Source organism: Heterocephalus glaber, unplaced genomic scaffold, assembly GCF_053883595.1.
Source record: "Heterocephalus glaber isolate CG9 unplaced genomic scaffold, H.glaber_assembly_v1.0 deba00001442, whole genome shotgun sequence".
Taxonomy (NCBI): Eukaryota; Metazoa; Chordata; class Mammalia; order Rodentia; family Bathyergidae; genus Heterocephalus; species Heterocephalus glaber.
This window is the reverse complement of record NW_028258296.1, coordinates 662,772-806,477: the sequence shown is the minus strand read 5'-3', so window position 1 is coordinate 806,477 and position 143,706 is coordinate 662,772. Positions and strand designations below refer to the sequence as shown.

General features: G+C 47.6%; 2 long non-coding RNA genes across 7 annotated transcripts; one reads left to right on the top strand and one right to left on the bottom strand.

Annotated features, from left to right (window-relative positions):
- Positions 1 to 7,173: 7,173 nt before the first annotated feature.
- On the bottom strand, positions 7,174 to 8,475 carry LOC110348460 (uncharacterized). Its single transcript, XR_002393724.2, has 2 exons — positions 7,804 to 8,475; positions 7,174 to 7,310 (listed from the first exon to the last, which is right to left on the bottom strand). It is a non-coding gene; the product is annotated as an uncharacterized LOC110348460 (long non-coding RNA).
- A 16,505-nt stretch (positions 8,476 to 24,980) lies between these two features.
- On the top strand, positions 24,981 to 131,200 carry LOC106009133 (uncharacterized). Of its 6 annotated transcripts, XR_015451890.1 has the most exons (12): positions 24,981 to 25,405; positions 97,788 to 97,895; positions 98,029 to 101,752; positions 102,644 to 102,758; positions 102,916 to 103,148; positions 103,472 to 103,575; positions 103,656 to 104,045; positions 112,292 to 112,419; positions 114,521 to 114,645; positions 114,898 to 115,092; positions 122,354 to 128,745; positions 129,371 to 131,200. It is a non-coding gene; the product is annotated as an uncharacterized LOC106009133 (long non-coding RNA). The 6 variants fall into 6 exon arrangements; XR_015451889.1 differs by lacking the exons at positions 112,292 to 112,419; positions 114,521 to 114,645; positions 114,898 to 115,092 and adding an exon at positions 120,787 to 120,978; XR_015451887.1 differs by lacking the exons at positions 112,292 to 112,419; positions 114,521 to 114,645; positions 114,898 to 115,092 and adding an exon at positions 120,728 to 120,978.
- The last annotated feature ends 12,506 nt before the right edge of the window (positions 131,201 to 143,706 follow it).

Sequence of the window (143,706 nt, the reverse complement as noted above, 5' to 3'; positions counted from 1 at the left end):
GACTTAAGAGACTTGAGTAGTCCTGGTGGGTGGAGCACAAATGCTTCCAAAGTCTCTGTCGCCAATCAGATGCCAATTAGGATTGTGCTGTGTTTCCTATCACCCTGCCTTCTGTCCTGAGGCTGCTGTCTTCCAGCACCTAAGCTCGGGCTCGGCTCTGGCTGCCTCGGAGGATGCATGGCGCGCTGCTTCCTCGGCTGTTTCCGTGCCGCCACGGGTTCTGTCTGCCCTCGTGGATGTTCCCACTTCCTACTGGGGAGTTTCTCAGTGGGCTTCGAGACTCAGATCCCGACCTTTACAGTGCTCTCTGAGATTGTCTGGGCTGGCTCTGGGTTTCCTTTATTAGCATCCTCCTTACTGGCTACTACGTTGCGCTGGAGTCGCCCGTCCCTTGCCTGTGTCTCCCATTACAGGCATTGATTCAATAACTATGTAGGACGAACGTACTCTGCAGCTATTGACTCAACAAGCATCTACGACGTGCCAGGCACTTTTCTAGGCCCAGGATATGGGACACTGAAGACCACCGCTCCTGACCTCTGAAAGCCTCTGTTACTAGGGCTGGACAGGCACTGATGGCGGAAATTAGACAGAGAAACAGTCTGGCGGTAAGGAGGCAGCGGTGTGTGCGTGTGTGTTGCGTGGGGCGTGGGTGGGCCCAGCCTGTGCAGCTGCACTGGACTTGCAGCTCCACGGACTCTCAGCTCGACAGAAAGCCACCTGGACTCGCACTTGTCTGCCTACAGGGGACAAGTTACTGAGTCTCCGTGTGTCCCTGTAAGGGCGTAAGATGAAGAAAATTAAACTTTAGACGCAGGTTTTCAGTGTGCCGGCCCCAAGCTGAGTGGCCGGCGTGACAGCCCAGCTCACCGAGGCTGAAAATTCTTGTACCTTTCCCGGCCGCGCTCTCAGTGAGCAAAGGGCCTGGCGTATTATCTGGTGATGTTGTTACCCTGGGAGCCCGGGTAGTGCTGAGGCAGACGATGTCCTTCCTCTTTCATTTATATAGAACTTTGAGGTGAAGAACTTTATTCTCTGCTCTGTGAGTTTCAGGACACTGTAAAAAGCACAATCCCAAGAGCTCAGAAAGCAGTGATTATAAGTCAACTTGGCGACATCTGCGACCCTCACATGTTTAAGATGTAGTGTGCTGTGTATCATAGCAGGGCTATCTTTATTCAAATCATGACTCAGTGTCTTCATTTAGGGTGCACACTGTAGTCATCCACGGGCTACTTTGGAGTGATTTAGGATTTTCTCTTACTATTCACAACGAACCAATTTTCCCATGGTCATTTTAGCTACCACCATTTTATGTAATGAGCAATGGCCAGCAGTTCAGTGATCTATCTTATGAATGTCAACTGGTTTTTACTGGGTTCCTTTGGGGTTTGAGAGCTTTTCATTGAGTCACCTGAAAATAACAATACTTCAGTCTTCTTTCAGTAATTAAACTTTGTATTTCATTTTCTTTTCTTAGAAGGAAGACATGATTTGCTACTTTTATTCTCGAAGAAGTAATAGTTTCTAGGTAGGCAAAGCAGGGCAGAAGAGCAGCAGGAAGGTGGAAGTGGGTGAGGGGACACTGTTAGGGGACAGGTAGGGGAGAAGGTGGTGCTTTTCGGAGCAGGGAGATTTGAGTGAAGCCTCAGAATCTCCAGAGCTGACCAGCAGTTGGCCTCTGACTTAACACTGTCCCTTGCATTTCTGTTTCCAACCTCTGGGGTTGGTCAGGATTTCAGGACAATGTTAATCAGTGTGGCATCCTGGGGCCCCTGACCTCATTGCTGACTTTAATGGAAATGATTCTTGGTTTGCCATTAAGTATGATTTTGACCATTCTGTTATTATTTCCCAGCTTTATTGCATGTGGCTAGATAAGAAAGCCTGGGAATTTATTGCTTTGTGTGCGTGCCTGTCCACAGAGTACATTTCTTAAAGGTTTTAGCATGGCTCTAAAAGAGTATATTCTATATCTGTAGAGGCCAACATTATCTAGGACCTTCAATATTATTGGTTATATTTATTCAACTTCTTCATGTCATTATTTCTTGTCTAACTGAACTATCAGATTTGGTTAAATTGGTGTTAATATCACACACACACACACACACACACAAATTGTGATCTCATCAGTTCCTTCCTGATTTTCTAAGTTTTGTTTTAAATCATTTGATATTAGGTTAATTGATGCATGAAGGGATTAATTACTACTGTTCCTTCATTGTCCCCTTCTCCAATTTGTCAACATAAATACCCTAAAAATGAATATACTCTACTTAATTGCTTTTGTCTTTGAGGACTACATTGCCAGGAAATAGTATTGTATCTCTACTTTTCATTTCGTTCTCTTTAACCCTGCTTTGCCCTTCCTTTTGTTTTAAATGTGAGCATTAAAAAATGTTTCTGGGAGGTAGCAGGTATTTGGATTTAACTCTCTACTCCCATCTGAGAATCTTTATTTCCTAATACAGAGATTTAAGTCACTTAGGTTTATTGCCATGCAGATTGTTCTGTTAGCTTCAGTTACTGCATTCTACTTGATCTATTTACTTTTGGCTTCTTGGCTATTCCTCTTGCTTTGGGGGTTTGCATTACGGGATGCTGTGTGTGTTTTTCACTTTCTTTGCAATCAGGAAGGTGTACACCCTCTTTTCAACTTAATATTAAACTTCCGAAGTCCAGTCTTTGATTTTTTTTTTATGCTCAAAGTCAAGGATTAAATAGAATTTTAGAATCTTCTATGTGAAAAAGACATTTAGTGAAATTTTACTCCTCTCACCTGTGTTTATAGATAATCCTTTATTTCTCATTGCCTTGGAGCAAGCTGAATGTTGCCATGAGTCTCTGCATAATTCCATCTCAGGGCACAGGAAATCCCCTTTGGCCAGTGGGTGTCTCCTTGTCTGCCCTGTCTTCTCCCGCTGTGTCTTTGATGTTTACTTCCTGTGCAGTTGTTGGTTTCAGCCACACCGGTGCAGTCCTGGAGCTGACTCTTGGGGCTCTGCTTGGGGCTGTTCATTGGCTTCCTAGAGGTTTATCATGGTGCTCCCCAGCCTGCGTTTGGGAGCCCAGTTTCTGGACCCATTTCCAGGGCTCCCTCTGAGTGGGAACAGTCCTAGCCCCGCCTGCACATCCGCACCTTGTCTTGACCATGTTGTTTACGCATTTCTATACAGCTCTTATTTCATCGTCTCTTTTTTCTTCTCATGGTTTCTATTCTTTCTTTAAATGATAAAATTTTCAGTCTTTCTTCTTATGGGTTTCTAGACTTGATGATTGTTCAGATATTTCTTCTTCCGAGTTCCCTTCACTCTTCCCACAGTAGTGAGTGCTTTTCAGTTTGTAGGATGTTTCCATTTTCCATTTTCAAATGGGGGAGAATTGCTCTGTCCCAGTGTTTGCCTGGATCTGGGGCTCAGGGGCCCCACAGCGCACCCTCTCCCCATATGCACGTCCTGCATGGTTCCATAGAGAGGCGCTTTCTGCTTGCCCGGAAGGAGCTTGTCCTACCCCAGGGCCTGCCTGCCTGAGTTGGAGCAGAGAGAACCCTGAGGCTCAACTCTAGGGCCCCTCCAGCTGCCCTGGGCCTCCCCTGCGCCCTGCACAGCTGCCCTCTGGGTGTCCCACATGGCAAGAGTGGTGGGTGTTGCTGACTAGAGAAGGCACACACCTCAGTGTTAGCGAGCATTTTGGAATCAACAAGCAGCAGCGTGGAAGTGACAAATCTTCCTGCCTGCTGCCATGAGCACGTGGGCCTCTGGTGTTACTGTATTTCTGGGAACACCTTGAAGAGTTTCCAGCCACCCTGGGTCACTTCACAAGTGTTTCTGGTCGCTGTCACAGCCATGTGGTTAGTGGTATTTCCTACACAATCGTCCGGGAGTCGATCCTTGGTATGTGCGGTTGGTATTTTTTAAGAAGTCTTGTTTCCCTTTGTGTCCTAAGTATGGACCAGGTGGGAAGTTACAAGGGACTTCTAGTTAGAGGGCTGCAATTCTTTCAGTTGCCTTGGTCCCTGGAAGAAGTGATTATTACACTCTGCAGAGAGTCTTCGGGTCGACAACCTTTCCCTGGATCCCAAAGAGCTCTGACGGTATTGTCCTTCATGTGGAAAACGTTGACAATATGAGTAATGACTAATACAAATCTTAAACAGCAGACACTAATGTAACAAGACATTAAATTGTGCAATATGTCCAGGAGATTTTGAGTGTGAGTTTTAGACCATGGTCCAAATCCCAGAGCGGTAGCTAGCTCTGTGAGCCAACCTGAGGTCAGTTACTTAACATCTCAGTTTTTGATCTATAAAATGGGAACGACGCTTCATAGGACTACTGTGGGCACCCAGCAATGGGAAGCGAGTAGTCAGTAGAGGGCCTGGCACATGGGTGTGTCAAATATGTGTTATCTTCTATTCTTATTTTTAAAATATTGAAAACACTCCCATGGTTTCTCAGTGTTGTTTCCTTGCACCAGGGGAGAGTGCTGATTTTGTCTTTCACTGCTGCCTACAGTAGTAAATAAAACTCAAGAGCTGGCTGTGCGGCTCCAGTTCCCAGGGGCACAGAGGTGCTGGTGCCCCCAGGAAACGCAGCGGCTGCTGAGCTGAACTGGACAACTAACCGTTCCAGGAACTGACGACTGCTCACACTCAGCATGCATTCAAGCTACATGATAATCTCCCAACCCTCTCTTACTGGGCAGTTATTTAGTAAAAAGGGTTTTGTGTCTTGAGGAGGGACCACACTTGCCTTGGATGAAGTTTTACCACATCCATAGTACGGGATGAAGCTATGGTTAATCGGGTGTTTTTCGGTGAGTTCTCTGCTTCTGAGAAACTGCCCTTGCCACGTGACCCAGTATCTATTGCCCAAGCCGAGGTGATCAGCAGATAACTCTCACACATCAGGAAATCAGTTTCTTTGCTGTCAAACCCAAATATACCATCTTGAAGGAATAAGTTTGTTGGGTATTCTTTAACCACCCTTAATATCTATGCCCTGAAATGTAGTAGTTAACTGAATAATGATGGTGATGAGAATGACATGAAAATAACTACGACCTTCATGATGACTGACTCTTGCTAAGAATACAACATGTGCCAGGGCCAGGCACATTCTCAGTGGTTTAGGCACATAATTTAATCCTTACAATACCCAGGAGGCAGGTCTGCCCTTAGTCCCACTCTAAACATGAGCAGATTAAGCAACGTCCCTGAGATGGAACTGTGGAAACGTTGTGCAGGAGAGATTCCGCACATCCACCCCTGTCAGAGACCAGGGGAGAACTGAGGCCCAACTGGCCTCCTCTGTGAGCACAAAGGAGAAACGCTGCACTCAGGGGTGACTGCCTATCACAGGCTCTAGGGCAAGTTCAGACAGCCGGGGTTAAGTTGTTACCAGAGTACGCACTAATGAACAGTGGAAAGCAGATGAATCTCGTGTTACTTTGATTGCTTGTGCCCGTGTCTGGGTGAATAAAGGTGAGATGAGCCAGATGGGCAGGGCTCCTCTAGAGGCGAGAGCCCCCAGGTGCCTGCATGTTGGGCTGACTCCGTGTCTCTGCCATTCTTGCTGCTCACCCCCAGGCAGGCAGAACACAGTAGCGGCTCTAGGTCCCTCAGCAAGGCCAGTGGGTGGGTCGGCTACAGGTGGCGCCAACATAGGGCCCAGGGCGAGGCTGGGCTAAATACACCCTCTCTACCAACTTCTCCCTCCCCTCCACTTACGCACCGGAGCACATACTTCACCAGTCAGCCTCTGGGCGGCTCTCTGTGTGCGTCCACTCTCGTTCCCCTCAGAAGTCTATCACGAAGAGAAGACCAGGAAAAGGCCATGAGGATTTTGGTGGAATATGTCCAGAGCCTGTGTTTTAGGGTTGCCAGTAGTAACCTCCTCCTTCATATTCTGTTTCATAATTTCTGAAGAGGGTTTTCTTCCTACTAAGTCATTTGATCTTTAAAATAGCCCTCTGAACAGTGTGGGGAGAGGAACAAATATTTAGAAGATGGTGAGACTGATAAGTAGAAAGGTAGGGGTCATTTTAAAGGGCACATGGATTTTTGGAGACAGATTCTGGACTGTTTATAATGTTGCTACTACTAATAAAGCACTTATTAAATGTTTACCATGGGCCACGCACTGTGCTAATCATATCAACCCGTGGACTCATTTAGTCCTCAGCAATTGCAGCCTGGAATCTGGCCATGATTATTCCTACCACATGACAGAGTCAGGTCTCAAACCTAGGGTCTTAATTTCAGTCTCTAATTTCTATTTTACTACAGAGAAATGAACTTTTTTAAAAGACATATAAGGGGGACTTCAATGGCTTTTAATTACCTCTATATATGGAAGTATTATGATGGTGACAATATAAGCAAATGCCAGTGTTCACTATGGGAAACGGTCTACTTTCCACGTGCTCACTGGACTGATCAACACTGACTTTTTTTTTTATACCGGGGAGATCGAACTCAGGACCTTGCACTTGCAAGGCAGGCGGCGGAACCATTGAGCTACATCCCTGGTGAACATTGACTTTCTACCTACTATGTGTCAGGCCCTGTCCTGGGTTTGAGAAAACTCATAAGAGGAAACATTGTCTTTCATGGAGCTTGCCACACTTGGGGAGAAAGAGGAAGTTTAATCAAATTCATGAACATAAGGATAAACAAGTAGGACGCTCTTTAAGTGAACACCAGGTGTTCCCAGGGCCCACAGCAGAGACGCAGATTCATCCATGTGGTCTCGGGTCAGGGAAGCCTTCCCGAGAAAGCCATGTTTGTACGGAGAATGTTAACTACAAAGAAATCGCGGTTGCCTAGGGAAGGGAGAAGAATGCGTGTAGGAGCTGACATTGGAGTTGTGCAGAGCAGACAGAGCTTAACTGGCTGCAGTATGTTCAGAGAGAGAAATGCACGGGACAGGCTAGGAGAGGCAGAACCACGCAGATCTGGCTAAGGGTCCTGCTGTGTATCTAGGAGCAGGGTGGGTCCACTGAAACGGCTATGACTTGTCTGAGAAGATGCTTTAGTCTTCCCTGTGGAGAATAAGCACAGGGGCAAAGCCAGAAGCAGTGACGTGAGTCAGGAAGTGATTGGGTAATGTGGGTCGGGTAAGATGGCAGCTTGGCTGGAGCGAGTGGACAATTCAGGAATGACTCCGGAGATGAGGTTGACAGGGTTTATTTTGAATTGGATGCAAGGAATAAGCAAGAGTCAGGTGTTAAAATGGCTCCCAGGTTGCTGGGTTGTGCAATATGCATTGTTTCATTTAGTCAACGCTCTCCAATGATTATTTTCCAATCTGAAGAAGCAGAAACAGATTCAGAGTGGCAACATCAGTGTCCATTCCATGTGGTATGTGGCTTTCTCCCTCCCCTGAGTGGTGAGTTAACAGATGTGTTCGAACCCATGACTAACATCCATGACAGAACCAGGATTCACTGGGTCTGCCTGAGTCGGAAGTCTCTGGTCCTGACTGGGGAAGGCAAGACCTGGACAGGATGGCCACTGAGGGAAGGCGAGTCTTAGAGCCAGCACTCAAGGGCAGATACAAGGAAAGAAGCGGGCAGCCCAACTGCAACGGAGAGCATGCATTCCTGCCCGTGACCCCAGGAGCAGGCGCAGCCCCCAACCCGAGCTCCCCAGCTGTGGCTATCTGCAGCTGTGCTCCTGCTGATCTCGGGGTCAAGGAGGGCACTGGTGTCTGGGAAAGTGTGGCTTTGCTCAATAGCATTTCTATAAGCAAAACCCACATATACAGGAACAGAGGGAAAAACATAAAAATCTCCTCTTACCTCACCCTTTGGGGGAGGGAGAAAGCCACGCAGTTTGAGGAACCATCATGGCCCTGGCTGAACGCCCCGAGCCTGGGGGCCTTAGCCTCGGGCTGTGCTCTCCTGTGAAGCAGGTGGGGACATGGTCCAGGCAGTGGTGGCAGTGTGTTCTGAGCCCCGACCGGAGTGAGCTGGTGCCAGGCCCTGGCGTCAGGACAGTGCCCGAGTGACAAGCACAGCTTCCGAGTTTCTCAAACTGCCCCAGCGTCTTTGTTATGGGACTGTTTCCTCACTGCTGCCTGGGGAAGAGCTCCTGGGATGGCACAAGGACTTGAGGAGGAGGAGGAGCTCCGCTGTGTGCAGAGCACTAGCTGGGCCCAGGAGCCGAGCTGAGCAAGCTGTTGGCACCCAGGGTTACAGGTCTCTGTGCTCATGGCCTACAGGGCGGGCTTTGAGCTGGTGCTCTGGGGAAAGAGGCACGGGACCCACAGGCCTGCAGCCGCTCCTCCCCGTGTGCTGCGCTCTGCCTGGATGCCTGCCGTGGGTGTGGCCTGCAGACAGGTTTCAGTGTAACTCTGGGTCAGGAGACTCCACCGCAGTTCAGTGGTGTTGGGACACAACCAGCAAAGAGCTGCAGGGCTCAGAGAGGACCCAGACCCTGGGCCTGCAGGAGGGTGGGGTCCACAGGCTGTGTGCCCCAGCCTGGGTGCTAAGAGCCCCCCATCTGGAAATCGTTGCCACCAGATTCCAGGGACGCCAAGGCTGCCCTGGGGTTCTGAGGGCGAGTGTGGACTTGGGGTGGCCCTGCAGCTGGCACCACCGAGCCTTCTTCTCTGCACCCCAGGCCCACCCTCTGGCATTGGGTAGCCCCATGCCAGTGCCCTTCCTGGCTTAGCCCCCTTTGCTACCTGAAGAGCCTGGATGCTTCTGTTCTCCAGCCCACCATAGCCTGCCAGGCGAAGCAGCCCCCAGGTGAAGGTTCTCCGGCACAGTTTCTGTCCTTCACATTGCTGCAGCACCTCCCCTCCCCCGGGCATGTGGAGCCCCAGGAGTCTTGCTTTTCGTGGAATGAAACTCTTTGAAGCCCAGTCTCGGTCTGTCTCCTGATCCATGCAAACGCTGAGCAGCTGGAAGCCCCAGGGAGCAGATGCATCCTGTTGTTAGTGTGTGCCAGTCCCTGTTGTTTATCGAGTGGTAAACAGGCATGTTTTCCACCATTCCCACTGTACGTGTTCGAGAGCAGCAGTGGCAAACTTACGGCACACAGGCCAAAGCCGGCTGTTTATGACTGAAAGCTTTAAAAGCGCTCACCAGCACTGTTGTAGAGCCTTACTGACCTCTCAGACCTAAAGATACTTGCACTTGTGAGCATCTCTGTTAAGCTTTATTGTTTCCTGACTTCTCACTGAAGAAACTACAGCAGCCCCATGCATAGTTATCCTTCCCCTGAATTCTTTGCATTTTTCTTATGTATTCTTAACCAACAATACCGCTCTGACTAGGACTTTGGCATAGGGCAATGGACTGCAAGTGTCCAGAGGCTCCCTACTATTTATTAGGATGAGTCCAGACCATAACACTTGTTAACAGATTGTTTCACTTACAAAAATGAGCACTGAGGTTACTGCTTTCTTAAAACACAGAAAGACACAACAAAACGATGCACGATGATTTTAATTGATTCTTAAGTGAACGGATGAAATCAATCATTAGCTGAGATTGTTTATCTTTTCAACATTTGAGGGGGTTTTTATGAAACCCAGCTGTGAAGGCATTTCCTTCCAGGGACTAAAGAGGCTCACATCTGGGAGGAGAGGGGTCTGGGGAGTACTCGGGACTGTCCTGGGAGCCGAAGTGTCCTGCCCCTACATGAGGGTAGATGCACAGGGAGATGGGGTGTGTGATGCAGGTTGGCACAGGTACCGAGTGCCTGATTCAGCCCACGAGCTCTGGCTTCCTCCTCTGCCCACGCACCCCGGCTCCATGGAGGGCCAGGCTGCCCAGGCTGCCCCACCTCCAACCTGGTTGTGGTTCCTAATTACTGCCCTCTACACATAGCCAGCAGGGCTATAGCGTGTGTGCATCAAGATAGGAAAAGGAATTTGGATTATAAGGAATAAAATATCCATTTAACTTGTGGCACTGTTAAAGAGCTCTGGCCAAGACACACTGTTTATAGTCACCAGTTGCCTGGAAAATAGATATTTACTTGTAAGTATATTAAGATCTTTGCCATCAGGCAATAGATATCCTGCATTGTGTCTCTTCTTACAGAAAACTTTGCATTGAAATTAGCCCATAATTAGCAATTCCCTTGGCAAGGAAAAATGTTGAGCACCAATACTATTCCATGTTACCATTTCAGAGAGAGAGCCAAACCCAGGAAACTTTCTTTGGAAAGATAGCCTTGAAAAAATGGTATAGTTCATTTAAAACTGTAAGTGAAACATTTGCTAACTAATGATTAAATGTCCCTAATATTCAGCAAGAACTTGGCCACACAGGGTTTCCCTGGACCACACGTGTTCCGCTAGGAAGGTGCGTTTAGCAGGGTGGGAGCAGTCTCCGCAGGGAGCCTCCGGCCGCCATGAATTTCCTGGGCTGGAGATGGATGGCACAGGCTCCGTGTCCCAAGACTGGCATCCTGCTCCTGCTCTGGACACTGCATGTTTTTCTGCCTCTGTTGTCTTAGCAAATGGGTCTGTGCCCACACAATGCCAGTTCTGTGGATGGATAGCCCTCGTCATGTACAGTTCCACATAGCGTCACACTTGGGTTACCAGTCTGTTCAGACTAACGAGGCCTACGATGAAGCAAGTGGACCCTGTGCTCTGGTGCTATCCTGAGCAAGTGCATATTCTTGGGCAGTTGGCGACCTTTCTTAAGTCCCCGTTCTCTTATATGTAAAGTAGACTCGTGATAAAGATTCCATGAAACAAAGGGTTCACAGCCTTGGCACAGACTCCAGCAGCTGGTTATGAGTCAGTGCTTTTCAGGTGGGTGGCAGGTTCAGCTGGGTACCTTAGTGCCTGCAGAGCCAGCCTGACAGCAGTGGCAGAAACAGCAACTGCTTCTCCACCCCGGCCTCAGTAGGGCTCGATCTGCACAGGCTGAATGGCTGGAGGCCAGGATGGCTGTGGAACCTGCCCTCCTCCCTTCCCTCTCAGTATGGCTGATCTGACTACTACATGTCAGGTGACGTTTTCCTCTCCACTCCCACTGAGAACACGCTGGCGCTGAATGGCATGGGTGGGGGGCAGGGGAGCCCCTCTCAGGCTGGTGTCCGGAACCCAGCCCTGCACATGCCGGCCCTCTTACTCTGGTTTTGCTTTTGGATGACCAGAGGGTATGGGACAGGTCCTTGCCCTGCTGTCCTGGGTTTCTGTCTCATTGCTGGCCAAACACACTTTCCTAACACTCGCCGCTCGGCACATCCAGAACCCTTTCTCGGGGGTTTGAGGGCCTCTCAGAGAGGCTCTGGGCTGCCAGATGACCCCCTGGCTCTGCTGGGTCCCCGCTCCAGCCCACGCCCACGACACCCGCATGTGGCACTCAGAGCAGAGCTGAGGCGCAGTGGGGAGCGTAAGGGTGGCAGTGATCTACTGTCCATTTCCAATGCAATGCTCCTTGCTTTTTCCTGGAGTGTGCCATTGTTGCTTGGGGCTGCAGAGCTGTTTCAGTAAAGTTTTTAAATACCCTGGGATTACAGTCATGAAACAAACTTTCATGCCCATAGTGTGAGCCCCTTTGGTTCACAACTAGTCCACATATAGCTACCAGCTGCTAGTTCTTTCCCACACGGTCACAAGGGCACATCGGACTTACAGACACAGCCAGGCAGGTACGCACGTGTGCACACACACGCACCACGCACATGGGCACCGTGTACAGGCAAACACCCAGCAGGAACAATGTGCTGTAAAAAGCACCCTGTTGCGTGTGTAATCCAGAGTGAGTTTCTGAGCACTGATAGGTGAAGGAAGTGCAACCAGACAGTTTAATCCCTCAATTTCCTGTCTTCTAATCAGCCCCCGGTTTTTTTAGTTTTAAATTAGAAACATTCCTGACAATATTCGGGACAGGTGAAGGAAAATGAACTAGAAAATAAGGACAAAGCATTTATTTCACTGTCTAAAGTTCACAGGAGAAATGTGAGCGTAACAACAGGAAATCGAGATTTTAAAGAAGATAGGGGAAGTGCACGGGCAGTCTGAGCAGCCAATCACATTTCCGCATGAAGTACGCTGGGACCATAATTAGATTTAAAGAAAAAATGAACATAGTTTAATGCATTTGCATCTCCCTGAGAATAGTAAATGGTATCTTAAAGAAAGCTGTACAGGGCTAACCTAAAAGAAAATAAGGATAACTTAATGTTTTGGGGAGGGAAAAAAAACAAACCGCCTTACCCTACCTAATTCAGATTTTGTTCACAATCAAGTACTGGTAATACTGTGGGAAAATAATATTTGGAATGTTGAGAAACTGTTGAAATTAATACATATTCTTAAAAACTAATATAGTCACACATACAATGGTGGATAAAATTTTTAAATTGCACATTTAAAAATACTAAGGTGGTAGGGTCACTACACTCTGCAAAATACAAAATGAAATACAGTGTTCAAATGCATAAAATGTGGTCTACAAATATGTCTACCAAGGACTTTTAAAAATATGCAGGTGCTGAATATAAGACACACTTCATTATTTCCTGAATCTCTGCCTTTTGAGTTTTTCATTTATAGCCATGGGGATAATTTCCAAGTTATTTTCATCATTATCATGAAAGAGCTCGTGCAGATTCCTAGACAAATCTTCATTAGGCCACATCTTCAGAGGACAGAGAAAGCAGTCATTAATAAACCTTGTTGAGAATTATTTTAAAAATTGATACGGTAAATACAACCTAAGATATGAAGCCAAGCAAATAACAACAAAAGGTTTCCATGAAATATGAGTTCTTAATTTTGTATCTGCAGTGGTAAAAGCTGCCAGTCATATGGGAAGTGGGATGGAGATTTTTTTAAATTGTTGAATACAGCAAGACTGTGTTTATAGATTTTTGCTAATTTTTACATATGTACTTTTAAAAATAGACATTTATGCCACAAGGTATAGCATATCCTGCTTGCCCAAGTATTTTCCTGTTGTACAAAGTTTGAAAAATTGTATGTCAACTTTTAAAGGGACTACCTCCGAAATAAGTGCTTGAGTTAGGGACCGTTGTTCAGAGCCACCGGGAGTTTATAATTGAATGGCCAAAGAAAGGCAATTGCATTTTGGAATTCACACAAAACCTGTCCATCACACTGGTATCACTAAATCCGCATGGAGAGGAGAATGTTTTTTCTGGTTTCCTTTTTATACCTGTGGGCAGAAGGGAGAGAATTCTCCTGGACAGAATTATATCTCAGAGCATCCAGGTGCTTGCATTGCATTCAGAGCACAGGAAATTTTCATGAGGGTTTTCTTTCAGGTGGTTTAACTATCGATGTCGCAACACGGCTAGATGGAGCTGATACGTAATATCCACTTCTTGATTTGCGTGATTAAAGCGTGGAGAAGTGGTTCAGATATCAAAAGATCCCTCATAAGTGGCAGCGCCAGAGGTAATTACTGTTCAAATGTGCACGCTCGGACCCTGGCTGCTCGTTAACTTTGCAATTGTTTACAACTCTGGAGGCTTGAATAAAAGTCTTCGTGTGACTTTGGGACACTCACAGCCATTCCTTGCTCCACCGTGGCATAAAAATGCATTTATCATTTCTTATAATGCACGTTTCCCAAGACAACACTAGCTTCGACAACAGCAGCAAAAATGTGACAGAGCAGAGGTGACTCTGCTCAGCATCTTAAGTTACAAAACAACTGTCTCTTAAACAAAAAGCCTTTCTAAGACAGAGCTAAAGTTTATACATAAAATAAAATTAAAGTTTAATCTAGTCAATGACTTCCAGATAGTTAGGAAAAAGTGCACTTAAATCTCTACTGTAAGCCGGAGTGAGTTATGAGGGGTGGGGAGCAGGAGGAGAGAGGAGAGAGGTTTTATTCCCGGTCCTTTATTAGCCAGTTTCTTTCATCCTAGCATGTCTTTATTATTTAGGAAACTAAAAGTGTTCGGGCTCTATTCCACCTCACCTAAAATTCTGCAGTAGGTAATGACTTCTACAACCTGGTCCAACATATGCCTCAAAACTAAAACAAGCAAACTCATTTGCCATACAAATTGTTTACGATTCACTGAAAAGCAAAGTTGCAGATCCCAGTGCTGGCAGCTGGGGCGGCTCGCAGGGCATTCACTGTGTGCTTTGTATGCGGTGTGCTGGGAGCACCACGCCGGGCTCCCGCTAGGAGCAGAGCCTGCGCAGCCAGAGGACGGCGGTGAGGTAATTTTAAAGCTTTATTTGCCTTTGCTGGGAAACGCAGAGCTGCGCTGTCCTTTGATTAAAGACTCATATCAACAAGGGGGAAGTTTAATTTCTTCTCAGTTGGGAAACTGTTTGGAGTGGTGAGGTGGGGCAGAGAGGGGGAGGGAGGGAGACTGCTCCAGCAAAGGGATCTGAGAGGAGATGCGCGGTCTGTATAGTTTTAATTAGTCCTCCCCTCACCAGGTCCTTCCTCAGTTTCCCTCCCATCACAGGACATTTACACTGCGTTATTTGTAACTGACAGATCTAAAATGCTGTGGTATATGGTCGCCTTCAAGGAAACAAACAAAAAATAGGTTTATTCCCTGTGGTAACTTCAACAACTTCTTCAGAGAGGGCTCTGATTTCTCACCCCCTCTCAAAGCAAAGATCGAGAAGCATTGAAATTGAGAGAAACTTCCCTGTCGTTTGCAGCCTAACAGCAGCATGTGAGCTTTCAGCATTATTTTTAGTCAACTGCATTGCTAAATGTTTCCACCACTTTTATATGTTATCTTCCTGGTGGTAAAACATCTGTAAAATAATTTTAAATGAAAAGCAACTTCCAAGTAAACTTTACAAAAAAAGAAATTACAGTTTTGCAAGTTTAAAAAAGAAGCATTTGGCGCCCTTTGCAAGAAATAAAGATGACACAATTTGCTACAAAAGTAACAGTCTATAAAATCTAGGTACTCTCCGAGATAGGAGAAAGCGGAATGTTTCCCACAGAATATGACATCAGCATGCAATTTTTTTAAAGCTTGCAAGTTAGTCTAGGAAGTAATAGCGAGCCCAATCCGTACATTCAGCGCTACTGTTTAACAAGCCGCAGGGGCGAAGCAGTAAGCAGGCACACAAGTAAACCTCCGTCCTGCTGGCAGGAACTCTTAATGGGAAAATGAGTGCCCTGAGCAGAAGTTCAGGGTCGAAATGGATAGTCTACTGCCAGGCTCCTGAGCCAAAAGCCGCGCGTAACGTTGTCCGGAAATCACTGGTGGAGTTGCCGACGTCCAGCTAAGAAATCACAGGTTAAAACGCACACGCACACACATACCCACAGGCACTTTCGCCCAAGCCTTGGAATGGACCCTCTGCACCCGAGAAGCAGCCGAGTGGCATCGCACGGCAGCCCACTCCTAGCAGCCTCTCCGTCCTCCGAATTCCTGAAACTTCACAGCAGCACCGCCCGGGTCCAGAGGGGAGAGGCTGCGGGTCACGCAGCGACACCGGCGCGTCCCGTTTTGTCGTCCCGCTCAGCAGTTCCCCTTCCACATCCCTCTCTCTCTCAAACTGATGTCTATGTGAAAGGCGCTGAAGTTCACGGTCCGGTTAGGAGCGGATAATACGTTCATTGTCCTGGCAGCAACTGTGTTGCACTCCCTGGAAGAACTCATGCTTGCCACAAGAATAATAATTACGGAAAACTAGAAATGCCCTGCTAACGAGTTAATCCTTAACGGACACCGCCCTAACGAGGGCAGGGTGCTGCTGAGGCCTGGGACGCTCCGGACAATGAGCCATTGTGCGCGCCGCAGCCCCACCCCTCAGAGGGCCAGAGCAGAGGTGGTCTGGCCTGGTTGACCAGGACGTGTGAGTTAACTCGTTCTGCGGCCCCATGGTGGACGGTATTAGAACTTGTTCGTGCCCAGAGCCACCGGAAGGCAGTGCAGGGCTCTGCCACTCGGAGCTGGAGCTCCTGAGAGACCAGGACCTGCTCCACACACACAGACCGGGAAGTGCGCCAGACTCCGGCCCGAGGCAGACAGGTAGAGGGGGCCTGCTCCCTCAGGTGACCGGGCAGTCCCGCGGGGCAGGACCGTGGCCAGTCCGGGCTGGCTTTGCCAGTGCTCAGCAGCCCGACGCGGTCCTCAGAAATGCCAGAGCCAGGAAACCATCGGGAACAGAGTGAGGGGGCGAGAAACTGGAGAGGGGGCAAAGCCCCAGGGCGGACGAGCGTCTTTCCTACCCCAGCACCGCCGGGCCAGAGTGCCCATCCGGCAGAGCACTTCTGATACTGTTAAACAATGGCAAACAGAGAAGCAAACTCCAAACCCTGTCCGCGGCAGCCGGGCCAGCGCTGCTGGAAGTACAGTTGCAGAGCGCAGAGGGGGGTGGCAGGAGAAGCAGTGTGACTGCCTCACTGAAGAGTGTGAAAAATCAAACGCAAGTTTGATGAATGTGAGGTCTGGGACATTTTGTCAAAGAGGGAGGGAAAGTAGAAAAGAAAAAAAGGCAGTCCTGGCTGCCAACTCACCATCCACCAGGTTCTGGCCGAGATGTCGTAGCAGAGCTGCCATTTGATGGAGCCGTCGGAAGCTTTCCCTGCCATTACGCTGTCAGCAGGCTTCGTGTGATGCTAGCTCACGGGAGATAAGACACCTAATTGAGAAAACATTTGCGGTGGCATGTGGGGCAACATGTAGTCCGGTCCACGCCATATGGAATCATGGGTAAAGCATCTCCCTGACAATGAACCAGTCTCTCCAGACCCGGGAGCAAGGTGGAGTGCATGGAGCCTGCTGTAGAACTCCTGTCTCCACACACGCGAGCCCTCTGCTCACATCAAAGGGAGGAGGTTAAGATTGGGGCTTCATCTCTCAGATGATTTTGGTCTGCGAGGTTTTTTCTCTCCTCCCAACAGCGACCCCCCCTTTAAGAAGAATAAAGAGATTTAATAGGACAAAGGCAGGTAGTGGACGGCTGGGGGAGATCGCCACAGGCTATTAGCCTAAAATTTCTGCTTGACAGATGGAACTGCTTAGAGACTATCATGCCATGTTTGGGGTTTTTCTCCCCCAGCCCCCTCGCTTTAAGTCTGATTCAGTATCTGTTTTTCACAGCCACTTTTCTCAAGAACGTGAGCTGCACATTTAGAAAAAATGTTTAGTTCAGTTTTTCAGTTTTGCTGTCTTACACATCTCGGTTGGAAGCAAAGTGAAAAGCCTAAAACTAAACCTGGGAATAGCTGAACAGGTTTTCAAAGGACGGGGAGAAACAATTCCAAGGGAAAATATTCTCCCTTCTTTACCTGATTTTCAGAAGTTGGATTTGTTAGTGAATTTGCTTGTGAAGGAGCCTGACTAGGAGCCCACAGGCTTGCAGGCCCTGGGCTTTGGTTCAGCTGGCGTGGTGTAGCGGTGCGCTTTCCACGGGAGTAAACAGATGCACTGCAGACAAGTCCCCTCCCAGGCACGGCTGCACACTGCCTATATTTTGGGGGAGTTTTAACAAATTAATTCTGGACTTCTCCATTCTTTCTAAATAAAGTAATTGGGCATTATCAATTAGTTTGATCTGGGTGAGGCTATATTGACATGAGTTCCTCCTTAACCAGGGAAAATCACTTAAATCACTTCTGATTTCTTTATTGCAACCTAGCCATTTTCTTTATAAAGATTATAAACCAAAGATTTTTTTGAGACAGAGAGAGAGAGGAAAGAACCCCACAACATAGACCTATCAGTAAGAAGGGCTGTAAAACATTTTTTTTAAGTGAGGAAAACTTCAGACAATTGCTAAATTTCAAGTTATTTTATTCAGCACTAAGCAGGGAGAACAAAGTGGAATGATTTGCATCTGTTCTATTTTATCCCTTCAAGTGGAGTGGCGTTTGGGCTGCAAAGCGCCCCTCATAAGAGCAGCACACCAAACTGCTCCTTGTGGCTCCTGAATGTGAGTGGTTGGTCCCCAGGCTACCGATGAAGTCCTGTGGCCTCCTCTAGGCCTGCAGCATAGGCCCGAGGGGCAGGGAGAACTTATCCAGTGCTAATTCTCAGGTCCACCCTCCTGGGCTGCTTAGAGTTCTGCCCATGCAGCACCCGAGCCCATGAATTTCTCTCTAGTCACATTTTGACTGAATAATATTTAAATAAACTTATTCAAGTTGTATTTTAAGCTCCAAAGAGGTAAAATGTGGCACATTTTTTGCTTTCTTATTTCTGATAACCCCCTTAGAAGGTATTATTTTAACCATTAAATGTCATGGTAATATAGTACATGGCTGTTTTGACAAAAATAATTTTACTCAAGTGAGTTTCATCCAGTCTCACCAGGAATGCTTTCCAGTTTTAGGCACAGTGCGCAGAGCATCCGAGTGAGCCCCGGATGTAAGTGAGGCATTTCCTCATTGCCCTCATGTAATGGGATTTCTTCCGGGGACCCGGGAAGGAGGCTGCGGGTCATTCTGCATGGTGGGTGCTGCTGTGCTTGCAGGGAGCCTGTTTGCACCTGGGGCTCTTCTCAGGAGGGCTGCTCGGGAAGTGCTGTTACCCGGAGCCTGGGGCCAGCACACCGTCCTTTGCCAGGAGCGCCCCTGCCCCAGCCTGCAAGCCAAAACCTGTCCCGCACAAGTGCCTTGCCCATGCGGTGATGGGCTTTCCTCTGCCTACCATTTGGAGAAGGATAAGGAGAAGTTCTGAACTCTGTAAACCCTAAATAGCATTACCCCTCAAAAAAGAGGAAAAGAAAATGAGAAAAGAAATGCAGTGCGTGTTCAGTCTTGGCATCTGCCTCCTGTTCCGTGGCACTAACAAGCAGCTAGAACGGAGGGCTGCTCCCTTCAAGGTCTCTCCGCCAGCTCCAGGCACGGAGGCCCAGGGCACTGGGCTTCTGGGCCCAGCTCTGCAGCCCCAGTTTGTCCCGAGGCAGCCTCGGCTGGAGGAGCTGCTGTCTGAGCCTCGCGGCTGTGCTGGCCCCTCACTTCAGATCAGATGGGGCTCGGGAAGGCCGGATCGCTGTGCATGCGGTAGCCGGGGATCCAGGGGCAGCGCAGCAGGCTTCCCCAAAGCCTCCATAAGCACTCTGGGCAATTGTGCTTTAGATCCAGCATGGTCAGGTGCCTTTAACTTGACCATTGTTCTCCGAGCGGCTGGTGGAAGCTGCCCTGCCTTGTACAACGATGGGACCTTTCACAGTGTGGCCCGCTGTTAATAGCCTTGAAACAACGTTAAATACGACATGTTAGAAATTGCAATTATTGTGGGAAATAAAATTATTTGGTGAGCGTAATGGGGAGCAGTTGAAGCATTTAACATGATCCAGGAAATGCTGCTCCAAACAATTGCATTTGCTTTGTGCATTTTTCCCCTCTGATTGCTGACAGATGCCTTTTTGGAAACAAACATCTAAATGCTTTGCCTTCAGTCAAAAAAAAACATATATGACAGAAAGCAGCTACATGTTTCGAATTTAACTCTTGTCATTTGAAGGCTTCTCCCTAGTGCACATGAGGGAATCTAGGGCAGAAACAGCAGCTCTTGTCAAGAAATGCACAAGCAGAGTGAGATTTCTCACTCCCTTTGCGGATGTGTAGGAGTTGGGTGGGCTGTGCAGATGGGAGGCCCTGTCCTCCCGGCCACTTTCCAGTCCTCTCTGCTCATGGGCCCAGGCTCCCAGACAAGCCACCCTGTTAGCGGAGACCCCAGAGTGCGGGGTGGGCCCCATCTGGTCTCTGTGGCCCGGACGGGCGAAGTCCTCAGTGGCCTCTGCCAAAGGCTGCAGCAGAGGAGAGGGTGCTGGTTGTGAACACAGTGTGATGCACCTGAGTGCCCCCTCAGAGCACGCAGGGCTGAGGCTGCGAGCACTGCTTTGGGAGTCCACGCGCAGCCCGCTGGTTACTGGCTGTGTGACCACCCCCGACAGTCAGCCTCTGGGACTCTGTCTCCGCACTAATCTGGGAGACGGATGGCAGACAGTGTGCATGCATGTCTACACCGCTAGACACACGACATGCACGGGCACAGCCCCAATCAGTTCCCAGAGGGGGCCGTGGCCCTTGCGGCCGGCCGGTGAGGCTGCCCAGGCCCTTCCCTCCATCCTGTGGAGGCCCTGACTCCGGGGGCAGCCTGGGACCGAGTCCTCCTGGCCTGAAATCCCACAGGGTGCTCCTCACACGTGGCCTTTGCTTCACCTTGGCTCCGGCTCTCCCCTGTTAGCTTGCCAGCTGCCTCCCCACAGGAATGCTGAGTGCCTGGCTACCGGGGGTCCCCAGCTCCTTCGGCTTCCTGTTGCCTCCCATGTTTGTGCCGCGGGTGGGTGCTTGGTGTAGACCAACTGCGTTACTATTACCTGTCTTTGAGGAACATGTGTCTTTTATTCATTCACTCATCCATTAAATGGCAAATTCTACAATGCATCCAATTAAGTTTTTTTTTCTCCTTTTTAATCTGTGTTTCTAGGACCCTTGGAAATGTGAAACCCTCGGAGAGTAACTTGCCTTTGAATGCAGCATATAATCACTGCTAACATACACTGTGTTTCCTCTTGGCCAGGCACTGTTCCAAGTTCTTCCTGTGTTTTTTTTTAGGTAGGTTCTTTGGAGAGGGGACCTCTTCTTAGCCCCATTTTATGCATAGGAAAGCAGACTCCAGAGGTTGGGGAGATTTGTTAGGGTTCCAGAGTTTGTTTGGGTTTTTTTTTGCACTAGGAATCGAACTTGGGTCCTTGTGCTTGCATAGCAGGTGGCAAAACCACTGAGCTAAATCCCTGGCCCAAGGGTTGCAGAGTTAAAGGTAGGAGGAGAACCCAAATGTGGGGATCATGAATCCAGAGCCTCACTGCTGTGGTCCAGCCTCCTAACCAGGAGAGGGAGAAAATTCCAGGATGTGTGGCTCTCCAGGTGCTTCTAAGGTGCTTTTAGGTGTGACATGCCATGAAAGTTTTCCACAGCCCTAGGGGCGGTGTGATTATTTTCCATTTGCAGGTCAGGGTGGGAAAGGAAGGGTCATGCCTAAAGATGTGAGCTAGGCAGGATTCAAAGCAAGGATCCAGTCCTGAAAGCCATGCCTGTCCTGTGTCAGGATGTGAGCTTGAGCTGACTAATCGCCTTCCTTTTATAGAGTGAAAGGTGGGGCATAGCAAATACTGTGCCCTTGAGTCACCAGGATGCTGGAAATGACAGAGTTGGAAATGTGCCATTGCTGAAGCTGAGGAGAAGTTCAGTGTAGGGCAATGGGTATCTAAGACTTAAAAGAAGAGAAGCAAAGCATGTACTGAAGAGGGTCATCTACCTTTCACACCTAGCTAATCGGTGGGAAACCCTAAGATGTGCCACGTGGTCCTTCCCATGGGGGCTCTGTCACTCGTGGGCTCTAGGCTGAGAGGAGGGAGCCACATGGAAGAGTGAGTTCTCTACAGCTGGGAGATGCTTCTCCTCTTGATGGAAGATTTGTCCTGTCCCAGCAGAAGTGGCCATGTCCTCTGCTTAGGCACATACCGTCGATGGGTGTGGGAGTTGTGACTTGAATAAACTAGTGTCCCGCGCCACCTGGAGTGGGAAAGGGCAGCACTGAAGAAGCCGCTGGCCCAGCCCCGTGCATGTGGGCGATCTGCCTGGGGACCATGACTGAGCATGCGCATGTGTGTGCACGCACATGTGTGTCTGTGTGTGTTCTTTCTTCACCATGTCCTGCAAAGAATTAGTTTTCTTTTTGGTGGCAGTTCTTGTGCCTCATTTCAGTTTGTAAATTCTTTGAGTGTTGCTCTGTCTGGATTTTCTGTTACCCGGCTGTCACCCAAGATTGGGCTAAACTCTCTGACCCTTGTTAAAAAAGAAAAAAAAAGAAAGAAAGAAAGAACACAACGCAATCCTCTAATAAGTACATTCACAACTTTCTGCCAGGCGCTTAAGAAAACTAAAAGGTTAATATATTCCAACTAGATGTTGGGTATAGAATGTCAGAGCTGTCAGATTTCATTAGAAAGCGCTGCTCATGGGGAAGACTTGATTTCTTTTGCCACTGTCCTACTACGCTCCAGTCACACGCTGCCGGCAGCAGCCTGCTGAAGGCGCAGGCTGGGTGGAACCAGCCGCATGGCCATCTGTTTCCGATTCCTCATGGAGCCAAGTGCAGCGAGGGGTGCTGTGTCCCTGGGTCGGCGCCCCCCGACTCGTGGTGTTGGTATTACAAGGGAAGTGATCTCTCCCAGGCAGCGGGGGCTGCAATTCTTAAGGAACAGGACTTCAGCACACCAACGCACACACACTCTCAATGCTCAGGTGTCTTTTGTTGAAGTTGTGGGAAAGCCTGCCTGAAAATTTACTACTTCAGGGGGTTTATGAAGTGTGCCTTACTAAGCAAGATAACCTGGCCCTCCTTTAATCCTTTGAATGGCCAGATATCTCTGGGATGCTTTTCGTGGGCATGGACGAGGCAGTCAGAGCAGCCATCTACACCATCCTGAGGAGCGGCTTCCAGGCACGTGTGAGTCTAGGGTCCTGGCCCGGTGATGCCGGCTCGTGCAAGGTGGCAGCATCAGCTCCTTCACCAGGGTCCCACCCCAAGGCCCGACGGGGGCTCACTGTGCACATGGGAGACACAGGGTATGCTTTGCTGTGTGGCTGCTCCTCAGCCTGGCCCGGGGGTCATTTGTAGAAAAGTGTGGAGGTGAAGTAGCAAGGCTAAGTGAGGAAAGGTGATGCCGATGTCACTTTACGTTGTAGACATGGACGTGGGGACAGGTGCACACCATTAGGCTGGGGGCTCAGGATACAAGGAAGAAAGGTGTGACCTCACTAGGGGCCCCAGCTCTCACGGGGAGGCAGCGCTGTGCGGTTGGCCCAGCAGGAAGCCCCTGGGCGGGGCGACAGCGTGGGCTCCGCCCCGTGGTTCGAGGATGCGCGATGGACGGATTGTCATGTGTCCTCTGCGGGCTTCGTCTGTAATGCGTTGCGGACAGCTGACTCTTGGGACTGTTGCTAGAGCTAGGTGAACCCTAAGCTGCATAACAGGACAAGGGGGCTCGGCAGGTGCTAGAGGCGTGCTGGTTTCTCTTTCCTCTGCTCCTCCCCAGCACCGGGTCTGTGTTGTGTCTCTGGGGAGGGGAGGCCTGCTGGACCCGGCCTCCCTGCACGACAGCCAGCCCGAGACCCCAGCTCCCTGGCCAGGCTGGCAGAGGGTGCTGCATGGTCTCCAACCCAGAGGCGCCTCCTGTGTGCTTTTGGTTCATGGTGAAGGATAGAACAGTTTTTCCAAAGATGAACTTTTGTTTCATTTAGACCGAGAAGGGGGCCTCAGTGAGGGAGGCCCAGCAGAGAGAATTGCCCGGAGCCAGGGAACAAGTCCTTGCAGGGACAATCACCCAGGGACCATGGCTGCCACCGTCAGACTGTCCCGAGTTCCGGGTCCTGCGTTCCTTCTGATGCGTGTGGCTCTGTCTGCTGCTTCTGCTCGTTGTTTCGCCCCAGGGGCCGGGCTGCTGTGCAGTACTTGGGGTAGGGACAGCCCCTCACTGGGGGCCATGGAGGTACAGGACGCCTGTCCCAGGGGTCCCCGAAAGCAAGCTGGGGCTTGTTCGGGACTCAGGGGGTCCGGGCAAGGAGTCTCTGGGGCGGCCGTCCTGCTCGGGACCTGCCAGGTGAGTGACAACCCGGGGCAGTCCTAGCTGAGGCCAAGCCTAGCCCACGGCATCCAGGAGGCTGGGTCCCTGTAGCACCCTCCCAAGCTGGGGCCCGGACAGGGGACCCCGTCCATGGCAGGGACCCCCAGCCTTTTCGTGAGAACAGGGAGTCGGAAAGGGCCCTGAGTGTGACTGCAGCAAAGACAGAGCCCAGGGGTTTCAGCTCCAGCGTCCCTGCCAGCCGGGGTGGCTTCCCCAGCCCCACTGAGGCAGGTAGCTCAGTTAGGCGGGAACATTTGGGCCGTGGCTCTGCCATTTCCCAGATGGCAGGGAGAGGCCTGAAGGGGCATTCTGACAGGGCGGACTGGTGGATTTGGGAGCATCCCTGCCTCTTGAGACCCAGCAGGGACAGGAACGGGTAAGGGAGGCTCTGGTGTTCTGTGCTGGACGGGGCTGCAGAGTGGGCGGGGAGGCAGCCATGCACAGGAAGCTGGCGTTTCTCACTCCAGATGCTTCTGTCTCAGCGCATCTCTCCTGCATCTGGGCAAGGTGGAGAGGAGCGATCCCCAAATCTGAAGCGTGAGGGGGTGGGATTGAATCCTTTGCTTCAAAGGTGGACTTTGGAGGAAAGCCCAAGCTCCTTACTGTCTTGGAGAGGGACAGTCTGCTTGGAGGGGCTGGAGGAGTTAGGGCTTGCACCCCTTCCAGCCCCCACCCCACCTCTCTCAGTTTTCAATTTTGTGTCCTCAATTGGATTTTTTTATTTGCTACAACATCTGTTTTTTTTGTACTGGGGATCGAACTCAGGACCTTGCGCTTGTGAGGCAGGTGGTGGAACCACTAAGCTGCATCCCGGGCGCCTTTGCTGCAACATTTTAAAAAGAAGCCGCTGCCATCTCACCTGCAGTGTACACGGTGAAAGTGACGTGGGCATCTGGAGAGAACGCAGCCAGAGCCGCGGGTGCTGCTGGCCCTGGGACTCAGTGGAGACCTGTTTCTGCCTCCTTCCTCACCGTCCCCAGCTCACAGGGAGCCCAGACCGCTGCCCGGGAGGAGGGTCCCACACCCGTGGGGGCCATGTCCCTGCGGTTCTCTGCTCCTGGGCAGGTGGCCTTCTCTCCAGTCCGGGCTGCACTCAGCGCTTGCAGGGGCCGATCAGTGACCGCTCCCTCCTCCATGCCCCAGGGGTCCCTCTTCCCACAGCCCTGAGCCCCTGTGTGCGAGCGAGCAGCGGCACAACTCTAACGGGGGGGTCCGAGGGACAGGGCCTGCCCGAGGTGGAGACCTTGGCGCCCAGGCCGCGAGCCGCGAGCCCTTCTGAGCCTGCGAGTGCTAAGCAGAAGAGCGAGGGGCCTGGCGGGCGGGCGGCAGAAAAGGCCGCTGTGTGCACAGGAAGCGGTCGCAGGAGGGCGGCAGCGTGCAGGGAGGTGTCGCCCTGCGTGCGTGCTCTCTCCGTGGACCGCCTACGCGCCTCCTCTTTTCAGTATGGAAGGCATGGAGAGAGTGTATGGCGACGCGTGGAAGCTGTACGGAGTCCAGGCTTCAGCGACTGCGGGAAGGCCTGTGCGCCTCGGCCACTACGCTCTGTTGATCACAGCTCTTCCGCTACGAGAGCAGAGGAGTTCTTAGGGTGGAGACCAGATGGCTTGGGAGGCCGAGGACGACTACTTTCTGTCCCCTGCCTGCCGAGGGCTGGGTGGCCCCTGGCCTGCAGGAGGGGCCCGGGCTGGAGCGCGACAAGCTCGGATTCCGGGAATGGCTCCGCGGATGACCTCAACTGTCCACGTGGATTCGCTCACCGGCCAAATGGTAAGGAGAATGCCTCGCAGTCTCGCAGAGACTGAGGAAGATGTCATCACACAGAGCTCCAGGGGATGGTGAGTGCTGAAATAAGTGTGTTTATTGACAAGAGTTGATGGTAATTCCGGCTTTCTGGAGATAGGAATAACCTTTGGATAAGGTACATAGGATAGATAACACTGCAGCACTGGTCTCAGGGCCAGAAGGGCCGCTTGGGGATTGTCAGGGGAGAAAAGCACTTCCTGGGGGAGGCGGCCGCTGTCTGGATTCACAACACCGGCAGGGAGACTGAGGCCGGGAGAGTTTGCTCTGCCCTCAGCAGGGGGTGGGCCCTGACTTGAAGCTGCAGAGCCTCATGCCTTCTGGGGCAGCCGTGGGAGCACTGGGTGGGGCAAGAGGCTCCAGCCAGCTCCCCGGGGACCTGAGAGGCCACAGCCCAGAGGGCTCCGGAGAGCTTCCTCTCGGCTGGCCGTGCACACGGCCTGTGACTCAGGTTCTGGCCGGAGCTGGGCTGCACTGGGAGAGGCAGATGGGCTCCTGTGGCCATCCCGTGTGTCTTGCAGTGGGTTTTCCAGAGGATACTGAAGGAATAGGCTACAGTGTTTGGAAGTTGTCTGCCTCTTGGCCTGAGGGAGGAAGGGTAAATATCATTTTTGTCTCTGTTTCTGTTTCCAGAATTGAAAACATTTATGTAACTGTACATAAGTAAAATATCTGAGTTATTTGGTACTATGTATCAAAAGACTCAGAAACTCTCAATTTCTTTAGCTCCACTATTCCTGTTCCACTGCTGTGTGCACAGATAGATGTTCATTTTAATATCATTTAAAGCCCTGAAGAAAATTAGGGGGAAAACATTTCTGGGCGGCACAATGCCATATAACAGACAAGGTCTGTTATACAGCCATGAGAGAAAAACGATTACAAACAGAAAACACTTACGCTGTGGTATTGTGAAAAGTCAGGGGACAAAAATGAACATGCAGAATGAATACAGGTCGGTGAAAACCAATGATTTATTTGTTAGAAGACAGAAAGAAGATATCCTTCCTTAGGTGCTGATGGTTGTGAATGTAATTGATGGAATCACACATTATTCCGTGCTTGCTTCTCCACAGTTTCAGAAGTTCCTTAAGTGAATAGGCATCATTTCCATACCGAAGCGCAAGGACATAACTAGGCACTGGAAGCAGAAGTCCCGTCGACCGGTAACCAGCCTGAGAGCCCCTCCCTGGGCAGCCCGTGCCTTACCGTTGCTGGCCGTGTGGCCACCTGGCATCTCCCGAGTGGGGCTGGGGGCTGAGGGAGGAGGAGAGGGAGCAGGCCGCAACCCCGGAGCGCGACTGTGGCCGGCCGGGCCCCAGCTCCCCTGCGGTCTGGGGTGAGCTGTTTCCCGGAAACCTCTGGAGCTCGGACGGGGCCAGGCTCGAAGAGGTCGGCGGGGGTCTCACTGTCGGTGTCTGGATGCCCCTGCGCAGCCCGGCCCGACCCACTGAACTGCACTGTTCAGGTTACTGGGAGTTTAAAGTGAAGAAGGATTCCGTTCTTAGTTTCAAAACCACTGGCGTGGACGGTATGGGTTGCGCCCCTCTGGCCTGCAAGTGCCTGGCACAGCACCGTGAACCCGCGCGACGGAGCTCTCGCCTTCTGATCAGCAGGTCCCGACCCCTCCTCCCTGTCCGCCCCAGCCGCTGCCATGCTGCTTTCTGCCCGTGTGCGGTGCACCACTCGAGCCCCCGCGCGTGGGCGAGTCGCTCAGTATTTGTCCTTTTGGGACTGGCTCATTCCAGGTACCGCGTGTCTCGAGGCTTCTTCTGGTGTTCGTCTTTTTTTCAAGACAGGGTTTCGCTATGTAGCCCAGGCTGGCCTTGAACTTACCATCCCCCTGCCTGGGCTTCCCAAGTACTGGAATTCCAGGCCAGCACGCCACGCCCTGCTCAAATCTCATCCTATTTTTATGATATGTGTAGATCATGTTTTCTTTATTCATTCATTTGTGAATAGACATTGAGGTTGTTTCAACTTTTTGACCATTGTGGATAATGATGTAATTAACAGGGCAGTGCAAATATGTCTTTGAAGTTCCCGATTTCAGTGCTTTTGGATAAATACTCAGAAGTGAGACTGCTGGATTTTAGGGTAGTTCCCTTTCTAGTTTTCGGTGGGATCCCTGAATCATTTCCCATGTGGTCCACAGTGCCCCACACCCTGGCCTGCACTCGGTGACTCTCAGGCGGGTTTCACCTGCTTTTCCCTGACAGTGAGTGGCACAGAGCCTTCCTCACCTACCTGTTGGCTTTTTGTGTGTCCTCTTTGGAGAAATAGCTTTTTAAGTTCTTTGCTCACTTTTGGGGTTATTTATTTTTGTTAATGGAGTTGGAATTCCTCATACATTTGAATATTACTCTTATCGGATACATTTGCCAATATTTTCTCCTGTTCTATACGTTGTCTCTTTGGTGGTTGTTTCCTTTGATGTGCAGAAGCTTCATGGTTTGATGTAGCCCTGCTTGCTTGTCTTTATCCACTCATCCATCAGCATTCTTTTGCAGTACAGGGGAGTGACCCCATCGATTGACCTACATTCTCAGCCTTCTTCATTTTCTGAGTTGGGTCTCACTGAGTTCCCCGGGCTAACTTCAAACTTGAGGTCCTCCTGCCTCAGCTATCCCAAGTGGCTAGGCATACTGATGTGCACCACAATGCCAGCCCATTTGTTTATTTTTGCTTTTGTTTCTTGTGTTTTCTTGTTGTCATAGTCAAGAAAACACTGCTGAGGACAATGATACGAAGCTTCCCTTTGTGTTCTCTTGTAAGAGTTTTAGAGTTTCAAGTCTTGCATTTAAGTCTTTAAGTTAATTTGAATTCAGATTGTGTATAATGGGAGATAAGGTCCAATTTCGTTCTTTTGCATGTTAGCATCATTTGTTGAAGACTATTTTTTCCCACTGTATAGATTTACTTTTGTAAAGATTATTTGATGATATACCTGAGGGCTTCCTGCTGGGCTCTATTCTGCTCTGTGACCACGTGTCTGTCCCCATGGCAGTGCCACACTGCCTGCATCGCTTTCTTGTCACCGAGACAGAACACCCGCTGCCCGTAACCGAAGGAGGAAAGGTTTATTTTGGTTCACAGCTTCAGCCCGTGGCTAGCAGGAATGGTGCGGTGGAAGGGCCCGTGCGGGGACAGCTGCTCACATCATGGCAGAAGGAAGCAGAGAGAGAAGTGGGGACGTGCGGGGAGGTGAGCCTGGTGACCCTCCCTGACCAGGAGACCTCCCAGAACCAAGTCAGCTGTGAGCACATCAGGGGATCAATCCAGTGATGAGGCCAGCACCCCAAGATCCAGTCCCCTCGCGAAACACTGAGGCTTGGGGCACAGCCCAGAGCCAAACCACGGTCGTAATTACTGCTGCCCTGCAAGTGATTTGAAACCAAGTAATGTAAGTTTCCAAACTTGTTCTTCTATTGAGACTTTTTTGGTCTAATCTGGGTCTTTTACATTTCGTGTGAATATTAGAATTTTAAAAAATATTTTTGCCAAAAAAGTGCCCCTGGGATTTGGATGGATCTCACATCGAATCTGTAGATCTGGTCAGTCGCATGGACATTTTAACAACACTGTCTTTGAAACTATGAATATGAGATGTCTCTCACTGTGCTTGCGTCTTCTTTAATTTCTTCCAGAAGCGCTCCGCAGTTTTCAGTTGCGTAGTGTTTCACTTTCTGGGTTGAGCCTATTTCTAAATATTTTAATCATTTTAATATGGTAAATAGGATTTTTTTTTTTGTTTTTTTGGTTTTTTTTTCAAAATTAAACAGACTTGTATTTATAAAGCCACTGAGTTTCTTCACTTCCCAGATTACATTGAATCTTTCTCACAAGGCTTCACCTTACTGGGTATTAGAAGGTACACTGAAAATCAGTTTTATCCATGACACATGGCTCAACTCCATAAATTAAAAAATCTCATTATGTAATCTGCCCTTGTTCAGGTAACTTGAGTTCCTTCCCCTCTTTTTTTTTTTTTTTTTTTAAATAGGATTTTTTCCTGAATTTCCTTTTTGGGTCATTGTTAGTGTATAAAAGTGCAACACATTTTGGATGTGATTCTGTATCCTGCAAATGGATCAGATTTATTTATTAGTTCCTACCGACTTTTCATGGAATCTAGTTTTTAAGCTATAAGATGATGGCATCTGCAAGTAGAGGCAATTCTGCTTCTCTTGTTTCCTTTCTAGCCTGCTGCTCTGGTGAGAGCTCAGGACTACACTGCCTGGCAGCCCTCTTCCTGATCTTGTACACCTTGAGCAGCAGGCCAGCAGTGAGCTTGTCAGACAGGGCCTTCCACACACGGAGGGAATTTCCTCTGCTTCCTAGTCTGTTGAGTGTTATGAATAAGTGTTGTTGGATTTTGTCAAATGATTTTTCTTCATCTATTGAGAAGATCACGACTTTAATACTCTGTCCTGTTCATGTAGCATGTTATATTGATTAATTTCATAGATTGAACCATTTTTGCATCTCAGGATAAAACCCCCTTGGTCATAGTGTACGATCTTGTCTACATGGTGTTAATTTAGTTCGCTGTATTTTGTTGCTTTTTCACTTGTATTCCTCAGAGATATTGGCCTGTGGTTGTCTTTTCTGCCAGGGTCTTTGTTTGTCTTTGGTGTTGGGGTAACACTGGCTTCATCCTAAGAGTTTGGAACTCTTATGATGAGTTAGGAGGGAGGGAGGTGAAGGGTTTGGGGGTATAGAACAGAATGAGATAATTAAGATGTATCACATGCATGTACCAACTTCCCATGATAACTGTAAATGTACTGCACACGTGTGTACTAATGAGAAAATAAAATGGCAGTGCAAAAAAGGGAGTTGGGAACTATTCCTTCCTCTTCAATTTTTTTTGGGAAAACTTTGAGAAAGATTATTGTTATTTCTTTTTAAGTGTTTAGTAGAATTTTCCAGTGAAGTCATGTGGTCCTAGGCTTTTCTTGGTGGGAGGTGTTTATCCTAATTCAGCCTCCTTACTAGTTAAAGGTTCATTCAGATTTCCTATTTCTTCATGAGTCACTCTTGATAGGTTCTGTGTTTTTAGGAGTGTTCATTTCTTTTAGGTTATTCAGTTTGACTATGGGTAGTTATTCATAGTAGTCTCATAATTATTTTTATTTCTGTGGCGGTAGCTGAAATGTCTCCTTTCACTCCTGATTGCATTTATCCGAGTCTTTCTCTTTATTCTTTTTCTTTAGTCAGCTAAAGGTCATCTGGGGGGCTCTTTTGTAACAAAACTAATTCTTAGTTTTATTAATATTTTTCTATTATTTTCTTATTCCCTACTTTATTTCTGCTCAAATCCTTATGTCCTCTGCTAACTTAGGGCTGAGTTTATTCTTACTTTTTAGCTCCTTGAGGTATAAAGTTAGGATATTCATTTGAGGCCTTTCTTCTTTTTTTCATAGGCTTTTATTGCTGTGAAGTCCTTCTCCGCAGACCTTGGCTGAATGGTGTAAGATTTGGTATGTTGTGACTTTTTTTCATCAATCTCATAGTATTTTCTAATTTACCTTTACCTTCTTTGGCCTATTGGTTATACAAGAATATGTTGTTTAATTTCCACATATTTAAAATCTCCCTTTGATACTGATTTTTAGTCTCATTTCATTGTGGTTGGAAAAGGTACTTGATATGATTTCAATCTTGTTAAGTTTGTTAAGACTCGGTTTGTGCCTTAACATGTGCTCTGCCCTGGAGAACGTTCCATGTGCACTTGGAAAGAGAGGGAGTCCTTCCGCAGTTCGGTGGGATGTTCTTTGTATGTTTATTAGCTCATCTGGTCTTGGCGTTGTTCAAGTCTACTGCTTTCTTATTGGTTTTCTGTTTGGATCTTCTATCCATTACTGAAAGTGGGGTATTATAATCTCTTACCATTATTGTATTGATGTATATTTCTCCCTTTATTTCTGCCAAGGTATTTTTCATATGTGGATTACTCAACTTTCCCGTTGCCTAGACAAAACTCCTGACACCCACCACTTGAAGGAGGAGAGGTTAAATTTGACTCAGGTTTCAGGGGATTCAGTCCATGGTTGGCTGCCCCAAGGCAGAGAGAGACATCATGGTGGAAGGTATGGTAGAACAAAGCTGCTGAGTTCATGGTGGCCAGGGAGCAGAGCAGGGGAAGAGTGCCAAGGAGGAAGGGGTCAAGGAGCAGACAGAGATCCCAAGGTCACCCCCATACCCACCCAGACACACCCAGAAGTGCAATTTACTAACCCCCAGGTGGCACCCAGACCAATCAAGTTGATTCACTTGAACTGTCACAATATATTTGGTGCTCTAATGTTGGATATATACATATAAATGTGCACATTTCTTTACAGTTGTTATACGTTTATGGTGAGTTGACTCCTTTATCATTATACAATATACAATGTCCTTTTGTTGTCTTGTGTCAGCTTTTAAAGTCTTTAAAAAGAAAACCTCAAAACATTAAAAAAATTTTTTTCCATCAAGTTTATTGGTGCATTTTAAGTATAAAATACAGTTACATTCATCATTGGGATCTTGTACCTTTACATGACGTGTCTTGGCTCTTATTTTCCCCATTCCCTGCCCTCCCTTCACCCCCTCCACCCTTCCCTGTTTACAAAGGTTTTGTTTTAATTTTTTTCTTTTCTCATATTTTTTCTTTTCCCTTCTTTCCTTTCCCCTCCCCCTCCCACTTCCCCTGCTCCTTTAGACCTTTTCTTCCTATTACACAATATCAATTTTACATTTTAAAAATCATAATATCAAGATTTAGACATTACCACAGATTTTACAGAACTTAAAAGGATATAGAAAGCATATTACAAAAGTCCTTTTTGAAATAAATTTGACAACTTCTATGAAGTACCTTGGAAGACAAATTAATGAAACTGACTCTGAGGAAATATAAAATTTGAATAGCACCTATTAAAGAAAGTATACTCCTAGCTTGAAAAGCTACCTATATGACAACAGCAGGCTCATATACATTTTAACTGATGAATTATATCAAACATTTAAAGCAGAAAAAAGAAGGAACACTTCTCCCCTCATTTTAGGAAATCAACAGTGTGCTAATACTAAAACTGGATAAAGATAATAGAAGAAAAAAGTATGAACATAGATAGGAATTTCTTCAACAAAACAAACTATTAGAAGTCAGATCTGACAGTAGGTAGAAAGTGGTCTTATTATAGGGATGGCAATGTTGTTTCAGCATTGGAAAGTCCACCCCCATAAGTCATCATTTTAACAGAGGAAAGGAAAAATCCATATGATCCTGTCACCAGTTGGAGAAAAAGTATTGGACTAAATTCTACAGCCATTCATGGTAAAAACTATCAGGAGACTAGAAGTAGAACAGAACCTTCTCAACAGATAAAAGATACATACTCCATACTTCCAGCAAAAACACCTTATATGAATGGAGAAGATACAATGCTTTCTCCCTAAGGTGGGAACAAGGGCAGATATGCCTATTCTTCATCTGTCCATTAAACTTTGAAACATAGGCCCAAACCAAAATAGTCTGGCAATAAAAAGAAACAAATAACATAGGATTGGCAAGGTAGAAATAATATCTTTATATGTAGATGAAATGATAATCTACAGAGAAAATACTAAGAAATCTCTAGGAGCCCCTAGAACTTGTATCTGAATTTTGCAGGATTAGAGAACACAATGTATATATAAAAATTCAGGTCTACGTATACTTGCTATAAATGAAGAATTGGATATTGAAATTTAAAATTCATGTAGGAGTATAGAGGACCTAAAATAGTAAAAAGAAAAAAAATAACAGTGTTGGAAGACATTATTACCTGATTTTAAGACTTCTTCTAAAGCTACAGTAATCAAGACAATGTTGGCATAAGGAAAGACATATAGATCAATGGAATAAAACAGAGAATCTAGAAATAGAACCACGCATATATGGTCCACTGATTTTTGAAAGATTATTTAACTTAACATTTTATAGAACATAAACTCAACTCAAGAGCAGAGGAAAAGATAGTGTTTTCAGCAAATGGTACTAGAACAGCTGGTATCCATATGTAAAAAATTAAACTCAACCCTTTCTTTCCATACATAAAAATAACTTGAAAGGATCTATGCACCTAAATATGAAAGACTAAAACTATAAGACTTTAAGAAGAACTTATAAGAGAAAATGTTCATGAATTTAGGGTAGGCAAGAATATTCTAGGATTCAAAAAAAATGTTATATAAAAGAAAAAATTGATAAATGAGAGTCCATCAAAATTTCAAACTTTAAAAGACATCAATAAGAAAATGAAAAGTAGTCCTTAACAGGATCGTATTTATAATACATATAACCTATGACCAGAATATATAAAGAGCACTTAAAGCTCATTAATAGACAACTCAATTAAAAAATAGACACAAGAAGATCATAAATAGCCAGTACAGCACAAGGAAAGTTGTGCAACACTAGAATCAGAAAAATACTAATCAGTGCAATAACAAGATCATATTATACACTCATTAGGGAGATTAAGTTAAAAGTTTTAAAAGAACAAATGTCAGCTTAGGTGTGAACCAGTTAGAGCTTTCTAATACTACTAATGTGAATGCAAAATGATAAAACCATTTTGGAAAACAATATAGAAATTTCTTGTATCACTGTTAAGAACCAACAGTTCTGTTCTTAAGTTTTTACTTAAGAGAAATGAAACACATGTTCATAATAGATTTGTACATACAAGTTGACTATCCCTTCCTTCACTGAAATTCTTGGGACCAGAAGTGTTCAGATTTTGGTTTGAAATCCACTTAATCTGCAAAGACGATAGCTACTCCTGCTTTTTTTTGCGGGTTCCTGTTGCATGGAGTATTGTTTTCCACCCTTTAACTTTCGGTCTGTGAGGTTTTTTTTGAACTGTGTTTCTTGTATGCAGCATATTGTTGGATCTTACTTCTTGACCCATTCTGCCAGCCTATTTCTTTTGATTGGTGAATTGAGACCAATAATATTGATGGTTATAACTGATACATATTGGCTTATCCTTGTCATGACTTTTTTTGTTGTTGTTGAATTCTCTGCCTCTGTGTTTAATTTCTTGTCATGCCTGATGGATTCATTCTGCTGGGCTTCCTGGGGTTGTGATCCTCATTGTCTTTTCCTAGGACATTGTTTAAAATTTTTTGGAGTGCTGGTTTGGTATTCATGAAGTTCCTAAGGTGTTCTTTGTCATGAAAGTATCTTATTTCTCCATCAATTTTGAAAGAGTTTTGGAGGGTACATCAATCTGGTTTGGAGGCTGTTTTCCTTTAGGGCTTGAAATATGTCACTCCAAGCTCTTCTTGCCTTGAAGGTTTGTGTTGAGAAGTCTGCTGTGATTCTGATGGACTTTCCTTTGTATGTGATTTTTTTTCTTTTCTCTACCTGCTTGTAGAATCTTGTTCCTCTGTTGGGTTTCTGGAATCTTAACCATTATATGCCTATGTGCAGATTTTTTCTTTTTTGATCACAGCTATTTGGTCAATGCCTCACTTATCTGTATGTCAAGTTCTTTTCCCCTGCTTGGGAAGTTTTCTGCCATTACTTCTGTGAACAGTTTGCTTTTATGTCGACTGCTCTCTCTCCTGTTTCTTCATTGACTCTGATCAGTCTTATGTTATTCTTATTTGCATCACCTAGCAGCTTCTGGATTGATTTCTTGTGGTCCCTTACTATATTAAAGAAATTTTTCTTTTCCTGGTCATTAATTGCAATCTTATCTTCTATATCTGAAATTCTGTCCTCACATTGGCTCCTTCCGGTGTGTAAATTTTCAATGGAGTTTTTAATCTCCTGGAAATCTGTTTGCATGCATCTGTTTTATAGATTCTATTTGTTTCCTATGTCGGGATTCCGTCTTGTTCCTCAACTCCTCCATTTTTTTTTATCTGTGTCTGCTCTAGATTTATTAATAATTTCTTGCACTTGGGCACAATCTCTGCTGTTATCTGAGAATTTATTTCTGTTTTCATTTTTTCCAGATCCTCTTTTGTTGCCAGTTCAGGGAGTCCAGGTGTTTGAGTATCAGATTGTTCCATCTCATTTCCCTTTGGGGGTTGCCTTAGGTGATCTGGAAGTCTGTTTTTGAGACTTGTTTACTTGTCTTCTGATTTCAACAGATGCAGCCTACTGTGCGTTTGTTGAGGCAACTTTTTGCTCACCCAGTGGTCTTCAGTTCTCAGCAAACCACTGAGCAGTCTTTTCTCTGCTGCTCACCAGTACACCAATTCCTGGGTTCAGAGTGGTGGCCTTCTGGATCCCTGAGCTGACCTGTTGTCTGGGTGGGCTTCTGGCTGGGCCCTGTGCACACTTGGGATGGTATCTAGATGTGCCTCTGTCTCAGGCCCCTATGTAGCTGTTGTCTTGGAGGGCCTTTGTCTGGGAGCTGTGCACCCCAGTTCCTGTTGTGTGAGCAAGCTTCTGGCTAGGGTCTTGTGCACTTACCAGTAGTATTGGGGTGAACCTTTAGCTGTTGCTTATGTGCCTGTGCAGCTCTTTTCTAGGCAGACCCTTGGCTTGGGCCAGTGTGCCCTAGCCTCTGGGGTTGGGGTTGAGCCCCAGCTGGGATCTGCTTGAAGCTATGCTGCTCTGGTCCGCATTGCTACTACCCCAACTAAGGTGGTCTGGTGTGCCTTTATTACAGAGATTTTCTTCACTTTTCCAGTGGCCTTTAATTTTTATCAAGGAGTCTCAGAGAGGCTCTCTTTCTGTTGTTCACTTCTGCTCAATCTTCTCGAGCTCAGAACGATGTCCTTTATGACCCCTGCAACTCTGCAGTGTGGATCCAGGTATTGGCTCCACACAGCCATGAGGGGTTGGGGAGGGTGTGTCCTGGGGCCTGTGCATTTCATCTCCTCTGTGCCAGAGGGGGGTGGGGTGGGCTCTGCTCCTCAGCTCTCTGGGGTGGTGGTACAGCAGCCTTTGAGGCTGACCTCCTCTGCCCATTTGTTTTTTTATACATCCCACTTCTTTTTTTTCCCCATTCACCTCCTCCTCTCAAGCCCCCTCCCCTCCCTGTGTACAAAAGCTTTGCTTTTAAAGTCTTTTTTTTCTACCACTAGTCTAGTAGCTTCTGTTCTCTTTTGGTTACTGATTGCATGGACCATCTTTCTCTATACTTTTGTTTTCAGCCTATGTGTGTCTTTCAATCTAAAGTGAGTCTCTTGAAGATAAGATAATGGAATCTTGATCTTAAAATCCATTTGTTCAGCTACTCTGTGTCATAGAATTGGAAATTTAACCCATTTATGTGTAAAATAATTATTTTTTGAGAAGAACTTATGATTACCATTTTATTGTTTTGCATGTCTTATGGCTTCTTGGATCCTCCTTTTCTCCCTTTCTTTATTATTGGTTGGTGAGTTCCTTTGTAGTGACATGGTTTGATTCCTTTCTCATTTCTCTTTGTGTATCTTCTACAGGTATTTTCTTTGTGGTTACTATGGGGCTTACATGAGCCATTTTACATTTATAACAACTTTAAGCTGATAAAACTTACTTTCATGTATTAAAAAAGATACCTTTTATGTTCCCCCTACTTTTTATTAATGTTATAAATTATATTTTATATTGTGAATCATTGGCATATTTTTATAGTTATAAATACTTTTAGACCTTGACTGCTCTAGTGCTATAATTATGATTGGTTTATGCACTACCATTATTACAGTGAGGTGGCACATATATATTTGTCTATATGTTTGCCTCTACCATTGAACTTTATATTTTCATATGCTTTTGTGTTTCTGTCAACTTGAAGGACTGTTTTTAGCATTTTTAAGAAAATGGGTCTTGTGGTAATGAGTACCCTCAGATTTTCTTTATCTGTGAAGATATTTCTGTGTTATTTTTGAAAGAGAGTTTTTGCAGATAGAGTGATCTTGGCTGGCAGGTCCCTCCCACCCCAGTATTTTGAATATATCACCCTGAACCTTTTTGTCCTGTAAGGTTTTGGCTGAGAAATCCATTGATAGCCTCGTTGAGTCTCCCTTGTATGTGATAAGTCACTTTTCTCTGCTGCTCTCCAAATTCTCTCTCTGGCTTTGACTTTTGATCACTTGATTATAATCTCTCTGAGTGCATATGACCTTAGATTCATCTTAGTTTGGGTCCTTTGGGTTTCTTGAATCTGGATGTATTTTATGTAAGCCCCACAGTAACCATAAAGTAAATACTGTTTCTTGAATCTGGATATATTTCCTTCCACAGATTTGGAATGTTTTGGTCATTACCTCTTTAATAATCTGTCTGCCCCATTTCTTCTCTTCTTTTTTCTAAACTCCCATAAATGCATTTATTAGTCAGCATGATAGTGTCCAAAAGTCTCTTGGCTTCCTTCAATTTTTCTCATTCATTTTTATTGTTGCTTCTCTGGATAATAGCAAGTGATCTCTCTTTAAGTTCACTGATCAAGTCTATTGTTGAACCCCTGAGGTGAATTTTTCAATTCTATTATTATGTTCCTCAGCTCTATAATTTTTGTTGGTTATTTAAGACCCTTTCTATATCCTTGATTATATTATTATTCCATTTATTATTATTTTTGTGAACTGACTGAATATCTTTATTGTAGTTATTTTGAATTCTTTGTGAAGTAGTTCATACACTTCCATTTCTTTACACTAGGTTTGTAGATTCATTTTGTTCCTGTGATTAGGCCATGTTTTCCAATTTCTTTATGTGCTGTTTAGCTCCGTTTGGAGTTGTACATTTGAATAAGAGCTGTCTCTTAGTCTTTACACACTGGGTTTGTACAGGGAAAGACCTTCTACCAGCCACTCAGATAAGCATTCTGGGACCCTCATAACCTTTTTCAGGGGTTCATCTTCACTGGGGTGGGTATGGAATCTCCCAGCAAAGGGTTTGGTGGCTTCTCAGAGTCTGTAGTCTCTTGCTCCCTCTAGTGCCTGTCTGTAGCATATCACATTCCATGGAGCTACCATAGAATCAGGAAGTCAGACCCAGCTCTGGGTAGCTCCCTGGAGCACTGGACTGGTGGACAGATTCTCCACCCATCTCTTTCCCCCCTAAAGCTTGAGCTGCTGAGCTCAAGTTGTCCTCTCAGACCCTTGGTGTTCAGGGTACACTGCCTCTTCCTGAGCACCCTGAGCAAGGCACACAGATGCCAGTGCCTTGGGCAGCCTCTCTCCCTTCTCGCTCTGTCTTCTCTATCTCTCTTTTTTGACAGGGTCACCCTACATTGCCTAGGTTAGCCTTGAACTTGTAGTCCTCCTGCCTCAGCCTGCCGAGTGGCTGGGGTCACAGGGACGTGTCACTGGGCCTGGCACAGCCATTTCAATGTGACTCTTCTTGGCTTTGAACTTGCTTAAGACCCTGTACTCTCCTGCCTTATGGAGTTCTGGTAAAGGCTTCTGCCAGTGTTTTTAGCCAGTTTTTCTGTAGGGTGATGGGGTCTGGAGCTTCCTATGCTGCTGCCTTGAGGTCAACCCCTGGGAGAGACTTACAGGACAGACAGAGCAGAGGGCGTGTCTGTCACAAGGGCCTGTGGTTCAGGGCTGAGTCGTGTTACTGAGCATGGTTGTCCTGTGGAGACTGCAGAGCTCAGGAAAACCCTCTCCACACCTCTCACTGCACACCCTCAGCACATGTACAGAAGTCACAGACAAGGCCTCTGCTGTGTCAGGGTGGATCCTCTCAGCAGGTGGGGGACAGTGGACTGAGGTGCTCAGGTAAGGGTGGCACCCAAGCTGACTTGCCTCTCCCGCTCAGAAGGCCTGGGCGGGGGGGCTCCTGCTCATGCAGAACCTTCTTCTTCTGGTGAATGGATGGAGGATCTTTTTCTCGCTCTGTCTTCCGTTGTGTTTCCAGAGGGGCATCAGTGTCTGTGGTGCTCACATAGTCACATGCAGGAGATGAAGACTGTGTCCTGACAATCAAATTCAGGCCCCTGTCAAATTGGGCTTTCTGCAGAAGCAACCACTGAGGGGCGGTGCTGATTCTTCACCTTGCTGTGTGGATCTGGATTTTATTTTCCAAACGGTGAAGTTTATGACATAAGTGATTATTCATAAATTAAGTAACTTATAGAATCTTCTGTGTAATTCTTCTACAAATTCACAGATGTTTCTAAATCTAATTATATTTCTAATAATTTCATTGACACAGTTACTTCTGCCTCTGAAGAGTGAGCTTGCTCTAAATTAAAATTAATATAAGAACCTCAGTGGCTCAGGGATGCTTGTGCAATTTGGCACTATGACTAAAGAGACAAAAGTTATGGGGTGATGATGATTATAATAGTGCAAGTAAAGGCTTTGCCAGAATGAAAGGAAGAAAAGTAAATCCCACTTTGTGCAACTAATTTGCAGCAATTTATAAATTACATATGCCTTTATATGATACTCAACTAACATCAATACCAATCAGTAAAACAGATAGACATTTACAAGATGTATTAAGTTTTGTATCTTTTATTTTATTTTATTTTTTATTTTTTTATTTTTTCTGAGTTCGGGGATCGAACTCAGAACCTTGTGCTTGCGAGGCAGGCACCGGAACCACTGAGCTAAATCCCTGGCTCTTTTTTTGTTTTTTTAGTAGAGGGAACTGAAACCAGTTCAATATATATTTTGCATTTTTAAACATACATATCTCCAAATGGATCCACATTGAGGCGATACTCTTAAGTGAAATAAATAGGGCACACATGTAAATACTGAATAGTTTCTCTAGTGTGAGAAACTGAAAGTGTAAATAAGGACTAAAAGGTATAATAGATAATGTGAAATAGGAAGAAAAGGTCCAAAGGGGAAGAGGAAGTGGGAGGGGAAGGGGAAAGGAAAGAAAGGAATGGAATTCATATGAGAAAATGAAAAAATGGAAACAAAGTCTATGTAAATAGGGATGGAGGGGGTGAAGGGAGGGCAGGGGAAGGGGGAAAAATAAGAACCAAGAGATTATGTAAAGGTGCAAATTTCCAATGATGAATGTCATTATATTGCATACCTTAAATGTACCAATAAAATTAATAAAAACATGTATAAATTTTATTTTAAGACAGGATCTCACTAAATTGCTAAGTTGCCCAACCTGGTCTTGAAGTTGTATTCCTCCTGTCTCAGCCTCCCAGAGTGTTGGAATTATAGGCATGTGTCACTGTACCTGGCTTTAAATTCTGTGTCTTTTATGTCTTAATTACTTCAGTCATACAAAACTATAGTCTTTTATACATTTTAAGGGTTTGTTTCTATCAAAATGTATTTGTTAAAGTGAGACTATAGAATACATTTTTCTTACCAGTTTACCAGCTTGTATGAATTTTAAGTGTTTACTCACATGGCATGTGAGTTTCTAGGTTACTCTCACTCTGCGCTGCCCTGTGCACAGTGCTGGACTGGACAGGTGTGGTATGAGACAGCACTCTCTGCATGGCTGTCTACCTGCAGTGTGGACAAACATATCTGCTGCCACACGGAGCTGCAGTCCCACACCTTCTGCCACACCTTGCGGAGGGCTCTGAAAACAGTGTCAACTCAAGGAAGGCGCTGGGGAGGGTGGCAAGGGTCCTGGCGTGGCGCCTTCTGGCTGTGGAACCTCCATCCTCAGTTACTTCTTAAGCAAACCGAGGAGGGTGGTTCAAATCCTGCAAGCCAAGTGTTGCTTTGTCTGAGGTAATTTGATTGATATACACACATGTTCACATTTTCAAAAAACAAATGTCCACATTACCTCTGTCAAGGCAAAGAGAGCTCATAGAATCTTTTGGATTACAGACTTAAATGTGTGACCCAAAACTATGACACCACTAGAAGAAACCATGGGGAAATGCTTCAGAACTTTCCCTGGGGTTTTGGCAAAGACCTCAGAAGTACAGGAAATAAAAGCAAAAGTAGACAAAAGGAACACAGCAAACCCAAACCTTTCTGCATGGAACAATTAGCCGAGTGCAGAGACAACCTACAGATGGGGATGAAATATTTGCAAACTAGACCTCTGAGAAGGGATTGACATCTAGAATTCAAAAAGAATTAAAAAGCTCAACAGAGAAAAAACCAAATACCTGATTGAAAGGTGGGCAGCAGATCTAGAGAGGCATTTCTCCAACAGGTCCACGAAAACAAGGCTCAACATCACTGGTCGTCTGGGAAATGAGAATCAGACGCAGGAAGAGTGGCGGCCTTAAGGAGCCTCAAGATGACAAATCCTGGCTAGATGTGGAGGGAGGAGACCTTTGCACACTGCTGGTGGGGCCGTGTGGCAGGATGTCACTAAAATTTTAATTGACAATTGTTATGGGTTTAACTATTTTACATTTTAATAATTGTAAAAGTGGCCTGAATGTTTTGTCTACTTGTAAAGGACACAATTTTTTCTTTACAGTGATTATTAAAAATTTGAAAAGATTGTCTTAGAAAGTCTTGATCAAAAACTGCATGTGGTTGTTGCAAGCACAATCACTTTGATAAGGACGTTCAAGTCACAGATGCAAGCTCCAGCTTACGAAGATATTTTATAAAGTTTTTTATAAATTCTAAATTTTTAATCACTCAATATTTTCGAAACATAATTATACGAGTGTATTAGTCGCTTTCTCATTGCTGAGACACAATACCCAGCAACTGGACCCCAAAGGAGAGGTTTATTTAGGCTCACAGCTCGGAAGTTTCAGTCCACGTTCAGCAGACGCACCCAGAAACAGCATGGTGCAAGGGCCAGCAGAGGAGAGCCGCTCACAGCATGGGGGCCAGGAAGCAGCAGTGAAGGGAGAAGCCTGAGCCAGGAGGAATGTGGGCCCTCCGGGTCATGGCCCAGGGACACCTGCTGGTCAGCCATGGCAACCCCAGGATCCACTCACCTTCCAAGCACATGAAGCCATTTTAGATCTAAACCATAAAAAAGAGTATAATATTGAATTTCTTAAAACCAAGCCTGTATTTCCATACACCAACTCCTAAGTATCCTCTAGCTTGCCCCAGAGTGCCTTATAGTCATTTTCTATAAATGCCATGACCTAGAAAAGGAATCTATGCAAATATTGTTTGGTTGCACTTTGTAGTGCTTTACAAAGTACTCAGGCCTGGTCCACAGCAAAAGACTGTGATTTGATCAGCCTGGCCTGGGCTGGGGGCTGAAGCTGTGTCTCCTTTCTTCTGGGACTGGATCTGAACATTAGAGTGGCCCAGGGAACTTGTACAACATGGACACCTGATCTTCCCCCCAGAGTGCTGGGTTGGCATCTCTTGACCACAGGTTTGGGCGCCACACTTTTTCAGCAAGAACACTGTGCAGGGTGGTATCCTGTCCTCTTTCCCCTCGTGGCAATAGGTGTCATTGCTCAGTCTTCGGTGTGTAGGCTGCAAACTGAGAAATGGAACAACCCTGGTTTAGGTTTGCAAAATGTTATCTCTATTATGTTCAGGGACTTGGGACTTGGCTTGCAAAAATTAGGGTATGGGGAGTTGTCTTTATGTGATGTTGGTGGATTCTGGTGACCTAAATAGTGGCTTTCAATCCTTGCTGGGCTTTATGCCTTTCTAGAGAGGCTGTGTTGTCCAGTGGCACTGGTCTACACAGTGCTCAGCACCTGCAGCTATTCTTGACTCGGATTCTGCAGTTCCCCTTGATTGCACCCACACAGCCTGGACAGCCTGCCCTCTGTTGGAGCCATCGCATGAGCTGCTCCACTGCAGTCTCCCTCCAACTCACAGTGGCTGCTGCTCTGCCACTCCCTCTTGGTTTTCAGTCTTATCTGTAGCCCAATGCTCATCTGAACCATTTCCCACATTCATTGATCTTTTCTGACTCATTTGTTGTGGCTCCGCGTGTCCAGGCTGCCTCAGGCCCTGGGAAGACCCCAAGGAGTCTGCACTAGTCAGATGCCCACAGCTTCCAGGGCTGGGGCTCTCAGACTGAGAGAATAGCAGTTTCTCCAGACTTATTTTAATGTATTAGTGAAACACTTGAAGTAAATAGTGCAAGCTCACCCCATTTTGAACAATGAATCTTTTAAAAAATGTCATCTCTGTGAATGTTTATGACTGTAAGGTAAATAGATCCACATTCATGTAAACTCAGACCTATGAATAGAAAGCACATACGGTATGTGTTGCTGATGCATACATAGACCCTTGTAACATGTCCATTTCAGCACTAAATATTTAAATTCTCTTCTGCCAACAAATTGCTAATTCATGGCAATTTCATTCTGCTCTAAAACCTTACAACGTTCCGAGTATAACTGGTACATAATTTTCAGGGCTAATAGTGAAGCCTCAAGTTGGGAACTGGATAATTACTGTGTAATTACCTGGCTTTTGGTACCTACACACACTGACAGTGCCAGAGGAGTGCTGGGTTGATTTGTACGCTTATAAATTATTCACCTGTTCTGCTGGAGTTCTCGAATTTGCATTCATATATTTAAATACTATCTCACTTTATGAGTGTTTGCCTGTGGCTGAATAGAGTCTAATGAAAACAAGACCAAGTCATTTGTCTTTGCTTTCCCATATTCCTATGAAGTGAATCTCACCTTAAAATCATCATTTCTAATCTCTAGGTATCTTGGTGACCTAATCAGTTCATTTGAATTTTGGAAGTTGAATTTTCTGGGTTGTTTGTCTTTGGTTCTGGGACCATAACTTAGGCACAACAGGCACAGTTCTGTGACAGATTTAAAGGAGAATACTCAGAGGTCTGTTAGAAACATCAGCAGAGCAAGAGGGCACCCGGCTCTCCTGGCACCGTTCCTGGGTATGGGCCTTGGTGACTTCTGCAGGCTCATCACCCTCTCAGCCTTTGGGGAGCTCTTCTTCCTCTCCAGCCGGCTGCCTGGCAGGAATGTCAGGGAGGGGCTCATCCACCCTAGAATACGGAGAGTACAGTCTTGGTGTCACTTGTTTTAATCTAGATGTGGCTCTCAACCGGAAAGAGAGAGGGATGAGGATGAAGCTGATTAATCATGAAGGCAGTGCCTAAAGAGACTGGCATGGTAGATTTTCTCAAAGCCTGTGGTTTCTGTCATTTCTAAGGTTTTGCTCTTAGTTTCTCTTTCAGAGTCTATATTTTTTCATATTTTTCAACCCATTTTTAAGGAAGTGGAGCCTTACTGAATTTGTGATGAACTCTAACAGAATTTTAAACCTCTGAAATAACCATAGATTCACATGGCTTTTTATATCTACAATACACATAGACTAGTCCAGTTGTCTTACTTTACAGATGAAGAAGCTCAAAAGTTGACTTGTCCTAGGTCATCCAGATATTCAGTGGCATGACATCTCTATGTTGATTTTTAAACTTTAGTACTTGAAGGGAATTGCAATTTTCTTTGCCATTTTTCTGATTTCTTGACTGCTTATCTTGGGATTTAGGATTTGGAAAAGCAAAATTTTCTCAAGAAATGCCAAGAAGGAATCCTGATGTGGAAACAAGAGCATACACTCTGCTAACCAGTTCATGATTCCCTGCTTTGGACTGTCTCCTACAACGCCCAGCTCCTGCCTGTGTGTCCCTTGCTAAGAAAGCAGCTCTATTTCCAGTCATATGTAATGTGCCTTTTAGTCCCCACAGTGTGATTTTCTCTAGAAATATTAGGAAGTGTTGCTTCTACTGGCAAAGGGTGCTCAGAAGACTTGCCGTTCAAGGTCTCCAACGCCATTGGAATCTGTCTTTTCCATTCATCACCTTAACTTTAGGTCAAGAGCCCTTGTGACACTGTGATGTATTTTGTGTTGTAGTTCAGATCTCTTTAGATTTTTGGTCTGGTTTTGTTAAAACTCCACTTGTGGCTAAATGAGATAAGGGTCTCTTTGAGTGTAGTTGTGGGAAATTCTACTCTTTAATCATAGTTTGAACTGAGAGTTTATAGCTTTAAGCTCATCTCTTCCCCCGATGTTCTTCATCACTTGAGAACAACCTGCCAACCTGGGTGTGCTGGAGGGTTCTATGGTGACAACTGGCAGGTCGTCCAAAGACTCCTCTCCCACTGGCACTTGACCGTGGGCACCATAGGCCATGACTTAGGGCCCATGCTCCTCCTATGCTGGGTACTGGCAGTGAGCCTTTACCACTGACATCTGGGGTATGAACCCTTTTAGTCTAGTCGGATAAGAGAGCCAGGATGTGGGGTGAGGGAAGGAGAGGAAAGTCTAGGGGCAAAGTGTGAGTAGCCCCTTGGACCCCAGATGCTGAGCGCCTCCTTGGCATCTGCACTGAGTCACCGCCCCAGCCTTGTCTCTGCACTCCAGAGTCAGTTCTGGGCTTCTAGCTATAAAGTCTTGTTTCTTTCCAACCGCCTCAGTTTCCCATTGCTGTACAACAAACCAGCTGAAAAAATTAGTGGTTTAATTAGTGGTAAAATTAGTAATTAGTAAATTTAATAATTAGTGGTTTAATTAGTGGTAAAATAAGCTGAAAAATTATAAGCAATAAGCAAGCAGCCACTTACTTGTGCAGGACTCTGTTGAGGGGCAATTTCGACTGGTCCCATCCATGTGATGGCTGGGTGCCTTCAAGCAGTTCCTGGTCATTGGTGGGTTTTCTGGGGAGTGATTGGACAGACAACCTTATTCAAGTGGGTGTGGCAGTCGGGATGCCTGACTCCCTCTGCCTCTACATTAGCCCCCTGCCATGTGGTATTTCATCTTCAAGGAGGTCAGTCTGGGTTAAGTCATGAAGTGCCTACTAGGGCTGTACACTGGACAGTGGTGAGAGCAGAAGCATTCAGAGGCAAAAAAGTTGACTTCTCTTGCTTTCTGCTGTCTGAGAAAGTCACAAAAGCATCACAGAGGAAAGGCGTAGAGATCAAACTTGTCTTGATGGGAGGAACTTCAAAGAATTTGCAATCATTCTTATCTCCCCTCCTGGAGTATATTCTCTAGCTACACTTATATACATTCCTCCCACATAAAAATACATTCATCTTCTCCAGAGACTCCTCCCCCAAAGTCTCATTTCCTGATGGCATCAGCTTGAAGTTCATTATCTCATTGTCTGTATGGAGATGGAGTTCCTCTAGTGTAGTTCCTTGGGGATGGTATTGGTCAGCTTTCCTGTTGCTGTGACAAATTACTTGACACCTGAAGTTTAAAGGGGGAGAGGTTTATTTTGGCTCACAGTTCCAGAGGTTTCAGTCCATGGACTGCTGGCTCCAAACCAGGGACATCATGGCAGAGAGGCACAGTGGAGCAAAGCTGCTTACTTCATGGCACCTGGGAAGCAGTGAAGGGGAATGGTCCCTGGGGAGACAGGGCCAGGGACCAAATACTGTCCCCTGGTCATGCCTCGACAACCCACCTGGACTCTTGCAGAAGTGTATGGGATTAATTCCCTACATGTCTATCAAACCAATCAAGCTGAGAGTCAGGATTAACCATCACAGAGGTGGTAGCTCTTGATCCAGAGATGTATGAGTTACAAAGGCCAGATCTGTTTCCCTTGCACACGCAACATACCATGGTGACACCAGGACAGGATATCTGCAAAAGACAATTGCCTTATAAAGGGGCCAAGGAATGAAGTCGGTGTGTTCTCTGAGGCTGCATGGTGTGAAGACTTCCTGGTTCTGTGGACCAGGAGACTGAGACCACAGCTGAAATGAATGATGCAAAATCGCACACTGAATCTGAACAGGACTTTAAAGGACCAGATTTCTGGATGGAGCTGTGCCCTCTAGAACCTTTCTATAGGAACTGAGCTTTTCAACACCATCTTTACGCCAAGCCAGTCTTTGAATGAGATGGTGTCAAATCCCACGTCAAGCTGTCAGATCCGCTCCAACTGCTGGTGTCTGGAGGGTGTGGATGAGGAGGGAAGACAGCCATGCTGCTATCTGCCCAGCCCGGCCTCTGCCCCAGACTTCCCAACCTTTGGAAGGGTCCCGTGGAATATGTTTGAAAAACATTCTGCTGACTTCCTTACTTTCTCCTGGGCTCAATAAATAGCTAAACACATTCACAAGGGAACAAAACAAAACCACCCCCTTCCCAGCCGCCGACCCCTCCTCCTCGGGCAGGAAGTGTGCCCACTGGGTAACCCTGGAGGGACCAGAGAGTGTCATTTTCAGCAGGCACAAAGTGGCCATTCTTGCACCATGACCAGAGGCTGCAGTGGGTGGGCCTCTCAGCCGGCACATCTGCAGGCTGCATCTCCAGGAAGCCACGCAGGTCGGCAGAGATAAGTTTCACTGGGAACAAAGTGAGGTTTTGTTCCCTCTTTAAGAATGACGCATTGAACCTGGACAGGGCTTTTCAGCTCATGCAGCTGGAAAGAAGGCAAAAAGGACCCAACTTGATCCTTTCTTCTTGAGTTGTGCAGGGTAGTTTCCAAATCCTCCTCCTCTTCCTTCTAGAGAGGTCAAGACAGCATCTCTTCAGTTTTCTCTACAATCACCTCTGGTCTCCCACACACTCCTTGAAGTCAGGCGTGCACACTCATCCTTGTGTTTATTTCACACATTTTGCCCTTCCAGGAGTGGAGAGGAAGGTGTCCAAACTGTGGGAGCCACTCTTACAGGCCTTCCTGTAACGCTCTGACAGAGCTGCAGAGTCTCAGTGCTAGGGCATCTTGTTTCTGGGAAAGTGCATTTGGGATCCAGACAGACAGACAGGCTTGCAGTCTGGGGGCCTTGGACAGGACCTGTGGCTGTGACCTTGAGCAACACGTTGACCTTTCTGCAGGAGGCTTTCCTGACCACTCCTGGTTTGTAGCGGAAAGACTCGAACCCCAGACAGGTGGTGTTCTGCCTGGTGCCCCTCTTGAGGGTCCTGTGTCCAGGCCGCAGACGCCTCAGTCCAACCACATTTGACTTTGCAGGAAGGAGCTGAGAATTCCCCTGGGATAAGGAGGTGTGGTAGGAGGCAGACAGGATTTATATGGCAGTTACATGTGGTTTGGTATCAGAAATATGATCGCATTATTCGCTGCGGCATAGCGAGGGTCACCTCTGCCCCTGCTTCTGACTGGATCCACAGATAGGGCCATGATTAAGGAAACACTGTCAGATATTTCTTTATAGTCTAATTTCCCTCTCACTCTCCATTGCCTGCAATGCCTTTGTTGCCGAGAAAAGTGGCAAAATACACATGGCTTTTCTTTCTGGCTTTGTCCTTCCTGCTTTCTTGACTGATTAGGGTCCCTGGGGTGGATTATCATCCTTGGCATGTTGCAAGCAGGACTGGGAATCTCCATTCAAAGCAAACCCAAGGCTTTTGGATTGTGGGTGAATTGTCCTGGGACAGGGAAGTTGCTGATCCCACACACCCTGCTAGAAAGCTCATCATAATTATCAGACAAGTCTGTGAGGAGCTGGGTGAAATGCAGACCATGAGCTCCCAGATTAGGAGGTGACCAAGCATAAACTAAGTGTTTCCCTTTCAGGGAAGCTATCAAAGGTATTCCTGCATGGAGATTGGGTGGTCTTGGGATTAAATATTAATTCTGCCACTTCCAAACTCTAAAGTCTCAGTTTTCTCATATGTAGAGTGAGGCTAACCCTGCTTACCCCATTGTGGTGTTGCAGGGTAAAGTAAAGCAGTCTCTAAACATGCACAATGTACATCAGGTCCTCAGTAATTGTGTCCTCCACTTACATCTGCACATACAGATATTTGATCTTCAAATCAATGCCTTTACCAGTGGAAATGCTTTACAGTAGAAGACATTTCAGGACTGTGAAGAGTGGATGGGGAAATCACTTTGGTAACATCATGTCAGCTTTATGTATGAGGCCAGACTGCTGCATCCATCTCAGGGTCATGTAGGGATGGAAGAAAGACTGAGGGAGAAGGTGACAAGAGTAGAAGAAGTTTAATTTTCCATCCCATACATGACAATATCACAATACTCAATACACACTTATAGTCAATTTAAAAATCTTGTTAGATAGGCAAGACTATCCCATTTTTAGATGAGAATATTGATGTTTTGAAGTAAAACATTGTTCAGTGTCACAAAGTCAGTCTGAAAACAATTGGCTTAGCAATGTGGTATGTGTAATTCTAGAACCTCTGGCTTCTCTGAGCTGAGTGCAGCCCAGATTGGCTCAGGGTCAGGACTGGTGACGGCCTTTGCACATATGGGTGGCCCCTGGGTGGAGAGAAAGACACAGCGCCCCACCTTACCTACCTGAGCCGCAGATGGAACTGGAAGGGTGCGACCCAGACCTCTGAGATCTGTGCTCCTGAGTGGTCCCTACTGACCAATAAACTATTACTGGTCTGTGATCAGAAAAAGACTGAGCTAAACTAAAAATCACTTTGTCATGAAACACCTGCTTAATTCTACTGATACACTTTTTTGTAGCAAGACTTTGGGATGAAGGAAGCTATGCATGGTTTTACCTTGTGATGGAATCTTCTGATCACATCTTGGACAAACAAACACATTTGGTGGATTGGCCAAGTCCAAGCCAGCCTCTGCAACCTCCCTTCCCAGGGACAGAGCAGCACCTGCATGGCTTCGATCGCAGGCTCTGCCTTTTCTGTGCTGGACAAAGGTGCCCCAGGCAGGGGTCCCACCATCTGTGAATTGAGCATAAGGCTGTAGGGTGCAGGCTTCTGTGGGGTTCCCAGGGAAACACAACTCCACACTTCATCGACTGAGTGGTTTCAAAAGACCCAGACCTGGGATTCCCTTCAGTCATTTTTCCTTAGCCCTCAGGGAAGCTCCTATTATGGACAAAGCTGACAGGCTACAACTTATTCTATGCTTTCCTGCAAGATTTTCTGTTATTTTAGAAGCAGGAAGAATGCAAGATGTGTAAGAAAGATATTTCTCCAAGAAATTTATTGTGAGATGATTGAAATTGAAGGCTAGTTGGTGATTCTTTAAGATAAAAAAAACTCCACCCTGACCCCAGAGGCTCCTGCACACCCACCCCAGCCAAAGTCCCCTCCAGAAAAGAGCTACACAGGCACACAAGCAATACCCAGAGGCTCACCCTGATACCATAGATAAGTGCATGGAGACCCTACCCAAAGCCTGCACAAACAACAGGAACTGGTGTGCACAGCCCCCAGCCAAAGGCCCTCCTAGACAAAAGCTACATAGGGGCCCCACCTAGAGGCACATTAGATATCATCCCAAGTGTGTACAGGCCCCAGCCAGAAGCCCACCCAGACAACAGGTCAGCTCAGGGATCCAGAAGGCCACCACTCTGAACCCAGGAATTGGTGTACTGGTGAGCAGCAGAGAAAAGGCTGCTCAGTGGTTTGCTGAGAATTGAAGACCACTAGGTGAACAAAAAGTTGCCCCAACAGAGGCACAGCAGGCTGCATCTGTTGAAATCGGAAGACACTTAAACAAGTCACAAAACCAGACTTCCAGATCACCTAAGGCAACCCTCAAAGGGAAACAAGATGGAACAATCTGATACTCAAACACCTGGACTCCCTGAACTAGCAATGAAAGAGGACCTAGAAAAAATGAAATCAGAAATAATTTCTCAGATAACAGCAGGGATTGTGCCCATAGTGCAAGAAATGATTAATAAATCTAGAGCAGACACAGATAAAAAAAGAGAGGAGCTGAGGAACATGATGGAATCCTAACATAGGAAACAAATGGAATCCATAAAACAGATTCAAACAGATTTCCAGGAGATTAAAAACTCCATTGAAAGTTTACACAGCAGAATGACCCAATGCAAGGATAGAATTTCAGATATAGAAGATAGGATGACGATTAGTGACCAGGAAAAGAAAAATTTCTTAAAAATAATTAAGGACCACAAGAAATCAATCCAGCAGCTGCTAGACAGTGCAAAGAAGAATAACATCAGACTGATTGGAGTCAATAAAAAAACAGCAGAGAGGGCATAAAAGATCTGTTCACAGAAGTAATGGCAGAAAACTTATCAAAAAAGGGAAAACAACTTGACATAGAGATAAGTGAGGCATATAGGACTCCAACTAGCTGTGATAAAAAAAATCAGCACATAGGCATATAATAGTTAAGATTCCAGAAACCCAACAGAAAAAAAATTCTACAAGTAGTTAGAGAAAAGAAAAAAATTGCATATGAAGGAAAGCCCATCAGAATCACAGAAGACTTCTCAACACAAGCCTTCAAGGCAAGTAGAGCTTGGAGTGACATATTTCAAGCCCTAAAAGAAAACAGCCTCCAACCCAGACTGATGTACCCTGCAAAACTATTTTTCAAAATTGATGGAGAAATAAGATACCTTCATGACAAACAGCACCTTAGGAACTTCAAGAATACCAAACCAGCACTCCAGAAAATTTTAAACAATATCCTAGGAAAAGACGGTGAGGATCACATCAGACTGAATCCATCAGGCATGACAAGAAATTAAACACAAAGGGGGAGAATTCAACAAAAATAAAAAGTCATGACAATGATAAGTCAATGCATATCAGTTATAACCATCAATGTTAATGGTCTCAATTCACCAATCAAAAGAAATAGGCTGGCAAAATGGGACAAGAAGCAAGGTCCAGCAATATGCTGCATACAAGAAACACACTTAATTCAAAAAGAAACCCATAGAATGAAAGTTAAAGGGTGGAAAACAATACTCCATGCAACAGGAACCTGAAAAAAAGCAGGAGTAGCTATCGTCTTTGCAGATCAAGTGGATTTCAAACCAACACCGACTAAGAGAGACAAAGAAGGACACTGCTTCCTTGTAAAGGGAATGATTCAAGAGGAAGAGATGACAATCATAAATATCTATGCACCAAACACTAGTGTGCCAAACTGTATAAAACAAATAATAATGGACATGAAAAATCATATAAGCACTAATACAATATTAGTGGGGGACCTCAATAGCACACTGTCAGAAATAGATAGATCAACTAGACAAAAATAAACAATGAAATATCAGAACTCAATCAAACTCTTGAACAAATGAATTTAACAGATGTTTACAGAGTGTTCCACCCCAAAAAATCAGAGTACACATTCTTTGCAGCTGCACATGGATTGTTCTCTAAAATAAACCATGTACTTGTTCATAGAATATGTTTAAGTAAGTGCAAAAGAATTGAAGTTATCCTCTGTATATTATCAGACCATAGTGTGATGAAGTTGGAGATCAATAGCAAAAGAAACCTCAAGAATTTCATGAACACATGGAAATTGAACAACACACTTCTGAATAACCAATGGGTCACAGAGGAAATTAAAGAAGAAATCAGAGAGTTCCTACAATTAAATGACAATGACAATACAACATATTGGAATCTATGGGACACAATGAAAGTAGTCTTACAAGGGAAATTCATAGCAGTGAATACTCACATTAGGAAAACAGAGCGAGCCCAATTAAACAACCTGATGCTGAACCTCAAGCTTCTAGAAAAAGAGCAGAACAAACCCAAGGGAGGAAATTATAAAGATCAGAGCAGAAATTGATGCAGTGGACACTAAGAGAATGATACAAAAAAATCAATGAAGCCAAGAGTTGGTTCTTTGAAAGAATAAACAAAATTGACAAACCCTTAGCCAACCTCATCATGATAGGGAAAAGTTTTAGATAACTTAGTAGATTAAATATTGAGGTAGTTGTAGAAGCAAAATAAGTAATGTGTTCCTTTAAGATTTGCTTTTCCAGTAACTCTTGTTGTCTAAGGTGAAGAGTTATCTGACTCTTTAACCAGTAACTTCATTAACCTAACAAAGTTGCAATGGCTGGGTGAATTTACAATGTATATGTGCCTATCTTGTGTCTGTGACTTATAAATAGGAACTGGAATTGTATTTACACATCAAAGACCACTAGGGATGAGATAATGGCTAAAAAGGTTATAAAGAAGGAAACAAAGGGGCACGCTGATACTAACTAGGTGGTTTCTGGCAGTCCTGCCCACTTGCAAGTAGAAATTTTATTATTTTACCCAAATTCTGTGACTCCATGTATTTCTTTTGGAGATTTCTGGAACAATCAAAAAAAGGAAAGAAAAGACCCAAGTCCTCCATGCAAGTAGGAATGAAAAGGGTGAAATTACAATGGATCCAGCAGAAATCCAGAGGATCATCAATACCTACTTCAAGAACCTGTACACCAATAAGATGGAAAATACAGAAGAAATGGACAGATTCCTAGATACATGTGAATTACCAAAGTTGAACGAAGATGACCTAAAAATTCTAAACGACCCAATATCAATCAATGAAATTGAAAACATTATTAAAAATTTATCAACTAAGAAAAGCCCAGGTCCTGATGGCTTCACTACTGAATTCTACAAGACATTTAGAGAGGAACTACTGCCACTACTGTTTAAACTCTTTCAATGAAATTGAAAGGGAAGCAATACTCCCAAATTCATTCCTAGAAGCGAGCATCACCTTGATCCCCAAAGCAGAGAAAGACCCAATCAAAAAAGAGAACTATAGGCCAATCTCACTAATGAACATAGATGCAAAAATCCTCAATATGATACTGGCAAGTAGAATGCAGAAGATCATCAAGATGATCATACACCCTGACCAAGTGGGATTCATCTCAGGGATGCAGGGGTGATTCAACATATGCAAATCAATCAATGTAATACACTATATTAATAGAGCCAAGAACAAAAAAACATATGATCATCTCAATAGATGCAGAAAAAGCATTTATCAAAATCCAACACATATTTATGATAAAAACCTCTCCAAAAAATTGGAATAGACAGTCTCTACCTCAATCTGAGAAAAGCCATCTATGAAAAACCAACAGCCAATATCATACTAACTGATCAAAAACTGAAATCCTTCACACTAAAATGAGGAACAAGACAAGGATGTCTACTATCACCACTCCTGTTCAATATAGTTTTGGAAACATTAGCCACAGCAATTAGACGAGAGAAAGAAATAAAAGGAATAAAGAAAGGAAACAAAGAAGTCAAATTGTCATTATTTGCAGATGACATGATACTCTATATAGAAGACCCCAAGAACTCCACCAAAAGTCTTCTAGACTTAATAACCAAATTCAGTAAAGTACCTGAATATAAGGTCAACACACAAAAATCAATAGCTTTTCTGTACACAAAAAACAGACTCACTGAGAGAAAAATGGGTCAATCAATTCCTTTCACAACAGCATCCAAAAAATTGAAATACCTAGGAATCAACCTAACAAAAGAAATCAAAGACTTCTTCTCTGAAAACTATAGCACTCTGACAAAAGAGATTGGAGATGATATCAGAAAATGGAAAGACATCCTTTGCTTCTAGGTAGGAAGAATCAACATAGTGAAAATGGCCATACTTCCAAAACTGCTATATAGATTCAATGCAATCCCAATTGAAATCCCAGTAGCACACTTCACAGAACTGGAGAAAACAATCCAAAAATTCATTTGAAATAGGAAGAGACCTAGAATAGCAAAAGCAATACTAGGCAATAAAGACAAGGTAGGAGTTACCGCAATTCCCAACTTGAAACTATACTACAAAGCTACTGTCATTAAAAACAGCATGGTACTGGCAAAGAAACAGACCTGGGGACCAGTGGAACAGATTAGAAGATGCAGAAACAACTCCAGACACACTTAGCCACCGCATCTTTGACAAAGGAGCCAAACACCCTCACTGGAGGAAAGATAGTCTCTTTAATAAATGGTGCTGGAAAAATTGGGTTTCAACTTGACAAAGATTAAAACTAGACCTATATCTCTCACCATGCACTAAACTAAAATTGTAATGGATTAAAGATCTAAATATTGTAACAAACACTGAACTGGCTGGAACAGAGTTTAGGTAGGACTCTTGAAGACATTGGTGTAGGAAAAGATTTTATGAACAAATCTTCAGTTGCCCGTGAACTAGCACAAACCATCAACAAGTGAGATCTCTTCTTACTAAAAAACTTGTACAGCAAGAGAAACCACCAACAGTGTGAAGAGAAAACCCGTAATGTGGGAAAAACTTTTCACCAGCTGTCCCTCAGACAAAGGTCTACTATCTAGAATATATAAAGAACTTAAAAAAATCAGACCTCCCAAATTTAAAACCCAATCCAAAAATGGGCGTCTGAAATGAACAGACATTTCTCAGACAAAGAAGTAGAAATAGCAAATAAACATATGAAAAAATGTTCAACATCCCTGGTCATTCAAGAGATGCAAATGAAAACAACACTGAGATTCCACCTCACCCCAGTAAGAATGGCTGCTATCATGAAATCAACCAATAACAAATGCTGGTGGGGCTATGGAGAAAGAGGAACCCTGCTTCACTGCTGGTGGGAATGTAGACTCGTGCAACCACTGTGGAAATCAGTATGGAGATACCTCAAAGAACTAGGACTGGAAGTCCCATTTGACCCATCTATTCCCCTGCTGGGTGTCTTCCCCAAAGAATGAAAAGAATCATACCACAGTGATATATGCACACCCATGTTCATAGCAGCACTATTCGTGATAGCCAAAACTTGGAAGCAACCCAATTGACCATCAACTGGAGACTAGATAAAGAAAATGTGTTTTTTTTTTTTTTTATGAAATGGAGTATTGCTTAGCCATAAAGAACGAGAAACTAGAGACATTTATGGCTAAATGGATGCACATTGAGGTGATACTCTTAAGTGAAATAAATAGGACACACAGGTGTCAATGCTGAATAGTTTCTCTAGTGTGAGAACTGAAAGTGTAAATAAGGACTAAAAGGTATAATAGATAATGTGAAATAGGAAGAAAAGGGGCAAAGGAAGGGGAAGTGGGAGGGGTGGGGGAAAGGAAAGAAAGGAATGGAATTAATATGAGAAAAGGAAAAAATGGAAACCAAGTCTTTGAAGATAGGGAGGTGTGGGATGGTTGAAGGGAGGGCAGGGGAAGGGGGAAAAATGAGAACCAAGATGGATTATGTAAAGGTGCACATTTGCAATGATGAATGTCATTATATTGTATACCTTAAATATTCCAATAAAATTAATTTTAAAAAGATAAAAAGGTGTTTTTTCATTAAAAGAAACAGAGTTTCAAGACTTGTGGTATTTTATTGATGGTTTTTTTGGTTGATTTTATTGATTGGTGTTTTATTGGCTGAATGATAACAGGAAGGGCAAACATAGTTTGTTTCCAGGGGATACAAAGGTGTAAAGGAAAGCAGTTATATCTCAGCAGTAGGTTCAGAGTTCAAAATGGTTTTATATGCAGGGTTAGTCCTTCAAGACAACATTGCAGAAAGAAAGTGTATGATATTTTACCGAGATTAATAAAACACATCTCCATCTTATAGACCTGGGTTGTGATTGTAAACACACTTGTGTCTTCTAGAATTGGTCTGTAGCTGGTGAATGCATTTGTAGCTCACAGACTTATTTGCACCTCCACTACCACCCTTCTCTTCTTTTCTAGCGTTTCCTACTTTTTCTTCCAAATCTAGCCTGGCTTTTCTTTCCTGTGAAGTCTACTTTCCCTCAGAGAATGTGAGTTCTCGGCAGTCCTGCATTGCGGGGCACACCCTGGCATGCTATGTTATGACTTATATCTTCTCCGTGCCTCGGGAACCCACGGAATAGTTGAGTGGCCGTTCAACCTCGCTCTCCAGCCCTCAGCACAGTGTCCATCCCGGCTGGCTGTGCTCAGTGCTGTGCAGGTCAAAGTGTGAACTGGGACGTGGCACTGGGGTTGGAGCCCCAGGTCTGACACTTCCTGGTAACTCGGACAGGCTTGGTCATTGAACCTCCGAATGCTGCAGTATCCTCATCTGAAAATTGGATATTACAATGGTACCGCTAGTGTTTGGGAACATAATGTAAACAAGAGGTATAGAAGAGCTAGCACATATGTGGCAAATAACAACAGCTTGATAAAGTTAGCAATCCTGTAGCCAGTGCTGGTTAAATGGGGATCAGTGGCTAGCAGTGACATGTGGTCAACTTTAATAACAAGCTAGGGAAGGGCCTCCAACAGGAGTATAGGGCCATCTGAAGGCTGGAGAGGCTGCCTTCAAAAGTAGTGTTTGCCTGGCACACACTTGTAATCCCAGCACTCTGGGAGGTTGAAGCAGAATGATCACAAGTTTCAGCCCCACCTGGGCAACTCAGAGACCTAGTGAGACCCTGTTTCAAAATAAAAATTAGAAAAGGGCTGGGGATGCAGCTCAGTGGGTTCAATCTCCAGTACCGCAAAAACAAAAGGAAGAAAGGGCAGTGTGCACTGTAGTAATGAAGAGTGTGGTAGTTGTGTAAGGACAGACATATAGATCAACTGAACGGAACTGAGGTTCCATAAACTCATGCACGTAAACTTCATGGATCCACTTAATGGCAGAAATCGTAATAGTCTTTTCAGCAAATGGTGCCAGGACCACCCCAAGTACATACTGACCTAAAAGGATGAAGTTGGACCTCACCCCACACCACACAGCCAATCAACCCTAAATGCATCAAGCACTCTAACGCAAGAATTAAAAATACACAAATCTTTGGAGAAAACGTAGGAATACTCTTCATGATTCTAGATCTGGCACTGGTTCCTTAGATGTAACATCAAAGGCACAAGCCACAAAAGAAAATTAGATGTTAGGCTATCAAAATTAAAACTATTTTTAATACCACTGTCAAGAGAATGAGAACACCGAGTGGGAGAAAGTACTTACACATCATATGCTTGATAAGGGTCTTCCTCAATATATAAAAAATTCTTACAGCTTTAGAGCAAAAGACAGGATAGCCCAGTTTTAAAAAGTGGAGGAAAGACTTGAACAGACATGTCCCCAAAGAAGATGCTGTACGAAATGGCCAACTGCACCCAAAAAGATGCTGCCCGTCATCCTTCACCTCTAGGGAAAAGCAGGTCAGAACCAAATTCGAGGCCCCCACTCCCACCAGGAATGCCTTGATCCAGAAATAAAGCAAAGCAGAACAGAAAGTAGGGAGTGCTGGAAAGGGGTGCCTTCACACAGTCCGGAGGGACTTCAGATGGTACAGATACGGGGAGACAGTCGGTGTTGAACTCAGTGGGTTATGGATCCAGGATCACCATATGGATTAGCGATCCTACACATAACCGAAAACAGCAGTGGGAAATGTCCATAGGACTGTTGGTAGCAGTGCTACTCGGAACAGTCAAAAAGTGGAGATGACAGAAATGTGTCATCTGACAAGGGGGAGTGGAATTGGGTTGGTCCTCACCCTGGACTATTCTGCAGTCATGCAGAAGGAAAGGCTGCGCCCCTGAGTGAAATAGGCTGGACCCAAAGACCAGGCACTGGGAGGTGCCCTTGCAGGACCATCCCGCAGACATGGGAAGTGGAGATGGAGGCTGAGCGTGCCTGGAGCAGCAGGGCCTGGGGACAACCTCGTGGGTGTGGAGCTTCCTTTGGGGAGCTAATGGTGTTCTGAGACTGAACTGGAGGGTGAGGTGGCGTAGGACCTCGTGACTGCAATAAACGCCGCTGAGTTATGGGCCTTAAAATGGTAAATTTCGCGTTGTGTGTCATTCACCGGGCGAAGGAAGAGTGAGTGCACTTGCACTTCTTTTTATAGCTGGTGCTTGAAAGCAGACTGGAAGGGGCCATGGGGGCCGCTGCCCCGAGAACCCCGCAGCGTCTGAGGTGGACGGGATGGCTTTGGGGACGAGGTGGCTTCAGGATGTCCCTGAGCTGAGCTGCGGTGGCCCCAGGCAGCCTGGAGCCAGCGTGTGCCTCCCTGCAGCTCTGCGACCCCGGAGAGCTCGCTCTTCCCACCCGGGGCAGTCGTGGCAGGGCAGTGGAGAGTTTAGGGTGAGAACACAGAGCCTGACACGCGGTGCGTGCTCCAGAAGGTCAGCCGCACTTGCAGTTCTGAGATCACTTAAAGGAAACTTCCTCATAATCCAAACACACACAGCCAGGAAGTGTCTTGGGTGCTGGAGGAAGCTTGTGGAAGTCAGGAAACATGAGGCTAAACCCTCCTTTCCTGGCTTCTTCCTAAAAAACCACCCTGCAAGATCTGCAGTCCAGCCCTGGAGTGGTTTGATTCCTCCTGTCTGTCTTTTTCCCCATTTCTGACTGGAGGAGAGCTTTGGTTGCAAGGTCTCCCTGGGGGGAACGCTTCCTAGATCTTTCACAATCCGTCTCTGGGAAATGTCCCTTGCTTTGGGCTCCCAGACGTCCCTGTGTCTTGACCTGGTGATTTCTGTAACATTTGTTTCTTGTGACCCTGACTGTAAACGGCCGTTGCCTTTACCTTTTCTAATGACTTCAGTGAGGACTGCCAAGGCCAGGCTCAGAACTTCCACTGGCCTGTGGCATTTCCACTGAGCTCACACTCAGAGGTGCCAGGAGCCTGCACGGAGATTGACAGGCAGCCATGCCTGGCGTCTGAGCGCCCAGTATACCAGCAGCTGCCATCCGAGAAGCGTGGCTGTGCAGGTGTAGGAGCTGGGGGCTCTGTGCTGCGTGCCTTAGCCTCCTGCCCTGCAGTCAGTGACTGAGGAATCCGGGGCACTGAGAGGCCAGCAGAGGCTGTGCAGGGCCCTGCTGTCCATCTTCTGGGCATTGCCCAATGGCGCCATATCACAGGTGGAGCTTGGGAACTGGACATCTGGTCTACTTGTAAAGTCATCTTTCTTGTGTTTTCCTGGGTGAACTGTGAATCTCCATAGGCTTCATTTTCTTCATTTACACAACAGATAAATACATTTATCTAGAGGGCTCATGGCAAGGATCGAATGAGGTAAAACACATTGCTGACTTTTACGGGGTACTTACTGTGGGCCTGGCACGGTGGTACAGGTCTCGAGGTGATAACTTACCCGTCACAGCATGGTCAGGGCGCTGTTTCCACTGCCGCTGCGTAGTGCAGTAGGGAGCTGGGGCGTGCACAGTGTGCACAGCGAGGCAGCGCTGGACCTGGGAGCCGCCCGGCTCTGGGCCCGCTGTCCGTGCCCCAGAACCGGAGCCGCTCTGTCTTCCCGGACCCTCTTCCGCACACACAGGCGGGACTCGCGCTGCTTTCGAAGCAGACCTAGGACCCTGACAGGGAGTCGGGATGTTTCCGTGGTTCTAGATTCCTCGGGTCCTGCCCTCGCCGGTCGGCTCGCCCTCGCTGGTCCTGACCTGCGTGGCGGGGACCCAGCTGCCCTCCCCATCCGTCTCCAGGGCACAGACGGCCTGCGGAGCCCTCGCAGTGCGGGAGTGGTGGCGTGGTGGTACAGCAGCAGTTTTCTTCGTTCTCAGTGAAAGGCAAGATGTACCATCCCTTTTTGCTTTCTTGAAATGTTTAGCATTAGATACAGAGGGGAAGTGGAAAACTGGTTTTGTTTTTCTTTTCTGAAAGCAGAAAACAATGTAATTAGTGGGAAATTTACTTGTAATCTTAATCTTTAAAATCCTCCCCTCTTTCATTCCATTAAGATTGCTCCTTCCTTTTTTGAAGAAAGAAGGAAAAAGCAACATAAATAGCCAGGCCACTAAGTTCTCTTTAATGACTGAAGCTAATGAGAAATGGTCGCGGTATTTCATCCCCTCGAATAATGGCCCTGTTTTGATCTCAGAACTGTAGGGAACACTTTATGTTTAGGGCTGGCGGCCCGGGCTTAAGCACCTGAGAGGCTGCATTAGATATTTGAAAAGCATTTTACAATGTCCCTTCCCAGAGTGTGAGGTCACAGGAGCTTTGATGTGGTCAAGTAATTTAGTACAATCACATAATAGATTAAATTAGATTTCAGCTTCTTTGAAAGTTTTGAGAACTACACATGGAATGAGTGGTCCGTATCTGGTAGCTCTTGGAGCATTTTCTATTTTCTATTTGTATTTTTCCCCAGCAAAGTGCTAGCAGAGCAGGCAGTGGACTCCTTTTCCTTAAAGTCCAGTAGACATAAAGGAGAAATTGCTGGATTTCATTTGGATGCATCCAGACTTAAGTGAGAAAAAAGAAATGAGTGGGAAAGAAAGGAGGAGGAGATTTTCTGAGTGGAAGGAGTGTTTCCTTTTCCACAAAATCAGTGTTGCATCGTGGCGCTGATGCTGGGGGGAGACTTTGCAAAGGACTTTTCATTAGACAGACTTAAGTTTTCATCTTGGTTCAGGTTCTTTGCTGTTACTTAATCTCTTTGAATCTGTTTCCTTCTCTGTAAAATTGAAATCACAATATTAAAACTGAGCTGCTGTGGTGAGATTAAATGAGACAATGCAGATAAAATGCCCATCAGAGTTGACACTTGATAAATGATCTCTCCCTTTCCTCTGATTCTAAATTAGTCAGTTAACGAATATGTGTTGAAGGTTCACTTAAAAGTACACACTGAATTGGGTGCTGTGTGGAGTGAGACATAGTGAAGTACCCGCCAGACATCTCAGTCAGAGCATTTGGTCAAGCAAACTGAAAAGATTTCCAAGGGAGCTCACGGCCTTCACTCTTGCCCCATCCGCTAGCTCAGCCCACTGCCTCCTTCACCTGCTGATGACAAAGAAAAGCTGGGAGTCACCCTGCAACCTCCCTCTCCCTCACTTCATGTAACCAATTCGTCACCAAGCCCTGCAAGTTTTTCTCCAAGATGTTCTCCCATCCATTAACTTCAGAGGAATGTTCTCAATACCTAACTCATCGGCCACACCCAAGCACTCTGGCTGTCTCTCGTCTCAGCCACCGTCCTCTGCTCTTCTTCCCTCATTCAATAGCATCTTTCTCCAACCCATTCTTTTTTTTTGGTACCGGGGATTGAACTCGGGTCCTTGTGCTTGCGAGGCAGGTGGCAGAACCACTGAGCTACATCCCCGGCCCTCTCCAACCCATTCTTTAACTTCTATGAATATAAACTTACTCCCTGCTCCAACAGTATTAATATCGTCCTATTGCTTTCATGACAAAGACAAAACCTGCCTTTTTCATCACTGTAGATCAGGTACCTAGCATTGTCACACTGCCCATAACAGCAGCTCAGGAAGGGCACGTGGACGAAAGTTCCTTTCTGTCCTCAGTTTGGCTGTAATGGGGAGAAGGAAGTGGAGGAGACTGTCAGCCACACCAAGGAAGCCAAGAAGTGAAGATGGGTGCGTGTTCCAGGAAGGGGAGACGTGGAAGGCAGAGGTGTGGAGCGTGGGTACCGGGATGAGTGTGGAGGAAGAAAGAGCTGATGCCCCTAGAATTCTGCATGTTCCGTGGAGGACGGGTGGATATCAGGACCTTTCTGAGCGTCTTTGGGAAAGTGATTATTGACGTCTTTGCTGTAGACCACCTACCTGTTTTCTATTCTCCAACTCCACAAGATTTTAATGCTAATAAATAATCTAGGAAGAATGACAGAAAGTAAGTTATTATTTGGTTTTAGTGAAAAACATGAGCTTATAATTCATGCTTTAATATTATACCATAATGCCCAATGATCTAAAAAGTAGCTGCATGATCATATTATCATTACATAAATGATCTTGTTATTTGTTTTCTGTTCTCTTTGATGATTTATTGTTCTAGTTTTCCTTTCCTATTTTATTTAGAGTATATCTTAGAATTCAGTTTAAATTTACCTCTGGATTTTTATTTATATCTCTTTGTACTGTTTTTTTTTGGTACCGGGGATCGAACTCGGGTCCTTCCGCTTGCGAGGCAGGCGGTGGAACCACTGAGCTAAATCCCCAGCCCCCTGTACTGTTTTTTAGTATAGGGATTACAATGTACATTTAAAATTTTGGTATTAAAAATATTTTACCACTTAATATCAAATATAAAAAATTTCAAATGTGTAGATCCATCCCACCCATGATATTCCATGTGCTATGGTTTTCATATATATATTTTATAAACCCCATATATTAGAATTTTTGCTTTAATAGCCAAGTATAAAGAAATTAAGAGAAAAATAAATTTTTGTTTATTAGGCGTTTAATACTTGTAGGATCTTCATTTTTTCTTGAAGATCTGAGTTTCAAGTTATTGCTGCCTTCGATCTGAAGGACTTTTGTGAGAATGTCTCATAAGGTGAAAATTTTCAGTTTTATCTAAAAGGATCTTTATTTTGCTTTCACTCTTGAAGGGCCACTTGCTAGGTTAGAGTTACGAGCTGATGACTGTTTTCTTTCAACTCTTTTGGGATGGTACATGTCTCCCAGCCCTGTGCTCCTCATGGAATTGCTCTCATCACAGGGGTGGCGTGTCCTCTTTCTCAGGCTGACTTCCAGGGGCCTGGCTTTTGGTCATTGGTACTTTAGCTATGATTTGCCGAGGTCAGCTTTTCCTCATGTTTATTCTGCTTTGAGGTCACTGAGTTCTTGAATCTATACATTTGTGTTTTCCAGGAAATATGGGAAAATTTCACTCATTTTTTCTTTGAAACCTTTTTCTATTTTAAATCTCTTTCTGAAGTCTAATTACATGTATGTTAGAAAATTTGACATTGTCCTGTGAATTTACAAGGCTTTACTTTTTTCTATCTCTTTTCTTCAGATTGGATATTTTTTATTCATCTTCAGGTTAGTTGATTCCACTATATTCTCCACTCCGTTATTAAGTCAATACCACAAATTTTAAAATTTCAAATATTGCATTTAGGATTTCTTTGTTTCTCTTTTTATAGTTTTCTGTTAATTTTCCTAGATTTTCTATTTTTCATTTGTTATATTTTCCCTTATATCATTGAGCATAGACTACGATTCTTTACAATTCTTGCCCAATAATTCTAACTTCTGGGTCATGTTGGTGTTGGTCCTTGTTGATTATCTTGTCTTTTTAGAGTGAATCACATCTTCCTGTTTCCTTGCACGTCAAGTGATTTTGGATTGTATCCTGTACATTTTTACTGCTATGTTGCAGACTCAGATCTGATATATTCTTGAGAGTGTTACTTTTTTTGTTCTGATAGAATTTTAACATATTTGTGCTCAAACTGAAAAATCTGTCCTCCTGGAAACTTTGCAAATTGGGATGCAGTCCTGTTATTCTTATTTTACGCGTCAGTGCTCTGCCCTAGGCACAGATGACCCTGAGTCAGCGGAGATTCAGGCAGGGTTGTGGCTCCCCACGAACGCCCATCATTCTTCCTCCTCAAGACTCTTCCCTGTAGCAGTTACTGCATGCTCGCTCTGGATCTCCAGGAGAAAATGGCCAATGTGGTCTTTTGGGGGGTCTCTGCATAGTACATTAGAGGCTCTCTCTCTCTCTCTATATATATATAATTATATTAATTATATATATAATTTATCTTTATTTGCTATCTAGCCCTATGAAATATGCACAGTGTTGAAGTCAGAGAATCTGAAGTTGTTAACTTTGAGCAACTCACTTGTTTTTGGGAATCAGTTTCCTTGTGTTGAATCCTGATTCTCAATACTGATTGTAAAATCTTAGAGAAGATAAATACTCTGCTTCTATTCCTTATATGCAAAATGTAGACAGTAGTTTCATAGAGATGTTTACTATTTATTTATTCATTTCCGTACTGGGGATTGAGCCCAGAGCCATCATACTGAGCTAAATTCCCAGAACTTTCTCTTTTTTAAATTTTGAGACAGGGTCTAGCTAAGCCACTATGTTGTCCAGGTTGGGTTCAAACTTGTCATGCCCCTTCCTCAGCCTCCGAGAATGCTGGGGTGACAGGTGTGTGTGCCACTCCTGGCTTCATGGGGCTGTTTACTCACTTGGCATATTCGTGATCTGTGTACACATGGCTGTGCTCTAGGAGACTGGCGTACATTAGTGAACAAAGGGACGAAGAGCGGTCCAAGGTTGGAAGTAGTGAACACACGCAAAACATGTATGTCAGTACCTGACTTAAAAGAGGTATTAATCTTAAAAACGGTTAGACCTGCCAAAATAAAAAACTTAATTAAAAAATGGGTCACTGAAAAAGAATAGAAACTTCTCACAAGAAGTATAAGGTACCAATAAATACGTGAAAAGATGCTCATCATCTCTGGCCATTAGAGAACTGCAAATTACAAGAACATTGAGATTCCACACACTCCAGAAAGAATGGCTCTCACCAAGAAATCAAATAATAACAGATGCTGACAGCTGCAAGGGAAAAGTACCTTCTCCATTGTTGGTGGGAGTGTAGATGTGCATAACCACTATGGATATCAGTGTGGAGACTCCTTAAAAAACTAAAACTAGATAAAGCTAGAAATTCCATTTGGCCCAGCTATTCCCTTCCTGGGTATCTCCATGAAAGAGATAAAGACTTCATTTTACATTGGTCCATGCATACCCATGTTTACAGCAGCACAATTCATAATAGCTAAATCTTGGACACACGCTACAGGTCCGTTAATAGATGAATGGACAAAGAAAATGTGGCATTTATACACAATGGAGTAGTGCTACTCTACTATAAAGCAGGATAAATTTGAGTAATATGTAGGAAAATGGATGGGCTTGAAACCATTATATTAAGTGGAATAAATCAGACACACAAACTTAAATATTGCATGGTTTCTTTTATATGAGAAACCCAAAGTATAAATAAGTAAAAGAGGAAAATAAAAGATAGATAATAGGAAACAAAGAGAAATATCTTTTGTAAAAGAAAAGGGGGCTAAAAAAAATAAAATGATGAAGGAGAGGGAAGGGAAGAGGGACTTAAAAAGAATTAAGGTATGTTATGTACGTCTACCAACTCCACACAATGCATATAATCATTATGTATCGCAAACAGGTACTAGTAAGAATAAAAAAATCAAGATACGCACACATAAACACATACAGTGAGGCAGGAGACTAGGGTGTGGCAGACTGGCTAGGGAAGCGGACGTGATCTGTTAATTACTAGATCCCAAGACGACACGATCAGAACAGTTCCCAAAGCCCTGCATGTGGACTTCTTGCGAGAGCTTGAGCAGGTTTTCCATAGGAAACCCTAGATCTGATGTCAGCCTAAGAAGGGGGAAATACAAAAGGGCAGGCAACACTAAGTTTTTTCTACTGTGTTCTCCCACTGTGGCCCATCGTCCTATAGAGTGTACTTATTTTCTGCTTTTATTTGTCCCAAACTTGCTGGAAACCTCTTTTCCTACCTTTAGTGAAGGTAAAACCTTGAACCACTTGCACTTGTCTTGACCAATTCTTCGTCTTTCTTTGACAGAAAGAACCTAGAAACTACCTCTAGAAGAAGCCTCCTGTGCTCCAAAGCCTGGCAACAATGGTACTATTTAGTTTTGGGTTTTAAAATGGCGTTGTTTGCCGTGGAGAAAATGTGGGAGGAAATATTAGGCTAACCCCCTGAAGCTGTCATTTTTGCAGGTTAAAATGGCCAAATATCAGTAATGTCATATGATTTGCCTACAGAACCCTCCCCCCTGAAATTAGCAACAGTGTTTTTCCTGGTCTAAGTCAGCCTGGGTTTTAATATGTGTAAAGGGAACTATTATAATTCAGAAAACTGATTTTTTTCTTTTGAATCCTGGATTTTAAGACTATTGAGTTGGGAAGTACTCGAGAGAGAGTCAGTACTGTATTAAGAAAAGATCAATTTGGTGCAACATTCCCTCTTTTGTTTCTATCTTCTTGTCTGACCTTAATGGTAGAAGGCTGTCACAGAGTGTGATTTACAGGGGGAAGATTTAAAGGAGAGTGGAAAAAATTGATTTAATATTATTTCTATTGTATTAGATGCATAGTGAATGTCTAATAACTAATTATTTCTCTTTATAATTCCTAAAAGTGAGTTAGGGGTGATGGCATATTCCTGTAAGATTGGGAGTTTGACACCATCCTGGCGAAACCTTGTCTCAAAAAAACAAGAATTTCCAAATATGCTATTATATGTCAGCTTTCCCATTGCTGAGACACAATACCCAATACCCACAACGTAAAGGAGGAGATATTTAATCTACCTCATGTTTAAGGGGGGTTCAGGGCATGGCTAGCTGGCTCCAAGCCAGGAACATCATGGAGGAAGGGCGTGATGGAGCAAAGCTGCTCAGTTCATGGTAGGCAGGAAACAGAGGAGGGGAGTAGTGCCAGAGAGGAAAGGTCAGGGACCAGATGTTGCCCCCGAGACCATACCTACATAACCAGCCAGACACACCCAGCAGTGTGTCCATCAGTTTCCCAGGGAGATCGGGACACTCTACTCGGTTACAAATGTGATTTTAAGAAGTCTCAAGTCTTGCCAGTGGTCGTGCCTTTGGCAGTACAGCTTCTTGCAGATGGAAGGTATTGAGGGTAATAAATATTCATAGAAAACCATAACATGTGTACCGTGAAGGTCAACACTCTGAACAAGTTGAGCCTTGTCCTCAGAAATATCATCTTTCTTTAACGGGGAATCCAGTAAATTCACCAGGAATGGGTTGGGGAGGCAGATATTTCCCACATTTGTTGGTCTTTAGCAAATTGATTTACCCTTCTACTTCTCAAAGCATCTCTGAGTTGAAGTCAGTTATTTTGGGCTTCTGGTTCAATATAATCACACAAGTTGCTGAACAGTTTAACATCCAAATGAGACCAGAAGCATTTGTTTCTTGTGCGTGACCCTTGGAATGGTCTATTCTTGAGTGCAGTGTTGAGTTTCAGGGTGTTCCTGGAATACTCTGATTATCCACAGAGCGGATCTTTGTGTTTTATGGAACTGCCTTCAGATTGCTGAAGTTCCTCTCCAGCAGCCCAAAGGACGGAAACGGCCTGGTTGATGAGGCCTGGTGTTGTAGATCAGCTTTCACTCAAAGCTGAAAATCCTGTCAGCTTAGCACATATCGGCTGGACCTCACCAGGAAGTTGCATGCAGGAAGTAAAAGAAGTCTAAGCCAGAATATGGCTCAACATTTCCACAGGAGAACTTAGAGACCAATGAATGGCAGCAGGTGGGACATACGTGAGGAACAGCCATTGACACTTTGGAGGAGCACACGTGAGCATCTTTGCTGGTCTCCATGGGTCCGACTTCAGCTTGTATGTGGGATGGTGGGATGTGCTTACTGGTCTAGGTGCAAAACGGACGGTGACTGTCACGCTTGGTTACAGATAATCCCCTCAGCTCTTCATCATCTCTGGAAACCAAGGTGGGGTCTCTGAGCCCCATGTCTCCTCTTTCTTTTGTCATTCTCCCAGGATGAGACTAACATGTTTGCATGTGCCACTTTGCTGTCTCCTGTATTTTCTATTTTTATAAAAAGAGGCACAGAAGACACTGGGCTCAAATCCCAGCTGGCTGTGAGCAGCAAGGTCATTGTGAACACCTGTGAACTATGCCTCATGCATGAAAGTTTCTGATTGGAATGTTTGATAAAGAAAGCCTCGCAGTCTTACATTATTTTCCTAAATAACATCCAGTGCCACATGGTTTTGGGCAATTGAATGCAAACTGGAAATCAGAATCAGAGTGGAGGGGACCATCATCTTGAAGAACTGAGCAGTGGTTTCCAAACCTGGCTAAGCATCAGAATGGCCAGTGAACTTGCTAAGGTACAGATGCCAGACCTCACTTTCTGAATCAGGGTCTTGAACTGAAAGACTCCCAAATCTCTAGTTTTTGTGTTTTCATCTTTGATTCCGAAGCACAGGAAGGGTTAGGGAAATAATGAAATAGTACAATGAAGTGCACTCTATCAGGGTCCTCCAAGTGTGGTCTGTAGTTCAGGTGCATCTGAGTCTTGGGGTGGGAGGGCAACAGGGAGAAGTAAAGAATGAGTAAACCCTAAAACACAGATTCCTGGGTTTCACTTGAATCTTGCTGAAACCACCTTCACAGTAAGGGCCCCAGGCGACTCTTTGTCCAAAGAGTTTGAAAATTACTGTTGTGCATTGTGTTATGAATGGGTCAGAGATGGAGGGGATTTGAATCAGTGGACTTGACCCTAATGATCAGCGGGTGGGGACTATGTCTGGAGAAGTGAGGAATGGAGCTTGCTCTATGGAAACCTACCGAACCCTAGGTATGGTGCTTGGGGATTTATCAATGGTAGCTGTTTTCTTGAAAGCCATTATGAGGTAGGTTTCAGGATTCTCCTTACAGGGCCCCTTATTTGAGGTTCCAGAGTTTTAAAAAAGTGGAATGAAGAAGATAGACATTTGGCTTTAACAGGCATCAAACCCTTATGCCCATTTAATACTGTACCAAATTTCCAGTAATCTGTACTGAACTATGTACAAATCAGAACTAAACTTTAGTAACCACTCTGTGTCCCTTCCTGCAGTGTTAGCTGTGTCTCTGGGACTCACTCATTTCTTTACTCTTTGTAGTTTAAGTGTTACATGAAAAGTCAGTAGCTTCTTAAATAGCTGTAAGAGACTGGATCCCAGGAAGATCATTCCTGCAATCTGAGCCTGGCATTTGAGGGTCATAATATTCTCTTCTCTTCCAAGTAAGAAGCCAACTCTAAAATATTTGAAAAGAATTCTATTTTCTCCGTATGTGTGAGCAGCCTGAGGTGGAAGCGCAGTGCGTTGAAGATGTATTGGCATTATTTATTTATTTTTAGAATTTAGTACGCTCCCGGTCACCTCCCCAGTGTGGGCCCGCATATATTAGTGCCAAGGGACTCTCAAGAGACTACTCAGGAAAACTAGAAAAATCAAACATGGCCTCGCATTTGCCATGGCTGTTTGCCTTCTACATTGCTGATAAATGATGTCTGGCCCCTGAGAGCCTCTGTGGAGCAGGGAAGGTGAAGGGCTCCTGTTCCAGATGCCTGCTCTGTTTATAATGGAGGCTGCAGTGCTCTGGAGCAGAAGGCTGCTGGGAAGCCAGTCAGATGCAAGCTACCCTCCTGTGCCCGCATGGTCAGTGCTTGGCCAGGACCAGGCTTGCAGTCCCTTCAGCCTGGCCATAGGCTCTGCTCCCCAGCTACACGCTGCCCCTCAGGCTTAGCTTCTCGCCTGAGTTACCCTTGGACTGCAGCTTGACCCCCTTTCCTGTTCCAGCATCTCCTCAGTGGCCCCTCAGGCTGCTGTCCGAGGCCGTGCTCAGCACTCGGCACAGGTTGCCACCGACTCTGTCAGCCACACCTTTTCCCCCAGCTCCTGGCACTGGGGGCTGAGGTGGGAAGGGCTCAGAGGAGATGCAGGTCAACTGGCGCTGCTGTCCTGGGAGTGACTCTTCTTCACTTCTTCCTTGGCAGATTGCTAGTAAAGCTCTATGTCACTTTCCAGGCAGAACTGCTTCACATGATTAAATTATGTAATTATCCTGCGTATGATGTTCCCTGTCTCGTGCTACCCCACTGTTCAAAAGACACAGAATTGCATAACGAATGAAAGCCTTGATTAACTTGCACCTGTTGTGGAGAGCTTAACACACAGAGTGGTTTCTAGCAGAGTCCCTGGTGCGCTAGGTGTAAAGCAAGGGAGGTTGCCCTGCTGTTAACCTGGCTGTGGCCACCATGCCTGGTTTGCGGGGATCGCCAGCAGTGCCGGGCTCGGTCCCCACCCCACTCATGCAGCTCTATGTCCAGGGTCCCAGTGCACGACTTCCATTTTCACTAAATGCCAAGTGCTCCACTTCCTATTGCCCGATTGCCTGACTTCCCAATTGTAGTTCGTTTTTAGATAAAGAGAATCCCTTGCCCTGACAGAAGACACTGTCGCAGACAGGAACGGAGCGACCTGGATGTGATGAGTGTGCAGTGGCTGAAGCAGTCCAGGCGAGGAGGACAGCATAGGAGAGGAATGTCTGCTGAGGTTTCATCAGGGAGCATGATTTGATTTGATTCCTGAGCAGGAACTCAGGGAGGGATGGGAAAGGCTGGGGAGCCTCTAAATTCCTTCTTGACTGTCCTCTGCCTGCCAGAGCTGTTCCTGGCTCTGGTGAAAGCCCATCTGCCGGCCAAGCCAGCCTCTGGGAAGAGCGGTGAGCCGCGGAGCCATCACGTGTCCTGTGCTAGGCAGGCATTCCCAGGAACCTGTGGTCTCCCCATCTGGGCTGCAGGTGACGACTTCCACCGGGGAGGAGGAAAGGCCCGGCGGGGACCCGAGACCCAGTGCTCGGTGAGGGCCCCTGCTCGATTAGCAGGAAGGCTGCAGCCAGGGCCTCAGTGGAGCTTCCAGCTCTGGGGCAGTGCTCCGTCTGGGCCGGGCCTGGGACCAGGCGGGCACTGGCCGAAGGACAAGGGAAGAAGTGGATCAAAAGCTTCCTGGCAGCGAAGCTCACAGGAGCCACACACAAGCAGGGTAGAGGGAGAGAGGTGGTCATGGACGGCAAGGCGTCTTGTGTGTTGAAGTCAGCTGTGAAGAGCCTGGGGAGGAATTAGAGACTGCAGCGCTGCGTGGATGAGGGGACCCGAAGCGAAGGCCGCTGTTGCATATCCAGAGTCAGAGCAGCTGTGGGGAGAGGCTGCCCCCGCAGAGCCTGAGTCCCAGGCCTCAGCCCGCTGCCGGCTTCCTCAGGGTCTGCACACATCCCTCCAGCCAAGAGGGCTGGGCTCTGCCTGTGTGCAGGCCGGGATGATACTGCCTGTGCTTATCACAGTTCAATGAACTAAATTCAACTAAAGGCAAACATTCAATCCCTCAGACCCCCAGCCAGATTCTGGGTGGTTCACGGTGACTGTTTGGGACGGAACATTTCCATCGCCACAGAAGGTTCTGAACACGCTGCCGAGATGGTGGCTGACAGACCTCCCCACCTTCAGGTCTGTGAGTCACCTTCTCACGCATCCAGCAGGACTCAGCCGAGCGTCCCCTCCGCCCGCGGGTCCCTCTGGAATGCATGCAGTGCAGCCCCTGCTCTGGCCCGGACCTTTCTCCATGGAGTCTCAGTCTGAGGCTCCCACCCCGTCTCTGCCTCCCCCTCCTTCCACAAGGCTGAATCTGCCTCGTAGCAGACAACGGTCCCTGCCTCGCAATTGCTTCCTTTCTCCCTGCTCTTTGATGGAGACATTGCCCTCTAGGACTCTTGCACTTCTGAGGCCGTTGTGGCTTCTGCTTCATGGAGGGCCTGAACTGACAGGTGAGGAGATTTCCTGCTCAGAGAGCGTCTGGGCTTCCAGAGACTAAGGCTGTCAGGGCAGAGCAGCAGCCAGGGCCTGTTGCTCTCTGCCTGGCCTGAGCTTCCTGAGACACCAGTGCCATTCTGACTTCCCCACTTCTGGCCTCTGCCTTCCAGGGCCTCCCCTAACTCTGTTCTGCCTCTTTTCTTGGTGAGAATTCTGCAACCCGGAGCTCCTATTTTGCCTCTGACCACCGTTTTGAACTTGAGCTTTTGACCATACTTTTTCTCCAAGTCCTACCCTTGCTCAGGTTAGAGATCCAAATTCTCCTTTCATCTGCTCTCCATACTTCTGCCATCTGGCTCATTTTGAATCTTAGGGGCTTGACTCCCAGCTTGAAAAAAATCAGTGACTTTTCTTGCCTGGAAGGGACAGTGGACAAGGCGTAAGAGGGGTGCTCCAGAAGAAGATGGAAGTGAGATGCTCTGAGAGTGCAGCGGAGCCACAGAGGGAGGTGTCAGGCTGTGAGCTTCCTTGAGGGCCTCTCAGTCTTCAGAGCAGAGGCTGAAAAGAACACAGAGGCTTGGCGGGCCCTGGCGGAATGCACGACACCAGCATTGACTTGTTTTTCTTGTGCTATCTGATGAATGCTTGTGCCCTGCTAGTCCTACATGAGCTGGAGAAGGAAATATGAATGACTGGACTCTGCCTGAGTGCTCCTGAAGTGGGCTTCAGACCTGGAACAGATGCTTGGGAGCCAGGCTGGAGTGAAACCCAGCAATGGATGGTAAGGAGACATCCCTGTCAGGCCTGAGACTCACACTCTCCGCCTTGTGGCTCTGGGTTTAGGCCTGGCGCTTAGGCAGCTCCTGCCAGGAGGAGACGAGAGCAGCGTGTGCCACTGGGTGCCCTCCATGCACCATGTGCAGACTCCAGATCGCGACAGCCGCTGAGTGGCAGGGTGGCTGTGGAGGACTCTGGGTGGGCTCCGCTGGGCGTCTAGCTTGAGTGTGCACCCGTCCTAGGTCAGAGCTGCGTCTGGAGATCTCCGTGGTTAGTCATTGTTGCCAGTTGATTTGGAGAGGTGCAGAGGGCTCACGGAGGGGCGTAACTCGCACTGTGGGCAGGAGTGGAAGGCCCTGGTCGTCTCACAGAGGCCAAGGTCAGAGAGGCGAGTTGCGGAGAGGCTGACTCTGCACGTCAGTACCCTCGCCCTGTGCCCGCTCTGCTGCAGGGTGCGTGAGGGAGGCTCTGGCCTCTTCTCTGGCTCCATCCTGCACCAAGCCTGCAGTCTATCGAGAATAGAGGAGGGAGGCAGGGGCCTGGATGCCATGTGCATGCTGTCCCCCATGGCAGGCTCCTGCTCACCAGGGTTTACGTTCAGGGCTCCTGGAATAGCCAGGTGCAGGCAGCGGATGCCTCGACTCCAGTCCTGTTGGATGGCTTAGAGAGTGTGGCCCGTGTCTGGCACCACTGTACGTACTGTAGTTTCTGAGCTGAAACCTTTTTGCCACCAATGTTCCTCAGCCTGACCAGATTCTACCAATCTGTTCTCATCGGGATCGTGGCACTGTGTTCACTTGACCCGTGAGCCTCCTGCCGAGCAGAAATTGTTCATAATTACGAAGTGCCACACATCTTACCTGGCTCATTCGTTGGTTGGTGAGTGAATGAAAGCCTTTAGAAATGAAATGTTGCACAGTCCTTGCATGAAAAGAGACATTCAGCCCATGTTCTCAGCCTCCCCCCTTTTCCTACTGGGACAGGTGCGGCTGACACTTTTGGGGCCCTCGACCCCTAACCCAGCCCCTTCCCTGCACTCCCCCGGGCGGGAGCAGGACGGCCTCTGACATAGTTTCACGGAGTGGAAGTAACATCCTTTCCCAGCACTGCCACATCAAAGGGGCCTGGGAGCAGGGAGGAGAGTCATTGTGGCTTTGCACTTCAGGAAGCAAGCATAATGATGCTATTCATGGCATTAACTGCAAAAAACTGTCATTAAGTCTTTGAATGTCTTCTAATCATGGGGAAGGGAACTAATACTTTGGACCTTCAAATATGCCAGGCACTTTGCGACCACTGTCTTTTCATCTTCTCAATATTGTGTGAGGAAAGTAATTTGAATCCCCATCTGATAGAAAGGATCATCTCAGGGAGATAGAATAATGGGCCGGAGACGTGCGGGCCTGGGGGAGCCCTGCCCAGCCCAAGCCTGTCTCCTCTTGACCGAGGGGCCATGCCTAGGGCCCCAGAGGCCTTTTCGATGCGCACAGTGCTTCAGGCGCCAGCCACTCTGTGGCCCTGACAGTGACTCTGGCGGGAGGGCTGGAATTTTCACCCGATTTTGCAGACCTGCAGAGGCTCAGACTCCCAGGGCTTGGCTTGTGGCACCCTGCAGGGCTATTAGATGAGGGCCAGTGTGGTCTTCAGGCTGACGGCCTTTTCCCTGCCCACCCTCACCTGAGGCCGTTGACAGGATTGGCATGTCCAGGTGAGGTGGCCACTCCCCCTGAGTGTCCCCGGTTTTCTGGGAGCATTGAGAGTCTAAGCTTCGGAGGACCCTCAGCAGGGGAGAAATGGACCACTGTTTCCTCTAACAGGGACATTTTCTTGGACCTCATAGAAATCAATAATTTTCTTTGACAATATCATGTCAATGAAACAGCAGCATAGTAACTCTAGACTTCTGAATATAACGGAATCATTGTGTATTAAACGTTCTTATTTCCAAAGAGTAATTCCAGTTCCTCAGAGTTCAAAACCTTGTTCCCAGCTCAGCTTTCTCTTGTGATTGTGCCTCTGTCTGGTCCTTCCGTGTCGTAGGGCCAAGGACACTTTGCCCCACCACAGATGCTGCCACTTATTTCAGGAGCCTGTTGTCCACAGATTGCATGGAGGAATCGGAGATGGCCTGCCTGGCACAGAGCACCTGATTTGGAAGCCAGGGCAGGCTGGGAGCTGGCAGCCCACCGAGCTGGGGGGTTGTGAGTGTGCCCAGGTACGGAGTACATTGCATTTATTCATTTAGCTTTTACTGGACCACATTTTGAGTGACCTTGCAAGTCCAGTGGTCTCAAGCCTGGGAGCGCAAAGCCATCTTTAGAAAAAGAAGTTACATTTTTGTAATTTAAAATAATGCCTAAGTATAGCAATAAAGGAAAGTAGCTTATGTTTAAATAAACATACGTATTGGGGGTGTATGTCAGAGAGAGCTCGATAGGATGCAACAATGCGCGTTTCTCTAACAAGTGGGGTTCCCGCCAGAGTCCTCTCTGTGTCCGGTTTACATCAGGGGAAGGGGTGGGCATGCAGTTTTTGCAGACTGCCTTGGCGATTCTTATGCACAGATAGACTGGCGGTCCCAACCTGAGTTCGGGGTGTCTCTGGGCCAGTGACTGTCAATGTCTGCCCTAAGCAGCAGCTCTAGCATCCTCTAGGAGCCCCTGGAGCACAGGTTACTGGGCCCAGCCCAGCTGAACACCAATGGGCCCTCCGGGGTTGGCCTGGTGATCAGCAGGTCCCAGGTCAAGCCTGTGCAACTCTGCCCTGGACAGGACACTCTAAGGAGCCCTGGACCTGGTGACTCAGCACGGGGCTGGGTTTCTGGTCTGTGTCTGACTTGGACTTTCACCTGTGTCTGCTGGAAGCCTGAGTTCTCCAAGAGACAACATCCTCCTGCCTTGCTGTTGTCATAATTTGTGACTGTTTTCTTTTGGATTTCAGTAGCTCTGAGGAAGTACTTTCAGATGGCTGAATGTACCCAGTTATTTTCTCTCTCCTCTGGTTTAGGGTTGCCTGGGTAAGTTCGGATTTTAGATAAACCACAAATAAACGTTTTAGGGTAACTCCATGGCGTGCAGTATTAGGCTATGCGGATGTTCTCCAGTCCCATGGGTTATCTGAAGCACAGATGGAACCTCTGCTCTGGGCCCCTCTCCTTTCCCTATCTGTGTCCTTCCATCCTCCCAGGCCACAGTCTCCTCTTGGGGGACCCCTAAGACCCTCAGTGCGGGCCCTCAGGTGAGACCAGTTGCTATGCTGCGCCCCATGGCTTGTGGCTTACTGAAATTGCTTAGTTACTGGCAGTCTGTCCTGCTAGGCCATGAGGAAATCAAGAGTGAAGACTTACATCATTCTCCTGGCACATAGCAGGGCTTGGGCTTAGACGAGAGCCCGTCTGACCTGGAAGTCCCACCCCGTGATTCCCGCCATACTGGACCCTGACTCCGGTCCCACGTGTGGGAGACCTCTGCTTGTCCCCCCATTTCCACCTCCCTGCCAGTGCTTGCCCCACCCCAGCCCTGAGCCTGGGCCTACACTGTTGCCAGGGGCTGGACATACCCGAGCGTCAGGGCAGCCCGAGGCGGAGCGGCCCACAAGCTGCTCTCCCCAGCGCAGCTGCCTGTGGGTCTGCACGGCTCCCGACAGCATCTCTATCTTGTGCCCTCTGTGGCCGGGGCTGCTCGGGAGCCTGTGATCTTCATGACTTGTGGGCCGAGGATCCGGTGGCTGGGACCACACAGCCACTTCCATTTCTTGGTGGAAGAACCTGATTTTGTTCAGCTGCTGACTGCTTTGCCGCCTGGACTCTGGAGTGTCATGACTGCCCCGTGGCCACTCCCTTCTCTTTCTGGCCCTTGGTCCAGGGATAGGCGTGCAGGAGGAGGCCTTCGGGGGCCTTCACGACATCTGACCAGCTCCCTGAGCCCCGCCTCAGACTTCCTGTGTGGGATGACAGAAGCTCCGTGGATGCTGGGTGTCCCATCGGGCTGATGCCATCCTGTTTTCCTCTCTGTCTTCATGCTGACCTGCAGCTTTGGAAAAGCAGAGTTTTTCCTGTTTGAAGTTCTCCACCTAGCACCAGATTGACCGTTTCTGCAGGGCCCTTCCCTGGCTTTCCGCTCCTTCCCAGCTCCGTTCTCCCCCGGGCGTGTGCCCTGCAGCAGCTTTGCAGCCAGGCCCCTGGACATGGTCATGTGGGCAGTGTCTCGCCCGAGCGTCTCTGGCTTGGCCTTCTCACAGCTCCAGGGATCTTGGAGACAGAGCACTTGGCTGCGGCCGGAGGCCCTGCAGCCCTGTTGAGGTGCATCTGGCATCTGCAGGCCGCAGCCTTTGAAGCCCCATCGTGCATCTGGTTGCAGATGTTTTTGGGCCTCTATGGACTTTTTTCCCAATCTCTCTTCCAATCTGTTAAAAACATCCAGATTTCTATTCAGAGTGGAAAACTGCAGCCCCTGGGACTCTGCTGTAAAACCCCTGCTGGTTTGCAGAGCTGTGGAAGGAACACAGAGGTGTGCTGCTCAATCCGGGCCCAGAGTCTGCCTCACGGGAGACTTTAGTTAGGGTTCTCAATCTGGGGCTTGGTTATCCCTTGAAGTTACAACCAAAATTATTTGTATGGATTTAAAAATTCTTTTCAGGATAGAAAGCTCAAAGCTTTCATCTGTTTCTCAGAAAGGTCCACAAGTTAAAATGAGTCAGAAGCCATGAGTCCTTGCCTGGCTCGGGCATAGGTCCAACCAACGCTCGCTCTCGTGGCCCGGTCCCTGGCCTTGTCCTGCCGCGGCTCCACCTGCTGCTGCCCTGGCCAGCCTCTGCCCCTCCCTCCCTCTCCGACCGCTGGCTCCTCTCTGCATCCCCCCAGCACGGTCTGATCTTGGCAGTCACAGCTTGTCGTCCGTCGTGACTTCCTGGTGATATCAGAAGCAGAGCTGGAGCCTCTGAGGTGGGGGCTGGTGATCTTGGAGGCGATCCGAAGAAACCTCGGAAAGGTGTGGCAAAGAGACCCATGATCCCGCAGGCAGGGCACCGTGTGTCCTAGGGATGCCATTCCCCTCCCCAGGGAGGGCACAGGGCTGCTCCTTTGTTCTTGAACAGAGGGGAGAGAGAGCGATTCCCAGCACTCCGAAGGCTGAAGAACTCCTGCAGGCAGAGTCAGAGGTGGTCAGATGGTTGCCAGTCGCCTGCTGCTTCCAAGGCCCTGGATTTCTTGGCTCTGGGGGCGCTTGGTTCCCTGGCCCTGCCCCGCACCCCTTCTTTTCCGGGGCACTGCTCTTGGCGTGGCTGCATCGGACTCTCAGTCCCCACTGTGAGCCGTATTACCAGCCTGTCCGAGTGGCCGCTCTGTCCCTTTGCCTGGGCGCCCCATCTCCTTGCCCCGCTAAGGACACACCTGTCACGTGAGGCTGAGTTCGAATCTGCTTCTCCCAGGAAGCCCTCACAGGTCACCTGTCCCGTGCGACCCTAGGCATTCACTTTTGCCCCCTTGAGGTTGTGATGCCCTGGGGTTGGACGTAATCTTCCTTCTCTGAAAAGTGGAGTCCTGGGGCCAAGGGCTGTTTTGTTCACCTCTGTCTGGCACATTGTGGGCACTGGGGGAGGATTCCTGAGATGAAGTTTGCAGTGTCGGAGAACACGCTTCTGATTCAACTACATCGTGCCATTGGGAAACAGACGGCTTCTAGTGACACCCGAACCCCGACTCAGCACAGTGCATTTGAGGGACAAAGACTTCGTGCATCGATCCATTGCAATTATCTTCACCTGTACTTTCTTCTCTTAAAATCAATGTTTTAAGATTGCCTTAAACTTATCCCCCAGAACAGGATGTTACTTAATGCCACAAATATTTACTGAGCACTGACTCTACTCTGGGACTGGAAGTACCCACCTGAAGGTACTTTCAAGGAACTCTCAAACCAGGCAGGGTGGTGCACGCCTGTAATTCCAGAACTCTGGGAGGCCGAGGCAGGAGGGTTTCAAGTGTAAGCCTAGTCTGGGCAATTTAGTGAGACTCAGTCTTAAAATAAAAGAGGGGAGGGGGGTGGGATTGTAGCTTGGTGTGAAGGCTTTGGGTTCATCCCCTCACGCCGAATACAAACAAACAAACAAGGAACCTGCATCTTGCTCTGCCAATGTTTAGTCTTATGAACTTGAGTAAGGACATTTTCCATCTGCTGCCTCACTGGTCTCTAAGAGGCTGAGTTTCAACACGTTTTAAGAGTCTGGTTCTAACGCTGTGATGCCCAGAGGTACTCCTGACAATGCTTATAAAGATGCTGGATAGTTGTGCCACCTTGCATAGGAAATGCCCCGCTGATTGGCTTAGTCCTGCTCTGGGTGTGAATGATGGACCTGCTGGAGAGGGGGAACTGCCCTGGGTGTGGTGGCACCAACCTCAGCCTGGGTGGGATAGGAACCTCTGGCTTCTTCCGAGGAGCTCCAGTCTTCCTCATCGCTGGACTGCTGTCTGTCTCCAGGCTGCAGGTGCAGACTCTGCAACCTCTTCAGCGAGCAGGTCCTGCAGCTCTGCAGCACACAGATGGCTCCGTGCACTCCTCCACTGGTTCCGTAAACCCCTTCTGTATCACATATAAAATTAGATCCGTCCCCCAGTGAGCCTGAACTGATTCGCTTCCCCTGGCTCTTTCAGCTCCTGCGTCTTTGTTCTTAGCTCTAAACCAGATTTATGTGGTCGGAATAATAATCTTGTGGCGTTCTCCGTCCTGTGCTGTGTAGACGTTTTCTCTCTGACCAGATCTTACTATGCAGCTGCGTGCCCTGGAATCTGTGCCCTGGAAGGAGTTATTTAGATAATGAGGGGCAGGTGAAGGTCTTGGGTAGTTCAGGCTTGTCGCAGTGCCAGTGGTGAACCCAGGGCTTGCCCTGCGAGGCAGGCTCTCCCAGCTCCATCCTGGTCACCCTCATGCAGCCGCCAGCTTGGCCCCATGTGGTCTGGGAACCTGGGGTGCAGACTGACTGGGGGCGCCTGGGCTTCCGGTGCCAGGTTCGGGCCAGGTTGCACTGAAGCCACTGGCTCTTTCCGCTGTTCAGCCGTCAGTGCCCTCGAGACAGACAAGGGACTTCTGCGGGCTCTCTTCTCAGAAGGAGTGTCGGAATGAGGGAAGGTTTGTTCTGAGGGGCTGGAGCTGGCAGTGAGCTCATGGGTCCATTTCTCCTGTTTTGGTGGGGATTTCCCAGAAGGTCTTCCTGTAACAGGAGTCGCTGTGCTCCATCCATCCATCCCAGTGTCACAACTTCCCTTGAGTGGTTAGTAGAACAGGTCGGGGCAGGATTTAATGAATTTCCTCCCCAGACTGACAGCACTTGCTGAGCTTGTCATTCCAGTTTAGCTTTTAGAGATAATTATTCAGGAAGCCTCCCACTCACCTTCCTCTTTTCCTCAGAGAAGAAGGCTCTGTGTCCTTGGTGGGGAGAGGGTCCTGTTTTGTCAGTGAAAGTGCCTCTGTCCACTTAAACACGTGTGAGCACTGTGGGCATGGTATGGTCTTTCCATGGCTTGTCCCAGACACTGCCTTTTAGTTTGTTTTCCTGATTCCTCCTGCTCCCAAACATTTCGGTGCCACGTTATCAGAGGGACCTCAAGGGTCAAGGCTGGGTCTGCCAGGGGATGGGCTTGTCAGGGTCCACTCCTTCAGGGTGGGACAGAGGTCCAGCGTCTGGGGGCAGAAACAGGGTGGCCGATGGGAAGGAGCTGAGCAAACCTGGGTTGTCGAGGCCAGGTCTCTGTGACAGAGTGGCGGGGTATGTGGGGTCGGGAGGAGAAGGCTACACTCACCTGCCAGGTGAAGCCACAGCAGAACACTGTTTATTGGCACAGGGGGCTGTGAGCTACAGGAAGTAGCTGAGGAGTAGAAGGGGCCACTCCTACCATCCGTCCGTCTAGCAGACGCCTCCCTTATGACGTAGAAATGGTGCAGTCCCTGAGGAGACCCTAAAATCCGGACAGGAAACATAGACGAAAGGTCCATGTGGGTGGAGTTTTGTGGCCACCTTTGCATTCGGAGAAACTTCTCCGTGGCAGGACTGCCCTCCGTGGAGAGAGGAGAGTCAACATCGCAGGCAGCCGTGTCTTCACGGCTTCCCTCTGACCCATTTCCCGTGCATTTGGGTTTTACTCTGAAAGCCCACACACAGACCCAGCACTGTGCTTTTATGTTGTTGGTGAGCTCGTGGGCCTGCTCTGAAAAGCCAAACCTGAAACAGGTGCCTGATCGCTGGAGACAGGGAGCGTGCACCCAAATTGGTTCCAGCACCATTTGAGGGGACTCCCAGCCAACCCTGCATGACGCATCTGCAGCCAGCATCCCTCTTGTTGTGGCTTTGCTGCTTGCACACGTATGCCGGAGCTGCAGCCCCAGGAGAGGAAAGGACCCTCCTCATGTACAAATGCGGCCCGTTCGTCCCAAGACATGGGCTCTCCTCCCCAGTGGACCACAGTCCCACGTTACATTTTAAACTTTAAATTCTTCACCCGCAGTATGGATGTCAAAAGGCAAGCGACCCCTATGCCCTTTTTCTACAAACTTGGTGAGCTCACTATTCACCAAAATCAACTTGGATCTTCCACTTAATAAAAGTCACAAATTGAAATATAATTACCGAAAACCAAGAACTAAAACTTTATGCAGTCGGTATCTTGATTTCCTACGGGAAGTGAGACGCCTGGGAACCTCTCTCTGTCCTCAGGGAGCTGAAGTGATGGATGTGCATCAGGCCCGGGAGGGAGGGAGCAGTCTTGGCTTGGACGTGGTGCCTGCATTCCTGGGCTCCTGACCAGACCCGAGAGAGGGCTTCCAGGGCGCTGTCCACTAACACAGCATGCAGGGTCCGGCCCTCTGGTGGTGAGACAGTGAACATTCCACATCTCGCCCTGTGAAGCGCGGTGAGGTCTGCGTCATCAGCTTGGACTCACCCCTGTGACTGGGCCAAGGGCTCCAAGCAGTATGTACGCTTGGAATTAAGGGCCCTGCAGAGAAAGAAGCTGATTCTCAGCGGTGCCTGATGGCCCCTTTCTGCTCTCAAGGTCTTCTAAAGGATGTGACCTCTAGACCCGGGTGTCAGTGCCACCGTGTGTGACAGTGCGGAGGCTGCCGGCCCAGTACAGTTGTGAATCCCCCCAGCCGCTCCCTCCGGGAGTTCTGAACCCACGCGAGGAGCCCACTCGAGAGTCCTGTCCCTCACCTGGCCTGGGGCCCTGGGGCTGCTGCTGGTCTGGATTTGATGGAGGAGGAAGCTGGTATACGACTCACATGTGAACTGTTGGGATCTCTGCTAATGAGGATGTTGGGAGGAAGTTGCTGAGATGTTTCACAGAGGTAGAAATGCCGAGGGTGCCAAGCGAGGGAGACAGCCATCTGATCAGTGCTGGTCATGGTGATTAGGGGCCTGCAGGAGAGATCTGAGAGCAAATTCAAGCAGGCATTGGGTATAAAGCCTGGCACTGTAAGAGTGGCTGAGCTTAAGACAGACAGACATGTCTCATCTCAGGGTTCGTCCTACCCGTGCTGAGGTTAGACAGCTGGCTCAGAGCCATGCAGTGGAGCCTGTTACATCTTACCTGATCTCTGCATCTGGCCGGTTCTTCCTTCCTCCCTCTTCCTCTCATTCCCATGTCTCTTTGTGCCTAGAGTAGTGTGCTGTTCAGAAGAGGCGCCTGGCACATATTTCCCTGTATCCCAAGGACTCCGGGGCTGACCTCTTGGACCTACTGAAAATCTGTTGGTGATTCTGGTCATTTGGAAGAGCGTGTTCTGAAAATGTGAGCTTTCTGGTGGCTGAATCCTGGAGACAACAGATGAGGAAATGCACATGGAGGCAGCTAATTGCACTTCCTGGACTGTGCGCCTCCCCTGGCTCTCAGGCGGACGAGTGTTTCCAAGGAGCATGGGGTTTGCACGAGGTCCACGGGCACTGGGACAGTGGAGCAGGCACATCCTGTGCCACCCTGTGACCCAACCCACTGTTGCTGCGTGTCTGAACAGCTAGTACTTCAGGATACTCTCGTTCCGAGTTTGTGTACATAAATTGAAGAGCTGTTTCTCTTTGTTAGAATAAATAAATCCTGACTCAATGGTTTTCTTGGTTCTCTTGAAGTGAATTGAACATGGCTTTCTGGATCTGGACACAGGACCAGGCTTTGCGTGTGACATCTGGCCCTAGAAGTGTGTGAGCTGGGGCGGGGACCCACACTGTCTGAGCTGCATTTCCTTGGTTCCCAGCAGAGGACTAACGTGGTCTGTGTCAGGTGTGGCTCTGAGGGTTCAGAGAAATACCAAGTTTGGGGGAGCTCAAGGCGTTTTGCTCATTTGCAATTGGGGAGCGTGCCTCACTTTGCACTACCTGTAGGCTCTAGGAGCTGCTCTGCTGCATGAACGTCGCACCCCAACATAAGGTTTCAAGTCACTGTTGGTGTTTCCAGTGACTTTGCTCCTCTAGAATAGCCAGTTCTTTGGGGGGCCATTTCTCCCACTTGCCTTATGCGTTATGCACAGCCCTGTGTCCCAGGCATCAACTGAGGAACACGCGCAGCACCCACGGGCCAGTGTTCCTCTCTGCAAGTTTAAATGCCTGGCCTGGAGGAAGACGAGCTTTCTTTTCCACCAGCATGGGGGACTGTGGAGACAACATGTGGAGAGGGCCTCGTCAGAGTCCGTGGACTGCCGTCCTTGAGGCTCCTGGGTGACCAGAGGGGGCTCCCCGCCATGGAGTACCAGTGTGTGGCCCCTCTGTGCAGCCGGGTTTCTCCCTGCCTGTGGCTGGCTCTAAAGGGAATGTCCTGAGAATGTCCTTCCCAAGAAGGCCAAGGAAGCTGCATGCTCATCTGTGGGCCAGAGACTGAGCCTCACAGGGTCCCTTCTGACAAGCAGCCAGGAGCGGGGCACACACCCTGCCACCTCACGGGCAGATCTCGCAGAACTGGTGCCCATGAAACACACCGACCAGCACAGCAATCTTGCTGTCGCTCTCTGTCCACAGGCTCACCCGTCTGACCCTTCCCCTCAGCCAGCCCTTACTATGAACCCTTCAGAACGCAGCTCCTTTGGCAAGCTCTCCTTGACTTTATTTTACTCATTGTTCCTTCTAAACTTTAAGTAAAACGTAAAAGATTTATTTTACTAAATAGAGATCAGAGTGTCCTTATGAATCCTCGTCTTTTTGATGCTGTTTCTTGTACCATCTTGGACACGTCTGCGTGCTCCACAGCCATCCCAGTGGAAAGCTGCCTACAAGGCCTGTGAGAATGAGCTGCTTGATGCACTCAGCTGTCCAGATTCCACTCAAAAGACTTTCACTACACTCTGCTGTGTGACTGCCTTTATGCTTTGCTCAAGTTGAGCTAAGAACACAGGACAGCATACCAAAAATTCATAACCCACGAAGCATTTCTGAAAGCATCATTCGAAAATTTGGGTTCCAGGTAATGTTAATCACTTTCTGAAAAAAAGTTATGTTACCAAATAAATTTGAGAAAAGCTAGGTTCCATAAAATGAAACAATTAAACATTGTCTTACTGTGAGACTTTTAGGGTCTTCACTGGTCTCTAGGCCTGAACGAGTGTTGGCAATGAGGGCTACTGACATCTTCAGGCGGGGTGAAGTGTGCCGCATTCTCAGAGGTGCCTGACCTCACCGCTGCTTCTCTTGAAGCTTATGACTGTGTTGCTGTCCTGGGGAAGTTCTCTGGGAGTGGGAGCAGAACGGAAGTCAGGTGACTCCTTCTCGCTCTGCCCTGCTCTTCAAATTGCCGTTCTCCGTGCAGACTCCAGCCTGTGCTCCAGTGTGTGCTCCGGTCCTGGTGGGATGCTGATGGGCATGCAGAGGATCTAGCTTCGCTCTTGCTAGGCCCGCGCTGGTGCTGTGCTCTGCATCAGACTCCATGGTGGACAGCGCCTCAAGTGGACTGACGTTCCAGACCACGATGCCAGAGTCCACCGGACTTTAAGAACCAGTAGATTCATCCATTGGACCAGACTTTAAATGCTCTTAGTCACCTTATCATAACCTGGACACGATACCCAACACTCACACCTTAGAAGAGGACAGGTTTACCTTGGCTCACGCTGTCATTCCCTAGTCTCCTGGCTCCAAGGCAGGGCAGCTTGGCAGAGGGGCCCTGTGGAGGTAAAGCTATTCATACCACGGCGGAGGGAAGCAGAACCAGGGGGAGGAGCTGGGGAGGGAGGTGAACCCTTCCAGGTCACCTCTTCAGTGACAGCCAGGCCCTGCCTCCTGCCAGCACAACCAGCTATAAACTCATCTGTGAACGAATCCACCAGGGGGTTAGCACCCCCCCACATCCAGTCACCTCCCCAAAGCCCCACCTATGATCCCAGAAGGCCCTGGGGGGACATCCAGGAATAAACCACAGCGAATGCTATCTTCTCGATGTTCCCTAGGTTAGCTGGCCTCTTCTTGGTAATTGATAATAAGGGTGGCTACCATTTAGGAAGGGATTGCCCTGGGCCTTGGCCTGGGCCTGGTTTAAAGTAGTCTCAATACTCAGTATTGGGTGGAAGCACATGAAATCACCATTTTGTAGGTTAAAACAGTTAAATATTGGTGATTGTGCCACTGTACCTAATCCGTCTTGGTCTTCACCATGCTTCTGTGGTGAACCATTAGCTGGGCCAGACCAAAGGACCGGGCATTGCAGCAGGCTAAGAATTTGTGCCTTCTCAAATCGCTGGCACTGGTAGAAGAGCTGAGCATCGTTTGGCGGGAAGCAGACAGAGGGGATTCCTGTTCACCAGGCCAGGCTGGCCATTCCTCTTTTACAGAATAAGTAAGCTGTGGTCTAAGGTTTCATAAAGCACTCTGACAAACAGAAGCCCTATTGTTAACCAGACACACCTGTCCTTAGAAGGTGGTTTTGCAACTATTTATTGTTACTTAATACTGTCCTTCCTCTCCTAGCAGTTCATTAAAATATCCCACCTAACTAGATATTCTCAGCTATGAAAGAATGTCTGGAAACTGCTTCTTCTTGGCCATTTTGTTTCATTTTAAGATGTTCTGATGCACCCTAAATATCTGCGTGGGAGGTCTGGCAGATCTCACCTGGTTCTCGGTGTGTTATTCCCATTCTGCAGGTAAGGAACTTAGAGCTCATATGGGTTAATAAACCGGTTGAGAGCTACACCACCAGTGTGCTCTGGAGCTGGATGACTCCCTACCTAGGTGTCTTAACCGTCCTGAAAGTGAACTGGAAAACAGAGGCTGAGAAGCTGAATGTGTAAGCAGATGGGGCCGGACCCTGGGCGACACTGGAACTCAGCCCCAGCCATGCAGGGGCACTGAGAGACAAAGCCTGGCTCTGCAGCAGCAGCTCAGGACTTGATCAAGAGCTTCCAACGTCTGTGTTCTGTTTTCTTGTTCCCGATTCCACCTCAAGACCAACAAGAGACAGCTGACCATGCCCCCGAGCCCATGGCAGGGGCGCCTTCCGGTTGCATATCTTCTGCTCCTCTACTGAGAGCCTCCGATACCCCTGTTCTCACCATCTCTATTTCCCACCTTCCTACCTGTCCTCTGTCTCTGCCAAATGCAAGTGATGGTGACCAACTGCCTTGCTGTTGCTAGCTCAGACTCAGTGGCCTCTGTCTGTCCTCCTTCAGGGAGTTTTTGGTCAGATCTGGGGTTTCTGGGGCTTCCTCAGCACATGGGCTGCACTACCCATCACCTTGGACCCAGGCCTGGACCAGTGGTGCCCGCACAGAGGCTCTGTACCTTCCCCTTCCCAGCTGGCCAGTTGGTGTCCACGGGATTGGCCAGCCCTGGGTCTGAATCCCAGGCTGGTGTCGAGTCTTTGGCTGTCTGTTCTCAGGTCAGAAGCTGGGTCTTGTTATTGGCTCCCATTTCTTGAAAGTCCTTGATGGGCTCATGTCATTCCCTTTCAGCCCTTTTTACTGTTTTTTCATATTTGCACATCTTTGTAGGCCCTGTGCTTGGGTTGCTCTTAGCAGAGCATGGAGTTATATAAGAACAGCACCTACCCAGACAAATTTAGCCTTGGGTCACCAATAAAATGGGATAAGGTTTCCCTTCCACCTAGATTTCTTTTGACTAGAGAGCTTGGCTTCCATCCAGAGATTCCTTTTCTCTGGTTTTGTGCCTGCTGAGATGGCTTCCTACATTTAGTGGCAGCTAGGAAGGATTGGGTCCGGAGACACACTCAGTTGAAAACCATCATTTTGAACTGGCTCTTATGGGGTTGGTGAAGCAGAAATCCTCTCCAACTGCTGGAAATAACTCCTGGGACTTAAATGTATTCTCATTACAGCTCTAAGTTTTGCACTAATTTCTCTCAATAGTCTGACTTTACCAGGATGATTTGGGCTTTCAAAGGCCACTCCAGGGAGTGTTTGAGTCAGAACCAAATCAGTCATTTGAGGGCTACATAAAAGAAACTCAAAGGGGTTAACATTTCTCAGGCTCAATAGGTAGCATCATTTTTTTCTGATATTGGGCATTAAACCTGGGCTTTGTTCCTGCGGGCAAATGGGCAGCAGTTTTGTTTGATTAGCATGCAAGGCTGACTGAGTCACACGAACCTTTTGTGGAAATAATTATAAACAAACTGATTAAAGCATGATTTAAAACTAAAAAACTGTCTTGCCTTTACTACTCAACATTTCTGGAAAGGTTGCAATCCACATTGGCATCTTTAAACTTAGGATAATTATAGCAACTTTTGTGCTCCCTTGGCCAAGGTAATTTTACTGGCCCTGTGGCCAAATACTATAGTTTGCTCCCTTGGGAACCACCAGTTATCCCTCTCAGAACTGGCAACAGGAAGGGCCATGAGTTAATGGGTTTCCCATTAACACTTGGCCTTGGCTTGCTACATCCTGCAAGGAACTCGTGTGCTAGCACTAGTTACTATGCCATCTCCCCCTAGTGTCTACCTAAGTAGCCTTTTAATGACCTTCAACCCAGGGATTTTACCTACTAGAAGGGACCTAGGAAGAAAGCTGCACTCAAACCTTACTGGAAGTTACTCTAATGCCAAACAGCTGTGAAGTCAATGTTCGGCTTCAGGCTTCCATTTAGGAAAGAAGCTATGCATTGTTCGTGGACAGTCAGAGCAGTGTCCCAATGGTGAGAATCATACAAATAGCAAAGACTATAAGAGCCTTATCACTCAGCCTAGCGGGGGTTTTAATTGTATCACTTCTGTCCTAGGTAGGATGCAGATCAGTCTCGAGTTGTAGGCAGGAGTGATGACACAATAGCTTTGCTCTAGGTCTTTGGTTGGCTGGTAATGGTGGTGCTTGTGTTGCTAAGACTTCTTGCTTATCTAGATCAATGGCACAGGTAGTGTAGACTACACTTCACCTTAAGGAAAAATGGACCTCATGAAAGTGTCCATGATTGATCCTCATGCATCTGGGGTTTGTTTTCTTTGCTTGGGTCGGGAATTGGACCATCACTTGTTCTTTTTTTTTTTGGTACCGGGGATCAAACTCAGGACCTTGCGCCTGCAAGGCAGGTGCCGGAACCACTGAGCTAAATCCCGGCCCTGATGAATTGTTCTTGTTGTGTCATCGTGGCTGTGATCCGGTTCATCACATTCTGTCTAGAGCCCTAAACGTTTCTGTGCTACTGCTCCCATCAAAGGGCAGCGTGATGATACAACAGTAAAATGATGAGATGAGTTTGTGACACGGCAGACCATGGAGGTAACCAACCTGACGGCATGAAGATCTGGGTCTCTTATTTTCTGTGGCTGGTCAACCTCTTGCAAATGAGACGGTGACCCAAGGTGGGGGCTTGCGGGCATTGTCCCTACCAATGCACCCAGTTGAACTCCGACCCACAACCACTGTAGCAGTTGGTCTCAGAATCTAGATCTCAGCTTTTGGGCCTAACAGTCAAGACTTGGTCAGTGACTGCCAGCTTCCCTATTGTTACCCTCATTTACAATTCAGAGCCAACCGGAGAAAACACACATGCTCCCTCTGCCAAATCCACATGTGTTCTACTTCTAGTAGTGGCTTACCTTAGCTTCCCCAGGCCCACAGACTCCAGTGAGGGCTCCCTAGATGCCTCCCCTTTGATCTCTTTCTTCTAGTGCAAAACATTCCTGTCCCTGCTTCCTCTGAGCACCTGTGAAGGCAGCCGACTCCCTCACTGTAGAAGCTCTGAAGAAACAGCCTTGGCTCGTTTTGGAGGTCTTCAGCTCCATCAGAAAAGAGCAAAACCCTCTTGAAACTGTACAAACCCCAAAGCTCCAGCCATCACAAAGCTTCCACAAGTATGGGTGGAACCACGTTACTGCTAAATTACTGTCCAGTCAGTGGTTTTATGATGAGGCTGGGGTCAGATTACCCTGCTGCAGGGTTGTGTAGAAGGGTGCTGGGCACCTGAAGGTGGGGAGAAGTTTCTCTTCAAAAACTCAGAAGAGAAAAATCAGTCTGGGAAGCGAAGGGGCAGCTGCAGTGCACATGGGTAGGACAGATAGCACGCTGGTGGACAGAAGAGCCTTCCGAGGCAGCACAGAACCCGTCATTTGGGGTCACCCCCAGGTGCTATGTGACCCGGATTTGTACTCAGCCATTCTCTGGGATACACGTGTAGTCAGATTTTTGCTTGTGATAATAATGGCAAGATTTTGCTCCTTATATCTTTCTTATTTATGTTTTGGGGTTAAAAAAGTTATTAGACTAAAAAAAGAGACACTGTATAATAAAGGATATAATATTTTTCACGAACTGCTATGATGAATGTGGGCACCGGCCATTCTGTGAGGTAGGCTGAGGATTCTGCTTGATTTGAATCATTTGTCTGAGCTGTTGACCACGTCCAGTAGAGGACACAGGTTAGTTTGCCTTTTGCCCACTAAGTACCCTTGGGAGTTCAGGCAAATTATTTAATTATTCTTACTTCATGTTTCAAGAGCTCTGAATATGCTCGGAGCTTGGATGACAGAGGAGGCATGTCAGGCTTCTCAGCCTGTGTGGTCTGCGGGCAGTGTCATGGACACCAGTGGACACCGGCTGGGGCCAGGTTCCAGTACAACTTTACCTGTGAGAACAGGTGGCCACTCATTTGATATGCTGGCCCTGTGCTTTCTTCCCTGTAAGTAAGAAAGCCTCCTCCTCTTTGGTAAGCAGGGAAAATGGAAGGAAATGTATACTGAGTGTGAACAGTGGACTGGGCCTTGTGCTCAGGGCTATCAGTTATAAAACCCTCACAATTCAATGTCTGTGCCACAGGAACGTGCTCCTTCTTCCACCACTACAGCATCTGTTTCCTGGTAACGTTGACAACGAAATCACCACAGTAGCAGCTAAACTGTATTGATACCAATATGCATACATGAAACATATATGGTGTGTACATATACATTTTATGTGTACATATAAACTTATATCTCATGACCTGCATTTCCCACTCTCGGAAAGGGACACCATGGCAGGCAGGACGGGAACTCCATTTCCTAATTTCTGATTCTCCCAGTTGACGTTTGTCTAACTAGCACAGAATGACATTATCCTCTCCCCGGACCTGCCAGGCACAGCTGCCAAGTCTGTTCCAACCTCCAGAAGTAGCTGAGCGCAGATTAATGGCTTTGGAGGGAATATCGAGTTCGACACAGCCGAGTCCTGCTACAGCCATGCGGATGGCGTCCAGGAAACATCTCAACTCCTGCAGCTTGGCTCCTGGCCTAGTGGCCACCTGGATTCCTCTTCACAGCCTCCTCCAAGTGAGAAATGGCTTCCGAGGACAACTGACATCTGACATCTGATTGTGCAGTGCTCCCGACAGGACGGGATGGGCGAGCGCCACTGCTTTGGCTGACAGTTCCCGAAAACCAACTGCAGAGGCTGAGGAGGGGATCTTTTTGGACTTTGCAGGGGCGTGGTGAAAGCACTCGGGACTTGCCCAGGTGCACTGTGGGGAACCCTGAGACTTTTCCCTCTCGCAGCCCACGCAGGTCTGCTCTGAGCCCAGGGCTGAAGCCAAGATCCAAGCCGACCTCCCTTCTCCCAGGTGCCTTCCCCTGAGGCCGGGCTCCTGGGGCTCAGGCCCATGAGCCCAAAACTCGTCCATCCTGAGAGCACAGGAGTCATGAGAAGGTCCTGGGCAGCTCCAGAGGCTGCAGGAAGTAAATACAGGCTGAGCTCCCAGCACTGCGCAGCCCTGTAGGCACCCACAGGGCCTCCTGGCCCGGGAGGGGACAGTAGAGGAGAGACGCGTCTACCTGCATCCCTGGGGTCCTGCTTCAGCCCTGTGCCTTAGAACAGGAGCCCGGGAAGCTCCCTGCATCGCCAACATAAGTGGCCAAAGTCCGCATGGTTGCCTGCTGCCGCTCGACCTGCACACGCTCCTGCTTTCCCTGGACGCCTGGTGCCACCATCGGCAGAGTGCAATTTGAGCCCCGCCCCTCCCATCCTCTTCCCCCCAAAAGCCTTCTCTCTTCTGGGGGCCTTGGCGTCTGTCACTGCTGGGAGGCCCAGGGTGGCCCTGCAGGTGGTGCCTTGGAGCTCGATCCCCGTCACCACCCAGGAGTGCCGCTGCTCCCTGCCTCCCTCCTTCGCCCTCTGCTGCTGTCCTTGCACCTCCAGCTTCTGCTCTTTTTCAGGAAGAGTCCACGGCTAAAACGCGGCAGCAGTCCTCGGTGTGGTCCAAGCCCTCTGTGCATCTCATTTGCCCGTCACCACAGGCCTGACAGAACGGCGTGCCTGATCCGCATGTGTGGACGAACACAAGTGAGGCTCCACTCGTGTGTTCCCTTGCCACCCGCTGGCGAGACACCGGCCTTCCCCTGGGCTGAGGGCGTGCAGGGAGCCCAGCCAGTGGTCGTTAGCAGGTGCTGCTCCAGAAAGGTCCTTCCTGCCCCAGCGGCTGAGGTGAGACCTCCCGGGTGGGGCAGATGCTGCCTGTGCTCTGCACCTGCTGGCCGGCCACTGATCTGATCTTTGGGCCATGCCCACCTCTCTCCTTGCCACAGGGGAGCAGGGAGGAGGAGACTCGGGGCTTCACAGCTGTGTCTCTCTCTGCAAGGCTTCCGAGGGGAGAGGGGTCGCTGCTGTCTTGGGGCAGAGGCCGGCACTGAGCGGAGCCCCAGCCCACTGGGCCCTGGGGAGGCACAGAGCATGCAGGAGTGAGGTGGGCGCCAGAGGGGCCGCTGACAGGGGCTTGGTAGTCGCACTGGTCACCTCCTAGTCTCGGTGGAGAAGAGCCCAGCTCTGGGCAGTGTCTGTGTTTGGTCCTAGCATTCAACCTGCACTGTGGCCCTGTGCTTAATCCAGTGATTTGCTCCTCATCCGTTCACTCACTGACTGATTTCTGTCCTGGGATTGAACTGGAGGCCTTGCACTGAGCTGCAACTTGCTAACTTGCCCACATGGAACTTGAACTTGCAGTCCTCCTGCCTCAGCCTCCTGGGCTGCATCACCACACCCCATTTCACTGGTTTGTTAAGAGATCTATTGTGGGTTCCCTGGCAGTGCTGGGAAGGCAGGAGTCCTTGCCCTTTTGGGATGTACCTCCCGGTGGGGGTGATGTGCATGTGAAGAGATGAAGAGGAAGAAGTATACGGACTGTCAGGCCCTGGCAAGGGCCAAGGAGGGACCTGGAAGCCAGGAAATGATAGGGTGTCTGGTGGAGCTCAGTTGTGCTGACACTGCCCACCCAGCAGGAAAAGGGTCCCCACCCTGAGCACTACTTCAAGCTCCTCTCAAAGACACAGCCCTGCCGCAGAGTGGGACAGCGAGTGACCCCAGGGCCAGGTTGATATCCACTGCCCCTGTCCATCAGCAAGAGGCTGGGTGTGGCCAAGGATCCCAGTCCCCTGGCAGCTCGGGCACTCCCGGCCTAGGAGCTTCCTCGACATGGTGACAGTGGACCTGCTCCACTCTCCATGGCCCTGGGTCGTGCCCTGTTGCTGCGAGGCGGTGGGAGCTCACAGCATGGGTGCCACTGTTTCTTATGGTCCTAAATTCCTGGGTCTGGAGGCACCATCCTGGAAGCGCCTAGGGAAATAAAGCTGAGGAACTCTAAATCCACTAGATCAAGAATGTGGAAAGGCTTGGAGGGGCCCCAGTGCTGCAGGGCTGCCCGATCCCAGCTGCACAGCACAAGCTGTCCACCCTGGGCTGGGCCGGGGACATGGCTGACCCCAGTGAGCGCTTCAGGGAGGGTGTGATGAGAGAACACGGCGATGAGGAGATCTGAGGCCATGTGACCCGGACCAAGGAGGGAGCCGAGCAGACACAGTGCCCATCTGCTCCCAGACTGCACCCTGGGTCCCTGGAGCAGGCGTCGGGCTCCAAGGCCTCTCCAGGGCGGGCACCGCTTGGCCTTCTCTCCTGCCTAGGTGCCTCCATCTCTACTTACGGGTCTATCACTTCTCCATGCATCTGTCCATCTGTCTGCCTACCTGTCATCTATCAATCTGTTTATCTATTTATCGTGTATCTATCATTATCCATCTGTCATCTATCTATCCATCCATCTATCTACTTATCATCTATCATTCACCAGTCTATCTTCATCTGTCTGTCTGTCTGTCAGTCTATCTATCATCTATCTAGTTGGTGGGAGAGAGAGAGAGAGAGATCCAAAGAGTGGCCTGGTCATGCCCTGAATTGTGCGGGCAGAGCAGACCTGGCAACTGAGGAAGCCTAGACCTCCCTGTCCTGCCTGTGACACATCCTGCGCTCTCCATGATGCTGGGGCTCCTAGCTGCCCCTTGCTCTGTGTACCCCACCCCAGCTTCCTCACTGTGGAGCAATTATGGCTCCATGGGAGCAAAGCAAGCACACCTTGATTGCTGGAGTAATTGTGGACTAATTACATCGTGTCAGATTTGTGTGCTGCTGGGGAAGGTGCTCGTCAGCTGTTCTAATTAACGTGTGCTTGCTTTCTGACGTGCACCTAGGACACAACGGCTCCCAAGGCTGTTCCGTTTGCTTGTCCGTTCACTCACCATCCGTAAATGTTTATGGATGTCTCAGCGTGCGGAGGAGCTCTGGGACTGGGGATGCAGACACTCGGTGCACGCCTACCGAGCGGGGAGGAGGGGGCTGCAGTGAGGCTGCCCCCATGGGGACCGGTCCACACTCGGAGGGACCTCACACAGGAAGTGGGCTGGGGACAGCCGGCTGGCAGCCTGGGCCTGGGGTGCACGGAAAGTCCAAGAGCATGGTTCAGCTCGTCCTTGCTCTGCCCGGGTCTCCCTTTCCTGGGAGTCCTGGCCAGGAGCAGGCAGAGCAGGGGTGGGTGTGGAGGCAACGCGGCCCCCGGTGTGCACAGAGCTGCAGGCCGATGGTTCGCCTCAGCAGAACATGCTCACTCTGGCCCCGGCCAGGGTGCTCAGGGCGTACGAGTGTGCACGCGCATATGCCTGTCCAGCGTGCAACCCAGAGCAGGCTGGGTGAGAGCTGCGGTAGACAGCTCCCCAGGAGGGGAAGGATGGATTTTTCCTGACCTGTAAGTCAGAGGCGAGGGAGAGAACTAGAAGGGACCGGGTGAGGCAGGTGAGGACCAAAGGTGGAGGCGGCAGAACAGCACTTCCTGGAGGACTGAGCTCCGTCCATCTGTGCCTCATGGCTTCGTCGGACACCGTGGAAGCTGGCTCTGAGGTGTCCCCAGGCACATGGTGGCGATTGCATCCTGGGTGGACCTGGGCTGGCCTTCACCTCATGGAGAGGAAGGTCTCCTTCCAGCAGTTGCAGGAGAGGCAGGATGACAGGCCCAAGGGTGAGGGCCCAGGGGCCATGGCCAGGCAGGGCCAGGCAGGCTGCCCAGAGAGACAGGAGCCATCCGGGGCAAAGATGGAGGCAGGGATGGGGACAGAGGAGGGGACACAGAGGAGAGTGGCACCTTCGGTGGAGTTTCCCAGTCGCTGAGGGCACACACGCTGCGCGCCAGGAGCCCCACCCTACGACTGGCTGCGGTCGGTGCTGGCCACGTCTGGTGCCCCCCACGAGCGGTGCTTTGAGACAGGGCAGCATGAAGCTGGGGCCCTGGGACACACAGGGCGAGGCAGCCACAGGTGTGTGACCGGGTCCTCAGCCAGGCGCTGGACATCTCCACCCTGTGGGAGGCCCGACTGGTAGGGACCCGATGCCGTGGGTGACCTGGACCTCCTGTCAGCTGTGCAAGACTGGGTGCCTGCCGGGCTGTGGCCTGCCAGCCTGTGCACTGTCAGTCGGCACTGTCAAGCTCACTTACAGAGCAGGAGACAGAGGCAGGGTTTAAATAACAGGCCCACAGGCGGCCACAGGCGGCCAGGCCTGACAGGGGGCAGAACCAGGCTCTGCGTCACAGAAAACCCGATGGTCCTGCCTCGGCCTGGGGTGTTTTGCTTTCTGTAAAAAAACAAAACAAAACAATTATTTGCATATGTGTGGGGTGTGGTGTGATCTTGCTTTACTCCCTGAGCTGGAATATGTGTTCCTGCCGAAGGGGGAGGGAAGCTGTACACTCGCTATTCATCCAGACTGTTCACTTCCTGTCCCTACAGCCACATACCACATCCGACTCTCCCCGTCTGCCAGACAGGAAGTGAGTTCAGTGTCGGGTCTCAGTCTTTGGCCACAGTGGGGCAGAGGGGGATCCGACTCCGTGAACTTGGGGTCCAGCCCCATGCTCTCCCCGCCTCAGGCTGGCCTTGGGACTCTACTTCAGGGCCACCTCCTGCATTATCTCGAGGCTCCTGATGGCCCGTAATCTTCGTTCATCTGTTTAGTCATTTAGCAAACATTGCTTGTGCACCTGCTTAGTACTAGACACTGTACTGAGCACAGAGTGTAAAAATAATTTTTTCAATTCCCCTTTTATCTTACAGTCAGCACCAAAATGTGTAACATCTAACTCTTCTCATCCTGTTTCTTGAAATTTGCTCAATGGATGTTACAAATTAAAGAGATCTTAAAGATCATCTAGTGGACGTTTGCACACTTGAAAAAATTCCTATATCAATATGCAAACTTCCAAATGAAATGTTAGCTAGCAGAACATAGCAACATATTAATGAATTCCATGCCATGAGGAAGAGGAGTTACTTCAGGAGTATAAGGATGAATCAACATGAAGATGTAGAGTGATGAAATTCCTCATATTAATAAATTTAAAGACAAAATCTCTGCTCATTGTGCAGAGACAATGAAAAGCAGTTGATTAATGCAATATCACATATATTTTAGGTATGCACACACTATAAATAATACATTACATGTAAGCACAATCACATGTAAACATGTGCATGTCTTTATCTGTAAAACACACAGCACACACACGCTCATACACACACACATTCCTGCTTCTACAGAGAAGAGCTACAAGAGGAAAACACACACCAAGTTCTTGCATAAAAAGTTGTGACCCAATAATGCCATACCTTTTCTACATTAGTTTATACATAGAATACATCCTAATAAAAACCAAAGACAGTTACAAATAGAATTGTTCTCATGGGAAAAAATCGTTAGAAAACAGATAAAGAAGGACAAGAAGGGACAGTGCCTGTTCCAGGAAATGTGAAAACATACCATAATGTTTAATAAACAGTGAGCTACTGGCTCATAAATCAAGCCAATGGGATGGATGGGAAACCTACAAGTGGAACTCAAATATGTGTAGAATCTGATGTATAATGAAACTGGCAACTTCGCTTAGTGGGGGCGCACACCTGACCCTAGAACTCTGGGAGGCTGAGGCAGGAGGATCACAGTTTGAGGCCACTTGGGGCAGTTCAGTGACTTAGCAAGAGCTTGTCTCACTATAAAAAATAAAAATGGGCGGGGGATGATGCTGAGTGTGAAGGCCCTGGGTCTAATCTTCAGCACTTCCCTAACCCCAGAAAAAGGAGACAGCCCAGATCAGAGTGTGTGTGTGCATGTGTGTGCATGCACGTGTTTGTGTGTGTGTGTGTGTGTGTGTGCGTCTGGACCAGTGGTGGTGCACCTGTGGCATTCAGGGTGCAGCAAGCATGCAGGGCCCTCTTTGTCGGCATGGGAACCAAGTTGCCATGTTGTTTCTTCTAAACTAGAACCTCAGTGTTCAGGTTTAATTGTAGTGCTGGCACTTGATGATAGATAAGTCGGTTTGGGGTTGCAGTTTGGGCACTCGTCTCTAAACTGTTTGCCACCACTGGCCTAGACCTTAATAGTAATAGTTGGGTAGCCATTTGCAAAACAAAAGATTGGATTCACATTCATACTGTCCACTGAGATGAACTCCAGGTGTAACAAATACTTAGAATTGAAAATTAAATAATAAAAGTAGTAGAAGAAAACATGTGAGAATCATTTTATTACAGAGGAATGGAAAAAATCTTTTCAACTATTCAGCAAAGTGCAAAAGCTAGAAGAGAAAAAATTTGATAAATTTCACCTTATGTAATTAAAGTATCTGCATTCAAAAAATGCTATAAGTAGAGCCAAACATCAGCTGACCCTAGTCAAGATATCTGCAGTTTATTATAGACAACGGCCTGATATCTGTAATATATAAATAGTTTTGGCAAATCATTATGGAAAGGACCATTGAGTAAAGGATATGCTTATTCAGATCAGAGAGAAGCAAAATCCCAAGCTAGAGAGTCTTATGACAGAGAAAGTCACTCTAATTTTGGCACAGAGGGGAAAAAATTAAGTTACTTCCTATCATGTTGCCACCTGTGAAACTGGGAATGTTCAAATGTCTGATGAAGCTTCATGTGGCCAATGCTGCCTGAAGCTGCTGGTGGGATGAAAGTCAGGGAATATCACACAGAGACAATATAAATTAATCACACAAATAATAATAAATATTATCATGTGTTCAATAATATCACACCAAGAGACAAACACATTTATTCTTTGATCGTGCAGTTCCATTTCTGAAAATCCTACCCTGAATACATTTGCTTGTGTGAAAAATGGCCCACGCAACATTGTTCTCCACAGCAAAGCCTGGGAAGAACCTAAATTCACCAACAGAGGACTGGCGTCCTGAAGTTCTGCCGTGGAGCTTTTTAGGAACTGATGCAGGAAGATCTCTGAGCTGCATTTTAGGTAAGAATCACGATGCAGAACAGTATGTCTGGTAAGGAAGGAAGACTGTCATTAAACTGTCTTGGAAAGGCACCTCTGAAACTCCCACTCCTGGTAAGCTTTTTGTAGTATCTTGTTTCCCTCGCTCCTGCAGAGAGAAGGATATGGATGGCTGTGGGACTGATGAGAAGACGGATTTCTGTTCTTCGAAGCTTCAACACGGGTAATAATTACTCAGGGACAGAAGGGTCCCCTGGGGAGAGCTGAGAGGCCCGAGCCCTTTTTAGAGGGAGGAAAGGCAGCCTTCGAGGCCAGTGGTTTCCAAGCAGTCCCGTGGTTTTGCCTCTGGAGCAGGCAGCACTGTCCTCCCTAGCGCCTCCTTGTGCAGGTCGCCGTGCTGACCCATGCTCCCCTATTAACCCATACAATCCAAACCCCCTAGCAACAGACCCCATGTCCAGTCAATGCAGTGTCAAGCTTCAGGGGCGTGGAGATGGGGCCTGCAGCCCCTGGCGCGGCTGTGACCCAGCTCTGGCTCCCCGCTCCTCGGAAGGGCTTTCACTGAGTAACCCATGATAAAGTTACTTCCGCTTTGCACTGTCTTCTGACTCCTCTTCTTCTTCCCATGTCAGAGACAGACAGGCCTGGCGAGGGTGAATCTGGGGACCCTAGAGCCCAGACCCACGGCCCACTGGATGCAACAGTACAGTATTGTTAAGACCCAAGATCTAAACCTGTATGGGAATGAATGAGCCTCAAGATGTCAGATGGCTCCATGTGTGGTTGGAGCCTGGTCCCAGATGCTCAGCTGATGAGCCTCCCCTTCCACTCAAGACCTCCATGGCCCACTGTGGAGTCAGTGACAGGAAACCGATCTCTAGATCAGAGTTGGAGCATCTGTGAAAGGCCTGGTCATACAATTATCTTTGCAAATGATAGTGCTGTTTTCCCTTTTGCACTTTGCAAGAGAGCAGACTGAGTGGCACAGATTTTAGGGTCCTCTTTGGGGCTCTCGCCTGGGGCCTATGAGTGTGTGGACACAGCAGATTGTCCAGGGCGGGGGGGGGGCTTTGTCCCTCTGTGGTGCTGAGACTGGGGGATGCCTGTGGAGCCTGGGCAGTGGGCATGGACGAGGCTGGTCCCAGTCGGGCCCAAGAGAGGGTCTCCACTGTGCGGAGAGCAGTGCTCGGCGGGCAGAATGGAACTGCAGCTCACACCTGGTGTCCGTGGGGACAGTACGCGAGCTGCGGTCGAAGACTCAGTCAAATTCCCAGCCTGTGTGCAAGCAGCTTGGCAGAGCAGGTCCCGAGTCGTCACCAGCATGACTTGGCCACATCCCTGTGATAACTGTCCTTGTGTCCACACCGCCGGTCACAGAACCCAAAGGCCAACTGGCCCAGGGAGCACCTGAAGCTGCAGAGTGCCGGAGGGCTGTGCAGAGCCTGTATGCGACTCCCTCACGCAGCAGGCCACCGCCCCGTAGTGGGGGACACGTGGCTGGAGAGGACAGTGTTAAATTCAGAGCTGCCCAAGGAGAGCCACACCCCCCAGAAGGGGAGACCAGGATGGATGGCAGCACTTAACAGCATGTTCCAATTACAGCGTTTAAATCTAATTGCATACGCTGTTAATCTCTGTCAGCTCAGCATCGCTTAATATCATCGCGCAGCCTCTAATATCACGAGCAACATGAGCTGAGCTAAGACTGTTGAGAAAGTTCAGTCCCAGGTCTTCTCAGCCCCTTTAATTCTCTCTGTCAATTACACCCCTCCCAGAGTTCAGATGAAGGTCTTGAGATCCGGCTTGGAGCCACCTCTCTGAAGCGAAGCCTCCTGTAAATATACAGATGATATCAGGAGCCTCCGCTGATTTTTGACAGGTTAGCAGCAGTGACTAGTCCCTGGGGTATCACTTACTCTGAGCTTATTTCAAACAAATATTGCAAATGCAATCTGTCCCACAGTTTACAGTTCTGGAATAGTGGGGTATCACTTGCACAAGTACTTTCCCCTGCACGATCTCTCTGGCCCAAATAAGACTGGTGGGAGAGGGCCACACAGATTTAGCCCATGCCCCTGCACACGCACGCTTTTTATCTTTGTTTATTCTTGTTCAAAATGACAGTCGATGAGCATAGAAGATCTGCTCACAGATTTAGATTTTAAAACGTAACTCTTGAGTCATAAAAACAAATTTAAGAACACTACCAACTCTATTTAAATTCCATATAGGACGCCTTGAATTATTGGCTCATTTAAAGCAGTCCTATTTTTAGATACCATTCGACCTCCATTTTATAGCTGAGGAGATTAGAGCAAAGGGAAACCAGACATTTTGCCTGTGGACTTCCAGCTGGGAAATGGGGGGCAGAGCGTGAAACCCAGGCAAAGGGACCCCTGAGTGCTCCCAGGACCAGCTCTGCATGCTCTTTGAGATGTTCTGGGGACAGGAACCCGCTCACAGGAGTGAGTGAGCAGCCAGACATGCTCTCAGGAGCAGGCGCCCAAGATGAACACTCTGGGGGAACAAAGAAGGCAAGGAAAGGCAGAGTTCATCAAGAGCTGCAGCTGGAGGGGAGCAATGGACATGGACCTCGTATGAGGGTTTATACGGGGGACAGAGAGAGGCAGAGGGCTGGGGGAGGGCATGGAAACCTGAGCTCCTTTGGAAGGCCCAGCCGACAAGAGACTCTGAATGGCAGGATGGAAATAAGAGGAGTCACCCAGAGACATGCAACCCCAGCTCCACCTGCTGTCTGCACAGCCTGGGGTGCCAGCTGGGCCCCTTCTCGGGGAGGGGGTCACAGTGGTGCAGTGTGGCGTGAAGCCTCACCTGGCAATTCCTGCCACCTGGACCTCGGGCAGGGTGCTCATGCCGCTGAAGGTAGGTGTAGGGACGATGCTAATGGTGTAAGCAGGCCGCCGAGCACTGCCCAGCACTCTCCTGGCACACGCTCCTGCCACAGTGCCCAGTCTCATCCAGGCCCACAGAACGTGGCCCGCTGGCTGTGGCCGGGGCTCCCCAGGACTGTGAGCTGGAACGGTTTCTCCTCGTGTGCTGGCCGTCTCAGGCATCTGTCATAGAGAGGGGACGCTAGCTGACGCAGGCCTCTTCCTTGGAAGCAGTGAGGTCTGCAGCTTCTTCAGCTGGAATTACAACAGCAAGTAGGGGTCCCATTGGGAGACTGGGGGACAGAGAGAGAGATCTGGCCGCAGCGCAGAGCAGAAGGGTCAGAGCAGGGGCGGGAAGCGCTGCCGGCCGAGCTGGGTGAGGCCGGGTGACCATGCCGGGGAAGGCCCATTGCACCCCCATTCTTTCCTCATTCCTGGAGAGGAAGTGAAGCCAAATGGTGATCTGGGACCCGCGGTGGTCACAGAACTAGGCGGCGGTGCTTCAGCATTCCGGGCAGACGTGCCCTAGAAGGCCCCAGCCCACACCCCCCCAAACCTGCGAAAATGCAAGCCCTTACCATTGCACGCCGTTGTGAATAACGCAGCAGCTGAGCGGCAGCCTGGTGACTAGCACCGTGTCCCCCAGCACAGGCATCAGTCCAGCACTCCTCCATCCTAGATCTCAGTTTTCGCTGCGTCTTGTGGGATGTGATACGTGTTTCGTGCATGTAAGTCTGAGGCCCCACGCTTACGTTGCTGAGTGAGTGAAGCGGCCTTGGTAATGTCGGGTGGGAGCAGAAGACTGGTCACAACAAACAAAAACACGGTTGAAATGATCGCTTTGCTTTTCATTGTTTTCTTTATGGGGCTTCCGTTGTGGGACTTTCTTGTGGATGGGAAGAGAAAAAAGAAGTCAGAGACTTCCTCTGCTACTTCTTTGGGGTGCACACTTCACTCCTGAGCAAGAAGACTGAGGAGCTGGAAGAGGTGGGTCTGGCTTCTTCTCACCACAGAGGAGGACGTGGCCTCTCCCTGGGGAGGCAGGACTGTCCTTCAAGTCCTGGGGCCAGGCTGTCAAAGATACCTGGAAATAGTGTGACTCCTGAGTTGGGGGTGAGATTTCGGGAATGTCCCGTGTGGCTCACCCCGACAGTTTGAGGGAGCCGATCTAACCACGGCATGGCTTCAGGTGGGGTGAGGCCGGGAGGCCTGGGGCTGTGGGATGGGAGAGCCCCGATGGAAGGGGTGGCAGACTGGAGCCTCATGAAATGCCCACAGGGAGTTCTGCAGTGGTTCTGTCCATTGTGTTCACTGAGGGTCCAGCACCTTCATGGCAGTTGGTGTGAGCCGTTTAAGTGGACTCAGGATGCCAGGATCTCTCCTGAGGGCGAGGAGAGACCCCATGAGCTGGCCACGTCTTAGTGGCCAGACCAGGTCAGGCCCACAGGAGCCGGGCGCAGCGTCAACCTCCTCCTGTGTGCTGTACTTGTCTGCTTCCTGGCAGTGATGAGCGAGCAAAGAGGCACATGTGTTGGAGTGGGGCTTGGTAATCCAACGCCAGGCGAGGCAGGCGAGTCCTTAGATGGGCAGGTTGGAGGTGATTGAAGACAGCAATGGCAAAGAGCTAGGGTTTTTAGTTAAATCAACTTCTGCTTGAACTTACTGTGGAATTTACTATGTATGCTATGCTGAGCAAGTGGTTTAACCTCTGAGAAACTCAAAGTCCTCATCTATACTAAGGATCTGATTATTGTTTTAACCTGACCCCTATGAAATGCTTATTGAAGTGCTTGTTATGCACAGGAATATATCATGGGTAATAAAATGTGGTGCGGTGACTCACAGATGGGTGAAAAGGTGCTATTGCTTCACCTTCAGAGCCCAAAGAAGCCCTCGTTTCGATGCCCAGCCCTGGCACAGAGAGGTTCTGCCTGCATGGCAGCCCTGAAGCAGCGTGCGCCAGGCCTTCCCACAGCGGAAACATAAAATGCAGGTGCGGTGGGGTGGGAAGTTGCTTTTAGAATGAGTTGTATGGAGGGTGTTAAAGTCAGCCTTCTCTGCCCTTTCGAATTGAATTCTTGGGGCTTCTGTAGGAGGGCAAGTGGGTAGTTGCTTTCCCGCCAGGGTTAAGACAGACTCCTTGAATCCAGGAGCATGGAGGCAGACTGTCCAGCGCTGTGCAGAGGGGCAAAGGCCCTCCCGCCCGTTCTTCTGGTTCTCCAGAGAGGAAGATCCCATGGGCCTTGCATCCGCCAAGATCACAGGAGGCCAGTGTGGCTGCCAGACAGTACAGCTGGAGTCTGCCTGAAGATGCTCCCTGTCTCAGGTCGCCTGCATAGGGCTAGGGGCCTCCGGCTGAAGCGATTAGGGCCTGCTGTCCCAGGTGAGTGCCAGGGCCATGCAAAGAAGGCCGTGGGGGACAGGACAGGTCCTGGAGCCCCCGAGGGTGCTCTTCCTGTGGCTCCCTGCTGCCTGCCCTGAAGCCATGAGACCCAGGGACGAAGCAGAGAGGAAAGCAGAGGTCCAGGGCCAGCATCCTCCCTCCTGGCCTGGCTGCCGGGCGACGTGGGTCGGGATCTGGTCCTCCTGCTCCGTGGGACTCAGTGTTCTCCTGCAATGGTGGAGCCAGAATGACAGGCCCGGCCCACACTGCCCAGCTGCTGAGCCCAGGAAGGCCTGAGACAGCTCTCCCCCTTTCTCTTTCAGGGTACTGCCAGCCCGTGATGGTGCTGGCACTTGCAGAAGCAACTGCAGTTTTACAGTCTCCTCAGCGTTTTCTTGAGTCAGTGCTTCTTCATTGCAGATATTTAGTAAGTATTTAGTTAAATGGGAACTATGACTTTATGATTGTTTATCCTTTCCGTGCTTATTGACCCCCAGTATTTGTCAGGAAGGTGGACAGGAGTCCAGAAAGAGGGGCCGAGCTTCTGCTTTAATGAACGCCTGATGTGTGTGGACCAGCATCGGAACGGAAGGTTATGAAGGGGTGCGAGGCATGGGGCGAGGCCCGTGGAGCGCTCTGAGCTGGAGGTGCAGCTCTGGCCCACAGGCCGCGCCTGCGCAGCAGATAAATATTTAACAACGCGCCCTGGAAGGAGGAGCCCTGACTGCAGCGCTCCAAGTTCTGCGGTGCAGTGTTCCTACCAGTGCTGCCAGTGGGGCGTTACCAGAGATGCAGGAGCAGCTCTACTTCCGGCCACCTCCGGCCACCAGTGTGGCAGCCAGGGGGCTGTGAGACTGCGGAGGGCTTCTGGGACAGCGGCCCTGCTGAGTCTGAAAGGTGAGTGAGGCGTACGTGGCAAGTCAAAGTACCGTGACCTCGGAGTCTGTTCATTTCAGTGACTCGTCACTCATACGTTCAGCACAACGAATGCTCGCTATTTTGTGTTTACTGGGAACACAGGACCGAAAGACGAGTGGAACGCAGCGAGCACGCGCACCGCACTGGTGACGTAGTCGGGGCGGGGCTTCGTGCTCAGCGTGCGGGTCACACGCAAGGCGCCCGCCCAGGTGGTGCGGGGCAGGGGGACCCAGGGGTGCGCACAGGACGGGACAAAGCAGGAAGGCGGAGCCCCCGAGCCTCCAGAGGCCGGACACAGAGGCGGGGACTCGACCGCCCCTTGCACCCTCGCGGCCCTCCCTCTCCTCACGCTTGCAATCTTGGTCAAGTTGCTGCCTTAGTTTCCTCATTTTTTAAAGTTTTCTTTTCCTTTTTTTTTTTCACCCGGGGATCGAACTCAGGACCTTGTGCTTGTGAGGCAGGTGTGGTGCCACCGAGCTACATCCCCGGCCCTTTAAAGTTTATTTTTAACAGTGCACGTTTGCAGCACCCAGAAGTTGCGTTCAGTGCGGGAGTCAGCACGTGGATGACACATCTTTTTTTTTTTTTTTTTTTTTTTTGGTACCGGGGAAGGAACTCGGGTCCTTGCGCTTGCGCAGCAGGTGGCGAAACCACTGAGCTAAATCCCCAGCCCCAAGATGGCACATCTTGATTCCCTTTATGTCCCTTCCCTTCCCTCTGCCCTCCCTACATCTCTCGCTCCTCTTTCCCCGAGAAAGTCCCACCTCCCTACTTCCCATTTTCTATCTTTTATTTTGCTCTTTATTTATATTTTGGGTTTCTCATGTAAGCGTGTGTGTGTGGTTTATTTCAATTAATGGTATGGTCTCAAGGTGCAACCACTTTCCTGCAAATGACTCAAGTCTATCATTTGTGACAGAGTAGTGCTCCACTGTGTGTAAATACACTTCTGTCTCTCCACTCTCTGTAGGGCACAGAGAGGCCACCTCCAGGATTTAGCTATTATGAACTGTGCTGCTATAAACGTGGGTGTGCACGGATCACTGTAATATGACGGCTTTGGTACCCAGAAGGGGAATAGCTGAGTCAAATAGGATTTCCAGTTTTAGTTTTTTGAGAAATCTCCACACTGATTTCCATAGTGGTTGTATGAGTTTATGTGAGACAGTTTTACCTACAGCATGGCTTGGATCTGGGAAATCACACACACATTCCACTGAGCACACAGTGAGCCATCTGTGGATGTTAACTTCGTTTTCCTTTAACTCTTGTTAAATTTCTTCCTCCTTTGCTCCCTCCCTGATCCAGGCACCCGCCTCTCATATTGGAGACTGTTACTGAATATGGTGAGGACTAAATAGGTTTCTGTGGCCTGGGATGAGTAAACAGCGACGACAATTCTGTTGTTATTTTTATCAGCAAATATGATCTCCTTTGGAAGAGCCTAGTTCTTAGCACATTTGGGAGCTACAGAGTAGTTTTACTCCTGAGTTCTGTCTCTTATCTCTTTAAAAGAAGCCATTGCATTCACGTCCTTCCTGTCCCTCCCCACCTCTGCCCCCAAGGAAGTCCTGTCTTTGACAGTGTCACTCTCTGCCTGCCGTGATTAGGAGTTGCCTGTCTTTCCAATGGGAGCAGCTGAACAGCTGTGAAAATGACAGTGGGCTTGGAGAGCTAGGATTAGTGGGGATGGGGCACCCTGGAGCCCCTGGCCTGGTTGCCAGCCAGCACCAGCCAGGGAGCCCGGGCTGGCAGGCCTGGGGTCCTCAAGGGGACAGCTGCTCTCCAGGAACTGGTTTCTGTTTCCTTCTCTTCCTCCCTCCAGTCTCAGATCCTTGCATAAACATGGGGTTGCTAAGCAGCATGAGCGCTGCTGCTTGCATCCTGGATCCTAGGAAACTCAGCCCAGGCACTCAGAGCCCTGGTGTCCTTGCCAGCTCCCTGTCCAGCCCCTGGTCCCCCTGCCAGAAGTTCCCACACCCGCCTTGTACGTTTGCTTTCTACATGCAGGTGATCTAGGGTTTAGGGTCCCCTCTCCCTTCCCCTCTGCACCCCTTACTCTGGGGGCTGTGGACACGAAGTCCCTAACTGCATAACTTGTCCTGTGCCAATTGATTGCCTGAGAACAAAGCACTTTGCTGGCTGCTTCCTGCTCAGCAGCTGCACACTGTGCTTTCAAAGGGTTCCTCACTTTTCCTTGCCAATGGAGAGCTCACCTGGGATGTGTTTTCAAAACTATTTTGTAAAAAGCAATGACTCTTGTGTGTTAAGTCCAAGCACTTCAGTGTATCTGCAGAATTCAGCTACCCTAATCACCGTCTGACTTCAATGATTTATTTGCATGTAGTGATTTACTTATTTAATCGACAAGCCTCGCACGTGTGTTCGTGGAGTGCGGTGTGAGGCACAGAGGACAGCCCTGCTAGCTCTCGCCAGCCCTTCCCTGACTTGCCACCTCTTGTGGCCCCTTCCCACCTCCTGCGCAGTGTCCCTGGGCTCTGCTCTCTGGTCTTCTGCTCAAGGAGGAGACCTTGGCCATGCCCAGACCGGCCTTTCCTGCTCACTACTCCTGTGCTTCCTCCATCTGCAGGACCACGCCCAGCCACTCCCTCCTCCTTGGTGTCCTTTTCCTCCTTTTGAAATGTAAATTTTTAAAAGTTGGGCTACTCTTCTGATCTAGGGTTAATATTTTCTCTTTCTGATTATCACTGTAATTATTTTTAGTTCTCATTTGTTCAAAAACTCTCCACATTAAGACACTGACAGATAATTATTAAACACAAAAATAGTTTTATTGAAGGAGGGGAATGGTTTTTTCATGTAGTTTGTGTATCAATGCAAGAATATTATTTATTCGTAGAATGCCAGAAGCTTTTACAGAAATTCTATTCCAATTTTCATTTTTAAAGTAGTTTACATTATGAGAATGTCACATGTATAGGAGGTGGAGACCAGTGTGATGCAGTTGTCACTTGCTTCCTTGCATGGCTGTCTCTGCACCGTGGTGCTGGCTGCATGCATCCCCCTCATGGGTAAGGTTTTGATTAGCCAACCTGTGTTGGGGGGCAAGCGCCTGTCCTTTCTGGACCTCTTTAATCCTGTACAGTGCCACTCTGACTTTCCTTCCACTGTTGGGGTATGGACTGTAGGCATCTCTCCGTGACCACAGGTCGTTTGTGCAACTGTGTGGCCTTACTCCCTCGAGGGGACCATGGCAGATTGATCAGAACTGTTTTCTGCTGAACTTCGCTGAAGTTCAAAATCCTTCCCTGCAAGGGCCCCAGGCAACCAACAGCATGGGGCTGAGAACCAAAATTCACTGTATTTTGATAAGACCTCTATCCAAATATTTCTGAAAAGAGTAATTGCCTTTCTTAGTTTTTGTAAATATGATACATGCTAGGAATAAAAATCAAGCAGCTGTGAAAGTTGGGAGAAGAAATCAAACTCTGCCCCGAGTTCCTTGGGCATATCAGCGTTGTAGCTTCTTTCCTTGTCATTATCCCCTAAACAGATGTAGTAGAACAACTCTTCATAAAGCTTTACACGCATTAGGTGTTGTCACCGAGACCGTGATTAAAGTACCCAGGAGGATGTGTCTAATTTATATGCAGACATCATGGCAGCCATGGTGTTTTGTATAAGGAACCTGAGCACCCACAGATCTGGGCATCTTTGGGGGGATTTGGAATGAGCCCCTGCGACACTGAGATTGTATGAAGATATGGTTTTGTGTGCACACCCTAGAAAACAAAGTGTGCACACTGAAGTACTTCCTTTTTCTTGAATCTAGTGGAAGAAAAACCCCAGAAGGGATTGCTGCACCTCAGTTACCTACCGAAGAGACTCACTCTCGGACGTACTACAAAGCCAAGCAAGCACATCATGTACACTGAGGGAACAAGGCAAGTTCTTTAGTTGCACGGATCAAATTGGGCAGCATTGGTTCCTGCTCTTTTTAGAAATATGAAAGCATTTGGTCAACATCGCCTGCCTGTGCCCTCTCGTAGTTTTCCTTGGTCATATGGCACTGTCAGAAGCTGCATCTCTGTCCACTTTCCTTACCAGGCACATTCTGCTCCCGCAGTCCTGCACTGGAGCTCTCGCCGCCAGCTGCTGAGGACGGCCTTCGCTGAAGAGCTCTTCTCTGTGAAGCATCATCAGTTTGCTGCATTTGTTACCTGAGACCTCTTTAAAGATGCTCAGGGGCGTTTTGCATGATCTGAAAGGCACCCATCTTTATACTTGAAAGAAAGGTCACTGAATTGTTCTGTGATTCTGCGATGCACAGGCAGACAAGGAGTCCATGCTGTGCCTTCCTCGAAGACCAGCCTCTGAGTGACCCACCGAGCCCTGGTGTCCCCTGCTGGGGTCTGAGGGAGGACCCTGTGCAGGGACCACAGGCCACCCCAGGAGGCCTCCTCCTCCCTCTCCAGTCCTGCTCTCTGGGTCCTCCTCTGGTGCCTGCCCCGACAGATGCTTTCTTGGCCCATCCTCTGTGAGACTTCATTTCTCTAGCACCTGCCCTGGGAAGATTTTGCTTCTTCCCAAATTTCTTCTTTCTACTCACAACTTAAATACGTTCTGCCCCTGGCTCCTCCGAAAGTCAAAGCAAATGGTTTCTGCAAGCCTTTCTGTCAGCCTGCAGGTTTGCAACTTAGTCCACCAAAACTTCCCTTGTTCTTTTCACTCTTTAGCCCAGTGTTGGCTCAGCTCAAGACACAGCTGCTTTTTTTTTTTTTAGTTCTTTTTTTTTGGTACTGGGGATCAAACTCGGGTCCTTGCGCTTGTGCAGCAGGTGGCAAAACCACTGAGCTAAATCCCTGGCCCTTTTTTTTAGTTAAGTTCTTTTATTGGCACATTTTAGGTATACAATGTTTACGTTTATCACTAGGTGCTTGTACCTGTACATGATGTATCTTGGTTCTTATTTTTCCCCCATTCTCTGTGAAAGAAGGAAATTTCCTTTAAAAGTGACTGAAATTGAATCCTCCTCATCTTTAACAAGTGGAGGTTCGAAGCCCAATTTAACTTGTTCAAGAACAATGAAACAATTCACTCCTTCATTCATACATGTTGAGTTGTTCCCATAAGTCAGGACGGGCTCACAGAAGGCCGGTCTATTCTTCTCTGGACATCTTTAAATTTTGATTAATATCTATTTATTTGATACTTGGCTTCTGTAGTGGTTCTCTTCTCTCTGTTATGCTTCTCCGTGAATCATTGCTGCAGTGCTTGCATAAATCTTAAGGTTTCTTCAAACTGTGGCTCAAATACTTTTTGTTTTGCAAATACTTTTTCCTTGTACCCCACACATAAATCAGGGTTCAGCTGTCTTCTTTCAGCATGGGCCATATTTGCTTGCAGGCCCAGGCTTGTCTGAGGATGTTGGGAAAACTTCAGATTCAGGCCTAATGGAACTCAGGGTTTGGAAACACTGAGGGTCCTCCTGTGAAAGAAACCACAATGTTTCCATTTGTGGAATCCAAGCAGATGCAGCCCAGGGTGTATGGAAAAACCATAGAGAGCCCTTAAATTTGGGGAAAGGCCCCAGCTTGGCCTGCTGTTTGGGCTGCTTCCCAGCCTGCCTTGGCTTGTCTTAAAGGCTAGGGCTTAGGGAGCACAAAGTTGCCATATACCAAAACCAGAAGCAATTGCTTTGTCTAAATCTTTGCAAACTTTGGGGTAAAAGACATACACTTCGAACCTTTTCAACTCTTCTTGGAGATCTACATAGAAGACATATTCTCCATTAGGCCAGACTATTACCACTGAAGGTGCATCCTGACAAGGAAGACGTGCAAGATCCAAGGGACCATGGAAATAAAAATCAAGAGGGCTGCAGTTTGGTGAAAAAAGAGAGCACAATTGCTCTGTGAGATTCCGGAGTTGGATTGGATAGAGTGCTGTTCACCACACAAACAGCAGTTCCTCAATCTTTGACCTCCAAATAAAGGATGCAGTTGTAAAGAATGTGCTTCCTGGAAACACAGAGAGTTTCCAATTCTGGGGCTTCTGTTGACTTGTTGGCTATCTCAAAGACACTGCTTACTGACAGACCCTAACAGTAGCCCCTAGCAACCAATCATGCATGGCTAAATGTGTGAAGAGACCCCAGTATTAATCCACATTCATTCAAAATAGCTCGTATTACAAGGTCAATCAAAACATTTTTAAAAGAAGTTACTTTGGCACAGTCCATTGTTCCTCTTTTCCCTTGAAAATTCCAGTCCTCTTTACTCCTGATGGGAACTTTGCTTAGTTTCTAGTTGAACCTGGGTCTCTCAATTTGAGAATTTATTCTGTGTCCAAATGAAAACCATCTTTGCTTTCATTTTTGGGTTTACAAAACCTCGGTCTAGGCTTGGTTGGGCACCATCAAGGGACAGGCAGGTTGCGCCTCGGGGGGCCAGGTGCGGCGCCCTGCATGAGGTGGTGTGCTCAGGAATAGGCTGCCTGCTGCAGTCTCGGAAATACTTGCAGGAGAAGGCTTGAAGATGGCAGAAGTTCCTTTGTTAGTCCAGTGGGGACAAAATGCTGCAACATACTGGCTAATTCGTGCTATTGCAATCCAGAAGCCGAATGTGTGTGTGGGATGACAGAGAGACGGCCAGAGAAGGTAGGGAAATCCAAATCGGTATGAATTTATGGTAAACTCTGAGACTGAATTGGCATTAAAGATAACTCCGGAGTGGCAGACAACCTGTCTTAAGACTGGTAGACCTGCAAGAGAAGAAACCGATAACCCCCTGTTTCTGCACATTTCTCAGGCTGCTCCTGATCACAGGCCGTGCCCAGCCCAGGAAGCAGCGGGCATCCCCCCTGCCGGCCTCTACCGGACAGGCCAGCTGTCTGGGAATAAAGTGAAAACTTTCAGCTTTTATCTTGAACTCTCTTTTGATGACTGCTTTCCAGTTATCAGAGAGGCATGTTGTTGAAGAATGTTTCATTTTTATAATCAAAGCCCCTGTCTCAAGAACCGACTTCTGCCTACTTAGTAGGCTGCTAGAAGATCTGACTATCCAGGGACAGTGCTTCCAAGGAAAAACCTGAAATGCAGCCCTTGTGTTCCATTCTCCACCGTCCCGTTTTACTTGCTTAAAATGCCCATTTGCTCCTCAGGGTCCCTAGTGGTCTTCATCATCTTCAGCCACTCGTTGACCCCCCTCATAAGCCACCTTGGCCCCCTCTCCTCAGAAACAGTGGTTCATTAAGGAAAAAGAAAGAATGTTGAAGAAGCCAGTCATTAGTTCGTCAAATTCCAACTGGAGATGTTGCCATTCCCAGAAGGGCAGATGCTCACATTTACGGATGGAGGCCTGTTGGTCGTTCACACTTATTGTCAGGATCCAGCCACACTGGTCTTGAAAAAGCCAACACGTTCATTTAATCACCTTCTATGTTCAACACATGGAAATTGTACATATGCAGCCCTGGAAGATAATTTAATTGGACTCAAACACAGGAAGTGACCTGAAAGGGAAAGCATTTATAGTTACTGTTATTTGCATCCATATAAATGCCACCAGGTCACCAGGAGTGCTTCCCTGGTGCACGGTGAGGAGCCACGGCTGTGGAGGATGGGCTGATGGTGTCGTGGACAGAAGGGTGGTCACAGACTCATGGTGCCAGAGGAGGGATTCTGGCAGGCAGCGAATGTGCCACAGTTCTTAGCTGCTTACAGGTTTGATGGTGACAACCTTTCCAAAACTGGGCTATTCTATAATTATCCTTTAAAAATAATTGTGTTCCTTAACAATGTCAGTATCTAAACTTTAAGAATATCATTCATCTGGAAGTAATCATAGCTGGAACATTTTAGTTAAAGAAACATATTTGCCCATTTCAAATGTTCCACAAAACATATAAGACAGACTTAATTTGCTCAACATAACTATGGATTTACATCTTTATTCCCTATATTAATTTCCTGAAATGGTCAGCTTTCGTGTCCCTTCAAAAGTTATTTTAAATACAGATGAAGTGGATGAGGGCAGGAAACGTGCTTTTCAGTGACTCCCCGAGCCAGGCGTGCGCACCTGAAGCGCTGTCCCTCCGAGGCGCACCGGCTTCTTCAGCCCTTGCACTTCATTCACACAGAACAGGGTCCGCATTTCTCGGTCAAGCCATGATCAGTTCTAGAAAAGAACCTCCTCTGACTCCTTTTCATCTGTGCAAAGAAATGGTTGAACTAGGACAGTGCTATTTTTTTTGTTTTTACCCAGAATGGTGACTGCCACCTATAAAAATGCTAATTTCCAAAAAGTACAAGAAAACTAAATACAGGAGCCAAAGACGGCCAGAAAGCAAGAGAGATGGAGTCTACTGAGTGATGGATCATTTGGTGAACCCGGTGAGTCTGGCACACTGCTAACGAGCTCGCTCGCAAAGCTGGCGGTGAGCGGCTGGGTTTGACTACAGAGCTGCCGGGCCATCCGCCCCAGGCTCCAGCCGCTTTCGGGAGACAGAATGAGACTTTCATCCAGCCGTGATTTCTCAGGCCCGATGCTCGGAGGGTGCAGGTCCCCACTGCAGGCCTCTGCACTCTGGGAAGGCCCCGGGCTGCAGGACGACCTGTTTCCTGTCTCCACGTGCAGCTCTCCGTGGTCCACGTGGTTTTCAGGAGCTGAGCATGGGAGGCGCGGCTGTGGAGGGTGTGAATCCGCTTTCTGTCTGCTTCATCACTCTATGGAACTGCAGCTTTATACAAGGATTCGTGACATTAATAACGAAGATGTTCCTAACTTTACTATGGAGTTTTCTTTTACAGTATCCTTCAAGTTCATTTTTTCTTGGTTAAGTTTGGCCATTTTTAGTCATTTTAATTGTTTCTGCAGATGAAAACATCTGTGTTTTCCATGACACAAGTTTAGAGCGTGCAAGAGTAATGAGACATAAGAGACTCCTTCAGTCTCACATTTCCAGGTTGGATCTGTACACAGAATCTTTATTTATGTTTCATCTTGTTTAAAAATAACCAAATACTTTCTCTGGCTATGCAGTGTACCAATGAGCTTGGGAGCTCTATTGAATTTCCTCTTGGGCTGCTGTGGGAAGAGAGAAGAGAGGGAAATGCTGGCTGGAGCAGCTGAAGTAGAGGGCTGAGTCCAGACTCAGATCCTCCTGTGGTGTTCCAGGTCGATGATGCCATGGTTGGATGTTGAGTCCACTCTGACATCACATTTCCAAAGGGTGTGGACAAATCAGGCTTTGTCTAGCAAAGGCCAGGGAAGAGAGAGAAACTGGGCTATTTTGCTATCAGGGAATAGCTAAGGAGCTGATGAAGAGGCCGAAGTGGACACGAAGCTGTGTGAAATGGTGTCTGTCGTCTGTCTTTAAAGGGTGGTGTAAGGGGTTCTTCTGCACTGTGCTGTCCCAACGCATAGCACAGTGCCTGTCAAAAAGCAACCATAAGCCAGCGTGGTGGTGCACACTTCCAGTACTCTGGAAGGCTGGGGCAGGAGGATTGTAAGTTTGAGCCCAGCCTGGGCAATAGAGTGTCTTAGTGAGGCCCTGTTTCCAAAAAATAAATAAAAATTAAAAATGCCCAATGATGAACAAATGTAAAAAGTAGCCATAAACAATACTAATCAGCACTTTTTGAGTACAAAATATGTGCCCATCATTGTAACAGGGTTGTTCTTATCTTTCTGTAATTAGAAATTATTACTATCCTCAATTACCAGTTGGGGAAGCTTGGTCTACAAGGTGTAGGAACCTTGGCCAAGTCCCTTTATGGTCTGTGACCTGGGAAGAGCAAGGAGCAGGCCTGGGCCCAGTGCTTCTCCGTGCTGTGTGACCCACAGGACACTGCATGCTGCGGTGTGACTGAATCTGGAGACTGGATCTCAGTGCTTTATCTTTTCCCTAATAGCTGAGGAATTGAGGGCTGGGGTCTCGAGGTTGCCAGCTGGCGTGTCCCACAGCCAGGACGCAGGCCCGAGTCCATCCGTCAGCCTGCTGCATCACAGCCTTTTGGTTACCAGGCCCCATCACTTTCCTGCTCAAACAAATCCAGACCTGCTTGGGGCCAGGTTGGGACAGAGCACTGTCCTTTCAAGTCCGAATCCCCCTTACTCCCATCCTTCTCAAGTGTGGGGAAACAGGGACTCCCTTGCAGCACCCCAGTACCTGGCTGGCCCTCACCTGGGGCTCCAGGTAGCTGACCTCCTTCCCGATGATGTCAGGGATAAGGGCAAGCTCAGCTTCCCAAGGGTCTGTGTCAGTGTTATGGTATCAGATGACCTAGTGCTAAGTGCTTCACCTCTGGACATTTAGCTATTCCTGGTAAGAAACCCATGAAGAGAACTGTTATTGTCTACATGTCATAGATTAGCAATCAGCATCTCGAAGAGGCTAAGTAGCTTTCAAGGTGACACTGCTAATTAATCAGTGGGCAGTTCAGGGTAATGATGATAACACACATACTCCTTCTGCTCTGTTCCTTCTAATAGCACTGCATTCCTTCTGTGTGCCTGCTACTGCGTGCTTTTCATACTTCTCAACCTCATATACCAACTTTTTTCTTTTCACTGTGTGAAGAACACAAAAATCCTCAAAGTCACCAGAGTATCACTGGGTAAGTATCACCATTAATGTTACGGTTTATGTCTTAATGACCCCCCAAAACCTCGTGTGCTCATAGGTGGGGTTTTGGGGAAGGGATTGGATCATGGGGGTGGGGTACTTGTTGGTGGCTCAGTCCACTGACCACTGACAAGGTTTTAGCTCAGTGTGGTATTGGGAGGTGAAGCCTGGTGGGAGGAGGTGTAATATATACACACACATCTCTCCTCCTCCTCTGATTGCTGCCTGCTTCCTGCTGCCACAGTATGAGCTGTTTCCCCTCTGCTGCGACACCCTGCCTCAGAGCCGGCCGCCTATGGACTGAAACCTCTGCACACTGTGAGCCAAAATAGACCTCTCCTCCTTTAACTTGTGTCAGGAAGTGCATCCCAGCAACAAGGAAGTGACTAAGACGATCCTCATCGACAATTAAAGGAGAAGCTTATAGAAAGGTTAAAATGTAAGTCACTCGATTCTTAGAGATAGGAATCAAGCATTAATCCAGTAAGCCAAGGCTTCCAGAAGTGAAGTGAGTTTCTGTGCTGCTCACCTGGTACGTGAGGAGGCCTCGACTTTGGGCCTTACAATCTGAACAGCATGTATTTTCAGAGAGGAGCGGATAGATACTCTACGTGTTAACGTGTGAGGATTACACAGTGATGGAAAGTGTTCAAGGACTCTACAAAAGGTGGTAAAATCTCATTAAATATTGTGAGAGTCTTAGGCATAACTAAAAAACATTTGGTGATTACTGAGTTGTCTGACATTACAGCTAAGTTCACCTTTGTAGTCACACACACATGCACATGTGCACATGCACACCGGGTGGTTAGTTATGTTGCCCCCTGGTTAAGAAAATGTAAAAATTGAAGTGAGTATATCTGTAGGAGGAGGGTGTGCTGGACATGTGTGCTGCACATGTGTGTGTATGCGTGTGTGGCTTTGCTTGTCGGATCCTTTGACACAACAGTGCTTAGATGAGCAGGACCAGTTCGTGTTCTGAGATGGAGGATTAGACAGCTTCCCACCATTGTGCTTCCCACGATGTGAACTTAGGGAACCTGGTGGAAAGGACCAGACCTGACCACAGAGCGCTGGGAAGAGAGGCCCCCAAGAGTTTGATGACCACAGACAGAAGCCCATTTGGAGGGAAGAGAAACCTGTGGTGCCTTCTGGGCTTATAGCCCAGTGTTACATTTGGCAAGGGAATATAGGACACATAACTTATAAAGTTATTTTATAATTACTCAGAGTCAAACACAAAGGTGTGCAAGAGATTAACTGCACACTAGAAGCCCAAAGGATTCAGCTGAGGGCCTGCATCCCAGCAGGGTCCCACAGAAGTCCAGCTGAAGGCTTAGAGTCCAAGGCAATGTCCTCCTCCTCCAGTCCAGCCAGTGGCCTAGAGCCCACGGCAATGTCTCCTGCTTGTCCATATTGAGGATCTGCACCTGGAAGGCCCAGAGGCCAGTGATGGAAACCAGAAAATCTATGCCGGTGAGGCGAAGGATTTGTGCCACCAGGCTGAAGGATCCACATTGGAGCCAGGAAGTGATGGTCACGGTGAAGATCAGAGCTCCCCTGAGGAGAAAACACCAGCCATTTCCAGGGACAGCGAGGCCCGAGCTCCTCCTCCAATGAGAACAGCCAAGTGTGCATCAGGAAAACCATCTGCAGCAAGCTTCTAGAAAGTCAACAGGCCACGATCTTCTCCTCCAGTTCTTCTTCTTTTTTTTTTTTTTTTTTTTTGGCACCAGGGATCAAACTCGGGTCCTTGCACTTGCGCAGCAGGCGTCGAAACCACTGAGCTAAATCCCCGGCCCTCCAGTTCTCTTTTATGGCTGTTGGTAACAGTCCTCAGGTGGATCCTCCATGCCCAACCACATTGATTCCGTTCAGCTGGGCATTACAAGTTGACCATTAGCCGACCCACCACACCCAGGGTCTGTTTCCCACAGCTCAGCTTGTGTACCCAGCCTGACATCTCTGCCTCACCTTTCACCGCTTCCTGCCTTTCCCAGGAGGGAAGGCTGCATCTTTCTATGGCCTCAGGATGTGGCCTCGCTTGCTTCTGCTGTTCTCTCTGCTTCAACCACACTGGCCTCTGTGCTTTTCTGTGATGGCAGGCTGCTCTGACCTCGGGACATTGGCACCTGCTGTTCCACCACCTCAGCCTCTCTCTTCTCAGAGCTGCACAGTGCTGGTCACCTTGCTTCTTTCAGCCCGCAGACGGCACACTACCAGCAAGGCCGTGCAGGAGCCGCCCCCTAGCATGGCCAGGGTCCCCCACTGCACCTCACTCCCCCTTGAGACTTGATCTGTCCCTTGCCTTGTTCTTTTACTCATCACTGTCTGACACCACGCACATGCACACGCATGCACACACACGCACACATTCCCTTGCTTGTTGGGTTTCCTCCATCAAATATGAGCCATGGTGCCCACTGCCTGGAACGCACAGTGATTACCTACTAAGCTCTTGCTGATACTTTAAATGAGTGATGGAACAGGGAATCGGGACATGAGCTTCGCCATCCCAAACATCTAAGTGATTTCGAAGACTCCTCACCAGGAAAAGTGGAGGGCTGGTGACACCAGAGTCTCCCACAGCTCACAGGCCCTGCCACGGGCAGCAGCACCCTGGCCCAGCTGTGCACGCTGAGGACAGGGCTGGTCTCATGGTCTGGAGGTTTCCTGAGCACGAAGTGAGCCTGAGGTTAGGGTTGTGACCTGTTTGTGATACAGGCACGTTGTGATTATATGGTGTGTCCTTTAAACTGGAAAGGCACAGCAGAGTGTGGGGAGGGCCCCTCACACCCTGCCCCCGGTCACCCAGATGACTCCCCTGGTGCCACACGGTGCTAGTTCCTGGAGCCGTGACGTGCGTGGAATAATGGAGCCAGGCAGAGACACAGAGCCTCTGCTCCTTTTTTCGTGAATGTAGGGTATTACAGCACTGCTCTGCGTCATGCTTGTCTGTCTGTCTTTACAGTGGGCGATAACATACAGAGGCAGGTGTGAAAGCTCTGTGTCGTGTGTGGTGAAGTTTTACTCCTGTGTGCACCCTGCGATTCCCGCCCAGAGTATGGCGCGGACTTGTGTTTCTAGCTCCCCAGCGTCTCCCTTCTTTCTTCTCTTTCTGCACAGAGACAATCGCCACTCTTACTGCCTTCATCACCGTATTTTTGTTTCTCCTGGCCACAGATGCCATACAAATGGAATCAAGTAGTGTGTTCTGTTGTGTCTCTTTTCACTCAAAATTGCATACTTTCTAGTCTAGCCAAGTTATAACCTGGCTGCATTTCACAAGAGAAGAGGCCAGCAGGACCTGCCATGCCCTCTTACTGCTGAGCCATTTTCCACGGCAAGCGCTCTGCCGTTTACCTCGCCACCTCCTCCAATGTGAATGCAGAGCAGGCTTACCTAGACTCAATGTGCAGGAGCCAAATCGCTGCACTAGGCCAGTGCACATGGACCTGCACAGCTTTGCTACGTGTCTCTATTTTGTCCTCCAATAATACAAGAGTGCTTGTTCCTACATCCCCGCCATCACGTCTGTCCTTCTAGTCTTTCAATTTATTTTGGTGTAAGGTTTGAAGGAGGGCTCCATCATGCCCTAATTGCATCTATCATTAGTTCTATTTATTCATGGATCCAGTTTTTCCTCAACTGAAATTCCCCATGCACTTGGGTTTATTTAGTAATATAACATATTTATGTGTGTACCAGTTTAAATGATTATATCTTTAGTATGTTCTAATACCGGGAAAGCTTATCAATGCAGGTATATTAATCATTGGACTATTCCTTTTCCTTCTAATACAGATAGTGTTCTGCATAGAGATCAGTTATAATATAAAATGAAAATGACTGTATCTGTATCTCAAAATTGGGAGCGGAACACAGTGGATAGGGAATAAAATGTAGCAATAGAGGGATCTTAGAAAAAGACTCTGAAGTACTACACATTCCCTTTGTCTCCCTCTCCTCTTCTTCCCTCAGCACACAGGGATGTGCTGGTGCATGCATGTGCACACACACACACCTGCGTGTACACACACACTCAGCAGAATGACTTCCTGGAGTGGGTGGTTAGGGGTGGCCTGTGGAGGACCCTCCCTGACCTTCAGTCTTTTAAAAGTGGCAATATAAATAACTTTTCATAACTCTGCTTTCTTAGTAATTGAGAATTTTATTTAACCTCATTTTATGATTTACAGTAAGTTTATTGGAAAAGCGTTCACTGAGCACACACCCCTCAGAATGGCCCCAGTCTGGAACGAAGATGAGCACAGACGCTGGTGAGGTGCAGGGTGCAGGAGCCCCGTTCATGAGGGCGGTGTGGTCACTCTGCAGAGTGTGGCAGTGCCTAGGAAACCAAACTTGCTTGCAGCCCCATAACCGGCAGCTGTGCTTCTTGGTGCCAACCTCAAAGAGCCAGAAACTTATACACATGAAACCTGCACATGCATGCAGCTTCAGTCATATGTACCAAGACCTGCAGCAAGCACGGGGTTCCTCATCCAGCGAATGGGTTACTGCATCGGGGCACCTCCCAGCAGTGGAGTATTACTCAGGGTGAAAACAAAGTGAGTTGTCAAGGCAGGAAAAGCTGAGGTGAAACCCTAAAGGCATACTTTGATGTGAAAGTGGGCGATCTGAGAAAGCTATTTACTGTGTGATCTCAGCTACCGTACATGTCATCCCGTGGAGATAGTATAGGGATCAGCGGTTACAAGGAGTCAGGGCCAGGGGAGGATGGAAAGTTGGAGACCAGAGGACTGCAGGGGGAAACTGCTCTGTATGACCCTGTAATGCTGGTCCGTCACTGTGCACACCTGCAGATGTCAGCACTGTCAGTTGGGACCGGTGACTCGGCAAGATAAAGGACTGCCTCGAAGACTAGTCGAGCCCAGGTCCGGGGGTCGTGCAGTGTTTGCGAGATGGCTGGCACGTAGGCTGCAGACTGAGGGAGCGGCACCCACCCTGGTCATGGGTGACACCACCCGATGGGCTGGTACCCTGGATGGGACAAAAGGGAAAGAAGGAAGCTGGGGCATGTTCTGAAAAGCTCCATTCTGCTGGAGCAGGGGCATCTTCTGCTGCCATCACCTGTGGACATCAGACCCCAAATTTCTCCAGCCTCCAGAGCAGACTCGCACTAGGACTCTCCAGGGAGCTCCGGGCCCTTGGTCTCAGACTGAGCCGCACCCTTGAACCCCCCTGTTCCGACACTGAGATCCTCGGGCTCTCCAGCACAGCAGCCACCGTGGGCTCTCTGCCTCTAGGCTTGTAACCCTGCCTCACAAAGCCCTTTGCGTAGTTATAGACTTGAGTACAGGTATATTCTGTCCATTCCTTCCTTCTAGAAAATCCTGCGCAGTAAACCCCAGGAATGAACTCCAGTGTAACCATGGACTTCCAATCATAAAGACCCCTCTGGGTACTGGTGGTAGGGGAGGCTACACACATGTGGTGGAGGGGGACACACAGGTTCTCTGCGAACCTCCTCTCAATTTCATTGTGATGAACTTTAAACTGCTCTAAAAAGTGAAGTCTTGGGCAGGGGATTTAGCTCAGTGGTTCCACCGCCTGCCTCGCAAGTGCAAGGTCCCGAGTTTGATCCCTGGTACCAAAAAAAAGAACAGTGAAGTCTTTAAAAATATTTTAACAATATTGTTGAGCATCTATTATTTTTTAAAATACCAGCAATTTTTTTTTTCAAAAACCAAGCTCTTCATTTTATTGATATTTGGTATTTTTTGCTAGTCTTAATTTCATTTAATTACTGGCTAAAATCAGACACATAGAACTGTGAAACAGTCAACCTATGCATTTACAGTCCACCAATCCTTGATGAAGACACCAGGAATAGACAACGGGGAAAGGTAGTTTCATGAAATCTTAGTGCTGGGAAAACTGGATTTCCACAGGCTGAAGAATGAAATTGGACTTTATCTTGCATCATAGAGGAAACAGGCTCAAAATGGATTAAAGACAAATGTAAGACCTGAAATCCTAAAAGTATAAGAAGACAGAGGGAATGAGGTTTTTCGCGTGGATATTAGCAATGATTTTTCTTTTTAATTTGACAGAAAAACACAGGCTGCCTGGAGACTTTGGTGGCAGGAACTTCTCTGTCTTTCTGTTGCAGTCCAGAACCTAACCTTGAGCTTGCAACATAGTGTGTGCCCGGCATCAGAGGAATCAATGGGCAGCATAGTACTCTGTGACTCGCTGGCCCAGTGACTGTGTGGGCTGAGGCAGAGATGCTACTGGAAAGGTTGCCCCAGCTCTCCAATCGGAAGGCCCAGTGGGTACTGCTCATTCAGATGATACCAAACAGGTGCTCTCAAAAAGAAATTGTTTGAAACTATGAAAAAACAATTTTTATTCATGTGAATAATTTTTTATATTTTTGTGAATAAGTGGTGTTTTTATTCAGCTTGATAGTCTCTGCTTTTTTTTTCTTAAATTCTTTTATTGGTACATTTTAGGCATACAGTACGTTTACCTTTATCACTGGGTGCTTGTACCTGTACATGATGCATCTTGGTTCTTATTTTTTCCCCATTACCTGTGTGCCCTTCCCCACTTCCACCCTTCCCTATTTACACAGACTTTGTTTCCATTTTTTTCCTTTTCTCATAATTTTTCCTTTTCCTTCTTTCCTTTCCCCTTCCCCTCCCACTTTCCCTACACCTTTGGACCTTTTCTTCCTATTTCAAATTATCAGTTATTCATTTTAACCCTTATTTACACTCTCAGTTTCTCACATTAGAGAAACTATTTGGTACTTACACATGTGTGTCTTATTTATTTCACTTAAGAGTATTGCCTCAATATGCATCCATTTAGCTATAAATAACTCTAGTTTCTCGTTCTTTATGGCTGAGTAGTACTCCATTTTATAAAAAAACCCCACATCTTTATCCAGTTTCCAGTTGATGGGCACTTGGGCTGTTTCCAAGCTTTAGCTATTACAAACTGTGCCGCTATAAACATGGGTGCACACATATCACTGTGGTATGATTCTTTTAATTCTTTGGGGAAGATACCCAGCAGAGGAATAGCTGGGTTAAATGGGACCTCTAGTCCTAGTTCTTTGAGGTATCTCCACACTGATTTCCACAGTGCTTGCACCAGTCTGCACTCCCACCAGCAATGGAGAAGGGTTCCTTTCTCCCCACATCCCCTATCTAGAATATATAAAGAACTTAATTGTTTATTTTTGAATTGATTGCAATGACTAAAACCACTGGAACACTTAAAATTAGCTTTTCAAAAAATAAGTTATAGTTTCATGTTTCTTTTTTTCTTTTAATCACCTAAAATTAAAAATGGGACTCAGGGAGTGCCGGGTGGTTGTATCTAGAGGTCCAGTCAGGCTTGAATATGGCTCTTCTCTTCGCCTGACCTTTTCACTCTGTTCAATCAGTGCTGAGATAAGAATTGTCCTTGTGACTTCACATGGCCGAGGTTGGAATTCAGGAAGCAAGATGAACAATTTACTAGGTTTCTGATTTGGGCAAAGTCACTTAACCTTTTTGTGCTTTGGGTTTTTCCTAAAAGCTTGTTGTGAAGTTCAAGTGAAACAATGAATGTTAAAATGCTGAGGAAACACAGGATCTGTTTAAATGTATGGCTGCATCCTTATTGTGTATGTGTGTAGGGTGAACTGAGCGGTAACTTGCCTCCTGTGTTTCTTCTTTTGCCTGCAGGGAAAGTGCTATCTTTCCAGATCCTGCTGTGCTGGTGAGGGAGGAAGATCTTGTGATCAGACATTGTGCAGTCCTAGTGTGGGTATCAGCTTTCCCGGAGGCAAAGGGTCAGTCTTCACCTGCTGCCTTGCTTTCTCTGCTGCTGTGTACCCATTGCTCCTACAGAGGGCCTGGACTGAAGGACCCTAGTTAGCAAGACAGACTCCCTATTGCTGCTGAGCGACCCACCTGCCTGGCCTTTAGATGAACTCAAAAGGAGGAAGCTTAGGAACCTCCTCCCCTTAGAGAGTCTCTTAGAAACAACAATTAATCAACTATTGTTTTACAGATGTTCTAAAGACAGGATGTTCCGCTTCTGTACCTTTTGCTTGCTTTGCTAGTTCTGTCCCATAGTGGGGACTAGAAACTGCTGGCCTCAAAGGTATATAAAATATGTTAATCTCTCCCAGTCTGGGCTCAAGTCTGATGCTCGGCTCAGTCCTGGCAGGTAATAAACTCCTGTGTGGATTTAATATCGGTCTCTGGTTGGTTCTTTCTCACTGGTTGCAACATGGACCACAAGGGTGGGCCTGGTGTCTCCTCTTTCAGCCTCTTGATGGGCATGTCAGGTTGGCTCTGCTTTACATCTCTGACCATCATAACACACAGAAAAGGTAGAGGAAAATCTTGCAATCACTTCTCTGATTTCTTTTCTGTAATTTTTTCTTTGTCTGAACATCTTCCTTGGTTGAGAATGTTGAAGAGGAAGAGGGCTGAGTATTGAACTTTAAGAAAAAAACCAATATCCTTAAATCACCACATGTCAACATCCTGCCATTGCTGTGAGAGGCTGAATGCTATGCATGGTGAAGACTCAGGACCTACCATTCAAAAGACCTGTGTTGGAACCTGGGTTGATGATTCTGTGGCTTGGAGATGGGACATCGCTTTTCTGGTCTGATTTTCTCTTAGTGAAGAGAGAAGCACATTTGTACCTACCAACAGGGTTATTGTGTAGGTTCTGCATGATTATAATGTTCAAAACACTTACTTTGATGGGTGCCTGTAGGAAGGTGGCAATAAATGCTAAAAAAAAATCATTCTACTCAGTTACCAGTGTTGAAGCTTATCAAGAGTATTCGTAGCCATCTAGTATATTTTTACTCAAAATGATAGCTAAATTAAATTAAAGATTTCTTATAAAGCAGGGCATTAAGTTAGATATAGATTTAATATTACTGCTTTATTTCAAAATGTGGGCTATCTCTACATGTGTAGCTTTATTTCTCACTGCCTTTCATCACCTGTGTTTCTGCCCTCTCCCATGAGTATGTTGTGCTTTCTCATACCTCTATTTTCTTATTAAAGCACCTCTGCCCTTGGAGATAGCCTTCTCTTTCCCCTCCATTCATTTTCCCAAAATTTCCAGAAAGCCTTTAATCACCTACTCCTATTATTCCATATTTGATTATACAGTATCTGACTTTGTTTGACAATTGCAAGCATGTTAAATCGCCTACCTCATGAGTATGTAAACCTGGAAGCATATTTCCTGGATTACCTGAAGGAAGATAGTACAGTATCCAGTACTAGGTACTGAGTAACCTAGTACCCAGATTTTGGAAGTTGACAGTGGGGATCTTTTAGTAGCCCATCACTGATAATCACTAAGTATAGGCATGTTTTCTTCAGATTGTATCAGGGCTTAATCTCTCTGTGTGCTGTTACGTAGTGCCTTAGAGACTAACTGCCTTTGCTTTGAATAGAAATATGTAACACAGCATGTATCCATTTCATAGGGTTGTCACTGTAACTAAAATGTTCCCCCAAAGTTTTCATGGATTTGGAAGGGGACTGAATCATGGGGATGCTATACTCATCAGTGGATTAAGCCACTGAATCTAGATCTGAAGATGCTGTTAGAAGGTGGGGCCTCGTTGGAAGAGACAGGTCAGTGGGAGCATGATCTCCAAGGGTATATCCCCCTGTCTAATTCCTCCCTTCTTTCTCTGCTTCCTGGATGCTATGGAGTAAGCAGTTTTTCTCAACCCTGACCTTCTACTGGCTATTTTGTCCCAGTGATGGGAAAGTGACTAAGACAGATATTGGTACCAAAGGGCTGTTGCTCTGACTATACCTGACCATGTGGTTCAGATGTCTTTGGAACTGATTTATGGGAGGATTTTGGGAAGGTCTGGAGATGACGGCTAGAGAAGCTGCAGAATACAGTAAGCAGAGTAAGCAGAGATTGATGAGAAATTCTTTTTGAAGCTCAAAAGACCAGAATGCTGATAGAAATGAGTAAAGGGTAGGCTCAAGTGGTTTTAGTTGGGAATAAGGACTCCATTGGCAGACTCTAGGCCGTATTTATTACACCCTGGCAAAAAATTTGTCTTCATTTTTCCCATGTCCTGAGATTTTGTGGGAGGCTAAGATTAATTAATCTTAGTGGATTAATTAATGTACTGGAGGAAAGTTCAAAGCAACCCAATATTCAGGCTGTGGCATGGGTACTACTGGCTGCTTTTAGCCAAATGTACAGTGACAATAAACAGCAACAAGTAGATGTGGAAAATTTGCAGTTTCATCAGAAAAGAAGTGTCTATAAAGTTCAGGCCATGGAGAGTATGGTTGCTGAAAAAAATTAGCATTAAAATGGTGTCAAATACTTTTCATTAGGGCAATAGGAAAGATGGCTTGACAGTATCTCAGACATCAGCAAGACCTTACCCATCACAGCTTCAGAGGTGCAGAAGTGTAAATCTTTTATTTGAGAGCCCTTGTCTGACCTGTTAGAGAAGGTCCACCTAGGGAATTGGTTCCCTGGGATTCATTTTATTGTGCCCTGCCATCTAGAGTGCCAGAGGCCACAACAGCTAGTGGCGAAACTTGGCATTACCTACATGGCACTAGTTTTATGGACATGCAGAATGCAAGAATTATGGGGTCAAGGAGACTTCCATCCAGATTTCAGAAGAAGGCCTGGCAGGCCTGTTCCCTAAGTGGGCAGTGTGTGAAGCTGTGAGAGTTAGCCAAAAGCACAGTGGAGACTCCACGAAGTTGGAGGTGCCAGGAACAGGAAAGTTCTGCTGAGGAAAGCTAAAGAAAATGTGAGATGTAATTGGCAAGGCTAATTGGCGGGGCTATCCAAACCTTTTGGAGCTGACATCTTACCACTATGTGCCCTGGCTGCTGAACATACTGCTACAGGATATAATGGTTGCCCTGTTGGGTTTCAATCTTGCTCTGGTCTGATTCCCTTCTATATCCCATTTCTCCCTCCTGGAATGGGAATTTTTAACCTATGGCATTCAATGTTGAAGTATTTAACTTCCTTTTTGATTTTCACAGAGGCTCGCAGCTAAGAGCTTGCCTTGAGTCTCAGAGGAAACTTTGGACTGGAACTTTTTATCAATGCTGGAACACACTTAGAGATGGACGAAATGCATTTTGCAGAATGAAATAGACACAAATCTTTTGAGGGCAGGGGCATAATATTATGGTTTAGATCTAAAATGTCCCCCCAAATTTCATGTGTTTGGAAGGTGATCAGGTCATGGGGTAGTTCTACTCACTAGTGGATTCATCCACTGATGAGTTCAGCAGCCCAATGTGCCATTGGAGGAGGGGACTGGTTATGTAGGTCAGCAGAGGTGTGACCTGGAAGAGTTGTGCTTGTTCCTGGTTCCTTTCTTCTCTCTCTGCTTCCTGGGTGCCATGGGTTGAGCAGCTTTCCCTTGCCAGGTCCTCCTACCATACATTTCTGCCTTGGAGCCAGCTGACCATGGACTGAACCCACTGGGCACTGTGAGCCCTCCTTTAAGTTGTAGGTGTTGGACATTGTGTCCCAATGGTGGGAAAGTGACAAAGACTAGTTTGAAAAATTCCTGTTAAACCTTAATTCTCAAAGTCAAGATTTTCATTGTTAAAAATGACATGTTCTTAATGTATAATCAAATTTAATTAAGGAGAATTACTTCTCATGGAATAAGTAAGCCTAGCTAGGAGTAAAGAGTGGAAAATAAAGAAAGTAAAAGACAGTGAATCAGCTTTTTTATAACATGTGTAACAAAACATTCAGTACAGGTCTTTTGGTTAAAGATTTGCATTACAGACAGAAATGTGAACATTTGTGATTTAGTCAGGGGCAAAACCTGTGCATTTAAAGGCAGTGGACCATGGGTGAATGAGCGGAAGGACTTTCCTAATATGAGAAATGAAGTCTCAGGAAAACAAGTGCATATGTTTCTTATCTCAAGTGAAAATCAACTTTTTATTTATCTTATTTATAGCTCTTTTGGAAAGTGTGGGCCATTTCACTTCACACTGATTGGCCTTTTGTTTTGTGAGAAGAAACAGGGTTCCTGAGGCTCTTTTGCAACATCTAAAAAGATGTCTGTGACACAGAGATGTAACTCAAACTTAACGGTTCGGGGTGAATACCATGCTTAATTCTCCAAATTTTCTACCTATTTGGAAGCTGATTCTAGAGTCACAGCAACAAGCTGGGAAAATGGGGGTCAGACAGACAATACATTGCACTGGTGAATCTTCTCCCATTCAAAAGTGCTGGAGACCAGGAACAAAGTTTTGAAATATGGTCAAGATCACTGGGATGCTCGCCTTTGTAGAACTGACACTTGAAGAGCATGGAGACACATCTAGAAGGGCCAGCAAAAGCACTTTCAGGGTCAGGAAAGCTCACCAGAGGACACAGCATCTGGGCTGAAGTGCAAAGGACAAGCGAGAGCCAAGTGCAGTTTGGCGTGGGGCATCTGGTGTGCTGGCCACAGGAGAGACAAAGCTGGAGTCCGGAGCCCTGCAAGCCAGTTTAAAATATGGGTTGAGTCAGAGAGTTTCTGTAGGTGAGTATTCAGTCACTGGGATGGGTTAGAACATAGACGGTCTTGCTAGCAATCATGAAAACAGCATCTTTAATAAGGGAAATGAAGAGTCACTGAGGAGGTTTTTATAACAATGAGACATAAAACCTGTTTTCTCTAGAACGTCTCCCTGACTACAACGTGAAGAATGAGTAGAGAAAGAAAGACAAGAGGCAGTGACGCCGCTTAAGTTATTTCAATAACGTTGGCGAGAGATAATTATGATTCTCATAAACATGTTGCCATTAAGGGCGAAGAAAAACAAATGGGCTCCAGGTGCATTTTAGAGGCTTAAATTGTGGTATGTATAACTTCATTACTTATTGGCTATAAGAAATAAGAAAGAAATAGACACTTAGGTTGAAACAATTGAGTAATGTAGGTGTATTTAGTCAAGGTAAGAGGAAAGGAGCATTTTTTTTTATAGGAAACAAAAGACATTGTTTGGATACAATCTATCTGAACAAGATGAAAACAAGATGGTAACCACTCAGAGGGCAAAGGAAGAAGGCTTCTAAGAACGACCAGCTCTATAAACACCGCAAGAAGTCAGACAAAAAAGAAGTGGACTCAGAAGCTCTGCCAAGGAGATCGCAGTTTTCAGGTAGGAAAAAAATAGGTGGATTTATCAAAAAGGTTAAAGATGTAAGTGTGAGGCTTCCATGGAAAGAGAGAGAAGCAGTAAATGAGAGAGAAACCTAGAGGAGCAAGAAGAATAAAAAATGAATCTGTGGAAAGTCAAACAGCAACATCATTCATATTTACAGGGTGCTAACTATGTGCCTTGGAAAATGTTCTACCAACATTACAGCTTTTGATACTATCATTGTCTTTTGAAATTGTCATTCATGTAAATTCCCTTTTCCAGATGAGAAAACCAAACTTCTGAGAGGCCAAGTCTGCACAGCTCAAATGTGGCAGATTCGAAGACAGACCCACAAGACTCAGAGTTCTACTTATGATCACATGGGACACTGCTTCCCAGAGAGTGGGCACAGAACATCACAGAGAGCAGAACACTGGAAATATCACATGACCACAAAGACTTGCACCTTTGAGGCCTTGGTCCTATGGACCGCATCATTTGCATCCCTTTCCAGTGGCTTTAAGGTTGGGTTCCAGGCCAGTGGGAAATTTGTGAAGGAGAAAAAAGTCTGCTTAGATTTGGTGTCACAGTCTGGTACTAGCTGCATCCCTCTGGGTGGCCTCGGCTCTGTGCAGGTTCCCATCTTCATGAATTCTGCTTCTGACTGTTGCTGATCTCTTGGAACAACAGGACCCCTTGTTCCTTCCCTTAACTGAACTCGTACTTCTCCAAAAGGAGCTCAGTGAAGTCTACCCATCTGAACCATCGGGGAAGAAATCATGTTTCTTCTTGTTATCCAGCATGACAGAGACAGTAGCCAAGGGGTAGTGGTGACCTGAGGACTACAGGACGTAACTGGCAGCAACGTCCATACACTCCCTCGCTCTGCAGTCATCTGACACACTCACAGTTGTTGGCCCTTTACGACTGTACTTCGCTTTCATGTAAGTTTCATCATCTGGGTCAAGAAATAACAACAAATAGTAGGTCCTGTTATTTACATTTTAGATAAGAAAAGTTAGTTTACCTGGGTCTCCCAGGTGACAGAATGGAGCTTCTGAACCGAGGCCCAAGACAGCACCAGCGTCTTCCTCCCACCCACGTGCCTCCCTTCAGCATTCATCCTCGGCAAAGCCCCACGCAGTGGGCAGGCGAGGAGCGTCTAAGTCACACCAGGAATCCCCAAGAACGTATGGATTTCACACATAGCTAGACTCACAGGAAACAAAACTTTCCTCAACCCTGGGCACCTATCTCCTTGGGTGGGTTGAAGAAATGACCAATCCCATGACCAACATTGGTCTAGAATGAGGCTTGACAGAAAGTCCCAGCAGCTGAATGTCATTGGACCAAATACTACAGAAGCTCACAAAGCCAAGAGAACATGCTGACACTTTTATTAAGCTGACCCCTTGGATCTGAGCCCCTTTCCACCATACTGAGTATTTCCCACAAGCAGTTGGCTTGTTTCTCAACCTCAATATTGGCTGACCATAGAGTCGGACTCAATAGCCTCTTCTGAGGACCTACTCTGATGTTTTCCATGCATTGTCTCCTCTAACTTTCTAGGGCATCCCGGAGAGGTGAGCCGTTTCTGCTCAGGGTCATGGGGCTGATGAGTGAAAAGGCAGATGAGAACCTGAGAGTCCTGGCTCCTTCTGTTAGTTGAATCCCTTGATTCTGCTGCTCCAGGTAGGAGCCAGTTCCTGTAATCTCTCCCCCTTTCTTCCCTTTTTCTTAGCTATAGCATGGTGGAAACTCAGAGGGGAACCACACCCACAGAGTGAATCTGTTGATTTATTCAGACAAGGGCTATTTGGAAGGGGCTGTACTCGACACAGAGAATAGGGCTGGTGGCATAGAGAGTATTTAGAACCCAAGTCTTCCCCTCGTCTTTCCCTAGATGCTTAGAGGAAGCCCTGGGCTTGTTCTCTTGGTTATGAGGCAATAGGCCTGGCACCTCTGCTCCAGGAGGCCCCTCTAATCCATGCTGCAGCCCGGACCGCTGGAGAGAGGGGACAGTGAGCATAGACTAGCCGTTGTGCTTGTTAGTGTCCTCTGTTGCCTAAGTGATCCGAATAGCATGCCCACCTCACGTTTAGATCCTCCTTGATAAACGTTCATCCAGGTTGCCCTTTTCCAGGGAGGCTTTGATCTTCCAGCATGGAAGAGACAGTGGCAATGGAGAGGGAAAGGAGGGAAATACTGAACAAACGCCTAGGTGTTCAGCATGGAGTCCAAGGCCTCCCACTCTGACCCAGAGGTACCCTCTTGTGGTGTAACCTGCTCTCCTGATTCTCCACCTGCTCCCAAGATACAGTTGCACCAGATTGCTCAAGGTCTGTGAATGCAGCCTACCTCATGCCTCTGAGGGTCACTTACTCCATGAACGTCCTGGTTCTCTGGGTGAGGAATGTCTGCATTGGCTTTAGTACCGGTTTCGGAAAGTCTTTTCTCTGGAGACTCCCTGATGCCTTCCCTCATCAGTGGAAACTCTGGAGTCGAGCACTCCCTTTCCTGTGCTCGGTAAGGAGGAACCTAGTTTGTGTGCAGGGCTTGTCACCTACGTGTACAATCCCCGAGCCCTGATAACTCGCTCCAGGGCATGGTCGCGGCCCTGCAGGCCCACAGTGGAGGCTGGTGCTGAGTAGGGGTGGAGTTCTCATTCTCCGAGTGGGGGAGTCTAGGATGGCATCTTTCTCTGATCTTCACAAGGCATTCCCCATGCTGGCTACACAATGACAATTTATATCTTTGCTCTCAGCTAGGACCAGGCTTTGGCTGGATGCCTAAAAATAGAGTGGACATAAATTAACAGCAGAGCAATTTATAGTCTGTCATGTCTTATTGCTTAATGAATTTGTCAAAAATCATATTACTCTGAAAATTATGGCATGAGGGGTCCATGGAGCTTATGTCTTTAAGAGAGAAACTGTTCCAGCCTCATGGAGCAGAGCTGCCTGACCACTTTCTCCTTTTTAATGCAGACAGCAGAATCTCTGCGCACTTCTATTTATTTATCAAGTCTCTGTTGACCTTCACTTTGCATTAGGACTACCAGGAATGACCTTGGCCAGTTTGCAAATCCCCAACCCCAGTCCACCTGCTGTCACAGCCAAATAGGATTTAGGAGTCTATCTTACACTCCAATTCCATGCTAATATGATGTCATACGTTTCTGGCTTATGCTTACCCCAGACTTCATTACTCATTTCTCAAATCAGCCAAAGCTGTGTCCTCTGTAACGAGGGCACCAAGCAGAACCCCCTTTTAGCTCTGCCCCTATTTCTTTCCAACCCTCTTCCTTCCATTTTCTTCCTCTTTCTTCACCCGTCTGTTGCCCAAACCTCTCCAGGGCTTTGCTCCCCTCTGTTTCTTGGGATCTGAGTCCTCTCTGAGTGATGCCATTTTTCAGAGTAAAAAGTCAGACATGGGTCAGACTTGGTTCTAGGTGTTCTTTCTCACTTGTAAACTGAAAATAGTAACACCTAACACAGAGAACTAGGATGAGGATTAGTGTGCCAGCCTTCATCCACACATCCATCCATCCATTCATCCACCCACACATCCACCCATCCACCTACCCATCCATTCATTCACCCACCCATCTGTCCATCCATCCACCCATCCACCCACCCACCCACACATTCATCCATCCACCCATCCACCCATCTATCCATCCATCCACCCATCCACCCATCTATCCATCCATCCATCCATCCATCCATCCACCTATCTGTCCATCCACGCACCCACCCATCCAAACTTCCATCCATCTACCCATCCACCCACTCATCCATCCACCCACCCACCCACCCATCCACCCATCCATCCACCCACCCACCCATCAAAAACTCATGTATTCACTTAGTAAATATTACAATATTGCTGGAATACTTAAAATGAGTCAGGCCCATGCTTGACATTTAGGATACACAGCTGAATTCTAGACATAGTTCTCAAGGCCTTTGGAATCTATTTGGATAAACAAATGAAAAGATACATAGAAACCAGCATGGAGACTTCAGTGATTGAGAGAGACACGCTCCCACCAGCAGACAGCTCCCCTGCATGCTTGAGAGTCTCCTCGGTGTGTGACAGCTGCCAAGCTCTGCATGCAGGCAGCCCTTGGGTCTGGGCCACAATCAATACTCAGCAGTGATGGGGAACTGCTGTGGGGACCCAGCACTCACAGTGCTATTGAGGGTCTTACAGTCTCTGTGTGTCTCTCTCCCTGCTTTCCTTTCAGTTTCTTTATGTTTTTGCTTTTTTTTCTTTATATCTTTTTATTTCTCCCTTGATATTCTGTTTATCTTACAATTCTTTGGAGGACATATGACGATGGATTAGTTGGTGGCACTTAGAACAATTTATTTTTAATTTTTGCAGTGCTGGGGAACAAACCCAAGACCCCACATGTGCTAGGCAAGTGCTCTATCCCTGGGCTTCCCCACCGCCTAGCTGGGTCTTTTTACTTGTTTTTCCTAAGGAAAACTTCCCTGTGGGACCTGAACATATGGAAGAGCCAGGGCCCAGTGGTAGGCAGGTGTAGGCTGCCCTAGAAGTAGCAGGTGCCCAGGCAGCTCCCTGTCCATCTTGAGGTCTGCTTGGGCAAGTGGAAGCAGTCCAGCCAGCCAACAGTTAACTGAGACTTCTTTCCCCCATTTCATTTCCATTTCTTTGTTCCATGCACCCAAAGAGCTAATGGCTGGCGAATTTATTATGATCCATTGTTTGGCTTGTGGAATCAACTGATTCTTTTTCTATGTTCTGACTTCCCCCTTTGTCTGGAATTTTATTTTACGGTTCTTTTTGTACACATCCAACACATGCTGAGGTTATTGAAAAAGCACAAATTACACAGAATCCAATTTGCATATCTATGGAGGGTCCCGTCCCAGAGTCCTTGCCAGGCAGAGTGCCCACTGACTCCTGCGTCCTTCCCTGCATGCCCCTTGGCACCAGCTCAGGCTGGCTGCCCTCGCTGCACCTGGCAGACCTGGGCACGGCCTCCATGTGGCTTCAGTGCACGCTGCAGAGACCAGCATCCCTCAGGCACTGGAGAAGGCAACGTTGATCAGGAGAGGCCAGAGGGCAGCGCCACGGGGCCCAGTTAGCACCCAAGGACCGGGAAGGGGCAGGTGGCCCAGCCAGCAGGGCTATGTGCTCTGCTAACTGCTTTCTGTAAAATTAAGCTTTTGATCTGAGGTAGCTGTAGGTTCACAGGTGTAAGATGTAAGAAATGATGCCGAGAGATCCCGTGGGCGCGTCTCAGGCATCCGTCCTTACCTAAGCAAGTCCCCTTCTCGCTATCTGTAGAACCAGAGCAGCAGCAGTTCGCACCGGCGGTGAGAGGACCATGAGCACCACCTGAGGTGGCACCTGTGAGGCCACCCGGACGGCTTCGCACCCGCCCGCCCTCACGACCGCTGGCCTCCTCACCGCTGGTGAAATGTCGCTGGCTGCACAGCCCTGAGCAGAGGGGAGTCTTGGCCAGGAGAGCCTCTGGTACTCCACGCATAGTTTTGATCAAAATTCTATCATGGGAAATAGGACATTTTAAGGTTTGATGCCTTTAGTAGAAGATTATAACCTTAGCATTCACTTAAAATTATTGCTAATACTCTCTTGGATACCTCTCCTAGTTACAGACTTAAACAACAAAAATGTGATTGTACCTCTCATACTCTAATAAAAGGACAACAGTCTGTTGTAGGGCTGCATAACATGATGCAGGAGGGAGAACCACATTTAAGACAAACTTATATACCGGGTATCTTGCTCTGTTCAGTCAATTTCTTTCTTCTTCTCATTTTCTTCTAACTCCAAAGGGAAATGCATCAAACACCCTTGAAAACAAATCTTTGTACTCATCCCTGCTTTGTTCCAGGATCCATTTGTGGGAGTGAGTATTCAGAGCCCAAAGGGTCTGTCCAGCCTTCGGTGTCTGAGACACAGTACGCCACATTAGCACCGCTTACTTAGACCTGCGATTCCTTAACTGGAGTGTGTATCAGAATGATCTCGGGGCTCTTTAAGCCTATACGGTGTACCTTGGCTGCAGAACAGTCCAGGCCGCACTCCCCCTCCTGGACCGGAACATCCGCTCGGCGTTTGTGACTTTGCTCGACAGTCGAACCCAGGATCCGACGTGACAGGCCCTGTGGGCCGAGAGTGAGGCGTGTGGCGTCTCTGCCCGACCCGGGGTGAGCTCCAGTCCAAGGGCACCGTCACTGCGCTTTTCTGTGTGAAAAAGCACAACCACGGCTCCAAACGAAGCTAGTGAGCTCACAGTAAAGCCAAGAGGAAAATTGTGAAATCCACGATCAAGTTAAAGAAAGAAGCCACTGCAAAATTTGTTAAAGTCCTGAAAAAAATGAATGTGTAACTGTAATTTTGGGGCCCCAGAACCAATTATTTGACTTCAAAAAAACTTTTTATGGGAAAATATGTTCAGTTCTTGAACTTTTCAGTGTTTAAACATGAATTTGGAATGAATTGAGTTTGACCACCGAGGTATCACCTACTTTCTTAGTCTCGAGATTTTTATTCCAAGGATCAGTACCTGCACTTTTAAGATATCAATATAGTATGCCCTTCTGGGGAAGAACTGGGTGTCGGCTTGACAGCGAGATGTCAACAAAATCTTCAAGTGCTTTGAGGCTGGGACGCAGACTGGGTTTGTTGGGAGACGATGTCAGCTTGGCTGAAGATGTCGTGTATGCTGGGACCCAGGAAGGACCAAGCTGAGGGCACCTCGGATGACCAGTGTCTCCCGAAAGCCTGGCACTGCCTTGCTGCAGAACACACAGCATCTTGGCCCAAGCCGGAGTGTGTTCCAGTTTCAGGCGCAGAAAGTGGAACTCACAGAGTTAACTTTCTTGTTCAAGCCAGTATTTGCAGGGCCAGGTTTTGAGCAAGTCTTTCCACAGTCCACACTGCTTTTTCCCTGCCACACATTTTCACTGGTGAATTTCAGATGGATCAGTGCAGTGTTACGAACTTGGAGCTTCAAAGCCAAGTTCACAGAGAGCACCAGTCAGAGGTGACTTTAAAGCACCTGTGATAAAGACAGAAAGTAGTGTTTTCAAAGTGCACTCCAAGCATCGCTGACCTCAGAATTACTGGGGAGAGGGAAGGAATTTTAAAAGTATAGGCTTTTCGGCCCCACCACAGATCAACTGAATTAGGACCCTAAACTAGGACCTAAGCCTCCAGGCGTTGGTGATGTATGCTGAATTTGAGAATCAGTGGTTCAGAGCTTTAACTAATCTTGGGGTTACTGGAAACCGAACAGGTAACAAGTCTAAAAAACACAAAGAAATAATTTACTGTGAAACTAAGTTACTCTGATTCAGGAACAAACAGCACCTGCCCAACTGAATTTTGGAGCAGCTCACTTTAAGGACATCTAACATTCGTGGTGCACAGAGGAGCAGCCAGCCTGGCAGGATCCTGCATGTGGCTGAAAGGGCAGTGGCTGCTCAGCCCGGAAGGAGAGGACCTGAGAGAGGCACCGAGATGACGTCGGGCTCCCTTCTCCCCTGGGCCTGCAGAGCCTGGAACGGAGCACGCGTCCTGGAAGGCAGGGAAGCGGCGGAGCTCACCTCTGAGCTGTCACAGGCGTCGTCTTCCTTCCCTGAGGCACAGGACTCAGGCAGCTCGCTGCACTGTCTCAGGAAGCTGAGCGGCCAACAGCCACGTGGTTGGTGACTCGGCCCTCTTCCTCCATGACTGCTGAGAGGTTATGTGAGTAATAGGTGGCGGTGATGGTATCGCCTCAAAGCACCTAACATGCTTGGCTTGGGGATAGCACAGCTCAAAATTAGATTCTAAAATTACATATATTCATATATTTAAACACCTCTATTACTTTCGGGTGAGAAAAGATATTGTGCATTAACCTAAATGCCAAAGAACAGATTATGTTAAAGCAGAAGGAATGGGAATGGACTGCATCAAGGGGTGCTCGGCTATACAAAACCTCACCCCAACTTCTAGGGTTACTGTGTGTGCACGCTGAGGCCCCTGAATCTGAAGATAAGGCTTCAATGTGCTGATTACTGTGCGTACTGCTATCACAGCCTTTGGGGATGTGGATGGAGGACAGAGGGGTAAGTCTTGGGCCATGGGCAGATTCCCACGGAGGGCACTGTTGACCTGGGCAGTGGTGGCGGGGGGGGGCTTTGCTCTTCTGTACATTGTAGGAAGGAAATGTGCCACATGTAGTCAGATGCAGAGCCAAGAGGGTCTCGGGTGGAGGAGCTGTCTGACAGACACGCACATTTTAGGGTGTTTAGACAAGTCTTGTCTCACATGGCTTCACAGAGTTCTGCTCTGAGGACAGGGTCCACCGGACCTGGACATCCAGCCGTCCACGTGGGTCCTGCAGACTCAGCTGTCTCCGTGTTTCCAGGAAGAGTCCGATTCACACCTCCAGCTGGAGTCTCTGCCTCCTTCTCCTCCCTCTTCTTCTTCCCTTCATTCTGGGCCAGTAGCAACACTGCCATGGGAGAGCTTGCCTGACTCCTCTTCTCTTTCATCCTCACTTGTCCTTCATCTTCTTCAAAACAATTTCTTGTATATTTACTATGCGCTAGAATTTTTGCTATGCACTTTAAATAGACCACCCAAGTCAGTCCTTGTGAAATGACATGAGATGAATTTTATTATCCCACAAAAAGATAGCTCTGGAATGCCAAATAGTTTCTTCAAGTAGCCTGCAGTGGCAGTCGGTGTCCATGCAGGCTCTCAGGCCTGGGCCTTCGGGCTCCAAGGACATCGAAGGGAGCATCACATGACGACTGTGTCCGGTCTGCTGGGATGTTTGTGTTGACACAGGTCGGCACTGCAGGGGAAGCTAAGGAGGAAGGGTTAACAGCTTCTGGGAGGTGGAACCAAGAAAGCCAGCGTGCTGTGGACACGAGTGTTGCACGTATGGGTGGTATGGCTCGGAATCATTTGTTCTGTAGGCACAAATGGGAATGGCTACTTAGGCCATCATTGCTGAGAACTCACAAGGTTGGGAAAATCAACTTACAGTCTTAACCGTGCCACTTACTTCATGTGTGACCTTGGACACTGTTTTTTTTTAAATATATATATCTTTATTGGCATATTTTAGGTATACAACACGTTTACATTTATCACTGGGTGCTTGTACCTGTACATGATGGATCTTGGTTCTTATTTTTCCCCCATTACCTGTGTGCCTTTCACCCCCTCCACCCTTCCCTATTTACACAGACTTTGTTTCCTTTTTTTTTTTCTTTTCTCATAATTTTTCCATTCCCTTCTTTCTTTTCCCCTTCCCCTCCCACTTTCCCTTCCCCTTTGGACCTTTTCCTCCTATTTCAAATTATCAATTATTCATTTTAATCATTTTCATCCTTATTTACACTTTCAGTTTCTCACACTAGAGAAACTATTCAGTATTTAGACATGTGTGTCCTATTTATTTCACTTAAGAGGATGGCCTCGATATACATCCATTCAGCTATAAATGTCTCTAGTTTCTCATTCTTTATGGCTGAGTAGTACTCCATTTTATAAAAAAACACATCTTCTTTATCCAGTTTCCAATTGATGGGCACTTGAGCTATTTCCAAGCTTTAGCTATTACAAACTGTGCCGCTATGAACATGGGTGCACATATCTCACTGTGGTATGATTCTTTTAATTCTTTGGGGAAGATACCCAGCAGGGGAATAGCTGGGTCAAATGGGACCTCTAGCCCTAGTTCTTTGAGGTATCTCCATACTGATTTCCACAGGGGTTGCACCAGTCTGCACTCCCGCCAACAATGGAGAAGGGTTCCTTTCTCCCCACACCCCCGCCAGCATTTGTTATTGGTTGATTTCTTGGTAGCAGCCATTCTTTCTGGGGTGAGATGGAATCTCAGCGTTGTTTCCATCTGCATCTCTCGAATGACCAGTGATGTGGAACAGTTTTTCATGTATTTATTTGGTGCTTTTACGTCTTTGGACACTGCGTTTTTGTTATTCTCATCTGTACAGTGGGAGCATCGATTGAGGCCAATGCGTAGCAATCCTAAGAAGTGGGAGCCATGTGGGATTCCTAGCGCACAGTGAGTGTCCCATGTGCTCTTGTTCTGAATGCGAGGCCACAGCAACCCTTTCGCGCGCTGCCATTCTTCACTGAGTCATGCTCAATAAACATACAATGGGATGAAATCTGGCGAGTTATTCACCACCAGTAGACGGGAATGCCTTTAGAAACTACACTTTATCCTGTGTATGCCCTTGGTCTCTCTCGTGGACTTGCTCTGCCTCAGCGGAGGGGACAAGACTCCATGGGGACAACAGGCAAGGCCAACACGGGGTCCTCTTTTCCTTCTCTTCTTGGGCAGCAGAGCCCCGTGTGCAGCTGCTTTCTCCTCTGTGTGGTGTGCTGCTGGGGCCCTCGCCTGTCTTCTTGCCCTCCCTGACCCCGAGATGCTGGTTCTTGGTTTTCGTGTTAGGAAAGCTGTTTTGGCTCTCGTGCAGGTGTACATCCTACAATCTATCAATGCGAGAACTAAAATCAATCTTTTCTAAAATTATTTCTATATGAGTCTTGGTGTTATGCAGCATAGTTGTTTACCATAGTTGGCAACTGATCGTGTATTTTATAAGGAGCTAGAAAGGAGGAGTCCGTAGGCTCCAAACACAAATGGTAAGTGTTTAAAGATATGAACATACTGCCTACCTTCTTGATCAACACACACTGCACACACACACTACACACACACAGTGAGCCCCATAAACACACATCGTTGTTATCATGTGCCAATCAAACATAAATGAAAGAAAAGAAATCTGGGCCTCCTTATAAGCTGTAATCTTTCAAGCAAGATAATGCAGTAAACAAACAGAATAACTGGCACGCCAGGTTGGTGAGGCAGAAGGAAATGGGCTAAGAGCAGACCCTGGAAGGGTCGAAGTAAGGCCTGAGCACTCTTGATAGGTGGGGAAAGGCGTAAAGACAGTGAGGGAGAGCAGAGAGGCCCATGATCTGGAGGAAGAACTGAGGGAAAGAACTGGGGAGACCGATATGGTCAGAAAGTGGCATAGTTGGTCCTTTATTCACAAAGTAGAGAAGTTTCGGGTAAAATCTAAGCTGTGGGTGTAATGTGGGAAGGGTGGCCTGAAGAACAAAGTCGCTGCAAGAATAGTGACTAAGGTGCAGAGGTTGGGATTGTCCATCCACATGGTGCTGACATCACTTAAAACAACTGGAGCGACTACAGGAAACTTTGGTGAGTAGCTCTGGATGGATCTTTTGACTTTAGTCTGCCACTATTTTGCTTATTTCCCAATTTGCTCAGGACCCAGAAATCAAGAAAGGTGCTGTTTGTCATGTGCGTCTTCATAGATTCTCCCCAGGGCACTTCACACCGAATAACTTGAGTAGATTCACACTGCAAGGGTCTGCAAGTCTAGGCTGCTGAGGCCTTGCATATGGCGGGGCAGGTTGGCCTGACCTAAGGGAGCCCCCAGCCCCAAGGGACCGTGCGAGTGGTGCAGGAAAGAGCAAAGAAGGAGTGGATGTTTCCGGAGTTGGTTAGGGAGGGGGCCTGACGTCAGGAAGGGGGTGTGGATTGGATCTTTGGAGGGTACTTGGCAGGATTATAGAGAGTTGGAGAAACAGTGCTGTCCCGGAGGAAGGAAGGGACCTGGAGTTGGAGAGACCACTTCCTGCCCAAGCCCAGTGTGGACCTGCTGCAGTGGGGAGCTCCCAGTCCTGCCATTTATCCCTGCAAGAGCTTGGCCAAGCGAGTCCCCTGCTCTGCACTATGGCATCACTATTGCTGAACTAAGGCTGCCATCTTCCCCTGCCTGGCCGTCGTGATGGAATAAAAGCTGACGTCATCTACTGCTTATGACCGAAGCGTGACCCAGGCTGTGTGAGACTGCTTGCCTGGGGCCAGTGCTCCTTACTTTTCTTATCACAAAGTTTGTCCAAAGTGTTGGAGCTCTAAGAATAAAGCAAAGCACTCATAATTTTAAAGTGGATATAGCCATTATCCAGTAGATCAGTTTTCAACCTTTAAGTGCAGTTGCAAAATTTTTGAAGCTCTGTTTTTTCTTCAATTGTTCAGTTCCACTAAATTTTTAATAAAAGAAATGTAAATATATAACCACCACGACCAAATTACAGGTTCAATATCTTCTACTAGTTATTACATTTAGATTCTAAAAATTTAAAGAGCAGGGTTACTAAGCAGGATCTTGTGAAATCAAGGCTTACAAGTGGTTTCATCTGCCTCGATTTTTTATTATAGATTCTCTTTCGAAATCTTATTTCCTCTCAGTAACTCAATTGCTTATTATTTTTGTGTATTTTGAAATCCTTCAAACATGGCTCTCCAGTGAAAACAACCATGTTCTTTGACAAGAGCTAGTTCACAGCTAGCAGAATAACACATTCCTCAGGAAATGAAGAACAGTCCTTAGCCGGTAATCAAAACCAGGTGTGCAGCCTGAAGACCTCCACCCTGACATTTCACACAGGCCAGAGTAGTGACTAAGGTGGGCACCCTGCCACCCCTCGGGGATGGCGACTGTCGGTCCACAGAAGGCTTCCAAGGCTGGGTCTCCAGCCTAGAACTGTTCTCAGTTCCCGCCCACTTGGCCAACTCCTGGGGGCCATTTCCACCCTGAGATCAAGGGGCCTTGATTAACACGCTCCCAGTCCAACACTATGCTCTCCCCAACATCTCAGCAAGAAATGGCTGGCTGTCCACCCAGAAGGAAACTGAGCCGGAAGCCTGGAATTGCACTTGGTGACTAGTAGTAGTGGTTAGGGACATAGACCAGTGGTGGTGAACCTACGGCTGCCAGCTGCAGTGGGCATGCAGAGCACTCTCTGTCCACTCCCAGGCCAAGTCACCCTAGCACTGCACCCCAGCAGCCGAGCATGGGGTAACAGTGCACACAGGGGCCACGTGCATGCTCGGCAAGGAGCAGTGGCCCCAGGTGATGATGTCATAAGCTGGCCTCCATAGGCGCCACCTGTGGGAGCTCCCCCGTGGCGGTCAGTATTCAGGTTTAATCGCAGTGTTGACACCTTGCAATGAGTAAGTGGGCTTTGAGTTGCAGTTTGGGCACTCGTCTCTAAAAGGTTCACCATCCCTGGCATGGACTCACTGGCTCAGGGCGAGGGTCTTGACTTGGATTCCCTTGGTATCACCTGTATCTCACCTGCTCCGGGTTCATCGGGTCAGTGTGGTCATTAAATGAGTTAATATTTTGAAGTGCTTTGACAGAGCCTGGCACATAGTAAAAGCTATGTCAGTATTTGCTAAATGAATCACACGTAGCTTTCTCAGAAAGGCTATAAACTTCACAGATTCCTCCTCCTCTCCCTGGATGGTGCCCACCTCAGGTCAAAGTGGCTCTGCCCTGGAGCAGTGTGGTGATTTGCATTTTCTTAGTGAGGCCCTGCATTCAGTTTTGTTCCCCTCCAGTCTGTTCCCAAGTACAAGAAGTGACATGTGCCTGATGGAGAGGCGACCCTATCACTCCCTGCTCTCAGCACCAGTGATGGCTGACTGTGTCGGCCCCTTGAACTCTGCTCCATGTGCTCTGGCTCCTGCCTGTGACCCAGCCACCCCTCGCCTTCCACCACCCGTGTCCTAAGCACTCAAGTCACTCAGTTTCTGTAAGCTTGCTTCACTCAGACCTGCCTTTAGCCTGTCTCTCTGTCTCTGTCTCTGACTCTCTGCCTGTGTGTATCTTTCCTCTGTCTCTCTCACTGAAGAGTCCTTGACTCTTCCCCTCATGCTCCCCCTGTATAGATGATTGTTGCACAAAACTATTCCTACTGTGAAATGTGAGCCCTGGGGGCACTGCGCACGCGTGTGCATACACGCACATGCACACAATTTTTAATTAACAGTTTCATTCTGTTTGTTGTCTTCCCACAGTATGGGCAGATGCTCAATCAGTATGCATTGCAAGAATGAGGAGATAATAAGCTGACAGGCATTTTAGTGGTCATTAACTCCAGCCCTCAGTCCTATAGATGAGAAAGCAGAGGTGCAGAGACGTAGCTTGTTCAGGTCGCCCAGCCAATGGCTCTAGAATCCAGACCAACTGGACTTGGTGGGCCCTCCTACACCTGAGCAGTCTGGGTTGCTGAGACCCTTCGGGATGAACAGTACACTTTTAAATTCTAGACTGAGGAAGCTACATGTTTCTGGCACCATTGTCCCAGTCTGTCCTCATCAGAAGCCCCTTTCTGGATACCCTGGATCCAGACCCCATGGTCAGGGATGTCAGGCGAATTCCCAAACCGCGCAGGCCCATAGGGCGGGGTTCCTCCTGCCTGCCCTTGGCCTGGAAGCCACCTCCACTGCTCAGGGTTTCAGTCAAGGCGCAGTTAGGGCAGGGGTAGCAGGCACTTTTTGAAATATAAATGTGGGAATCCTTTTTGAAAACCTATGCTGTCCTTAAGAAACTCTGCGCACATGTGTGTGTGTGTAGGTGTGTCTTGTCTGTGTGTGTGTGTCTGTATGTGTGCTTGTGTGTGCATGTATGTTTCTATGTTCTGAGTCTGCATGTGCATATCTCTGTGTGTGTCTGCATGTGTGTATCTGTGCGTGTGTGTCTGTGTGTGTAGGCATGTGTCTCTGTGTGTGTAGGTGTGTCTTACCTGCATGTGTGTATCTGTATGTGTGTCTGTGTGTGTGATGTACAGTTTCTGAGGGTCACTCAGAAGCAGCTCTGTGGGGACACCCTAAGTTCTGCATTCGAGGTGGAATGCTGTCAGGAAAGAGTAAGGTCAGCTCTGGGTCCTGCGATTCTCCTCAGAGCTGCTGGTGAACGAGGTGAGGTGCTTTATGAGCTGTGAAGAGCTGCAGAGATGTGAGAGGGATGCGGAACTGGTGATGGGTGGATGGGGAGCCTTCACCTCCTGCGTTCCCACTCTGTGGTGGGGAAGTGACTGGCCCAAGGTCATGGCTGGCAGGGGGCATGCTCTGACCTTGGCAAGGGCCTTCCTTCGTGGCCAGGGCACGTCTTCTGTGGGACTCTGCCTCTCTCCCCCACTGTCTGGTCACAGCGGACAGCATGTAGGAGCCACAGCCCTGCCCTGAAAGAAGAGTTCTACCCTCCTGCTTCGGCCCAGAGCCTCTGAGTGTGGTCTCCTTGGGAGCTGTGATGACAACTGAAGGCCACTGAGCAGCCGGACACCAGACTGGGCCTACAGAGGGTCCCCTCAGGCACAGCGTCCTCCTGTCCTGTCCAGGTCCCAGCTCCTGGGCCACTCTGCTCTTCCCCCATGCAAAGGCAGGGCGTTGGCAGGAAGTGGTCACACGGGGGCTGAGAAGACCCTGCAGTACCTGTCAGGAGAGTGTTTGCCTCTTCTCAGAGAGAGAATGAGTCACAGGGAGGCCTGTCCTCGAAGATAGGCCTGGAGAGCCACGGAGGGGTCTCCCCATCCTCAGGGTTTCCCAGCAGAGCAGCCTGCACCCTGCAGCGGGGCCACAGGCTGCCCAGCCTCCGTCCCCCACTGGGGTTCCTGACTCGAAGGCTGCACTCCCATCCAAGACGGCAGATGGAGTCTGGATCTCCAGAGGTGAATTAATCAACCTTAGAATGACCCAGTGAAACATTCTCAATATGTTAAATGTCCCGATTGTGATGTGTGTGTGTGCATGTGAGGTGGACGGAGGAGGAACAAACACTGATTTGCCATTCACCTTTTCTTCCTCCTTTTCCCTTCCTCTGGACTGGAAACCATTCAGCCCCATGTTCCTGTCTTCTGCTCTGTGGAAACATTCGGTGCACGTGTATGGAGCACCCACACATTCTGTGCTCCGGTTTCTTAGTGCGATGTTGGGGTGCAGAAAAAGGCAAGTAAAGGCTGTTCTCAGTTTGCTCAGCTTGATGGAAGAGATGCCA